The sequence below is a fragment of the Chlorocebus sabaeus genome, chromosome 21 (assembly GCF_047675955.1).
Source record: "Chlorocebus sabaeus isolate Y175 chromosome 21, mChlSab1.0.hap1, whole genome shotgun sequence".
Taxonomy (NCBI): domain Eukaryota; kingdom Metazoa; phylum Chordata; class Mammalia; order Primates; family Cercopithecidae; genus Chlorocebus; species Chlorocebus sabaeus.
The window spans coordinates 37,205,601-37,343,275 of NC_132924.1; the positions used below are offsets into that span (position 1 = coordinate 37,205,601).

Here is a 137,675-nt window from a genome sequence, read left to right on the forward strand (position 1 = left end):
AGCAGCAGCAATTAATTTTTCTTTTTAAACTTCTTAATCAGAAACTTAAGCAGCTTGTTCAGCTTTGATTTTCAGATTGCTAACAAGCATTCTGCCCTCCAATTTTTTTTTTTTTTTTTTTTTAAAGATTCTCTTCTACAGTTACTTCGAAGACTAGAGGTTTAAAAAAGCATGCGTCTGTGTTCAAAGAAAAGATTTACCAAAACGAACTGGGATGGGGGGAAAAGGAAGAATAAAAAATTCCCACAGTAAGGTTTTCACATCAAATACTCACCATAAGCTCTAACAGAGCTCAACATTACATGGAGAAATTGCACTTGTTGCTGAATACTAGTGCTCATTCTTCTACAACAGAGTCCAAAATATCACTTCTTTTAAAAAAAAAAAAAATCTGTTACTGAAGAGACAGAAGTCAGTCAGCAATTCTTTTTAAGAGGATACAGAGACATAAGAAATATTTATATTGTATTTCAAATACAGATTAGCTAAGCTACGCCTGAAATCTGGTTCTACCTGAAAAGATGGAGGCATTTCTCATTTGGACCATGTTTACCAGGACAAGTTTCATGTCTTTAAAGCAATGTTACTTACACTACTGTCCACCTCTCCTATTTAAGAATAAGATGAAAACCACACATTTTAAATGGTAATGACTTTTGGTTTAATGTTGGTAATTTACAGCTGATGAGTTTTTACATACATCAGATGAGTATACTTTTTTCCTGTTTAAGTTAATTAATTAGGCTTCCTCCAAGCTCCCAGGCTACTTTGATAGGAGGAGAGCCAAATTTCATATATGGCCTGCCATATTTATATGTTTCTTCTCCTGGCTTGCTGTTGGCTGAAGTACAATAAAGACATCTATTTCCAATTTTAAGACCTTTTTGGCTTCTGTGGTAGCACCACCACCTATTTCATAAGATTCAAAGACAGTTGCTTTACAAGCAGTAAATCACTCTATCTTCGGATTTTATTGGTGGCTTTTACCTTAACTATAGATGTGTTCATTCCGTTTACATTGGAGATTAGAAAATAGTAAGAGCCAGTAGGAGGGGAAAAAAGGAAGAGAACTATCCCTTCTGATCGACTTTTGTATGTGGACATAAGTCAAATTTTATCACACCACTGCATTATCAGCCAATGACTGAGAAGCAATTAGAAAGTAATAACTAAAGTGGATTAATATCTGGATTCTGAGGTTCACAAACTAAAACCTCACTGTGAATGTTTTTTTCTACAAAGAAATAGACGCCTTTTAAAATTAATGGTATGGGTAAAACAATAGGGCTACAGTGATTTCAGGTATAAGGATAAAAAGTAGGACAGTTTTCAGGGGCAAAGATCAGAGTCTTCTGGTGTAACCAAGTACTGGAATGTTTGCTTACATTTTTTTGACTTGTGAGTGGTCTGGCTGGCAGCAAGGATTTGTTAAGGGTTTGGATTTAGTACGGGTTATAAGCTAAAAGGGACTTTCTGATTAGGACTAAGAGAGCAGAACAGACCTTCTTCCGGCTGAAACTTTATCTGGGGCTATTTTTAAAACTGGAAGAAGAATTCCTGAAAAGTATTCACCATTCACTACATTACTTCAGAAAGAGGTACACTTTAAAATAACTAAATAAGGATTTTTCAGTTCAGCATATCAGTTACCACATCACAGTTACAAATTACAAATTAGAATTTAAGGCAAAGACAAATATTAACTTAGCCTTACTTAACAAGTAGAATAGTAATGATAAAGGGAAGTATAAATTTCATCGAAGATCACAGTCAGAAGTCAGAATTAGGATCTACCCTGTCTTTACTTTTATCACTAGAGAATATTTTTTTAAAAGTACTGCAGTGTCTTACCAAAATGGTGTGAACCATGCTTACTTTAGAAATGATATATCATCATTCTTTCGCTGTTTAGTATGTTAAGGACTCATGTTCGAATCCGTGCATTTTTCAAAAACCATTCCAAGAACACAGAAGGTAGCATGATGAATTACGGGAAATATTTTAAAAAGAATATAAACTGCAAAACGCTAGAACAAAAATGCAATTTAAAAATAACCTTACCTTAAAAAAATTATAGAACTGTCATTTTCCTCAGGTATACAATATATACTGGCATAAAAACTGACAAGATGCTCAATTATTAGTCAAATGTATTCTTAAATTTTGTGAGTATTCATTTGTACTATATACAATAATCCCATTATTTAAAAGAATGAATTTCTCCCAAGAATTCCAAATACATTACAGATGTTATTACATGAATTCTCACAGCAAATCTCTTGAAATAAGACAAGGGCAGGTACCATAATCTCAACCTGAATCATATTACAGATTCATTCAAAAGTTCAAATAAGAATTTCCCAAGGGGTTTCCATCCAGAACCCTGTCCTTTTTCCCTAAGAAAATTAAATTTACTATAATAATGACTACTTTCTGAGTTTCTCATATATTTTTCAGAAAGATTATCAGATTCAAGGTGGAACCAGAGCCTTTAAAAACAATCTAAAAAAAGTTTCAGAATGTCAAAAGAAATGGGAGTAATTAAAAATTTTAGAATGCTAGTTATAATTACATGAGTGAATACATTCAGTTTTATATTCATATATTTTGGGAGAATTTTACATATTATACACATAGCTGTATATATATACACACACACACACACACATACATAATATATGGCAACTCAAACATTTAAAAAATGAACTGCTATGTATGTACATAAAACTTCAGGATTGCCTTTTTCATGTTTAGTTAAGGTTAATTACTATAAAATTATTGGCTCTCTAGCCTGTGATTTCTAGATAATGGAGTACTATTTCAGAAGTTACAAAAGTAAAATGTAAGTAGATTATTATTTTGAGCAATTTTCAAAATTGTTATCTTTAGTTTGCCAATTCAAAATAATTTTACCTAACTCTATGGCTATCCACCTTGAAAATCAACTCCAATCACTGGGATCATGACACTTGTTATACAGAAAAATAAGTACCATTTAATAATTTTTAAAGCAAGGATCATTTTTTATTGTCATTGGGATATGGTCAAAGCAGTTAGTATCTGGATATAATCTATAATGTCACACGGTTTTATCGCTAACTTGGGTTATTATCTAAATTTGCCTTAATAATCTATTTGTTGCTTTAAAGGAAACTTCTTAAAAACTACTATAAATATATCGGATTCTAGAATCTAGGGTTTAGGCTACTACTGCTGTAGGCATACTGGGTTTCTGATATAATTTCCATTTCAGAAAGCTATGTTCAGAAATTGTATAGTTAGAGTTAGCCAAAATAAACAAACTCCTGATGTATCTGACGTGATATTACCAAATACCACACAGAAATGGAGACTGCATAATAAAGGCATGGCTGTAATGAAGGTGAAAATTCTACTTTGTAGGGCTATCACATTTATTTCAGTAAGTTATGGTTAAATGACTTATCCAGGGATATCACCTCAATGGGTATTTGTACATTTGAAAATGAAAAAATATACATATATAGTCTTCAGTTGTGTACAATCATGCCCTGAGTGCTGAAATGTGGACATTCACCTATCCACAAGGAGCCCTCAGGCACATTAATGTGCTGGCACATCATGTTTCCCAAAAGCATATGCATGTGTGTGTCTATTTCAACCCTTAACAATTGCTCAACATCACTCTAAACCTTTTTCTCTTCCATAAAGCTAATTATTACAGATCTTCCCAAAAGAGAAGTTAACATTTCCTTGATCACAGCTATACTCTCATTACCTAGGAAGAACCCTGGGACCCCTGGGCTTCTTGCCCCAGCAAAGCACTGCTCATTCCTGCAGATTCATATGGGACTTGGGTTTCAAGTTCAATGATTCTTCATTGAGATACAATGAACTTATCTAAATGTATTCTTGTTAGCACTGGCATCTAGACTGAAATGAACTAAACTGCATCATTTCATATTAGGAGAAATCTAATATGCATTAATTAAATAGTCAATCAGGAATACCATTTATAAGAAATAATTTCTTTAAGTATATTTTCTAAGTAATACATTTTATATCACATAAGGCTAACAATATACATGACGTAAAAGTCATCTATTGTACCAAGATGATTGAAATATTTGGCAGATAAACTTCTTGTGCTGCTATAATTATCCCAAAGCTGTTTAAAGAGGCTCCATGCTGCAGCATGAAAGTACATTAGAGAATACAGCACATTTCCTGAGTGCAGAACTGAAATTTCTCTTAAAATTTCAAGTGTGTGTTAAAACATTAAGTCATAGGGCATCACCTTGACACTGTGCTTTAATTCATGTTGCTTTGAGAAGCCAAGAATTTGGTGTAAATACATGTAGTTTGAAAGTTTCCACAGTTATTAAAAGAGTATAATCCATTTTGTCACCAATTCCCTGCCCTGGGACAAGAAACGTGAATTTGTATTCTGGCAATGAAATCTAGAGTCAAAAAAAAGAAAAGAAAAGAAAAGAAAAACCTATAGATTTCCAACTTTAGCAATATGACAACTTGGGTGTTTTGTTTTATTGTGAAAAAGATCCCTCAAAGTTCTCCCAGCTGGCATTCCATATGACAACCTTGGTGAGGGAAAAAACAAATTCAGCAGCCAGGTGTCTGGCACCTAACACTAGACAAAGATGACCATCAATATTTAAGCACCTAATCCTTTAAAGTGTGAATAATGTTTATATGAAAAGCTGGCAACAATACAGAATGTGGTTACCTTAATTTAATAATGAGTTGCATCTCTGAATGTATTTTAGGAAGAATTTCTATTATCCAAGAATCCTAAAGGAAGATATTAACTGAGGTGAATGTGGGAATTTGTATAAGTCAATGCATCTAAAGGACAACTTCTTTTGGTAATCATTAAACAAAAAGTACATTTCTTGGTTAGGTGCGGTGGCTCATGCCTGTAATCCCAGCATTTTGGGAGGCCAAGGTGGGCAGATCACTTGAGGTCAGGAGTTCGAGACCAGCCTGGCCAACATGGTGAAACCTCGTCTCTACTAAAAAAACAAAAATTAGCCGGGTATGGTGGCACGCACCTGTAATCCCAGCTACTTGGGAGGTTGAGGCACGAGAATCACATGAACCCAGTAGGCAGAGGTTGCAGCGAGCTGAGATCGTGCCACTGTACTCCAGCATGGGTGACAGAGACAGACTCCATCTCAAAACAAACAAACAAACAAAAAACAAAGTACATTTCTTAACAGATATGTAAAAAATATACAAAACATTTAATATATATTATATAATACATAATATACATATTATATAATGTATATATTTTGTGTGTATGTATACAAAACAGCTGACAATTATTTCCCAATTTTTTAAGTTGTTCAATGGATTTGGTTCTCAACACAACAGACAGAACAGGTACCCTAAGGATCACATCACATTTCCAAAAGCACATTGATTATTCACAAAAACCTACAACTGCAAACTTACAGGCATCTTTAAACATCACTAAAATTTGCAGAGGCATGATACATTTGCTGACCATGTTCTAATAAAAACATTATTTAAAGTAGTAGGTTCCTTTTGTCAGTTAAAATTTTACATGTGAAAATAAGCTTTCTTCAAGTGTCATTTTGCTGTAAGGTTTTACAGGATAAGGCACTCTCTCAGTCTGCATGACCTTGCTTCCAGCCTCAGAGCTTACTGTGTACACATTAAATTAGTATCATAACACTGCAACAAATAAAAAGAATAACCTCATAAGAGAGTGCAAGGTATTGCTCAATTTTTCAGTAAAGATAGAAATGAAGAGACGAAACTAATACAACTGTATAAATTAGAATGGATAGCCATACATCTCTGAAATAATGAAAATATGTAAACTGATCAGACTTTTGATGTCAGATTTAGATGGTAGTAGACTAGCTGTTAACACTGACATTAAAATTCTGCTTTTGTAAGAAATTTATAAGAAGGAAGGTCAATAACTATATTTTCTTCTATTAAGACTAACCCTTCACTATTTCAATACTGAACTAAATGACAGCTTTACAAAACTATTTCAAGTAATATTCATTATCACAGTGAAAATGTGAGACCAATGTTAAGAGTGAATGATTTGAAAACTCCTTTGATGAAAAAGGCAAGGGTACTAAATCAAAACATATACAAAATGCTTCAACGCATTTCTTTATGTGATATGAATAGAAAGATTATCCATACAAAGTTAGAAAAATTAAGATAAATTATATATTAGTACACCTTCCCAACCACAATTTATATAAAAATTCAGAACAGTGTACTGTTATTTCAATCTACACCATAAAAACGCCCGGACTTGGCAGATGATCTTCTAACTGTGATGTATTTTCTCAGTAGAAGGTTTAATTGTTGCAGTCACTTTTTAAAAGTTTAATTTTCATTGTTAACCTTACTGAATCATCAGTAAACCCAGCTGATTGGGACCCACTGCGGTTCCATTCTCAGTTTCTCTATGGCAGTTTGTAGTTTTTCAAAGGCTTTGTCTAGATTGTCATTTATGATGATCAAATCAAAATAGTGGTTGTATGCTCTCTGAATCCGTGCACTTTCATCCACTGTTTTCTTTAAGTCAGAGTCCTGTTGAAGAGTTTTAAAAGGAAATGTTTGTATTACAATGCATATTTACTTGCTCAAACTCCAACTAGAAGTGAATATAATAAACAGGTTAGCTATATTTCTGGTAATTCTGGTATTAATCCTTAAAATCTAATCCATATAGTGTTAAAGACAACGCTGCCATCTGTTCATGTCTTATTCTTTCCAATAATCCTCATGTTTACATTTGTGAGTATTCTGCATCTTCTGTTTGACATAAAATTCCTAATTAAAAGACTGCTGACAATAATCTTAGAGTGAATAATACTGTAGTGAATCTACAGTAACAAAAGAATTACTATAGGTGACTGGTTTCTAGCTCCACTATATTATCCTTTTCGAAAGATTTTTATCTTATGGCCTATGTACATCATGGAACCCAATTTGTAGTGGCTGTTAAGCTCAAAGCCAAATTTGCTACCTTTCTCTAAGATAAGATCACAGAATCTTAGAAGTGTTTTTTGAAGATTAATCTTACATGCTGCCCATCCTCCACCAAAACACATACTCACATACGTTTATTTATGTTTTTGTCCAGGCACTGTTCATAGTTCATAAAGTAGTTTTAGTCATTGTGGAATGATGTGGGGAGTACATAAGCAATGGGTTCTACATGAGTAAAGCTTTTCGTAAGATGGTGTTTTGAATTTCACTATACTTCTATATATTCTACAAATATTTATTGAGTTCCTAGTAAGGTGTCTACTATGTTTCAGAATCAGTGGGTATAACAATGAATAACAGAGAGGGTTCCTATCCTTTAGTGGAGGAGATAAAGAGGAAATAAATATAAAAAATTCCAAGTTGTGATAACTATCATGAAAGAAACAAAACAGGCACAAAGAATTTTAAGAGATCTACTTTAGATAAAGTGATTGGAAAGAGACTGAGTAGTAAATGACAGTTAAGCTGAGAACTAAATGAAAATAAGGAGGTCAGCATCCAGGCAGAGGAAACAGTAGGGCAAAACCCAGAGGAAGGAAATGACCCTGGCACGTTCAAGATACTGAAAGAAGACCGGAATGGGTGAAGGGCTAGGGAACAAGGTAGGTCATGGAGGACCCCTATGTGATCGAAAGACCTCTGTGGGCCTCAAGTGAAAATGTGGCATGACACGAGTGGAAGCAGGGAGACTGATGGCAGGAATCCAAGTCAGAGAAAAGGGCTGCCTAGATTATGGTGGTGACAGAGGAGATGAAAATGACACCAGATAGGAAATTTATTTTGGTGATAAAATAATCAGGATTAGTTTTTTACATCATCCAGGATTTGAAAAGGGAGGAAAATGAATGAGTCATGAATTGCTCTTAGGTTTCTAACTAAGGTAAATGGGTGGCTGTGTGAGATACAGAGTGAAGGGGTGGGGAGAGTATAATTTCTGGGGGAAACAAAGTGTGCTACTTTGTAATATGGTAAGCTTAAGATGTTTGTGAGACATCCAAGTAGAGATGTACAGCAGGTTACTGGTTATGCAAATCAGAGCTCTGAGGTCTGAGCTAGCTGTATATAAATCATTAGCATAACAATGGCATGAATGTAAATGATGTTGATGGAAGCACCCAACAACATCATTTGTGTAGAAAGTGTAGAGAGAGAAGTGGATTCATTGCCAGGCCTGAAGGACCCTAATACTTACATTTCAGCTAATACTGAGATTTCTAAATGAGTTTGAAACAACTAAAATATCTCTGATCACAGATATGTAAACAGGCCACAATTCAACTTGAAAGCAATTCTTGCCTATTATAGCCATTAGCAATTTGATTTGTTAAAAAAAAAAAAAAAAAAAAAACCTATTAACAATAATGGAGTATGCCATACAGATGGAACAGGAAATAAAGATTCTCTCTCTGGCTATCGAGTGGTCTCCAGGATATAATGATATGGGAAAAAATGCAGGCACATTTTGTACATAAGGTACGATTTATGTACAAAATGGGGGGGGGGAGGATACACAGGCACACTTGCTTATATTGGAAACTAATATGGTAAAATGGCTAGCAATAATGGTAGCCAATGTGAGTGGGAGGAAACAAAGGGAGAGGGCACAGACAAGCTGGATTTAAGATTTATGTTGGAGCAATGAAAATGTTGTACAGAATTATACAACAAAATTTAAATTCAAATAAAAGCCATTCTTAAAAATCAGAAGCAAAATAAAACAAATAAGCCTGTGTTCCAAGTTGGTGGTTTAACCATGCAGCAAGGAATTATTTCAGTGGCTTTAAAAGAAGATAGTATCTAGTGGGTTATAAGTGGGAGGTGTACAATGAGAACACATGGACACACGGTGGAAATAATACACACTGGGGACTGTCAGGGTAGGAGCACAGGGAAGAGAGAGCATCAGGAAGAATAGCCAATAGATGCTGGGCTTAATACGTAGGTGATGGGTTGATCTGTGCAGCAAACCACCATGGCACACGTTCACCTATGTAACAAGCCTGCACATCCTGTACAGGTACCCTGGAACTCAAAACAAAAGTTGAAGGAAAAAAAAAATCTAGTGGTATATATCCTAAGAACAATTAATAAAAGACTGAAACTTCAATCTTTTCACTAATCATATTGTTAATACAGATATTACTCAGAAATTACATATGTGCATGTACTTATATACATGTAAGAAAAGAAATTATGTTAATATAATCACAAACCAAGGTTTTCAGGATAAGAGGAAAAAAAGGCAAATACAAAGCTAAAGAAGAAGAATGTAAAATTTCATTTGAAGCTTTCAAATTGAACAAATGATGTATATGTTTTCTAAAAACAAAAAATTTATTTCCTACCTCTGGTTACTGAAAAGGTCTAAAAACAATGTCCAACTGAGTTTAATGTATACCCTTACTGTCTGAATTATCTTTAAATGCTATCTCCCACTAAAAGAAACAAGGGCTTCTGGATGGCTGGTTCCAGGTCTGGGCCAGGAAATGTAGAATAATCTGGAGCATCTTGTCATATCAGAAAGCAAGCAATTATCAAACACTACTAGAATCATGTTAAAAAGACTCAGAATTCAAATTGAATAGGCTCCTACTAGCTGAAGATACAATAATTTAAACATTAAAAAGAATAACTGACCTAAATACACAGAGATAAGGTACTTCAAGTGACTTTAAAACATAGTGATCTTCCTGGCCAACAGGGTGAAACACCATCTCTACTAAAAATACAAAAGTTAGCTGGGCGTGGTGGCACGTGCCTACAGTCCCAGCTACCCGGGAGGCTGAGGCAGGAGAATGGCTTGAACTCGGGAGGCAGAGGTTGCAGTGAGCCGAGATTGCACCACTGCACTCCAGCCTGGTGACAGAAAAAAACAAAAAAACAAAACCCATAGTGATCTGACTGTATATACTTAGTGGGATATATTCTAAAGACAGAAAGAACTAGGTGGGGAGCTGGGGGGACTGTTCACAGTAATGATACTAGTGGTGGTTGTGTTGATATACTTATTCCCAGAATGTTGTATTTGTACTGTGGAATAAAGCAAATGAGCAATTATATGATATTCTAATTCTAACATTTCCAGTGTTTATGAGAACTGGGATATTCAGCATAAGAGAAAGGAATTAGGCATATAAGATAAAATAAGTTAAATAAAAATCCTGTGATCTTGAATTTGATTGGAAAATATCAGAATAAATTCATGATATATTTTCCTTCAAACATACAAACAGAAAAGCATATATGCTAGCACTGTCCACATAAAAAGGTCTAGCAAGACGCAGTGAGCAACTCTGTGACAATGGGCGCTGTTAGTATTATGGTCTTAAAACACCATTTACCCTAAAAGAAACCAGAGTATCTTGGAAAAATGGCTGGTTCCTGGCCTAGAACAGAAAATATACAAGATGAGCCTGGAACATTTGTTCTACCAGATAGCAAGGAAGCTACCCAAGACTATCAGGGTCATTAAAAAAAAAAAAGGTCTCAAGGGCCAACTAGAATAAGCTCCTATTGGTCAATGATGGGACAATCTTAGCACCAATAAGAATAATCACTGCAACAGAATAAAGCACATCAAATAAGTTTGAACACATGTGCTCAAGAAATTGAAAAAACAAAGCCAATCTCAGCTGGTCACCTGTAACCTCTAGAGGCTCTTGGGGAATAAACCCATTATTCTGAAAGCTGACCTACAAAGGATAGTATCAAAGATGTATCCTGCCTTTCCTGTATCAATCGTACCTTAGAATAATCAACTACTTGATGAGGAAAAGTTCTTTTTAAGAATTCTATTTTATAAACGTAGAAGGAATGACAAACTTAGAATACTACCACTTTGCCATCCCAAAAAAAATAACTTATCCAAGGCAAAGATCAATAAAGTTTGCTAAAACCATTAGGTAAAGAGTTACTGAGGAACTCTGTAGATCAGGCTAACAACTTCTGACCCCACTGATTAATCTCATGACAAAAAGCCTGACGTATGCCTCATGATATAATAAAACAAGTACCACCTATGAATTATTCTTGCAAAAACCAACCAACCACCAACCAAAACCTGAATCTGTGTCTGACCAACCCTCTAGATCGACCTATCAGTTTACAGGAAATAGAAGGGATAGAGGAAAATGATACAATGGGGGCAGAATGGGTAAAATCCAGATTATGGAACATGCTGTAGGATAAATGACCTACTTTTTTTTTTTTTTTTTTTTTTTTTAAACAACTAAAACAACGTGAAAAGAGAGGGGAGGGAGGGTGGCAGTGAGAATTTACAGATTAAAAGGTACTAAAGGGACATCTGCTTCTAGCCAAGGTGGAATAACAGGCACCAGACTACCTCTCCCACCTAACAATTAATTTATGGACAAAATGTATGAAACAGTTTTTAAGATACTATACATCAAGATATTAAAAACAGATCACAGAAAGATAGAAAACAAATGAAGTGAGTCCTATGATTACTCCAGTTTACTGGCTTGAAAGAATTTATGGGTAGTAGGATACAGAGAGTGAGCCCAGAGGAGCCTACAGGACTGAGTTGAAGACAGAGCTGAGCCCAGGGAGACCCAGGTGGCAAGAGTTTGCAGGACGGAACGCTGGAGGGGAAGAGCAGCACAGGCAGACTTTGGAGATTTGGAGAAGGTCCTTGTCCAGCATTCAGCTGAGTACCAACCTGCACATGGGTACGACCTGAAGCTGAGAAAGAACCACCAGAAAGGATTAGAGGTACCCAGGGATGGCACCTATTCCCCCTTAGCCAGAATAGAAAACCTCATGACTCACAGGCCCTGTGGTAGGAGTACCAAATAGGTCTTGCCTTATTTGTGGGGAATAACTGGCCCTAAAATAAGAACTGCTTGGGTCTTACCCAACAAATTTAAAAACTGAGACCTGAAAAAAACAAACTATTTCCAAATAACTGCATCCTAGAACAAAGCTCACAATGTCTGGCATCCAAAAAAGTTACCAGGATTGCAAAGAAGCAGGAAGATATACCCATAATAAAGAGAAAAATCATTCAATCAAAACCAATCCAGAACTGACTCACATGTTAGAATTTGCAAAGACATTAAACACTTACCATGTTTCATACATTCAGAAAGCAGAGACATGGATCAACTTGAAAAAGAACAAAGAAAACTACTACTACCTGATTTCATGGCATATAACCAAGCACAGTGGGGGGAACGGTGAGAGTGGTGGGAGGAAGGGTGCAGGGAGCAGGTTACACAGGGAAATGTGTGGAGATGATGGACATGTTCATTATTTTGGTTGTAATGGCTTTCATGAGTACAAATATATGGCCAAATTGATCAAGCTGGGCACGTTAGGTATGTACAGCTTACTGTGCATCAATTATACCTCAATTAAGCTGGGAAAAAGATTTAGGTGACAACAAGTAAATTCAATGTGTTGATCTTGTTTGAATACTGATTTGAACAAATCAACTGTTAAAAAAAAACAACAAAACCAAACCTTGGAGAAACTCAAATATAGACTGCATGTAGATGACAGTAAGATACTGCTTATTAATTTTTGTTGTATTAATGGTATGTTTTAAATGTCTTTATCTTTTAGATATAAATATTGAGATATTTATGGATGACATGATATCAAAGATTTGCTTCAAAATAATTCAAGGAGAAGAGGAAGTGGGGAGGGGTCTAATTAAAACAAGAAATTGCCATGATTATTCAAGCTAGGCGATGGACATAAGGGCTCATTTTTCCCCTTTTTTGCATAGATTTTTGAATTTCCATAAGTGAAAAAGGAGAGAGGAAAAAAAGGAAAAAACATGTAATAGAAACTAAACATCAGAACACCTGACTTTACCAATGATAAACCATATAATAAACATGCCTGTTAATGATCTTGGAGCCCAGTCACCCCACTAGTAAAATGAAGGCATTCAATTAATATGCGTATTTTAATATTGGTCTATTTCATTTTACAAAGGGGAACTAAACTTTTGATTTAAAATAAGTATACAATGATTTTCAAGTAAAAGAATACCGTTCCAGATCCTAACTACATCTAATTAATTTTTATTCTGAGGCACCTTATATAGCATGTTTGTTTCATAGCATAATTAGCTAAGAGTTGGCCAGGCACGGTGGCTCCTGCCTGTAATCCCAGCACTTTGGGAGGCCAAGGTGGGCAGATCAGGAGTTCGAGGTCAGGAGTTCGAGACCAGTCTGGCCAACACGGGGAAACCCCGTCTCTACTAAAAATACAAAAATTAGCTGGGCCTGGTGGCGCACGCCTGTAATCCCAGCTACTTGGGAGGCTGAGGCAGGAGAATCACTTGAATCTGGGAGGGTGAGGCTGCAGTGAGCTTAGATCGTGTCAATGCATTCCAGCCTGGGCAAGAAGGCAAGACTCTGCCTCAAAAATAAATACATAAAAATAAATTAGATAAGAGTTAAACATGCTCAAAAGAAAAGGAAAGATCTTAGAAGGAAAATCATATGGTTAGCTCACGGTCAGAAGCTTGGTAGTGATTCCTGCATCCACCACAGCCTTGTGCATGGCACGCAACGTCTCTAGCTCTGGAGCCGCAATAAATACCACATAGGGCATAAACTCTGATGTCCTCAATACTTTCAGTGCCTGTGTAAAAGAATAATTATAAGCCAATTTATACAATATTAGAACTAGAATTCTGCTACCCTTTAGTATAAATCAAAGGCTGTTTGCACTTGTTCTATGGATTAAAGAACATAATTTAATACCTATCTCCACTCTGTCATTCTCATTCCATATAGTACTTTCTTAAAATAGTGATCCATTTATTTTGTTCTAAATTCAGTCTGTTCCTCTTGAAGAAACGAAAGTATAAAACAATGATCAAAAACTCATCAAGAGTGATGTAAACTCTTTTTATGTTAATTGTAGAATTCTGTTAATACCGAAAAAGTAGAAATAACCTCAATGTTGATTTATTGGAGAGTGGTTAAATGAATATATATTCATACTATAAAGTACTATATAACAATTACAAAGAAAAAAAAGCTCTACAGTAACTAACCATAAAAAGATCTTCAAGAAACAGTACTATTTAATAAAATCCCTGAAGAATCTATGTAGAATTTTTCCATTTTTGTAAAAAGAAACAACAAAAACAGAAAACCCATTACGTTATATATATTTGTATTTAAGGCATAGTGAAATGACTAGAAAGAGACATAAGAAACTATTAACAACTCTTATCTCTGAGTAGGGAGGTGAGGTTGGGCTGAGTGTAGCGGAGTGGGAAGGGGTAGGTGAGAGAGAGAGAGAAACAGAGTGAGAATAAGAGGTGTGCATGTGTATCAGGTAGGAGGGAGAGTGACTTTAATTTTTTATTCTTTATATTGCAGACTTGAGTTTTAAACTTAACATTTTTTAACGTATGCATTTATGCATTACTTGAACAGGTAAATACATACTAAACTTCTACCATAGATGTAATCACACAGTTTCTATTGCCACCCAAGCCGCTGTTGGCTAATTGTTCAGAGATTTATTTAACTAGCTATGTATACATAATAATATTCTCTATCACCCAAAGGTAATGGAGGGAAAGAGTCACCTTTCCACCCTGACAAAACAAACAACCCCAACCCAATATCCCCGACACATAGAAAATAAAAAAACTCCACAGAAAATAAAATATAACAAACAGCTTTGGAATCCAAGCAGCTTACTTGTGGGTTGACATCCAGAATGCAAGTCCGTCCAGTCTGGACAACCTCAAGAATAGAATCAATTTTGGTTCCATAGAGATTTCCTTCATATTCCCCATGTTCCAAATACTTTCCAGCTTTAATATCTGCTTCCATCTCAGATCGTGACACAAACTTATATGCCTGACCATCTTTTTCATCTTCCCTTGGTTTCCGTGAAGTAACTAAATAAAATAGTGTTGAGACTTTTGTACAAAGAAATTGTAGGACATAAAAAATAGACTAAAATACATAGGGTGGCTTAACATTTTTCCACTTGGTGCAGCAAACTACAGCCTATGACCAAATCTGATGTACTTCTTTAAGTTTTATTGGACCACAGTCATACTCATTTGTTTATGTATCATACATGGTTTCTTTCCCATTAAAATGGTGGTAATTGTGACAGACTGTATGGACTGCAAAGCCTAAAACTTTACCATGTGGCCCTTTAATAGAAAAAGTTTCTTGATACCTTAGAGGAATATTTTAAGAGGTAGTCCCCCAAACAAAATTCGCATCCAAAAATATGCTTCTTAAAATCACTTTGAAACTCAAAATTTTACCTAGCAGCAGAGCCTTCAATGACGTTCTTAATTATGGTGAGTGTCAATAAGTGTGAGGCATGTTGTGAGTGAGTCTTTTCAACTGACGAGCACTCTCCTTCTCCTTAGGAATCCATCACATCCTTTCTTTCCACATTAACACTTCCTAAGTGTCCCAAAAGGTGAGCAAGCAAAGTTCACCTATTCTTAGTTGTAATACCAATTTTGTAAAGTGCAGTTTTACCCACAAATTATCTATCTTTTACCTTACCTCAAAACCAACCCTTTCTTTTAGCTTCCTGTTTATTGATACTCCCAAATGTTAATTGTTCTATTTTATACTTCAGTGGTAGAGCTAGCCGCCTTATTATTATTATGGTCTATTAAACTCCTCTCCTCTGACCAGACATATTATTTCTGGGAAAATGAGATTGAATAGCTCAAGCCAACATTTAGAAGTAGGAGATCCTTTTGTCTGATATTTTATAGCTTTGAATACTTTCAGAGACATACAATCCTTTGCAAGTTGGTCTGTGCTAGGAACGGTTATTACCACTTTCTAAACTGTTGCAAATGTGTACTCTCTGACAACTTTGTTAACAATAACTTTGAAGAAGAAAAGTAATTTTTGAGTGTGTTATTTCAAGCTTAGCCTTACTCTGGGCTTTGCTGCATCAGAGACAAGAAGTATTCTGTTTCTATTAGCTAAGTAGTTGCAGAATAACTGATGGAATTATTAAGAACACCAAATTAAACTAAGAAAGTAATCCAAATAAAAAGATGACAGTGTTTTGACTAATTCTAGTAAGCATAAGGCATAGAAAACTTTTATAAGAACAAAATTAACTTCAAACTCATGCTCAAACATAAGAGTCAAATGAGATCATTATGTATAATAGGACTCCTATTTTTCCCTTGTTTTCTGGCTAAACCTTGAGAGTGGTCATCTTAGACTACTGTGAAGAGTTGTTTATAAAGTATCTTCAAGAATCTTCAAGATGCTATGATGGCTTCTCCTATATAAAATTGTGTCATCTTTAAGGTTTCTGGAATTAGTCACCAAAGGTGTATAATAAAACTTCAAAGGTAACTTTCAATGCTCCAAATAAATGCATAATAGGACTTGCTTCAACATTGTGAACATTAATTTTAAAAAGCAGCTTTTTTTTTTTGTTTTGTGAAGTACTACAGTGAAACCATACAAGGGAATGCACTGCTTGAAATAAATACGTATATGTACATGTACTACCCCTACCTCCATGCTGAGGGAATCTTAATTCTTAGAGAAATGTTCTTCAGTTTACAAGTGAACTTTAACTACAATCCTATTATCTACTAATACTCCAAAAAACAGTCTACGTTGCCACATATTTAAACTGCTTTCCATTTCTAGAACAGAGAAATTAGAACATGGTTTGACTACAACTGATTCCTTAGACTTCTATACTGAGCAACTACATAATGTGATTTTTTAGAAGTAAATTTTTATGACAGGCAAAATTATTAATTTTAGCTGCTATTCAAATAATGAAGAAACAATCAACAAAGTAATACTTAATTTGTTAACTAAGCTCAAGATGTCAATGTTAAAGAGAAAACAGGATTCATAACATAGCCTATCTCCCTAAAATAACAATGTTTTTCTATTTTATTTTAGGATCATTTTGTAATATATAAAGAAAGTTAAATCACCTTAATTTTATAACAGAGAAAATTTTAGAAATTCAAAAATATATGGAAAATAAGCAATATACTCCCAAATAACCAATGGATCAAATAAACAATCACAAGTGAAAGAAAATACTTTGAGAGGAGATGGTGCTGTTGAAGAGCACAGTTACAGATAGAGCTGACCAGGTGCTTCCAGAGTGCCAGTTGTCCAGCAGCATGTTCATTACCTTGAAGATGTATGATAGTTGAACTAAACCCATTCATGCTAAGAAAAGGTTCTGTGGAGGGCTTTAAGCCCTTGATAATTGTCTTAAAAGCTACTGATGGGAAAAAGATCAGCACTGTGATGAGCACTAAAGAGCTGAATCATATGGCTAATTCAAACATATTAAGAGCTAAACGGATGGGCTGAAGAATAGGGACAAAATGAGTTAAGACTAAGCAGCACAGTGAAGGGCACTACATTTCTTGCTTTCGCCAACTAACGGATGAATCGCTATTTCTTCTTTGGTTTTTACTTTTAGTCACAAAGATGGGTTTTCGTTCTGCCAGAGTAACTGTATTCATGTAAGATTTAGGGTCATTGTGGAGGGAAGAAGGGTTGGAACAGAATAGTTGTCATAAGAAGCCAGTTTATTATTTTAGATCTGGCTAACTGGCCTGTGTTGCATAGTTGTATATTCAGGATTATGGTTTTAAAGTCTCTGTAGCCGTCTACAGAGACAAGTATCATTGAACATATATATATATATACACACACACATATATATATCACCCACTCAAAGCAAAAGTATTTTGAGATGAATGAAAACAAAAACACAGCATACCAAAAACTTTAAGACGCAACTAAATGCTTAGAGGGAAATCTATAGCTGTGAAAGCCTATGTTAAAAAAGATCTCAAATCAATAATCTAATTTTCTATCTAAAAAAAACAGAAAGAGAGTAAAATAAACCCAAAGTACAAGTAGAAAGAAAATAATAAAGATTATAGCAAAAATTAGAAAGTAGAAAAAATACAGAAAATCAGCAAAGGTAAAAATTTGGTTGTCTGAAAAGATCAACAAAATTGACAAATCTTTACATAGACTAAGAATAAAAGAGGAAAGACTCAAATATCTAAAATCAGAAATGAAAGAAAAAGTATTACTATGAACCCTGCAGAAATCCTGAAACTGATTAAAAAAAAAATCCAAGTTGACCTATAACAAGAGACTGAATTAATAATCAAAACTTCCCACAAAGTAAAGCCCAGGGTTACATGGCTTCACAGGTGAATTTCATCAAACATTGAACGAATTATAATTAATCCTTTACATACTCTTCCCAAACAATGAAAGAGGAAAGAATACTTCACAACTCATTCTATGAGTCCTGTACTACCATATCAAAGCTAGACAATGACATCGTAAGAATGAAAACTATAGACCAATATCCCTTATAAATATAGATACAAAAATCCTTACAAATTACAAGCAACCGAATCTAGAAGTATATAAAAAAGACGACACATCATAACCAAATGGAATTTACCACAAAAAGACAAGGTTGGCTCAATATATAAAAATCAAGGAATGTAATACATCATATCAATAGAAGACAATAAAAAACAAAAATCATATGAACCATCAACAAAGAAAAAGCATTTGGCAAGATCTAGTACCCTTTCTTGGTAAAAAGCCAACAAAGTAGGAACACAAGGGAACTTCTCCAATCTGATGAAAGGCATCTGTGAAAAACCCACAGCTAAAATGGAAAGACTGAATGCTTTCTCCTTTCTCCTTAAGATCATGAACAAGACAAGGATGTTCACTTTTGCCACTTCTATTACACTATTACACATTACATTGCAGGTTCTAGTTGAGGCAATTAGACAAGACAAAGACATAAACAGCACCCAGACTGGAAAGTAAAACGATCTCTATTTGCAAATGATATGATTTTGTATATAGAAAATCCTGAGGAACCCACACAAAAAAATCATCATTAGAATCAATGAGGTCAATAAGGCTAAAAGACAAAGCCAACACACAAAAATCAGTTTATTTCTATACACTAGCAAGGAACAATCCAAAAAGGAAATTAAGAAAATACTTTTTGCTACAGAATAAAAAAGAACAAAATACTCAGGAATAAATGTGACAAAAGCAGCATAACATTTGTACAATGAAAACCATAAACAGCATTAAAATGAAGACCTAAATAAATGGAAAGACATCTATGCTCATAGACTGGAAGAATTAATACTGTTAAGATAGCACCTGTAATCCCAGCACTTTGGAAGTCTGAGGCGGGTGGATCACCTGAGGTCAGGAGTTCAAAACCAGCCTGGCCAACATGGTGAAAGCAAGGCTCTACTAAAAATACAAAAAAAATTAGCCAGGCAGGATGGTGGGTGCCTGTAATCCCAGCTACTCAGGAGGCTGAGGGAGGAGAATGGCTTGAATCTAGGAGGCAGAGGCTGCAGTGAGCCAAGACCATGCCATTGCACTCCAGCCTGGGCGACAGAGCAAGACACTATCTCAAACAAAACAAAACAAAAAACAAAACAAAACAAAACAAAACAGATGGCAGTAGTCCTCAAGTCAGCTTACTGGCATTTCTATACAAATTATAAGATAAACTTCCAGTTGCTGCAGAAAAGGTAGCTAGAATTCAATATAATCTCTCTTAAAATTCTAGCTACCTTTTCTGCAGAAACTGGAAGCTTATCTTATAATCTATATAGAAATGTCAGGAACCCAGAAAAGCCAAAACAAACTTCAAAAGAAAGAACAAGTTGGGAAGGTTCACAATTCCTGGTTTTGAAACTTAATACAAATATACAGTAATCGAGACAATGTGGGACTGGCATAAGGACAGATATCTAGGTTAATGGAGTAGAATTGAGGGTTTATAAATCCATCTTCACGGCCGGGCGCGGTGGCTCAAGCCTGTAATCCCAGCACTTTGGGAGGCCGAGACGGGTGGATCGCGAGGTCAGGAGATCGAGACCATCCTGGCTCACACGGTGAAACCCCGTCTCTACTAAAAAATACAAAAATTAGCCGGGTGCGGTGGCGGTGCCTGTAGTCCCAGCTACTCGGGAGGCTGAGGCAGGAGAATGGCGTGAACCCGGGAGGCGGAGCTTGCAGTGAGCTGAGATCCGGCCACTGCACTCCAGCCTGGGCGACAGAGCGAGACTCCGCCTCAAAAAAAAAAAAAAAAAAAAAATCCATCTTCACATTTACAATCAATTTTCAAAAAGGGTGGCAAGACAATTCACTGGAGGAAAGAACTATTCTTTTTGACAAATTGTGTTGTGACAACTGGAAAAGTGCAAGCAAAAGAATAAAGTTGGAACCCCCTCCTCACACTCAACACAAAAATGAACACAAAATGGATCATATAATCTGCATATAAGAGTTAGTAGTATAAACTCTTAAAATAAAATACAGGAGTAAAATTTTGTGGCCTCAGGTTAGGGAAAGCCTTGATATGGTATCATATTTGATAAGATATGAAAAGCATGATGAGAAACAAAAGATATACAAAATTGGATTTCATCAAAATGAAAAACTTTTGTATATCAAAGGACACCATCGAAAACATGAGAAGTCACCAAAGAATGAGAGAAAATATTAATATGTGCAAATCATATATCTAGTAAGGAACTTGTATCCAGAATATAGTATGACCTCCTCTTACAGCTTAAGAAAAAGACAAATAACCTAACTGAAAAATGGGCAACCAGTTTAAACAGACATTCCTCCAAAGAAAATGCATAAATGGCAAATATGTACATGAAAAGTTGTTTGACATTATCAGCCATTAGGGAAATGCAAATGAGAACCAAAATAAGATACAACTTCACACCCACTAGGATGACTATAATCAAAAAGTCAGATGACAAATGTTGTTGGTGAGGATGTAGAGAAACTGGAAACTTCATACGCTGCTGGGATTGTGAAAGGGTACATATACACCTACTGTGGGAAACAGTGTAGAAGTTCTTCTAAAGGCTCAACATATAGTCACCATATAACCTACAAATTCCATTCCTAGGTATATATACCCAAGAGAAATAGGCATATGTCCACACAAATACCTGTATACAAATGTGGCATTATTCACAATAGCTAAAAATAAAACAATCCAAATGTCCATCAACTGATGAATATATCGATAAAATGTGGTACAGCCATGTAACAATCACTTAGCAAGGGAAAGAAAATAAGTATTGAACTCCCAGCGCGAGCAACACAGAAGACCGGTGATTTCTGCATTTTCAACTGAGGTACTGGGTTCATCTCACTGGGGAGTGCCAGACGATCAGTGCTGGTCAGCTGCTGCAGCCCAACCAGCGAGAGCTGAAGCAGGGCGAGGCATTGCCTCACCTGGAAAGCGCAAGGGGGAAGGGAATCCCTTTTCCTAGCCAGGGGAACTGAGACACACAACACCTGGAAAATCGGGTAACTCCCACCCCAATACTGCGCTTTAAGCAAACAGGCACACCAGGAGATCATATCCCACACCTGGCCGGGAGGGTCCCACACCCACGGAGCCTCCCTCATTGCTAGCACAGCAGTCTGTGATCTACCGGCAAGGCAGCAGCCAGGCTGGGGGAGGGGCGCCCGCCATTGCTGAGGCTTAAGTAGGTAAACAAAGCTGCTGGGAAGCTCGAACTGGGTGGAGCTCACAGCAGCTCAAGGAAACCTGCCTGTCTCTGTAGACTCCACCTCTGGGGACAGGGCACAGTAAACAATAACAAACGCAGCAGAAAGCTCTGCAGACGCAAACGACTCTGTCTGACAGCTTTGAAGAGAGCAGTGGATCTCCCAACACGGAGGTTGAGATCTGAGAAGGGTCAGACTCCCTGCTCAAGTGGGTCCCTGACCCCTGAGTAGCCTAACTGGGAGACATCCCCCACTAGGGGCAGTCTGACACCCCACACCTCACAGGGTGGAGTACACCCCTGAGAGGAAGCTTCCAAAGCAAGAATCAGACAGGTACACTCGCTGTTCAGAAATATTCTATCTTCTGCAGCCTCTGCTGCTGATACCCAGGCAAACAGGGTCTGGAGTGGACTTCAAGCAATCTCCAACAGACCTACAGCTGAGGGTCCTGACTGTTAGAAGGAAAACTATCAAACAGGAAGGACACCTACACCAAAACCCCATCAGTACATCACCATCATCAAAGACCAGAGGCAGATAAAACCACAAAGATGGGGAAAAAGCAGGGCAGAAAAGCTGGAAATTCAAAAAATAAGAGCGCAAAAATCTTAAGGGCAGCCAGAGAGAAAGGTCGGGTTACCCACAAAGGGAAGCCCATCAGACTAACAGCAGATCTCTCGGCAGAAACTCTTCAAGCCAGAAGAGAGTGGGGGCCAATATTCAACATTCTTAAAGAAAAGAATTTTAAACCCAGAATTTTATATCCAGCCAAACTAAGTTTCATAAGTGAAGGAGAAATAAAATCCTTTACAGATAAGCAAATGCTTAGAGATTTTGTCACCACTAGGCCTGCCTTACAAGAGACCCTGAAGGAAGCACTAAACATGGAAAGGAACAACCGGTACCAGCCATTGCAAAAACATGCCAAAATGTAAAGACCATCAAGGCTAGGAAGAAACTGCATCAACTAACGAGCAAAATAACCAGTTAATATCATAATGGCAGGATCAAGTTCACACATAACAATCTTAACCTTAAATGTAAATGGACTAAATGCTCCAATTAAAAGACACAGACTGGCAAACTGGATAAAGAGTCAAGACCCATCAGTCTGCTGTATTCAGGAGACCCATCTCACATGCAGAGACATACATAGGCTCAAAATAAAGGGATGGAGGAAGATTTACCAAGCAAATGGAGAACAAAAAAAAGCGGGGGTTGCAATACTAGTCTCTGATAAAACAGACTTTAAACCATCAAAGATCAAAAGAGACAAAGAAGGCCATTACATAATGGTAAAGGGATCAATTCAACAGGAAGAGCTAACTATCCTAAATATATATGCACCCAATACAGGAGCACCCAGATTCATAAAGCAAGTCCTTAGAGACTTACAAAGAGACTTAGACTCCCATACAATAATAATGGGAGACTTCAACACTCCACTGTCAACATTAGACAGATCAACGAGACAGAAAGTTAACAAGGATATCCAGGAATTGAACTCATCTCTGCAGCAAGCAGACCTAATAGACATCTATAGAACTCTCCACCCCAAATCAACAGAATATACATTCTTCTCAGCACCACATCGTACTTACTCCAAAATTGACCACGTAATTGGAAGTAAAGCACTCCTCAGCAAATGTACAAGAACAGAAATTATAACAAACTGTCTCTCAGACCACAGTGCAATCAAACTAGAACTCAGGACTAAGAAACTCAATCAAAACCGCTCAACTACATGGAAACTGAACAACCTGCTCCTGAATGACTACTGGGTACATAACGAAATGAAGGCAGAAATAAAGATGTTCTTTGAAACCAATGAGAACAAAGATACAACATACCAGAATCTCTGGGACACATTTAAAGCAGTGTGTAGAGGGAAATTTATAGCACTAAATGCCCACAAGAGAAAGCAGGAAAGATCTAAAATTGACACTCTAACATCGCAATTAAAAGAACTAGAGAAGCAAGAGCAAACACATTCGAAAGCTAGCAGAAGGCAAGAAATAACTAAGATCAGAGCAGAACTGAAGGAGATAGACACACAAAAAACCCTCCAAAAAATCAATGAATCCAGGAGTTGGTTTTTTGAAAAGATCAACAAAATTGACAGACCACTAGCAAGACTAATAAAGAAGAAAAGAGAGAAGAATCAAATCGACGCAATTAAAAATGATAAAGGGGATATCACCACCGACCCCACAGAAATACAAACTACCATCAGAGAATACTATAAACACCTCTACGCAAATAAACTGGAAAATCTAGAAGAAATGGATAATTTCCTGGACACTTACACTCTTCCAAGACTAAACCAGGAAGAAGTTGAATCCCTGAATAGACCAATAGCAGGCTCTGAAATTGAGGCAATAATTAATAGCCTACCAACCAAAAAAAGTCCAGGACCAGATGGATTCACAGCTGAATTCTACCAGAGGTACAAGGAGGAGTTGGTACCATTCCTTCTGAAACTATTCCAATCAATAGAAAAAGAGGGAATCCTCCCTAACTCATTTTATGAGGCCAACATCATCCTGATACCAAAGCCTGGCAGAGACACAACAAAAAAAGAGAATTTTAGACCAATATCCCTGATGAACATCGATGCAAAAATCCTCAATAAAATACTGGCAAACCAGATTCAGCAACACATCAAAAAGCTTATCCACCATGATCAAGTGGGCTTCATCCCTGGGATGCAAGGCTGGTTCAACATTCGCAAATCAATAAACATAATCCAGCATATAAACAGAACCAAAGACAAGAACCACATCATTATCTCAATAGATGCAGAAAAGGCTTTTGACAAAATTCAACAGCCCTTCATGCTAAAAACGCTCAATAAATTCGGTATTGATGGAACGTACCTCAAAATCATAAGAGCTATTTATGACAAACCCACAGCCAATATCATACTGAATGGGCAAAAACTGGAAAAATTCCCTTTGAAAACTGGCACAAGACAGGGATGCCCTCTCTCACCACTCCTATTCAACATAGTGTTGGAAGTTCTGGCTAGGGCAATCAGGCAAGAGAAAGAAATCAAGGGGATTCAGTTAGGAAAAGAAGAAGTCAAATTGTCCCTGTTTGCAGATGACATGATTGTATATTTAGAAAACCCCATTGTCTCAGCCCAAAATCTCCTTAAGCTGATCAGCAACTTCAGCAAAGTCTCAGGATACAAAATTAATGTGCAAAAACCACAAGCATTCTTATACACCAGTAACAGACAAACAGAGAGCCAAATCAGGAATGAACTTCCATTCACAATTGCTTCAAAGAGAATAAAATACCTAGGAATCCAACTTACAAGGGATGTAAAGGACCTCTTCAAGGAGAACTACAAACCACTGCTCAGTGAAATCAAAGAGGACACAAACAAATGGAAGCACATACCATGCTCATGGATAGGAAGAATCAATATTGTGAAAATGGCCATACTGCCCAAGGTAATTTATAGATTCAATGCCATCCCCATCAAGCTACCAATGAGCTTCTTCACAGAACTGGAAAAAACTGCTTTAAAGTTCATATGGAACCAAAAAAGAGCCCACATCTCCAAGACAATCCTAAGTCAAAAGAACAAAGCTGGAGGCATCACGCTACCTGACTTCAAACTATACTACAAGGCTACAGTAACCAAAACAGCATGGTACTGGTACCAAAACAGAGATATAGACCAATGGAACAGAACAGAGTCCTCAGAAATAATACCACACATCTACAGCCATCTGATCTTTGACAAACCTGAGAGAAACAAGAAATGGGGAAAGGATTCCCTATTTAATAAATGGTGCTGGGAAAATTGGCTAGCTATAAGTAGAAAGCTGAAACTGGATCCTTTCCTTACTCCTTATACGAAAATTAATTCAAGATGGATTAGAGACTTAAATGTTAGACCTAATACCATAAAAATCCTAGAGGAAAACCTAGGTAGTACCATTCAGGACATAGGCATGGGCAAAGACTTCATGTCTAAAACACCAAAAGCAACGGCAGCAAAAGCCAAAATTGACAAATGGGATCTCATTAAACTAAAGAGCTTCTGCACAGCAAAAGAAACTACCATCAGAGTGAACAGGCAACCTACAGAATGGGAGAAAATTTTTGCAATCTACTCATCTGACAAAGGGCTAATATCCAGAACCTACAAAGAACTCAAACAAATTTACAAGAAAAAAACAAACAACCCCATCAAAAAGTGGGCAAAGGATATGAACAGACATTTCTCAAAAGAAGACATTCATACAGCCAACAGACACATGAAAAAATGTTCATCATCACTGGCCATCAGAGAAATGCAAATCAAAACCACAATGAGATACCATCTCACACCAGTTAGAATGGCGATCATTCAAAAGTCAGGAAACAACAGGTGCTGGAGAGGATGTGGAGAAATAGGAACACTTTTACACTGTGGGTGGGATTGTAAACTAGTTCAACCATTATGGAAAACAGTATGGCGATTCCTCAAGGATCTAGAACTAGATGTACCATATGACCCAGCCATCCCATTACTGGGTATATACCCAAAGGATTATAAATTATGCTGCTATAAAGACACATGCACACGTATGTTTATTGCAGCACTATTCACAATAGCAAAGACTTGGAATCAACCCAAATGTCCATCAGTGACAGATTGGATTAAGAAAATGTGGCACACATACACCATGGAATACTATGCAGCCATAAAAAAGGATGAGTTTGTGTCCTTTGTAGGGACATGGATGCAGCTGGAAACCATCATTCTTAGCAAACTATCACAAGAACAGAAAACCAAACACCGCATGTTCTCACTCATAGGTGGGAACTGAACAATGAGATCACTTGGACTCGGGAAGGGGAACATCACACACCGGGGCCTATCATGGGGAGGGGGGAGGGGGGAGGGATTGCATTGGGAGTTATACCTGATGTAAATGACGAGTTGATGGGTGCAGGACACCAACATGGCACAAGTATACATATGTAACAAACCTGCACGTTGTGCACATGTACCCTACAACTTAAAGTATAATAATAATAAATAAATTAAAAATAAAAATAAAAATAAAAGAAGTTGCAGAAATTAAAATAAAAAATAAAAAAAAGAAAATAAGTACTGATACATGCTACAACACAGATGAGATCTGACATGTTAAGAAGCCAGTCACAAAATACCACATATTGTATAACTCCAGTATATAAAATGTACAAAATAAGCAAATCTATTTTTACAGAAAGATTCATGATTGCTCGTAGCAGCAGGGGATGAGGAGGTTGGTGGGAAATGGGTACAGAGATTCTTTTGGCGATGATGAAGACGTTGTAATAGCTTTTGAATTTTACAATCCAAAATTCTATTCTCTGCTAATTAGTCAAATAAAGAGCAAAAAATACACATTTTAAAACACAAAGATGCAGACATTACATTCCACATACAAGAGGATGTACCCCAGCAAAACAAGGTGATAAACCAAGAAAGAGAAAGAATGGGATGGAGGAACAACAGCTTCAACCCAGGATAACAACAAAGGGAACTACTCCAGTGTTAACAGGTGGGCAGCCAGAGAGACAGCATGTAGTCCTCATTGAAGCAGAAAGACAGGGTTCTGAGACAGAGGTCTCCAGGAAAAAAAAACAAATACAACTTACTGGATAAACAAGTCTTTAGTTTAAAAAACAACAAAAAATTGTACATACATATACATAAAATCAGGTAGTATAAGGAAAAACAGAACTCCACAGATTCCTGGGTCACAGAAGGGGAAAGGCCTATTCAAGAAAGTAAAATTGAACTAACTGAAAATACAGCTATCTTTATATTGGAAGGACAGTCAAGAAGTCAACAGATAAGGCCTAAACTGGATACAGCAGAAAACAGCGGACTAAAGACATTATTAAGAAATATGGAACACTACCAAAAGAAATAGCAAAACCAATGAAAAGTGACTGTTTTTCATAAGTGAACCCGTGGTGAGGCAGGGGAAGAGAAGGGGTTATTTTTTCCCTCATTATATATCTTTAAGAACTACTTGCCGAAAATATTGGGCACATATTAATTTGATAAAAGCAAAAAACTTTTTCTTTATTTCACAATTGCAGCTTTAACATACTTTGATTACAGTGAAGTTTTTGTTTTGTTAATCACTTTACTAGGATTTGTCTAAATTTAGTGTTTTACAATGCCTACAGTAGAATCAGACTTACTCTGAAGGAATTACAAGCAGCACATGGGGGCAATGACAAGGCTATTTCCCTAACTTTTAAGAATTTTAGCAATAAGAGTACTCACTGAGAATTAAACCCAAAATATACTGGACAAAACCAGAGAAACTCTAAAATTCAATTAAAAGAGATGGGGTTAAAGTTAGGCTAGGATTTGACTCAAAATAGCTTGAAGGCATTAATATACCTAAAGGAATGCCGTATTAAAAGGGGGCTGGGTCAGAAATAGAAGCATAGCAAAGGGAATTAAGAAAGCAACGTTAGCTTATCTCCTGCTTTCTTCAAGGGAGAGAACATCTAAGTTCACAAGTAAAGATTCATGTATTTCAAAAACAAAGACAAATGTATAATAGTCCCCACAGTTATAGACAAATGTGTATTAGTCACTACAGTAAGTCACTAACATCATCCAATTCCTTGATCTAACTCCATTCTCATCAAGCATACTTCTGACATTGATTATTAAACTTTCTATGTAAATATGCAAATAGAGAAATGAATGCAAAGACCATAAAATGAGTGTTTGATTCACTTAATGGTTATACTTCTCATCAGTATTATTTTATTCTATATATCAGACTTTGTAACCTTAATTAATGCTGCCTGCAGTAAAAGATGAATCACTCTTGATGTGCTATCAAAAATCAGGTTTATGATCTTGCACGACTGAGAGCTACAAGCCAGGCCACGTAAATTCATACAGCTGTTGCCACACTGGCTACGTCTGAGGGTCAGAAGCTTTCCCCTTTTCTTTACACTAAAATGGCTGAAAAATCCAACTTTTTAGATAGACATCAGTACAAGAAAATCCTAAATGCCTATCTTGCCACAATTCTTAAATACAGGCATTTAATTCTAAGATTTCCGAACTGAACAGTTCAGAGAAGCACTTGCCACCAGACAGCAAGCCAACAGCACTGCAGCACTATTTCACAACAGCTATAGAATTACTAAATTTTTCAATGTCTTTTACTTGTTCATTTTCACTGCAATAAAGAAAACTTATTTGGGAATAGCAATAATTAACGATAATAATCCCCCTCTCCTCCATATGCCCATACTCTTTCCTGCCAATTGCATAGCAAGGAAAACACAGAAAACTTACATGGCACCGTAGTTCCAAATCTAGTGGGATTCAATACTATAAACCTGTTTTTCAAGCTTCTTCGGCCTACACCTTGAGCTCCTATCAATACTAATGTTTTTCTCTGGAAGGGAGGCATTTTGGCTACCTCCTCATATATCTGGATTTCGTGACGATCAAATTCTAAATGAAAAAGCAAATAGGAATATATATTTAGTCATCTTTTATATACATGAAAGAAATCTCTGCAATTCTGTCTAGTAATGGCTTAGCTGTCTTGATAGTTAAATATCACTTGATTTGTACCCACTTAGCATAGATTTGTTTTTACAAATTTGGTAAAGTACAATAAACAATAATTATTTTATTATTGTTTTTAAGACCAGGGCTCACTGTCACCCAGGGTAGAATATAGTGTTGCAATCTTAGCTCACCGTACCCTTGAACTCCTGGGCTGAAGGAAGTCTCCCAAGTAGATGAAACCACAGGCATGGGCCACCATACCCAGCTAATTTTTAATTTCTTTTGTAGAGATGGGATCTTGGTATGTTGCCCGGGCTGGTCTCAAACTACTGGCCTCAAGTGATCCTCCTGCCTCAGCCTCTCAAAGTGCTGGGATTGTAGGCATGAGCCACTGTGCCTGGCCCAGTAAATTATTTTATATCTTGCTTTAAACACCTGGTCCATCCATTTGCCCTTAAAAATTTGTCTAATCGGGCCGGGCATGGTGGCTCATGTCTGTAATCCCAGCACTTTTGGAGGTCGAGGTGGTGGGATCACGAGGTCAGGACATCGAGACCATCCTGGCCAACATGGTGAAACCCTGTCTCTACTAAAAAAATACAAAAAATTAGCTGGGCATGGTGGTGCGCACCTGTAGTCCCAGCTACTCGAGAGGCTGAGGTAGGAGAATCACTTGAACCCAGGAAGTGGAGACTGCAGTAAACTGAGATTATGCCACTGCACTCCAGCCTGGTGACAGAGCGAGACTCTGTCTCAAAAAAAAAAAAAAAAAAAGAAAAAATTAGTCTGATTAATCAAGCTAGAAAAATTCTATGTTTTATCCTTATTTATCAGAGATTCTATCCACTAAAATCTACTATCGATTTGTCAGTAGAAATCCTTTAATATAAATAATCAAATTACAGACCAGTTTATATAGAAAGTATGTATCAAATACAGAGGACAGGAGCAAACCTAGTGTGGTTGCTTAAGTTCCATGGAACGAGTGACCTTCCAATTATATAAATGAATATTGTATGGCAAATCTACAATTATCAGTTTGATTAGAAAATTCAACATACTGACATTTACTGACAACATACATTTAAATATTAAGATTTTGAAATTTACATATAAAACAAATTTTAGATCCACTGTTTTCACTAGAAACATAATCCAAAAGTATAATCATAGTGGGCAAATTACTAATTTTCTATTTTGCAAAAAAGCCTTATGGGCATATATTTCATGAATAATAGGGCCAAAGTGATGATCTGAAATATTATATTACTTGTTGTTACTGTAACTCTCAATCTGTAGTAATAACACTCCTTCCTTAGCTTATTATCCTAATAGCAACTCCTTCTTTGCACAATTTCCCCACAGTAGATTAAACCAATATTAAGAGAAAACAAGCCTACTTCTGCCTTCTATATTATTTTCTTTTAGGGTGTGCTGTTTACTTTATTACCAGCATACAGGTAGCTCTGAAGTCAAGAAAGTACTTTTAAAATTGCCAACTGCTTTGATTAAGCCTCCAGAAATTTCTGATTCATAGAGCTGCTTTTTACTCCTGTCATCCTCTGCAACTGGGAAGAATAAATATAGTAGTTTCCATTCTTTCCCTTCCTTCCTTCCTTTTTATTTATTTATTTTTAACTTCAAATGAGTAGCCAATACAGGTCTGGGGTTTTAGTCTAAATTATTTTTAAAAATCCTTTCAGCTCTACTGAGGTATAACTGACAAATAGGAATTGTATATGAAGTGTACAACTTGATGTTTTCACGAATGTGTACACTGTGAATGATTACCTCAATCAAGCTATTAAACATATCCATCATCTCACACAGTTACCATATCTTTCTTTTTAAAAATATTTCTTTCTGCATGACTAAAAGATTTAAGAAGGAATTCTATTATATCAGACCAAGATTCATGTGGTCCAGTGCTATTTTTCTAAAAGTACCATGGTCAGTGTTATAGCAGGATACAGTTGCCCTTAAACATAACTCTTAACATCTTGACAAAGGCATTCTACCCTTTAGAAATGGCACATAAATTACTATTTCAAAATTCTCTGGACAAATAGTTTCAATTATAATACTGCTTCTTCATTAAGATAAGTAAAAATCCTAACCAATTTGTTTTGTTATAAACTATACTCACAAAATAAAGCACATTGTAGTATATATAATGCCAGGATTTAAATAATTTATATTATATTGCACCATGTGTTCATATGCCAGTCCCTTGCAACTAGGTACTAATCTGAATTACATTCACTTAAAGCTGTATATTCAGAGTTTATGCCACACTAAATGACATATAGCTACTTCACTTGGACTTCTCAAAAAATATTTAAAACCTACCTGCATTTCTGGTTGTGAGATACATCATCTTCTTCTTTTTTTTGCTACTTATAGTTCCACAAAAAGGTCCTGAAGGATGATAAAACAAATATAACTTAAGTAGTATGTCAGAACATGAAAAAATTGCCCTGTAGTATTTTATAGGGGTGGGAGAATTATCTTCCCAATGTTGCATCCTAGGAAGCAAAAGAGGGTGGGGGTGAGTTAAGCCACTGAATTTTGATACTCTACCAGCAGGTGGCAGAACGGGATCAAAAAGATTACTTATGAGAGCTAAAGCAGAGGGAGGGATTCATTCTAGACATATTTTAAATAAATGCATTTGCTTATTTAGACAAAAGAGACAAAGAAAGGTGGTCACAAAGGACTGCTTGTTACTTATTTTGTCGAGCTCATCACCTGAATTGTCCCAGTCTCTTCTAACAAATGCCTTTCTCTTCTCTTCCAGGAACTGGCTTGGAATGAGACCAGCGCTTCCTCCCTCTTTTACATGGCTAGCCTAGAATCAAATTAACGAATTGTATATCTCAGTGACCAAAATTTGAGACCATATTCTATTAAGTAGGACAAGCAGTGGTCAGTTAAAAAAAAAGTCATATTTGCTTTTAAAAACAACCTTGAGATTTACATCCATAGCATTGTCAGTTAAGATACTTAAACAATTCAGCACTGAGGAATCAATTGGCACCTAAAATTCTTCATATCTGATATCTGGTAGTGAAATTTGGGGACCAAAATACAAGTTAAATTGCTTAAACTTATTTATAATACTAAGTTGGAAAAGGAAAATAAACGCTATTCTATAATAAGATGTATTAACACGACATTTTATCTAGCACCCTTTAAAAGACATTTACTGTCAACCTTAATCCTACTACGTTGGTATTTCAGGCCAAGTCAAATGAAAAAGATACTATTTGGAATATAAAGTGTAGATTTTAATCTATGCTACCAGGAGTATGAATATCCCAAGAGTTTGTAAATTTAAACTAGGCAAAACTTTACCTAACGTGAAATAGCTAACTTTTAAAATAAGCTCCAAAGAAATATTTTAAAACAGTGGCTGGAGAACTGGCTGTTAGTGATGTAGCTCACAAAGTTAGTATTTCTAACCTTACAACTAGCATAGAAAATCTAGTATAACTTTTAGCAATTAAAATCCTGAAAAACAGAATTAAAGTAACCAACCATCAAAATGCAGGGAGAAATTGAGAGAAGAATTGAGGTTAGAAGAGAAAACTAAGAGATTGCATTCATAGGAAAAAGAAAAAAGAAGGAAAACTAGAATAATTCAATAAAGGACACAGCCACAGAGAGATTTTTTAAATGAGGGATCTAAAAAGTTCAGGGGAAACCTCTTGAAATCATAGATTCTGTTTAATTTACCCATTTCTTAGCTGTCTCAACACACAGTGCACCTATACGTAATAATGTCTTAATTTAAATTTAAGGACACATTAGTAAGATTGCTCTCATTCTGTGATTTGTTTCTCCTTAGAAGTAGATCTATATTTTAGAGCTAATGTGAGTTACCAATATCTCAGTTAATTTTAGAATTTGGTGCTAAATCCTGGATCCTTTCCTCTTACTCCTTGTTCTTTAGTAAAACTCTCATTTGCTTTGATAGTTTAAGGCATTTCAGACTTCCTGTCAGTTTCTCCAGTTCTGAATACTGTGGTTGTTAGCTAATATAAACAATTACAAAAACAGACTTATTACTGCTGCTAGGGGTTTCTGAAAGCTACATTAGGAGAAGAAAAAAGAATACCATTAAACAGATCTTCTGAAAAAAGGAGGGAAAAATGCAGTGATAATACACATCTCTTTCCATATACACAGATTTTAATCCAAAACCTAACAAAACTGATAGAGTGAACCTCCATTTCCCAGTATCTGAGAAGAGGTGAGCAAATAGACATTAAGACCTTAAGAAATTATGCTTTACTTGCTATGAACGAACATGAGGAAGAGGAGACAAGAGAAAGACCTACTTCATAGTAAAAGACTCCTACTTAAAATAAACAAAACCCAAATATCTTTTTAAAAGGGATGACCCAAGTGAGTTCTTCTTGGTCAATAGCATATTTTAATGCAATTACCCATGTGAAAAAAACCAATTGGTTTATTCCCTAAACCAACTGGTTAGTGCCACAGGCTGGTTAATTCTGTACTTATTAAGAGCTACTTGCAAATTCCCTTCCAACTTGATCTTATGTCCACAAAATTAGTAGCCATGAAGCAGGAGATGTTCATGTGGGAAAAATCATTGTAACAAATGCTAATATTCTTCCTGAATATTCAGATATTAACCAGATCTAAGATTAAAATTAGAAAAGTCGTTGAGGAACTTCTGAGAAGCATACTAACCTGCCACCAATTTGGATCTTCTCTATTTACAATCTGAAGAATTTCTCCTTTGGAAAACTTCAATCCTGCTTCTTTGCAAGGTATTAGGTTATCATTATATGGATTATAATCAAAATGACACTTCACAAATACCTAAAACACACAGCACAATTAAAAATACTACAGTTATATCACTTCCACTGAATTTAAAAAATTCTTGTCAAACCACTGATTTAATTGTAACTGAAAATGTATTTAGTACTTCAGATAATGAACTTGTCTCGCATAAATGGAAATCAAGTTATTAGAATATTAACAGATTTTGGTATCAAAGATAATAAAACTTCATCTCTAATATCTAACTTTAAATCATCAAGAGTTTGATAATCATTCTATCCCACCATTCTTCCACTTTCCTTCAATCTTTTCACTTGATTTTCCAACCAACACTGCATAATTCTTAAAGCAAGCAAATGCTATGATCCAATTAACATCCTGAAATAATATAGGTAGTTGATTTAAGGTTTATATTTCAGATGTATTAGAACTTTGTGAAAAGGCCCTGAAACCAAAATTAAACAATGAAAGTTCATGTCGAAGTCAGATATGAAATATATTTGGTAGTCTTTAAATACTTTTCTTGAATCATCTTGCTCTGATTTATATGCTCATCTTAAATTTAAATGATCAACATTAAATTCATTGTAAGACAAATACTGAAAAAGTCTTGAAACTATTTTCCATTTTAAATTCATTTGTGTACATACATTTCTTTCACATTTGCTTTATTAATAAAAGTATGTCAGTTAACACTGTTAGTTATGATCTCCAAAATTGGGACTATTTGGCTTATTTGCTGTAATTTAAATTCTAATTAAATTATGCATTTTTGGTATTTGATGGAAAGTTCAGACCAATTGCTTTCTTTTTTCTTTTTTCAGATAGAGTCTCACTCTTTTACCCAGGCTGGAGTGCAGTGGCGTGATCTCTGCTCACTGCAACCTCTGTCTCCCAGGTTCAAGTGATTCTCCTGCCTAGCCTCCCAAATAGCTGAAATTACAGGCATGTGCCACCACGCCTGGCTAATTTTTGTATTTTTAGTAGAGATCAGGTTTCACCATGTTGGCCAGGATGGTCTCAAATTCCTGATCTCAAGTGATCTGCCCTCCTCGGCCTCCCAAAGTATGCGGATTACAGGCATAAGCCACTGTGCCCAGCCCAATTGCTTTCTTAAAACAGACTTGTTTTATACATATTTATAGAAATTCAAATGTTATCTTCTAAAGAACTGCCTTAGCATTAATCAGCATGTAAACTGTAGCAAGAAAGCACACAATTAGTCAAAATAACAATGTTCTTTTTCTATTTGTTTATCATACTTCTGTAACCAAACAAAATTCAAATAACACAAGTAGACATATTATATTATTAGTGTGGTAAAAGTACTGTGATCAATGCATACAAAATAATTTTAAAATAACTAAATCTGGGAACATGTAATAAAATCTTAGTTATGTATAATTAGATGATTTTCACGGAAAGCATTCAGAACATTTTCAACTACTCTAGAAAAGCTAAATATTAATCCTTAAATCAGTAAGTCAATAATTTTTTCCCTGATATATAGTTTTAGATCTAAAAAGCAAGCATACAAACATTAAAATTGCTAAAGTGTGACAATTGGCTAACTTGATAATGTCATGCAGCTCCATGTTTTGACAACAGGAAAAAACCAAAATAATTAAATTTAATCAAAGAAAATTTAGTTGGCTGATAAGACAGAAAAATGAAGTACCAGAGAATGTTCTGGAATGACAGCATACCTGATGGATGTGTGCTGGATGCCTCTCCATACTGATGCAACTCTAAAAATATATTTGTAATTGCATAAATAAAGCCAGACTTTTAATTTATAATAAATTAAGAAAATATAAACAAACTACTAGACCATTTTATTACTTCACTCATTTGGTAAGGCAACTACCTCCCTAATTAACTGTCCACAAAGTATAATACCTGCAAGTTACAAATGATAGAACAAAAAGTTAAAGGTATTTGACATCAGGCAGAAAGAAAGGATTGGTATGCAAAGTTATAAAAATACCTGCATACTCCTTACTTCTCAAGAAAGATGCAATGATTGAAGAATAGCAAGAGAATCCTGTTATCTAACCACGAATGTGATTGCCATTCTTATGTGTGGAACAGAATATATTTTGTAACCATAAAGCTCAGACTTTACAAGATAGTCCAAATTTCAAATATTCATTCCTCCAACATCCATGGAATTGTTATGGACATGCCATTATTTGTGGAATACAAACCACATCTCTCAAAGGTAAAAGATCTCTAGAATAATTTCTAATTTTTTTTTCATTTATTAAAGTAGTTTTAGAACATTAGTCTTAAGGTCAAAAACTCTGACTATTAACCTGATTTTACTTTGAACTTCGAAAATTTTTCTGAAAAATCAATTAACCCAACCTTTGATCTAACCATTTTGTAATGACTCTAAAACCATTAAAGATATGACTAGACTTAGTATAATTATATTTTATTAAATGCAATTTAAAGTGTTGCACTTATAGGCTATGGATGTTAACTGCTCATTCATCATTAAGAAATGACTAAACACCACCTACTAAAATATCTATTTCATATTCTTATTACTAAAAACAACTGAATGACCAAAACAATTTAAAGTACAAGGAAAAGGAAGTACAAATGGCTTTTAAGCATAAGAGATGTTCAACAACCTCATTCAGAGTAGAAATACAAATTAAAACTACTTTATTAACACTTTTTTCCTATCAGATTAGCAGAAATCCTTGTATTTTATAACCTTCTATAAAAGAACTGTAGGTTAATAGGCATTTTCTTTCTAAAAGGCTTGTGGAAGAATGGTTCAACCTCTTGGGAGGCCAATTTGACAATAGCTATCAAGATTACAAATGCATAAACCCTCTGACCTAGTAATCCATGTCTGAGAATGTATTCAACAGCTATGTTATGCAGATACATCCAAAATGACTTATGCACAAGACTACATTATTCCTAACAGCAAAAGATTGGAAGCAACCTACTTGTTTAACAAAAAGGAACTCGTTAAACAAATGACGGTATGTCTACATGATGTGGCACTATATTTAGTCGTTAAAAAAGTGTGTGTAGGTGGTGTGTGTCAACAGGAAGTGTATGCACCAATAAGGAAATATCCTCAAGATAGACAGTTAAGTAAAAAAAATAAGGTTCAGGATAGCATGTATACTATGCAACCTTTCTATGAAAAAGGAGGTGGAAGGTGAAAAAGGATATGTAATTTTTATTTACTCGCATATGAATGAAGAAATTCTGGAAAGATAAACTAATAGCATAGTTTGTACTGGTGGGGGGATGAGGACTAGGTTGGTAGTGGGAAGGATTCAGAGGGAGATCTCAACTGAATACATATTTACATTTTTTGATTTTCAAACCATGAGGAATGATTCACCTATACAAAAATTAAATTTTTAAGGTAATAAGGATAAATGACTCCCATTTGGATTCAGATGAAGTAACAAGGACCCTCCAACTTGAAACAACTAAAAACTATGTTGATAAAATATGTGAAACAATGTCTTTCAAGATGTCAGAGATCAGGCAATGAAGACAGTGATCCCAAAAGATGGGAAGAAACAAGATGAGCTACACAACTGCCCCAGCTAACAGGACAGAGAGTTTCCAGGCTGCAACTCAGAAAGGGAGAAAGGTGAAGCCTGATGGTCTCCAAGTTCAGGAGATGAACTGGGAGACCTGGGAGATCAAGGTGGTTACAGTGCATGGAACACAGTATCAGTGAGGAAAGACTTCAGAGACAATTGTGAGAGACTCCTTCTGTTTTCAGCTGAGTACTTAATCAATGCACGTGTATGAGGAAGCTACCTGCACCCTCTCTCTGTGTAACTCTTTCCTCAATGATGGTAAAGAATCATTTGAAAGCATTACAGGGAACAATATAGGGAAGCTGTATACGGTTAAGAATAGTTTCTGTTCTCACCAGGCCAGGTGGAAAAACCTTCATAATTCACAGGCCGTGAATACTGAGAAGGGTTATGAGCTAAACTACATCCTGCAATCATATCTAATAAATCTTAAAAAGCAAGATTTAAAAGAATCATTTGTATCCTAGAACAAAGGTTAAGAATGGTTATTACTAAAATGTTAAAAAATAACACGTTGGCAAAGTTGCAGAGAAAAGGGAACTGCTAGTGGAAATGTAAATTAGTTCAGCCACTGTGAAAAGCATTTTGGAGATTTCTCAAAGAACTTAAAACAGAACTACCATTTGACCCAGCAATTCCATTACCGGGTATATACCCAAAGGAATATATATCATTCTACCATAAAGACACATGTACACATATGTTCATCATAGCACTTTTCACAACAGCAAAGATATTGAATCAACCTAGATGCCCAATAATGGTGGACTGTATAAAGAAATTTTGGCATATATACATCATGGAATACTATGCAGCCATAAACAGAATAAAATCATGTCCTTTGAGCAACATGTACATAGCTGGAGGCCATTATCTTAAGCCAATTAATGCAGGAACAGAAAACCAGATTACTACATGTTCTCACTTGTAAGTGGGTGCTAAACATTGAGTATATATCGACACAAAGAGGGGAACAACAGACTCTGAGGCTTACTTGAAGGCAGATGATAAGAGGAGGGTGAGGACTGAAAAACTACCTATCAGGTATCATGCTCACTACCTGGGTGACAAAATCATTTGTACACTACACTCCAGAAACATGTAATTTATCCATGTAACAGACCTGTACACACACCTCTTGAGCCTAAAAGTTGGAAGGGCCGGGAGCAGTGGCTCATGCCTGTAATCCCAGCACTTTGGGAGGCTGACATAGATGGATCATGAGGTTAAGAGATCGAGACCATCCTGGCCAACATGATGAAACCCTATCTTTACTAAAAATAAAAAAATTAGCTGGGCCTGGTGGCACGTGCCTGTAGTCCCAGCTACTTGGGAGGCTGAGGCAGGAGAATCGCTTGTACCCAGGAGGTAGAGGTTGCAGTGAGCCGAGATTGCGCCACTGTACTCCAGCCTGGTGACAGAGTGAGACTCAAAAAAAAAAAAAAAAAGGTTGGAAGAAAAAAAAAAGCGAGTATTTCTAATACAAAAATATCCAGTACCCAACAAGGTGAAATTCATGATGCCTGGCAGCCCATCAAAAATGACCAAGCATGCAAAGAGGGAGGAAAATATAACCTACAACAAGGAGAAAAATCAAGTGATCCAGAAATGACAAATATGCTAGAATTAGTAGACAAGGGCATTACAGTAATTGTTTTAACTTTACATATTATATTCATGGCTCAAGAAACTATAGGAAGGATTAAGTCTATTAAACACATGCAGATATAAAAAAGACGCAATCTGAACTTCTAGAAATGAAAGCCAAAATATCTGAGATGAAAAATACCCACTAGGTGTGATTAATAGCAGATTAGAAGTTGCAAAAGAAAAGATCAGTTAACTTGAAGACAAAACAATAGAAAATATCCAACATGAAAAATACAGAGAAAAAAGGCTGAAATAAATGAACTAATCAGCGAGCCACGGGACAACTTCAAGAGGCCTAATATTCATGTAACTAAAGTCACCAGAGGACAGAAGAAACAGAAAAATAGAAAAAATGTCTGAAGAAACTACTGTCAAAGTTTTTCCAAATTTGATGAAAGAAATAGTCTTTTCAATAAACTGAGCTGGAAAAATTGAATATTCATATGCAAAAGATAACTTTGATCCTTTCCTCACATCCTATATAAAAATTAACATACAGTACATGTATCATAGACTCAGATGTACAGCACAGATAGAACTGTAAAACTTGTAGGAAAAAAAATTGGAGAAAATCTTCATGACCTTAGGTTATACAAAGACTTCTTAAATAAAGCCACAAAAGGATGACTCAAAGAAAAAAAATGATAAATTGGATTTCATAAAAATTCAGAACTTCTGCTCTTTGAATGACATTGTTAAGAGAATGAAAAGACAAGATAGAGACTGGAAGAAAGTCTTGGCAAATCCCAATTCTGATGAAGCACTTGTATCATGAATACATGAAGAATACTCAAAACTAAGAAAAACAATTCAACAAAAAATGGACAAAAGATTTGAAGACACTTCACCAAGGTGCACATAAGTATGGCAAATAAACACATAAAAATATGTTCAATATTATTAGTTATTAGGAAAATGCAAATTAAAATCACAATGAGATACCACTACACACTATTAGAATGGCTAAAATTTTAAAGACTGGCCATACCACATGTTGTTCAAAATGCAGAGTAATTGGAACTTTCATACAATGTTGGTGGAAATTTAAGTTGGTATACTAACTTTTGAAAATAGTTTAGTCATTTCTTCAGAAGTTCAACATATACCTACCATATGACTCAATCCTTCAACCCCTGGTATATACTCAAGAGACTTAAATGTAAATGTCCATAGCAGCTTTATTTGTAAAAGCCCCAAACTGGCAACAAAAAAAATGTTCATCAGCCAGGTAATGGATAAACAAACTGTGCTACAGCCATGCAATGGAATATTACTTGTCAATAAAAATAAATGAACTATCAATACACATAACATGAATGAATCCCCAAACAACTATGCTAAGGGAAGCTAAACAAATGAATCAAACAATATCCAAAAAAGAATACATGTATTCCATTTATATAAAAATATGGAAAATGCAAAATAATTTAAAGTGACAAATCAGAGCAGTAGCTGCCTGGAGTCAGGGGTGGGAGAGAAAAAGGGAGCAGGAGGGAAGAATGAGAAGTGGACACAAAGAAGCTGGGAGGCCAGGAGCAATGGCTTATGCTGGTAATCCTAGCACTTTAGGAGGCTGAGGCGGGCAGATTGCTTGAGCACAGGAGTTCAAGACAGCCTGGACAACGTGGCGAAACCCTGTGTCTACAAAAAAAAAAAAAAAAAAAAAAAAAAAAAAAAAATTAGCCAGGTGTGGTGGTGCATATCTGTGGTCCCAGCTCCTCAGAAGGCTGAGGTGGAAGGATTATTTGAGCCCTGGGAGGCTGAGACTGCAGCGAGCTGTGATCATGTCACTGCACTCCAGCCTGGGTGAAGGAGTGAGGCCCTGTCTCAAAAAAGAAAGAAATAAAAAGAAATGGACACAAATAAATTTCTGGGAATGTTCATCATCTCAATTGTGTTGATTTCACGGGTACATTATGTATGTCCACATGTATCAAACTGCACACTTTATTTATATAAACTTTATCTCAAGGATATTTTTAAAAGTAAATATAAAAACAGTAGAAGTATTGAGAAAACATGGCACAGGAATACACTATGCTTATGCAAATGACAATAATTAGTGGGGAAAAAATTAAATGGATGAAATGGCTAGAAAATCAGTTCCACCTTGATCCTGATGTTAAATCAGAAGGTGGCTAGTAATTCATTTGGGAATGTGTTGGCTTAACATGGTGCACATGTTGCTTATAGAACCTAGTTCTTAAATCATAGTTCCAGGTCCATCTGAATCTGCACTTCAGAGTGAGTGACAAGATGGTGAACAAAGTGATTATCATTGCTAAGAGATTTTCCACAACACTAGCTGAGATGCTTTTTCTAAAAAAAAAGGAAGGATGCTTTTTCTAAAAATTTTCAGTGTATGAACTTGGTCTACTTGGTCACATACAGATGTACACACACATTTTTGAGAACAGCAAGGTAACAAGAATATATGTTTGGTTAAAAAAGTTTTGAAGGGCAATCCATGTTCCTCTCTGATAAATATCTGAGGGCCACAAATTCAAGCCTCAGCCAAATAGAAAATTTCATTTTAAAAATCATACAAAAATTTGCCAGGCATGATGGCACACACCTGTAGTCCCAGCTACTTGGGAGGCTGAGGCAGGAAAATTGCTTGAACCCGGGCAGTGGAGATTGCAGTGAGCCAAGATCACACCACTGCACTCCAGCCTGGGTGACAGAGCTAGATTCTGTTGAAGAAAAAAAAAAAAAATCTACTAACTACTAACCTAGGTCAAAATTATACTAACCATAATTCTTATGTTTATATCACTGGTTTATGCAAGGACTGCTTTTGTTGATTTAATTAGTTTTAGTAATATAATAGCTACGCACTTGCCACCTAAAACTAACATTAAAATCCTACTTGATTCTCCTGCCCTCATTCCATCCCATCCCATCATTCTGGTTTCCCCAACCAAGGCACACTTCACCCTGAATCTTGGATTCACAAACTCCTTGCTTTTCATTTTGTATATAGTTCTATTGTGTCTATATGTACTCTTTAAAATTATATAGTTATTTTAAACTTAAAGTATCATGCTATATGCATGTAATCTTCTGGGGTTTACATGCTTATTAACATGTTTCCAGCTGTACATACATAAGAATTGCTCTAGGGAATTATTGCAGCTGGATATATGTGAATATTGAACTCTAAGAGACATTATTAAACTTTTCTTCCTAATGTGTTTATAACAATACACACTGCCACCAACAATGTAGAAAAGATGCTGTTGATTCACAGCTATAATTTTTACCAACTTAATGGTATATCACATTATGATTTTTAATATATCTTTACATGTTTACTGAACACATGTCCCCTTTTACTTGATTTTTCTATGCAGAATGAAACACAATTTCAAACAGTATCCCTAGAATAACCAGTTTCCCCCCATTCATTGAATCATCTCTCCTTTCCACATTGAAAGACATTATCTCTGTCATATCAAAGTAATATGTATGTGTAGGTCTCTTTCTGAGTTCCCTAAAAGTCCACTGATCATGCTCTCTCTTCCTATGCCAACATCACAGTATCTTAATTCCTAAACATTAATAATCAGACCCCATTCCTGCTTTTCTGGTTCAAAAGTGTCTTGGCTATTCATCTTATCAAATTCCATGGAAAACCCTGTTTTGACTGGAATTCCATTAAATCTGCAAGTCAATGCGTGAAAAATCAACATCTTCACAATATTGTCTTCCTGTCCATGACATGATATACCTGCTTATTTAGATCCTCTTCATAATTCCTTTGTGTAGAGGTCTTGAATTTTTTAGGTTAGATTTATTCCTAGACATAAATGTGACATTCTCTGACTCTACTATAAATGATGTCATAGTTACATTTCTAGATGTTTGCTGATGACATACAGAAATGCAATTGAGTTTTGTGTCTTAATCTTATTTTCAGGTACCTTGGTAAACTCTTATTATTTCTAATAAGTTGTAGTTTTGAGGGGTTTCTATGCAAAAACTCATATTTGTAAACAAAAAGTTTTATTGCCTCCTTTCCAAACATTTTGCTTCTATATTTTTGTCATACTGTACTTATGTATCCTTCAAGAAAATATTAAGTAGAAGTGCTGCTAGTGAGCATCCTTCTCTAGTTTCTTTCTTTCTTTTTTTTTTTTTTTAACTAGGCAAAGCCTTTATCTTTGTTTTAAACTATTTTCTGGTTCACTAATTGCAAATAAATAACTGTGTATAATCAATAATTAAAAAGTAGCATTGTCCCAGTGTCCAAGGGCCTTGGAATTTAAAATATCATAGGTTTACATTTTATCATATATAAAACAAACATTTTAAAAGCAGCTAAAATTCTTGAAATTTTATTATTTTTTAGAAGCTGAATCAATTCAGTTTGCCTCATTGTTGGAAGCTTCATCAAAATTCTGAACAAGATCACCACTTCCCCAAAAGTAAGTGGTACTTTCCTATCCAGCTTCTGCCAGTTTTGTTAAGCTTGTTGACACCAAGCTGGTTTAAGACACTGGGTGGCATTTCTGTTAGCTGCTTTGTCTCAGCACAGCTGGTATAATGGTCAAAGTGTTTGCTGCTAGAAATGTCTGAACATTGGGATTGTTAGTGTAGATCACCATTCCTTGGTTTGTAAACATACCTCTTTAATATCAGAGATATTGCTTATTCCTACTTTCTTTCAGGAGAACTAAAGATTTTTTTAATCATCTGTTGCAATAGATAATGTTTGCTGCATCATCTGAGGGCAGTTCCTTTTTACCAATGCACAATTGTGCTTGAAATTTGGCAAGTTTTTCTCGGTTTGTGAAGGCTTTTTCATTTTATAATGAAAACGGAAGTGGAATTTCGTGAGTGGAAATAAAACTTCGTGCAGTATTGGGGTTGGTACTAGAGGTCTCAGGCAGACCAGCTGAAAGGCCAGTTTCTGACTTTAAAGGGAAAGCCTCTAACATTAGTTAATTCACAATAACGTTTGTTCTAGTTTTTTTTTTCTTTTGTAATAAAATTAAGGCTTTTCTCTTCTATTTCTAATTTACTAATCATTTTTTAAAATCATTGAATTTTATCAAATTCTCCATTGAGGTTATTCTCTTTTCGTCTGTTAATGTGCTTAGTTACATATGGATTTTCTAATATGAAACTCTCCTAGCATACCTGGGATAATAAATCTAACTTGGATATGTTGTATTATCTTTGTTATACACACAATCAAATCTGATTTGCTAATACTTTGTGGAGAATTTTTAATGAATATCCTTGAGTGAAATAGTCCTGTAATATATTTTGTTATATTGTTTCCAGTTGTCCAGGTCATGTTGGTTCCAAAGAATAAGAGAGAATTCCTATCAGTTGGCCTTAATAAACAAATGGAATTATGAATAGCCTCTGGGAATCTAAGCTATATATAAGTTGAAGAACTTCAGAATTGGCTACTTCTAACTCACTCTGGTCCTCAAACTTTAAATATAGATACTTATGTCCCATAGCAGATTCTGGACTTTTACCAAGCACCTGAAATGATTCTGATAAAGATAATCTACTAACTATGCTTTTGAAAAACATTACCGTGGTACGGAAGAGTTCTTGGCTTTCATTTGCTCTTGCAGCAATCCAGACCTGAGACAAGCTCCACAGCACTACATGGTGGAGATTTTACTGAAAGAGTTGAAGAGCCAAAATGCCCTTGCTTCCCTAGCATCTTAATAGGATGCCCACGGTTTGCAGATGCCCTGGTTTATGTCTATGATTCCAGCATATGAGTAACGTTCCCTTTTTCATTAAAAAAAAAAAAAAAAGTCTCAACTTGAATGTTCTTTTGGAAGCCTTCATGTTATAGTTTCTCCTCTTCTTTATGGCAAGACAGGCCTCAGGTTGCCTCAGGCTTTTAAGACTCCTCCTCTCCTACATTAATTTATTCCCCCAGCTCTAAATGCTAAGTGAAAAGCAGAGTTTGAGAGGGTATGGAACGGGGAAAACTTATCTTTAAACCAAGGCTAAATATCCTTGCATTTCATCGTATTCAGTTAGTTTACTGGATGCAAAATCTATGTAGGAATTTGGGCCAAAGCCCTAGTTATTAATACTCTAAAATTTTATTTTGCCTGTAAAAGTCTATTATAGCCATGGTGAGCTAGAAGAAGTCTGGAGTTTGGACTACAGAAGGAAAATAAAATCTTCCTACTACAACTAACACATAATAATAAATAAAATACGTAAATTCTAGATTTTACTCTTCCAACCTACGCAAGTCCAAGATAAGGCCTCAGGTGTCACAAATCAAAATTTGCCAACTGAGGAATAAAGGTAGCCTGAGAGGTACTACTGATATGAAATGTCTAAGTACTAATATCATTTATTTTTCACAATTCTTTTCCTTGAGGACCACGAAACTACCTTCATTTCAACCGAAGTTAATTACAAGCCTATCTATTTTCAGAAGTTCAATTTACATGCTAATATTCATGACTAAATAATCTATCCTTACCTTTGAAAGAACAGTTTAAAATAGACATTCAATGAAATGTTATTTCAAATAACTGTACAGAAATGTAAGAACTAGACTTTTAAGCTCTCATTTTAACAATATGAAATAAGATACACTGGCAGTATCTTATGTAAGAAAACTTATAATTTCATTCATATATCAAACAATACATTTCTGGAATAAACCTGAACACTAGAGGTACCTACTTCTACATTACTTAGGCTTGAAAACCCTCTCTTTGGGGCCGGGCGCGGTGGCTCAAGCCTGTAATCCCAGCACTTTGGGAGGCCGAGACGGGCGGATCACGAGGTCAGGAGATCGAGACCATCCTGGCCTACACGGTGAAACCCCGTCTCTACTGAAAAATACAGAAAACTAGCCGGGCGAGGAGGCGGGCGCCTGTAGTCCCAGCTACTCGGGAGGCTGAGGCGGGAGAATGGCGTGAACCCGGGAGGCGGAGCTTGCAGTGAGCTGAGATCCGGCCACTACACTCCAGCCTGGGCGACAGAGCGAGACTCTGTCTCAAAAAAAAAAAAAAAAAAAAAAAGAAAACCCTCTCTTTGGTTCCAACACTATCATCCTTTTCAATTCTTCCTCTGCAATTACTTTCTTACTCTTTCTTTACGGTTCCATTTTACCACTACTGCCTCATCACCACAGAAGTGCAGCCACTTCTTGAACACTCACTATGTGCCAGGTGTTGCCGTGACAGCACTACATGAATTAACTCATTTAATCTTCATAACAAACTTCTGAGAAAACAAATTTTTCCCTAACTATATAGATGAGAAAAATGAAGCACAGAGAAGGTAAGCTGATAATTGGCGGCACTGGTATTTCAACCTAAGTGGTCATTTTAACCATTCATTAGAGCTGTTGTTCACAAATCACCTCACACCTTCAAATATCTGCCACCTGGTTACATAATCTCATGTCTCTTCTTTTTGAATTCACTTAACATACTGAGCCTAGACAATCTCTATAACTAAAACATTTTCCCATTCAATTATCTAGTTTACCTAAAATTAGTTTTAAAATACAGATCAAATGTGTGCAAACCAGGGGTCCAAGATTTTCTTTATACCCATTCTCTTTTCTGGCCTCATCAGTCATTTCATCCATCACACAAACACTAAGCTGGAGGTGATCTGGACTGCATTTTTATCCTCTCCCAGGGCCTAACACAATGCCTGAACATGACAGCTGTCAGAAATGTTTGCTAGATTAATAAATCAAAGACTTTATGGTTCTTCTGATACCTGGCTGTAGGTTACTGTTATGCCAGGGTTCCTGGTGTTTACAAAGAAATCTTACTACTTCCTTTATAATAGTAAAATAGCACTGTTTAAACATTCAAAAATTCACCCATGACAAAATAAGGCATTTCAGAATACTCAAATCGATTGTTTTTCTCTTTTCTTTAGCAAAATAGTAGCAACTGATAGCATTTCCAACATTGTGATTAAAAACATGAAAGTTTTTTTTTTTTTTTTTTTTTTTTGAGACGGAGTCTGGTTCTGTTGCCCACGCTGGAGTGCAGTGGCCCGATCTCAGCTCACTGCAAGCTCCGCCTCCCGGGATTACGCCATTCTCCTGCCTCAGCCTCCGGAGTAGCTGGGACTACAGGCGCCCGCCACCTCGCCAGGCTAGTTTTTTGTACTTTTTAGTAGAGACGGGGTTTCACTGTGTTAGCCAGGATGGTCTCGATCTCCTGACCTTGTGATCCGCCCGTCTCGGCCTCCCAAAGTGCTGGGATTACAGGCTTGAGCCACCGCGCCCGGCCGAAAGTATTTTTAATACTACCAAAAATTTTATTACTCACCTGTTGAGGAGTAATGGTATCTCTATAACTTGGTAAAATTTTTAGGGTGACACTTCCACTAATATTTTTCAGTAATTCTTGTAATTCCTTTGGATTGTTTCCAACCTCATGTCCATTGACTTCTTTAATTATATCTCCCACATGAAGTAGACCTTGTCGATCTATCATTCCCCCATGGAGGATTCGGGCGATTACCAGATCATTATTTTCAACCCTAAATGTCACACCCTATGAGAAATAAGAAAGAGATTTCTCATTTATTAGGGAGAAATGCTTAAATATTCATGAACATATGTAAGAAAATAAATGTAAAACTATGTAAAATGAATCATTCTTACTTTTCATATGTTCTCTCCTGTTTCAATATTTCACTCCCATTAAACTGTGTACTAGTATAGTTTATTACACTAGTGGATAGGATGTATCTTACAGGCTAAATGGAAACTCAGAGCGAAAAAAGGTATTTTGTGCATTCTGATGGACTTATTCCTTGCTTTTCCTTTTTTGCACTCAATGTTCTTATAGTCAGATCCAGAAGTAATAATTTTACCAAGGAATAGTAAACTTCACTACTTAGAGAGTCCTAGTATGGCTTCAATATTTAATAACAACTTCCTTCTATATTTTGATACTGTCAGTATTTCTTCAAAGGGCAGTTCATGCCTTCAAAGGGTAGGAAGAAACATAGTAGTCATCTTCTGAAATTTTTTGCTACCCTTTGCCATATTTCTACTTCTAGCTCAGTTTAACTTTTCATTTTGGTTTAATTTTGCAGACTAAACCAAATTGAGAGAGCATCAGCTGTGTCTTTATACACAGGCCAAATAAGAATACAGCTTTCATAACATTATGAAAAGGAAAAAAAATGAAAGAGTAGTGACTGAACCACAAATTATGTCATATTTCAGATTTAATAGGGCACTGATTTATCTATACTCACCAAAGGTTCCCCAGCTCTTTTGTGAATACCAAGAATACGAATGGCATCTACTGGTAATAACTGATTATTGATAGAAGAATTATTCATTTCTGGACTTGATGGAGGTGAATCATAACACTTTGATGCCACAATATCATGGGCCTCCAACAGTGACTATGAGGAGTCAAAATAGCCTGTGGTTATTTACAATACGTTGATGAAATATGTTACTAAAAGTACTTTGTTAGTTCATTATTCCAAGGGCTTACTCAACGTACATAGTATTAAATTCCCAAATATCAGGTTGATCAAATAAATATATAATTTTTGAGAGATAAAAATATATAGTTTTATTATCATCAAACAATATCATATTCCTTCTTTGAGATGTGAAGAGATTGACAGAGTTTAGTGATGCTTTTTAGAAACTGGCAAGTTCACTGGAAACTGAACCTAGGTTTCCAGTCTGGTACAAAGAAGGTACTGGATTTCATTGCCACCATTGTCATCATATCATTCAATATTTACCATCAATCCTATTTACTAAAATACCATAAAAATTCAAATTCAAATGACATTTTTACCTAACATTGCTATTTTAGTAATATGATATACTTTTTATATGTACAAAATGTCTGTTAAAAGATGTTCAATAGAAAATGAATAAATATTAGCATCTTATATCAGGGACAGAAAATTTTATATTATCAATAAAGGTTTTAGTTTATAAAAAGAATATTTTTTGAGGAAAAAACAAGTCAGTAATAGTCCTGAATATAATGTATTTTTTTAACTCCCAAATTTACTATGCATGTGCTATCAGTATGGGTAGTTTTGATCCAGCTTTCTAGGAATTGCTTTTTTTTTTTTTTTTGAGACGGAGTCTCACTCTGTCACCTAGGCTGGAGTGCAGTGATACGATCTCGGCTCACTGCAATCCCCACTTCCCAGGTTCAAGTGATTCTCCTGCCTCAGTCTCCCAAGTAGCTGCGACTACAGGTGTGTGCTACCATGCCCAACTAATTTTTTGTATTTTTAGCAGAGATGGGGTTTCACCGCATTAGCCAGGATGGTTTTGATCTCCTGACCTCGCGATCCACCCACCTTGGCCTCCCAAGGAATTTCTTAATTAATATTAAAATGTTAATTTTTTTTTTCATTTCTTATTCTAAAAGAATACTTTTTAGGCCAGGCATGGTGGCTTATGCCTGTAATCCCAGCAGTTTGGGAGGCTGAGGCAGGTGGATCATGTGAGGTCAGGAGTTCAAGACCAGCCTGGCCAACATGGCGAAACTCTGTCTCTACTAAAAACACAAAAAATTAGCTGGGCATGGTAGCATGTGCCTGTAATCCCAGCTACTCGGAAGGCTGAGGCAGAATTGCTTGAACCTGGGAGGCGGAGGTTGCAGTGAGCTGAGATTGTACCATTGTACTCCAGCCTGGGCAACAAGAGTGAAACTCAGTCTCAAAAAAAAAAAAAAAAAAAAAAAAAAGAATTTTTACTGCAACTGTGCATATTCAACATAAAACTAAGTTTAAACATTCTTCATTCTTGAGGGGCTGGATAGAATCCAAGTTCAAAAACAATAAATCAAAATAAAAGCAAAAAATATTAACAGGTTCGGGATAAAAGCAATCAGGATAATTGGTAATTTCTGGTCATTTCATAAAACAATTCTCAAAACACCGGAGAAAAAAATTCAATAAAAACAACTCACAAATACATATGTAAGGATTCTTCCTATAAATGCTGGAAATCGCTAACCTGGGCTGCTTAGTTTTCCACCCTATATCCTCCTTAGGCAGTATTATTTTCTCCCATGACTTGAGCCACTACTTAAGCATTGACAACTCTTAAATTTCTATCTCTAGTTCAGAATTCTCATGTGCTTCAGATTTTTATAGTAAAAATTTGCCCACAACTTGTCAAAGTCATGGCAATATGAAAATTAAAAAAAGGGACTGTAAAACATTAAAACATTGAATAAAAAATCCATAGATCCACAATTCTATTTAAAAAAGACTGAAAGAACTCATTTGTTACCACTTGAAACTGCAATTTTAAACAGCTCTTCACTTTGAAACTTAGTAAAAGGAAGGTTCAAGTACATTCTTGCCTCTTCAGTAGGAAATGCACTAAGCAGCCCAGTTGATGAGAAGCTCAACATTATGGAAGAATACTAGCTAATAATGTAGAATAGAAAAACATCATTTTGCAACCTCTGATGAAAATGCTGATTTACAACCCAAAAGCTAGAAGAAGATGAAAAATAACAAAAATTAGAGCTGAGCTTAAGAAAACTGAGACACAAAAAACCTTTCAAAAGATCAACGAGGCTGGGCATGATCGCTCACGCCTGTAAACCCAGCACTTTGGGAGGCCGAGGCAGGCAGATCACCTGAGGTCAGGAGTTTGAGACCAGCCTGGCCAACACAGTGAAACACCATTTCTACTAAAAATACAAAAATTAGCTGGGCATCGTGGCACGTGCCTGTAGTCCCAGCTACTCAGGAGGCTGAGGCAGGAGAATCGCTTGAACCTGGGAGGTGGAGGTTGCAGAGAACCGAGATCGTGCCACTGTGCTCCAGCCTAGGTAACACAGTGACTCCACCTCAAAAAATAAATAAATACATAAATAAATTAAAAAAAAAAATCAACGAATCCAGGAGTTGGTTTTTTGAAAAAATTAATAGACAAGTCACTAGCTAGACTAATAAAGAGAGGAGAGCCAAATAAACATAATTAGAAATGATGAAGGGAATGTTACTAGTGAACCCATATAAATAAAAACAACCATGAGAAATTACTATGAACACTTCCATGCACACAAACCAGAAAACCTAGAAGAGACAGATAAATTCCTAGACATATACAACCTCCAAAGGCTGAGCCTGGAATAAACTGATTCCCTGAATAGACCAACAACAACCTCTGAAATTGAATCAGTAATAAATAGTCTATCAACCAAAAAAAGCCTGGGACCTAATGGATTCACAGCTGAATTCTACCAGATGTACAAATAAGAGCTGGTACCATTCCTACAGAAAAGTTATTCCAAAAAACTGAGGAGGAACTCCTCCCCAACTAATTCTATGAGGCCAGCCTCATCTTTATATCAAAACCTGGCAGAGACACAACAAAAAAAGAAAACTTTAGGTCATATCCTTGACAAACATTAGTGCCAAAATCCTCAACAAAATACCTGCAAACCAAATCAATCAGCACATCAAAAAGCTAATCCACCATGAGTTAAGTAGGCTTCATCCCCAGAATGCAAAGTCTGTTCAACATTTGCAAATCAATAAATGTGACTCATCACATAAACAGAACTAAAGACAAACACTACATAATTACCTCAATAGAGCAGAAAAGGCTTTCAATAAAATTCAACAACCCTTCATGTTAAAAATTATCAATTAAGTATTAAAGGAACATACCTCAAAATAATAAGAGCCATCTATGATAAACCCACAGCCAACATTATACTGAATGGGCACCTGTAAATAATATTGTGGTATCAAATGGAGAAGTCTAAATATGGTATGTGTATTATATGAGATGGAAGTTCACTGAAATAGAAAATTAGAAATAACTAAAGAGTAAAACACATTTGTGCAAAATGATCTCAAATTAGTAAAAAAATTACACACGTACATTTGTGCATAGAAAAATATGGACAAATATGCACCAAGACAGTAGAGTAGTGATCTGGGTAGAAGAAAGGCGATGTCTTCATTTTTGTATTTTTATTTGCTGGTATTCTAAAATTTTCATATGTTACACTTCATATAATGTATGTGCTTATATATTTATTAAGTTATAAATATTACTAATATGTGGCATTGCTGAAAACCTAGATCCTTCCAATGTACCACAAACCTAAGATGGCCAGTTTCCTTAACATAAATATGTCCAAAACATTCTCTTCTAGTGTTCCTTATCTCATTGAACAGCCATCAATTGTTTAAGTCATAAATAGTGTTATCAACTTCCCATCTCTCTTCCACAACTGTCATATGCAACCAATCACTAAATCCTGTTGATTTTACTGATTAAATCTTGAAAGTGTTTAAATTTCTTAGTATCTATATGTACTGCCATCATAATTTCTTGCCTTGGAACTTAACCATCTCATTTCACAAACCTGACCTTTCCCTGGTTAATACCCAACCCATACCTAAAGTTTCCCATTGTCCTTAGGATAAAGTCCAAATAATTCAGTTTGTCTTCATAAGGACTCAGTCAACTGGGACCTGCACAGGAGATGTCTCTGAGATGTGTGTCCATATTTCTTTTGTACCTAAGATACTAATTTATGTCGGAACCATCTCACTATAAACCTTCATATTTTGCAGTAACACTGTTGAAGAGTCACACAAAATCTTTGGCTGAGAAAGAGCAAAAGGCTGTTACCATTTGATTTTCAGTGCTAAGATTTGCAAAGAGCAGGTGACATTTATTTTACTCTATCCCAGCACCATTCTTTTTCCACTAAAATGCAATGTCCCAGTCATAAATCAAGTTACCATATATGGCTGGGATGTATTTATCGGGGATTTCCATTCTTTTCAATGAGTTAATTTTTCTAACACCTTCCCCAATACCACACTGTCTTAATTATTATATGTTACAAGAAATCTTGCCTGCCTTTTCTCTTCTGAAATGCATTCTTCTTTGTAAAACTGATGAACTCGTCACTGGTACATCCCATTGCTAAAATCATACTTATTTCTGTACCTGAGGAGATTATGTTATATAATGGTTTCTATACTGTCACAGCTCTCTTATGTTCCATGGTCACTGACTGCACAACAATCTTGAGAAGCAATACTAAAAAGTATTGACTAAGAAACAGAATGGTAGCGAGGAAGAAAAAAATCCATTATCATAGTGAGGAAAATGGCTCCAGCATGTGGTCTGATGGTGAATTAAGGTTGTTTTCTTTAATGGCACAAAGGAAAATCCATTGTGATGTATTTCTGCAACAGTGTACATTTATGTAGCACTGTAGTTACATATGTCTGTTTATATATCCTCAGCATATCAGGACATTAAAATACCAAGGTTGGAATTTACATACTTACCTATTATAGCCCTAAATAATCTTTGAAGAAAACATCACCTTAAAGTGGAAAGTAAAAGAGAATACTTTGGGAATACAGGGAACCTGAGAGTTAAGTGATAGGGAAAGTCACCTGGAAGTGAGGCTCTTTGAGTATACCAACCAGTTCTGCCACATTTTCATCCACATTTATTAGAGGAGTGATGTCTTCAAGAATTTCATTGACTAATTCCAAGTTATTGTCACTGACAGCTTCTAGTTTGGAATCTTCTAGCCTCTCATGAGCCTGAAAAAATAACATTGTATTAAAGTAATAATACTTACTTGTTTTGCACCAGACCATGGTTTATTTCTTTTCCATAAAGTTTTAAAATATATTACTTGGAGGTTTAATTCATGTAAACCAAATTTAATATTTCAACCAGAGGCAATATATAGATTTTACAGTAAGTATATCAACAAATAAAATAAATCTTGGTCTCTAGTTCTATCCTGAAAGTCATGAAAAACTCATTTTTATAACTAAACCATAAAAAAACTGGACAGGTCAGCTGACTACAAAACCTATTACAGTCCCTTACCACCAAGAGAATGCATAACAAAAACAAGAAATAGGAATGTGAAAATTATATATGCTAATTTTTTTTAAATGATAAAAATAATTTTGGAAACCCCAGAATCCAGAAGCTCGTATCTTCCAATGTTGAAAATCAGTGAGAAAAAAAGTCAGTTTAGAGCAGGTGGTGCTTAAATTGGATTTTGAAAGACTACATAATTAGGGAAATGATCCTCTCCTGTCTTTATAAGTAAAGTTGTTTTTTTCTTAATCTCACAATCTTTTTTCACAGAAAATAGACCATGAACCACACTGTTACAGAAAGTAAGTAATTTTAATCATCCTTTCATGGTAGGGGTAAAGCCGAGTTTTAAGTTCAAACTGAGAATGAACACTAAGCAGGCTCCATCTTTTAAGCATTCCTTGCTTTTTTGATAAATGGTTGCTATATAATTTTGAAGACAGGAAAAGCATAATTATTAAAATTTAATTCATAAATAAAACCATGTGGATGGCAAATCTTATCTCTTAGGATTCATTTCAAGGATTGCTAAAGAAAAATCCACATTTCAAATGGTAACAGTATCAACTAAACTTTTTCAGATACCTAAGCTATAATACTTCAGATGGGTTTTTTTTTTTTTTTTTCCCATACAGAGTGGATCCTTCAGAGTCCAAATAAAACATTCTAACTTTTAAAAGACAATTTTTCTTGTTTAAATCTACTTTTTCTAGGTAATTCACAGAAGTAAAATAAGTTCTTAAGTGGAAAAGAGAGATACATATTAAGCAAGATTTTAAAGAAAGACCTTAAAAGAAGAAATTCTAAGTCATATGAAATACTGAGAAAGAAGAAAAAACTCTTACTAAACAGAAAGAAAAGTATCAAAAGACCAAATGTAATTTAAATAGAGGAAGAAGTTTTATGAGATTTAGATTAAAACAAATTAAACTACGGTGGCTCACGCCTGTAATCCCAGTACTTTGGGAGACCAAGACTGGAGGATCACTTGAGTTCAGAAGTTCAAGACCAGCCTGGCCAACATGGTGAAACCCCATCTCTACTAAGAATACAAAAATTAGCCAGGCATGGTGGCGGGCACCTATAATCCCAGCTACCCAGCTAGTCAGGAGGCTGAGGCAGGAGAACTGCTTGAATCCAGGAGGCGGAGGTTGCAGTGAGCCGAGATCATGCCACTGCACAACAGCCTGGGCAACAGAGACTCTGTCTCAAAAAAAAAAAAAAAAAAAAAAAAATTAGACTAGAAAATGCCACAAAAAATGAAAATGGGTAAATTTGCAATTTTCTGAACATATAATACAAGCCAGATAAGGATGAGAAGATGAGGACACTCAATATTTATCATAAAAAGATTATCACCATTGGAAAAAACCAGAAAATAATCTACAGAATTAGTTAACTCTTATGAAATAAGCTAGAATTGCCAACTATTTAGATAGAAATATTTGCTGGAATAAACAGCCACTACCTGATTTAGCATCTTTAACCTTGTAATACTCGAATTATTTTAACATAGTATAAAAAGAAAGCTTCGAAGAAAAAAAAAAAAGGAAGGAAAGAACCTTAACATCTACTGAAGGACTTTCTTTCTGTGTTGGATACTATATCCTAAGTAGTGTGTGTGTGCGTGTGTGTATTCAGCAATGGTAGGTATATTATACTCACACTATGGACGAAGAAACTGATGCCAAAAAAGGTGAAGTGATTTGCATGAGTTCACTTTACCGGTGAATGGCAGAGTCGGGTAGTCTAATACCAAGACTTGAACTCCTATCTACTAAAGCTTACTTGACTTCATCTTTATATAGAGAGCCACTCTAACATTAAATTGCAGTTAATTATTCAATCCAATAAATGATGCATTATTCTCATTCACTTAAATGTATGACACATATCTCAGTCAGTTTAATTTAGTTGTTGCTTATTAGCATGGCTCTTCCAGTCTAGATGTGTTAATTCCATTATACCGTATCTATCCTCATAGTTATTTTATACTTCTATGGTTCAGAATACTACTCATCCCTTAAGACTTTCACTCCTTTGCTCTAAGTAAGAGCTATAAAGACCATTTATTTCTTCAGGAAAATGTTATATGATTAGCAACAGTACTTTAGACATCAGCAGTCCTTGGTTTAATTCAGGACTTTGGGACAAGTTAAGGAACAGAAATGATCAATGACTTGAAAACTCCATTCCTTAGTATGTGTATTAACCCGATGCTCCCAAATTGGGTGAGGAGAAGTAGGAATGTGGAAAGACTGATGGCAAGAGGTTGGGGGTCGGGCGGGAGAATCAAGTGAGAGGGCAGAATCATGTCAGAAAAGAACCCCAAAATATCTGAAGATTTCTTCATATCAGCCTCACAGTTTGGTTCTATGGAAGAAGAGAATCTCACTAGAAAATACAAAACTTGAAGACAGAAAAAAGCTTTTTTTTGAAACTGTACATCTAAATATATTAACATGGAAAACCAACATACTTGGGTTCAACTGGGATCAATTTTACTTTTTCTAAGAAAGCAAATGCAGGCCCACATTTATTAATATATAGCTTTTTAAGCTCTGAGACGTTGTCAGAAACTTGGAACCTCTAACTCACTTTAAGGTCAGATTTTTTTTTTATTAGCCGTCAAGAGGCAAGTACCAACTTTAATTTAACTAATTAAACTAAAAAATACAAAGAAAACACACACAAAAATCAGAGGAGCAAGTGAGCCATATGCTATTTAAATAAATAAATCTTGTTTCTTTTCTTTTTTTTTTTTTTTTTAATTAAAGACCACTATTGCAACACTAGCTTAACTCAATAAAAATATATTTCACTTGTCACAAGTGGTTGGAAGAACATTCTATGACTGGCATTGAATATTTGCAGCTGATACAAATATGGCCTAGCCTTCTTAAATATCCTGTTCTGAGGATTTTATTCACCACTGCACCTTTGAGAAATGAACTTCAGAGAAGAAAATGTTCTTTCAGAACTTCTGGGTATTTCACTCAAGGACAATCCAACCATGCTTGCAAACAAAAGTTGTGGGCTATATCTAAAGTGACAAATACCATTTTGAAATAATAATCATATTATTATTATATGTAGAAAACTGGTCTTTCTAAAACACAAGGGCAATATCATAAATTTTGTTTCTATATTTTGAGAAAAGAGCTATGTATGTAGTAGTTACTTATTATTTCTTGAAAAAGCTAAGTAAATGGGAAATAAGTTTGGCTATGATCAAGCGCCACCCTCTTTTTTTATTCTAGAGACCTAAAACTCAAGATCAACATAGGTCCACAAATATTCAAAAACAAAGAAGAATTTTTGAGCAGACAGTAGAAATGAGACAGAGAGAATGGAGAACTCAATTTCTATTTTGTTTCTGCATACATTATATCAAAAAGGATGAGCTCTGTTGCTCTGAAAAAAATAAAAAAAGATGAGTAAGTATAAGTAAATCAGAATGGAATTCTCTAGTGAGTAAAGAACATACCAGAAATCACCTAGTTAACCAAAATACAAACTCAGAGATTAGGTAAGTTACATATCAAGGTACTCAGGAAACTTCTAAATAGCACTGCTGAGCTTCTCTTAGATACATCTGTAGAATTAGGAGAACCACACAGATGTCAAACAACTAGAAAAGGGAATCTGTTAAATTTTTAAAAGAAAAAAAGAACATTTTAAAAGCTTGGCTTTAATAGTAGTCAGAGGAAATACAAAATAACCTTTTTATAACCTTTGAGTGGGAAAGATCTTTCTAACTATAACACAAAATCTGAAAGATACATACATTATTTCAAAAAAGGCCCAATAAAATTAACTTCATGAACGTCTTAAATTTCTCATCAAAAATCGACAAAGTCAAAATACTAATGACAAACTAGCATCAAAACACAAATCATACTCAAGACAGAAAGCTAATGTCCCTACTTATGAAGGACTTCTACAAATCAATAAGAAAAAGATCAATGACTCATTAAGAGAACTGGGTGAAGAGTTTGAGCAAAAAATTCACAGAAAGAAAAATTCAGGGGCCTGTCTTTAAAAATTTAATTTTATATTTCTAATTGACACATATTGTACATATTTATGGTGTACAATGTGATGTTTCAATACACGTATATCCATAGTATTATGATCAAATGGGGTAATTACCATATTCACTATTTTAAATATTTATTTTTTTGGGGAATGACAACATTCAAAATCTTCTCTTCTAGCTATTTTGACATATGTATTACATTGTTACTTGCAATAGTCACCTACTGTGTATCGAATATCTCAAACATATGAAAAGACACACAACTTCACTCATAAGAGTGAAAACTAAAACTAAAAAACTAAAACTAAAACTATAATGAAATACCTTTTCTCTTTATCAGATTGGCAAAGATAAAAATTCTGATGAGTGAGAATGTGGGAGAAGACAGACATTTTGACATATTTTTTCTAGTGGGAACGTACACTGGTAAGCAAATTGACCATATCCACCAAAATTACAGTGATTCTTTTTTTTTTTTGAGATGGAGTTTTGCTCTTGTTGCCCAGGCTGGAGTGCAATGGCACAATCTCAGCTCATTGCAATCTTTGCCCCCTGGGTTCAAGCGATTCTCCTGCCTTGGCCTTCCGAGTAGCTGGGATTACAGGCATGCGCCACCACGCTTGGCTAATTTTTGTATCTTTAGTAGAGACGGGGTTTCTCCATGTTGGTCAGGCTGGACTCGAACTCCCGACCTCAGGTGATCCACCCACCTCAGCCTCCCAAAGTGCTAGGATTACAGGCGTGAGCCACCATGCCCAGCCTTACACTGATTCTTTTCAGATCTATCCTAAAAAGGGCTGTGTGTGTGTGTGTACAAAATAACACGCAGTAAGATTACATATTACAGCATAACTTGTAAGAAAAAGGCCATCTAAATATCAGAAGGCTGACTCAAAAAACCTGACATACCCATACAATAAAATACTATGTCACATTTACAAAGAATAAAGTTGTTACACAGGTACTGATATAAAATCTTATGCAAAAAATCAAGGTTTAGGATAGCAGTATAAACCCACAACTTCCATTATATTTACTAGTGAAAGATGAGATACTTCCCCTTAAGAGCAGAAACAAGACAAAGATGTCCACTCTCATCACTTCTATTTAACATCTGTACTGGAGGTTACAGCCAGGACAATTAGGCAAGAAAAATAAAAGAGTCATTCAGGTTGAAAAGAAATAACACTGTCTATATTCAGATGACATGACCTCGTATTTAGAAAATCCAAAGGAATTCACTAAAAGACCATTTGAATAAAAAATTAAGTTCAGCAAGGTTGCAAGATATATAAGATCAATTTACAAAACTCAATTATATTTCTATACACTAGCAATGAAAAATCTGAAAATGAAACTTAAAAAACAAGTCCATTCATAACAGCATTCAAAAGAATAAATACCTAGAAGTATAATTAACAAAACAAGTGCAAGACTTACACTCTGAAAATTACAAAACATTGTTGAAAGAAATTAAAGATTTAAATAAAATTTCATGGATTAGAAGACTTATCACTGTTAAGATGGCAATACTCCCCAGAATGAACTACGGATTCAAAGCAAGGCCTATTGGAATCCTCATGACATGTTTACAGAAATTGACAAACTGATTCTAAAATTCTTACAGAGTTGCAAAGGGATCCAGAACAGTGAAAACAATCCTGAAAAAGAACAAAGTAGGAGTACTTACATTTCCTGATTTCAAAAGGTACTACACAAGAGTTATCAAAACATGATGTTGACACAAGGAAAGATCAACAGATCAATGGAATAGAACTGGAAGTAAAAAAAAAAAAAACAAACATGTCAGTGGCCAACTGTTGCATGTTAGACAAAGGTGCCCAAAACCACTCAATGGGGAAAAATATTCAACAAATGGTGCTGAAACATCATATGAAAGGATAGTCTCTTCAACAAATGGACTAGAGAAGCACATGTAAAAGACAGAAGTTGGTGCCTAACATATAATATACAAAAAACTAACTTAAAATAGATCCAACACCTAAATGTAAGAGCTAAAACTATAAAACTCTTGCGAAATATGGGTAAATCTTCATGACCATGGATTTAGCAAAGGATTCTTACATATAAGACCAAAATCACAAGGCAACAAAAGACAAAAAGACAACTTGGACTTCATCAAATTAAAAGCTTCTGTGCTTCGGCCGGGCACGGTGGCTCACGACTGTAATCCCAGCATTTTGGAAGGCCGAGGTGGACGGATCACGAGGTCAGGAGATAGAGACCATCCGGCTAACACGGTGAAACCCCATCTCTACTAAAAACACAAAAAATTAGCAGGGCATGGTGGTGCGTGCCTGTAGTCCCAGCTACTCAGGAGGCTGAGGCAGGAGAATGGCATGAACCTGGGAGGCAGAGTTTGCAGTGGGCCGAGATCGTGCCACTACACTACAGCCTGGGCGACAGAGTGAGACTCCATCTCAAAAAAAAAAAAAAAAACAAAAACAAAAAACAACTACTTCTGTGCTTCAAAAGGCACTATGAAGTAAAAAGACAATCTATATAATGGGAGAAATATTTGCAAATCATATATCTGATAAAAGACTTGTACCTAGAATACATAAAAGACTCTTACAACTTCATAATAAAAATAAATATGACTCAATTTAAAAATGGGCAAAGAATCTAAATAGATATTTCTCCAAAAAATATGTACAAATGGTCAACAAGCACATGAAAAGATGCTCAACATCATTAGTCTCTGGGGAAACACATATCAAAACCACAATAAAATACCACTTCATACCCACCAGGACAGTTAAGAACCAAAAAATCAAATAACAAATGTTGAAGATGATACAGAGATATTAGAACCCTTGTACACTACTGGTGGGAATAAAAAATGGTACAGCTACTATGGATAACAGTCTGGCAGTTCCTCAAAGAGACAGAGTTACCTAGTTATATACTCAGGAGAAATAAAAACTGTGTCTACATAAAAGTGTATCCAAGAATATTTATGGCAGCACTATTCATAACATAGGTTGAGTATCCCTAATCCGAAAATCTAAAATCCAAAATGCTACAAAACCTGAAACTGAGAATTTTCCTAAATTAATGATGGACACCAAACCACAGATCCAGGAGGCTCACAGAACACTGTGCAGGATAAAAACCCAGAATTCTAAGTGTAGGTGTATTATATTCAAACTGCAGAAAATTAAAAACAAAATATTGAAAGAACAGGTGTTGGGGGGAACCTTACCTGTAGAGGAGCAAGCATAAAAATTATATTGAACTCTTCAGGAAACATGCAGAGAATAGAGTGAAATCTTTAAAATGTTGGAAAAAAACAACAACAACAACTCCACCAACCTGGAATTATCTATCCAGTAAAGTTATCATTCAAAAGTAAAAAACAAAACAAGACAAAACAAAAAGGACTTTTTCAAACAAAAATTGAGAATATTTGTTACTAGTACACCTGTCTTGCAAGAAATGTTAAAAGACATTCATCAGAAAGAAGGAAAATGATGTAAGTGCAAAACTTGGGTCTATATAAAGAAGAGTGCTAGAGACAGGGAAAAAAAGGTAAAATAAAATCTTTTACTTTTCTTATTCCTAATTGATTTAATAGATAATAGTTTTATTCACAACAAGGTATTTGATTATTATAGCTTATGAACAAATGAAATGAATGATAGCAATATTATATGGGACAGGAGGGAGAAACTGGAAACACTGTTATTTATAAGGTAGTTGCACTACCCATGAAGTGGTATGGTGTTATTTGAAAGTATATTAGACTGCAAACGACTGCGAAATCAAGAACTGCTAAAAGGTTTTTTAAAAAGTCTAATTAATATGCTAAGAGGGGAGAAAAAGTTGAAATCACATACAGTGTTTAGTTAAAACAGAGAAAACACAAAATGAGTGAGACACACAAGGAAAAAAGGCAGGCAGGCAGGCAGGCAAGCAGGCAACAAATACAAAACAGTAATAGTATGAAAGATATTAATCAAATTATATCAATAAACATGTAAACATCAATGATCTAAAGCACTTAAAAGAGACTGTCAGCTGGGTGCAGTGGCTTGCGCCTTAATCCCAGCATTTCGGGAGGCTGAGGTGGGCGGATCACAAGGGCAAAATATCGAGACCATTCTGGCCAACGTGGTGAAACCCATCACTACTAAAAATACAAAAATTAGCTGGGCGTGCCTGTAATCCCAGCTACTTGGGAGGCTGAGGCAGGAGAATTGCTTGAACCAGGGAGTCTGAGGTTGCAGTGAGCCAAGATGGCGCCACTGCACTCAAGCCTGGCAACAGAGTGAGACTCCATCTAAAAAAAAAAAACGACAAAAAAAACACAAAAAAACCAGACTGTCAGAGTGAATAAAAAAAGATGGAATTATATGTTTTCTACCAGAAACTTACTTTAAATACAAAGATACAGAGAGATTAAAATTAAAGGTATGGAGAAAGACATATGCTAACATTAACTAAAAGAAAACTGGAGTAGCTATATTAATTTCAGACAGGGCAGACTTCAGAGCAAGAAAAATTATTGGGAATAAAGAGAAGCATTACATAATGATAAGAGTTAATTTTCTGAGATGATATAACAATCTTAGTGAATGTGTGTTTAACAAAAGAGCATTAAAATATGGGAGGTAAAATCTGACAACTGCAAAAAGAGATAGGTTAATCTACTATTACGGTCAAAGGTTTCAACATTCTACTAGCAGTATAGGCATAGCTCAGAGATACTGCAGGTTCTGTTCCAGATAACCACAGTAAAGCAAATACTGCAACAAAGTAAGTCACACAACTTTTTTTGTTTCCCTGTGCATATAAAAGTTATGTTTACATGACAAGGCGGTCTATTAAGTGTGCAACTGCAAGGTGTCTAAAAGACGATGTACATATCTTAATTTAAAAATACTTGAAAGGTTAAAATGCTAATGATCAGAGCCTTCAGAGAGTTGAAATCTTTTTGCTTGCATAAGGTTGTGCCTTGATGCTGATGGCTGCTGACCGATCAAGGTGGTGGTTGCTGAAGGCTTGGGTGGCTGTGGCAATTTCTTAAAATAAGACAATAATAAGGTTTGCCACATTGATGGACTCTCCTTTCATGAAAGATTTCTCCATAGCATGCAATGTTGTTTGAGAGCATTTTATCCAAGTAAAACTTCTTGCAAAATTGGAGGGTGTTGATTTTAGATCTTTCCTGTTTTCTCCTGTGGGTATTTGGTGCTATAAATTTCCCTCCAAACACCGCTTTAGCTGTGTCCCAGAGATTCTGGTACATTGTGTCTTTGTTCTCATTGGTTTCAAAGAACTTATTTATTTCTGCCTTAATTTTCTTATTTACTCAGTAGTCATTTAGGAGTAGGTTGTTCAATTTCCATGTAGTTGTACGGTTTTGAGTTTCTTAATCCTGAGTTCTAATTTGATTGCACCGTGGTCTGAGAGACTCTTTGTTATGATTTCCATTCTTTTGCATTTGCTGAGGAGTGTTTTACTTCCAATTATGTGGTTGATTTTAGAAGAAGTGCTATGCAATGCCGAGAAGAACGTATATTCTGTTGATTTGGGGTGGAGAGTTCTGTAGATGTCTATTAGGTCCACTTGGTCCAAAGCTGAGTTCAAGTCCTAAATATCCTTGTTAATTTTCTGTCTTGTTGATCTATCTGATATTGACGGTGGTGTGTTAAAGTCTCCCATTATTATTGTGTGGGAGTCTAAGTTTCTGTAGGTCTCTAAGAACTTGCTTTATGAATCTGGGTACTCCTGTATTGGCTGCATATATATTTAGGATAGTTAGCTCTTCTTGTTGCATTGATCCCTTTACCATTATGTAATGCCCTTCTTTGTCTTTTTTGATCTTTGTTGATTTAATGTCTGTTTTATCAGAGATTAGGATTGCAATACCTGTTTTTCTTGGCTTTACATTTATATGGTAAATCTTCCTCCATCCCTTTATTTGAGCCTATGTGTGTCATTGCACATGAGATGTGTCTCCTGAATACAGCAGACTGGTGGGTCTTGATTCTTTATCCAATTTGCTGGTCTATGTCTTTTAATTGGGACATTTAGCCATTTACATCTAAGGTTAATATTATTATGTGTGAATTTGATCCCGTCATTATAATGCTAGCTGGTTATTTTGCCCATTAGCTGATTATTTATTAAAAAGGCAGTATCTGCACAGGGGAATAAAGTAAAATGCAAAAGTATAGGGTTTGCCTGTATTTCTTCTTCCCTCTCTCCTTTCTTTCTGGAATTACAAACTACATATATATTAAACATTTTCAGTATGTTTCACATATTCTGTTACCTTTTTTTCATTCTTTCTTTTCTATTAGCTTTTGTTTGAATATTTTCTAATAACCTATCTTTAAATTCACTTATTCCCTCTTCTGTTGTGTCTAGTCTTCTATCAGTGAACTAATTTCAGATACTGTATTTTGATCCTAAATTGTTCATTTGATTATTTTTTATTGATTTTCTACTACTATTTTACATGTCTTTTCTCCCTTCTATTAAAAATACATTAATAAGTTATTTTCAAATCCTTGTGTATAAACGCTAATAAAAGAACCATTTATGGGACTGCCTCTGTTGTTTTTCTCATGCTTAGTGGCCAGATATTCCTGCCTCTCTGTATATCTAGCAATGTGTACCTCTTTTATCCCTCTACTTGTTATACCGAGAGTGCTAACCTGCTGTGACTTACTATTTCTTTCTTGGAAGCGGAATTCCTCCCCTATTTCTGGGATTCTTTTTAACCTACATTATAGGAATATTGAACTACCATTGTTTTTCCTTATTAAGAGTCTGCTTGGATGTTGCATATTATTGGGTAATTCTTTGCTTTATTTCATTTTTATCCTCAAAAGAGTACAGTAGCACCTCACCTGCTCAAAAGTCATCCAACCATTGCAACTGTTAAGAATAATGAACAAGATGATCCTCTGAAATGCCAACATCAATGGCACAAAACCAGCAAATTTTTACTCACACCAGTTTTTAAGAATAAGTATACACATACATACACATATCCCATCACCCTGTGTTGTAGCAGTTAGAACACAGAATTTGACGATAGAACACGTGGCCTAAACCTCATCTGTCATTTGCTAGCAGAGAGACCTTAGATACAACACTTATTTACTCTGAGTCTTACTTTTCGATTCAAAAGCTGTTGAAAGATAAAACAGTATATTTTAAATTCATAAAGTTGTTAAGACAAAACTGTATTTTAAAGACCTTTGTAAACTGTAAGCATTAAGTGCCTTATTATATAGTTTTTAAATCTATAGATCAAAAGCCATAAATTAAACAAACATGGACATAACGGTGTAACAGATACATGGACAATAAACTGACAATCAACAGAATAACATCAAGAAAAGAGTAAAAAACTATTTTAAAAGTACAATAAGAACCCAGGTACACTACTTAACATAAACTTAAACAGTTCCTACTAATTTCAACAGACCCTGGAGCTATTACTTTAACACAGCAGGAATTAATGTTTATGACAAGTCTGAATCTGAAATAATACCCTGTATATTATTTTTAAAATATAAAAATATCTAATGAACACTGGAAAGGCTATAGTAAAAAATGACTAAAATAAAAATTCCAGTTGGATGATCTGCAAGTGGATTCGTTTCTGCTTAAGGACCTTTACACCATGTGATTTTAGCATGAGTAAATATGTAGATAAAATGAAGAATCTGTATCATTGCCCGGGCCTGGTGGCTCATTTGAGGTCAGGAGTTCGAGACCAGCCTGGCCAACAGGGTGAAACCCCTCCTCTACTAAAAATACAAAAATTAGCCAGGAGCGGTGGCACACGCCTGTAGTCCCAGCTACTTGGGAGGCTGAGGCAGAAGAATCACTTGAACTCAGAAGGCAGAGGTTGCAGTGAGCCGAGATTGTGCCAGTGCACTCCAGCCTGGGCGACAAAGTGAGACTTCCTCTCAAAAAAAAAAAAAAAAAAAAAAAAAGAAGAATCTGCATCATTAACTCATTCTCACCAGTAGAAAACCTGGTAAAAGGTATTTTTCAGAGGTCTTGGAAGATAACAAGTAATAGACTGTGGCTAAGAAAAAATCACAGAAGAGAGTGAAATCAACATTCTCATAGCGCAAAAACTAAAAGGAACAAGATGGCTCTACGAAGAAAAGGTCAAAGAAGGCATGTGGCATAGATTCTTGAAAGCAAGAGTCATTTGGGGGAACTCTAAAGAAGTGTATAGCAGGTTTGTAAAATAGGCAATACATTAAGCTTTAGTATATAATAATTATTTAATAAAAATGGTTGTAAAGTATATTTATCAATGAGTTAAAGAGATTACTCCATAGTTGACTAGGGAAACAGGCTTAAAATATCAGGCTTATGCAACAAACAACAAAATTTCAAAAAAGCACTAGATAAAGAAGTCAATAACTTAAATGAAAAGTAGGTACACAGTGTAATGTAAAAAAAGAAAATCAGTACCTTGCCATTGTTGAAAATGGAAATAGAATCAGGATCTTTTTCACAGGTCCTGTTAAAACACAACTGTGCAGGTGTGATTTCTCTAAACCTTAAAGGCATTATGCCAAAACTAAGAGTCATTTCATCCTGTATTTAAAGTCAGAACAGAATAGAGAAAAATGGCCTAATTTTTGCATATATTAAGAATTCATTATGTGCTAAGTGTTTTTATTTGCTAACTAAACCTAATGTGTATCAACCAAATTCTAAAACAGTAATATCTGAAAATATCTCTGTAAAAACTATTTCCAAAATAATTCAGTAATCTTATGAATAAATCTATTTACCTTAGCAAGTGATTTTACAATAGGATTCTCCATAATGCCCTTGAGGAAAATTAGGTCTATTTCTTCTGCTCCAGTAGATGGGGGCAGCTCTGTAAGGTTTTCCAAGACTTGCTGCATTGCTGCTGAGATAAAAGCAACATAAAAAAACACAAAAAATGTAAATTTCAAGCCGTTGTGAAGTAAAATTATTTTAATAATGCAGACAGACATTAAGAATACTCTTTCGAAAAACAATATTTTAAAAAATGAAATTGACTTCCCAGGAATTAAAAGCAGGATAGATTTTTATATGCAATTTAGACTTTATCAGACTACCTTATATACACTTACAACTTTGCACTTGCTTTATATTTTTCAAATTTAAAAACATTACTTGAGAAAAAAATAGAAAATTCAAATAGACTTATAAGAAGGAGAAAGTCTAATTTAGGAATCAGAAACTTCCTGCAAGCTCAGAACCAGCTTTCGCTGAATTCTATCAATTAATTAAAAAAGAATTAAAACCAATACTTCACAAACTCCTTCAAAAAAAAAAAAAAAGAGAAGAAAAAGAAACACTTTCCAACTCATTCTATGAGACCAATCACCCTGATACTAAAACCAACAACATCACACACAAAAAAATTACCGCCAATCTCTCCTAGAAATACAAATGTAAAAATCTTAAAATACTGGCAAACCGAATCCAGCAACATATACAAACAATTGTACATAACGGCCAAGTTCACTTTATCCCAGAAATGCAAGAGTGGTTCAACATATAAAAACTCAATCAATATACTCTATTAATAGAACAAAGAACAAAACCAAATGACATTTCAGACAAAGAAAATCATTAGATAAAACCCAAAACCCTTTCATAATAAAAACATTCACCAAACTAAAAATAGAAGGGAAATTCTTCACTCTGATAAAAGTCTTCTCTATGAAAAACCCACAGCTAGCATCATACTTAATGGTGCTTTTACTCCTAATAAGGAATAAAATAAGGCTGTACACTTTTGGCATTTTTATTCAACTTTGTATTGGAGGTTCTAGACAGGGCTGTTAAGCAAAAAAAGAAAAGAAAAAGAAAATAAAGAAAAGGCATCCAGACTGGAAAGCAATACGTAAAACAATTTATATTTGCAGATCATATTATTTTGTATATGGAAAATCCTAATATACAAAAATTTATTATCACTAATAAGTGCATTCACCAAGGTTTCAGTATACAAGATTAATACAAAACAATCAATATGTTGTTACACATAGTATATTTCTATACACTAGTGACAAACCATCCAAAAATGAAATTAAGAAAACCATTCCTTTTATAGTAGCATCAAAAACAATAAAATACTGAGAAATAGATGTAACAGAAGTAGTAAAAAATTTGTACAATGAAACTATAAAACATCATTGAAAGAAGACCTAAGTAAAGGGAATGACATCCCATGTTCACGGATCAGAGGACTTATTATTAAAATGGCAACAGTTCCCAAATTAACCTACAGGTTTAATACACTCCCTATCAAAATCTCAACTGCTTTTTCTTTTTTTTGTAGAAATTGACAAGCTCATTCCATTCATATGGAAACTCGAAAAAACCCAGAATACCCAAAAGAGTCTTCAAAAAGAACAACAAAGTTGGAGACCCCACACTTCTCAATTTCAAAACTTACTAAAAAGCTACAGTAATCAAGACTGTGTGGAACTAGCATATAGACAGACACACAACTAAACAAGAGGCTAGAAACAAATCCATAAATTTATGGTCAATTGATTCTGACAATGTGCCAAGACAATGCAATAAAGAAAAAACAGTCTTTTCAACAACTGGTGCTGGGACAACATATATACACGTAAGAGAGTGATGCTAGATCCCCCTATTATAATCTTATTAGTTTTATCTCTTTTTGATGTTTCTTAGAATAAATCAACAATAAATACAGAAGTTGTTTTTAATATTAACTTTTATTTTTATTAAAATACAAACACTGTTAAAAGTCAGATTGTACTACTAAATGGCTTATAAATACAGTTTTCTGTTCCATGCTACTTACCCTTCTTCCAACATATCCTACTCCCAGAAGTAATTACTAGGAATTTAATTGTTTCTTCTAATCAGATCTGTTCGTAGTTTCTCTTCTTTCTGGATAATATGCTAATATTGCTACTTTGTGATCGACTCATTTTGGACATTATCTATTTTCTGTTAGAATACTAGAGGTTTCAGCTTTTACCTTCTCTATCTTCAGATTCTCAATTTTTAAAAATAAAATCAATATTGTTTTTCATATGGAACTCAAGTTTTTTCCAAATGTTCCAACAAGCTTCTCACATTTTTACCAGTATTTTTCTAAATGTTCAAATCTTTTTCTAATACTCTATCAGAGCTATTTCCTGTCTTCTATCCCTGATCTCCCTCACAAAGCATTCTTCTCTCGTATGTTAACTTGGACAGGTTCATCTATGGGTGTTTCATGGATTACTGACAATTTTTGAAGGTAAAGAGGTGAACAAGAGGACAATGTGCACTTGACAAAGGAGAAGGAAAACAAGTACTGGACTAAGATGAAGAAAGATGACATAAGAAATAAAGAATATAAACTACACCTACTTTGTAATTTTGCTTAAAGTCAACAGGTTACCTTTAAGTGGGCAGGGAACAATAGAATCAAATTTTAAAAGTACTTTTGTCTTGTGGCTATAAATGTGGTTAGCAGTACTTCTCATTACTTATTTTTCTTTCTTTTGACATTGTACATTTGTCTTTATTTTTAACTTTTATTATGGAAAACTTCAAACATATATGAAGAAAACAATATAATAAACCACACAATGATCAGTGCCAACAATTAGCAACTCATGGTCAATCTTGTTTCATACTCCTATATACTTTCTACCTTATATAACTTTGAAGCAAATTCCAGAAATCCTATTTCAATGTATATGTCTCAAAGATCAGCACTCTTTTTAAACAACATAACCTAAATACTCAATAGTATCAAATTAGCAATACCTAACAAATTAACAGTAATTCCTTAATGTTATCAAATGTTTAGTCAGTGTTCATAACTCCAGTTGTACTGAAGATGTTTTTTAAATGTACCTTCTATATTGATTCTTGAGGTGCTTGCCTTTTTTTTTTTTTTTTTTAAATTGGTGTTTAAGTCAGTAGAAAAGTGATAGAAATTGTGAAATAGATCTTTGGTTATTTTAAAGATCTTCCTAAGTTGTTACTGATTCTTAATCATATGGAATTTAATCTAGAAATGGATAAACTTGACAACATCCCTTGTCCTGGAAATCTCCAATATTATAATGCTGTCAATCATTCTCAAATTAGTTTGTATATTTGGTAGATTGATAGTCAAAATACAATACATAGTTCTTTTTAACTACATTATCCTAAAAGCATATGAAACAATAAAGAAAAACCATGTGAGAAAATTATAACAAATAATGAGAGATGGGCCTAATCCCAATTTAGTAAACGTGATTCTGCGGAGTCCCTCACCAAAATTATGAACAGTGGAATCTGAGCTGGTATCTTCTTACAGAAATCTCTCCTGCTGTTTCTCTGCTTAACATAGGAATAGCTGTCCTTTGTTACCAAAGTCCTTTCTTCCCCAAACTTCAAATAATGTACCTTCATGATTTTTTTAAAGTAGCAAAACGATTTAGTCCTATAAAATATTAAAACATAAATATATAATGATTATTCAGCTATCGATAAACACTAGACAACTCTAGCATATGTAAATACTTAATATATAAAATAAGAGGCTCTCTGGAATAGGAGGCTTACAAAGTTAAGACAGGAGCCAGAAAAACAGGGAACTTTTTCCCATTTACTTAGAGATTGCAGGAAGAAAGAAGAGTCTAAACTCAACAGGTAAGTCACCTACAAAGTTCCACTCCTTCTCAATAATCTCTAGAGGAGATAAATATTTTAATCAGACCCTAGATTCAATAACACATAAATGGGATTCTTTTTTTTTTTGTTGAGAGAGAGTCTCGCTCTGTCGCCCAGGCTGGAGTGCAGTGGTGGGATCTCGGCTCATTGCAAGTTCCGCCTCCTGGGTTCACGCCATTCTCCTGCCTCAGCCTCCCGAGTAGCTGGGACTACAGGCGCCCGCCACCACACCCGGCTTATTTTTTCTATTTTTAGTAGAGACGGGGTTTCACCGTGTTAGCCAGCATGGTCTCCATCTCCTGACCTCCTGATCCGCTCGCCTTGGCCTCCCAAAGTGCTGGGATTATAGGCGTGAGCCACCGCGCCCGGCCATAAATGGGATTCTCACATGGGCTAGAGAAAAATTAACAGATTTAATCTAGACTCTTCAGTTACAAATATGAATAAAACCATGAATCATCAATCACTTATGAAAACTAGCAGCATCTATTAGACTAACCAAATTCAACAAACAAAAGCATGAACCTCCAGAGAAACAGAATTACCAGGAAATAAAAAGAGAGGGAAAAACAAAAACAAGATTAAATTGTGATACGCAGAAAGATCAAGCTGAAGAATACTCCCATGAAAAAAGGGCGAAGAGCGGCAAAGTATGAGTAAACTGTTATGGATCATGAAAGACCAAAATTTACAAGGTAATCAAATCTGGAAATGAATTAATAAAAGGAAAAGCAAAAGTCATTCAATCAAAAGAGATACATTCAATCAGTAAGTCAATAAATAGCTGGCTTTTTCGAATGACCAATTAAAATAGACAAATACTCAGCTAGTTTAACCAAGAAAAGACAAGACACGAAGAGTGATGTCAGTAAGATGGCTGACTATAAGTGTCTGGTGCACATTCCTCCGCTTCAAGAAAGGACCAAGGCAATAAATAAACACCTAAGATTTGACTGTAGTGTTTAAGGGAGAGTGCTGAAGTACAGTAGGAAAGTGGAGAGATACCTGTGATGATTGGAAGCCCACAAGGCCAGTGGGAGGCATCCTGCCTCTGCCATCCCATCCCCCAAACATGGAATGGCCCTGAATCAGGAAGGACTTCTTGCGGGGTTAGGGGCTTGGGTAGGGGAGGAAGGTAATCAGAGGAACCTCAGCAGCCTCCACTCCCACTGCAAACACACGCAATCCTTACTAAAGGAGAATCCACAGTCCTTGCAAGCCCTGAGCCCAGTTTGGGGAGCTGCTGTGAATTTACACAGCTGTATTCCCCCAGACTGGGAGCACAAGATCTGCACTCCTCACCCACCACTTACTCCCTGTGAGCCAAGCTGCTGCAGCATGTCACCCATTATCTTGAGACCAGAACCATTTCTGAAGTATACCATCCACTTTTCCAGCCTAGGAGTTGTTTTCATTCCACTACGTCCACAAAGGTGTCTGAATGCCACAACCCCAACTGCATAGAGCCTGAGCCCAGGATCTGCTGTGACTCTGGTCCTGCAAAGCAAGGAGCCTGAGCCCAGGATCTGCTGTGACTCTGGTCCTGCAGAGCAAGGAAACCAATCCCTGCTGCCAGCACTTCCGGCCAAACAATCTGGTGGACACACCCAGGGAGAACCCACCCTTGAGCCAGCCACACCATTGTATGCCCTCCCCTGAGCAGCAGAGGTCCCTGAGCAACTGAGTAGCTGACATGTCCCCATGGTGGCTGGATGGTTGTACATCCATGTCCTGAGCCTGAAAAACAGCCTGGCAGGCTAGCCTCTGGTGAAGATGTCCTTGGACTGGCTGCATATTGGCACCTAGGCCCTAAGATACTCCAGGAGGCCTGAACTCAACAAACATGCCCACAGACTGGCTGAGCAGTTGTGCACCCAATCCAGAACCTAAACAACAGAGTAGTGGGTTCTTCTCTGGCAGACATGCCCCCAGACTGGTCAAGTGGCTGCATACCATCCCTCAGAACTTGAGAAATAGCCCAGTGGCTCCAACCCAGGTGCTGTGTCTCCAAGTCAGCCAAGCAGGCATGTGCCCATGCCACCAGTCAGAGTAACAGCCCCATGGCCATAATCCCAGCAAGCCAGACACCAAGTTGCTTGCCTCATCACAGCATTCACTCACGCACCCCTAACCTGAGAAACAGCCCAGTGAGCCCAACCCTGGCAGAGCTGCACCATCGCCACCACAAACTCTTGCAGCCTAGGCCACTGACACACTTACAAACATCACTAAAATTGATTACTGCTGAAGAATCTGCAGAGACTGCACTAGTGGGTCTACCTAAAAACAAAGTGAATGCACCCCAGCAACCAATACTCCAAGTTTTTTCACCACCTCCATAAAACTGGAAAAGGCAACTTTTCTACCATATGTGTAGAAATAAATCAATGTAGAGCCACATCGAACATGAAAATACAAAGAAACGTGACACTTCCAAAGGAATACAGCAATTCTCCAATAACAGATCCCAATTATTAGGAAATATACAAAATATCAGAAAAAATTCAAAATAATAATCTTAAGGAAACTCAGTGAGAAACAAAAGAATACAGATACACGATTCAACAAAATTAGGAAAAATGATTCATTATTTGAATGAGAAATTCAACAGAGAGAGAGAGATCAGAAAACAAACAGAAATCTTAGAACTGAAGAATTCAATGAATGAAATTAAAAGAAAATACAACGAAGAGCATCAACAAAAGACTAGACCAGGCAGAAGAAAGAATTTCTGAACTTAGGACAGGTCTGTTGAAATAACTAAGGCAGACAAAAAGAAAAAAAGAATAATTTAAGGAACACCATTAAGTGAACAAATATTCACATTATGAGAGTTCCAGAAGAAGAAGAGAAGGGAAACGTCATAGGAAATATTTAATGAGCTAGTTGTAAAAAACTTTCCAAGTCTTGGGAGATAATGGACATCCAGATCTAGGACGCACAAAAGTCCTCGAATTGATAAAATCCAAACAGTCCTCTCTGGGGCACATTATACTCAAACTGTCAAAAGTCAAAGACAAAGAGTTCTAAAAACAGCAAAAGAAAAGTATCAAGTCATAGACGAGGAAATCAAAACATCACTACAGAGAACCACTCATCCACAAAAATAAACAATGAGAATGTAAGAAACAAGGGATATTTTTTAAAAAGAAAAGAAAACAACAAAATGACAGGAATAAGTCCTCACGCATCAACACCACCCTTGGCTGTAAATGGATTGGATTCCTCAATTAAAAAATATAAACTGGATGAATGGATTAAAAAAAACAAGAGTCAACTACATGTTGCCTACAAGAAACTCACTTCAACTGTGAAGACACACACAGGAAAAGCAAAGAGATGAAAAAAGATATTCCATGCAAATAGCTACACTTATTTCATTTTAGATAAAACAGTCTTTAAAAGCTGTGAAAAGAGACAAATAAGGACATTGTAGTAAAAGGGTAAATTAAGCAACAGGCTAAAACAATTATAAATACACACAACCCTGGAGCACCCGATATATAAAGCAGATATTATTACATCTAAAAGGAGAGATAGACCCTAATACAATAATAGCTGGAAACCTCAGCATCCCACTCTCTGCATTGGACAGATCACCTAGTCAGAAAATCAACGAGATATCAGATTTAAACTGCACCATAGGCCAAATAGACCTAACAGACATTTACAGAACATTTCACCCAACAGCTGCAGAATACACATTTTTTCCATCAGCACATGAAACATTTTCTAGGAAAAATAAAGACAAATGTACAATGTCAAAGGAAAGAAAAATAAGTAATGAGAAGTACTGTGAACCACATTTATGACCATATGTTAGGGCACAAAAGTCACAAATTTTTTTTTTTAATCAAAAATAATATCAAGTATCTTATATGACCACAATGAAATAAAACTAGAAACCAATAACAAGAGAAACATAAAAAACTATAAGAAAACATGGAATTTCAACCACATGATCCTGAATGACCAATGAGTGAATAAAGAAATGTAAAAGGAAATTTAAAAAATTCCTTGAAACAAATAAAAATAGAAACACAATATACCAAAACCTGTGAGATACAGCAAAAGCAGTAGTAAGAGACTAGTTTATAGCAGTAAATTCCTGCATCAAAAAAGGAGAAAGATTGGCCAGGCACGGTAGCTCATCTCTGTAATCCCAGCACTATGGGAGGCTGAGGCAGGCGGATCACGAGGTCAGGAGATCGAGACCATTCTGGCAAATGCGGTGAAACCCCGTCTCTACTAAAAAATACAAAAAAGTTAGCCGGGTGTGGTGGCGGGCGCCTGTACCCCCGGCTTCTCGGGAGGCTGAGGCAGGAGAATGGCGTGAACCCAGGAGGCAGCAGAGCTTGCAATGAGCAGAGATCGCGCCACTGCGCTCCAGCCTGGGCGACAGAGCGAGACTCCGTCTCAAAAAAAAAAAAAAAAAAAAAAAAAATAGGAGAAAGATTTCAAATAACCTAATGATGCATCTGAAGAAACTAGAAAAACAAAGAACAAACCAAACTCAAAGGTAGTAAAAGGAAGAAAATAAGGATCAGAGCAGAAATTAAAGACTAAAATAATACAAAGTACACAAAACAAGTTGGTTTTTTGAAAAAATAAAATCAACAAGAAAAAAGAGAGCAAATCCAAATAAAATCAGAAACAAAACACGTCACAACTGATATTACAGAAATACAAAGGATCATTGAAGACTATTATGAACAACTATATGCCAATATATTTGAAAATCTAGAAAAAATAGATAATAAATTCCTGGACATATAAAACCTATCGAGTCAAGAAGAAATAGAAAACCCGAACAGACCAACAAGGTATAATACAACTGAATCACTAACAAGAAAACTCTCCCAACAAAGGAAAGTCCAGGACTGGATGGCTTACCACTACATTATCTTCTCAAACTATTCCAAAAATTGAAGGGGAGGAAATTCTTCTAAACTCATTCTACAAGGCCAAAATAACCCTGATACCAAAACCAGGCAAGGACATCACACAAAAAGAAAACTACAGACCAGTATCCCTACTGAATATAAATGCAAAAATCCTCAACATTATCATCAAACCAAATCCAACAACACGTCAAAAAGATCAAACAACATGATCAAGTGGGATTACAGGGATGCAACGATGGTTCAATATACACAAATCAGTAAATGTGACACATGAACACAAAGAAAAATAAAAACCACATAATCATCTCAATATATGCAGAAACAGCATTTCATAAAATTCAACATTCCTTCCTGATAAAAACTCAATAAATTAGGTAGAGAAGAAACGTACCTTAACAAAATAATGGCCATATATGGCAAATCCACAGCTAATAATATCCCATTGAAAGCTGAAAGGCTTTCAGCTTTCCCTCTAAGGACTGGAACAAGACAAGAGTACGCACTCTCACCAGTCTTCTTCAACACAGTACTGGAAATTCCAGCAAGAGTGACAGAAAAGAGAAAGAAATAAAGGGCATCCAAATTGGAAAGGGGGAAGTCAAATTGTTACTGTTTACATATGACATGATCTTACAATATAGACAAGCCTAAAAGACTCTACCAAAAAAACTCTTAGAACTGAGAAATTCAGTAAGTTTTCAGAATACAAAATCAACACACAAAAATCAGTAGTATTTCTTTACACAAACACCACATATTAAAAATCAAGAAAGCCATTGTATTTATAATAACTGAAAAAAAAAACCCTAAGAATAAATTCAACCAAGGATGTGGAGAAAAGAGAACTCTTTTCTACTATTGGTGGAAATGTAAACTGGTACAGTCACAATGGAAGACAGTAGGGAGATCCCTTAAAATCTACAAATAGAACTACCACATGATCCAGCAATGCCACTACTGGGCATTTATTCAAAGTACAGGAAATCAGTGTATTAATGATATCTGTACCACCCCCATGTTTACTGCAGCACTATTCATGATAGTCAACGTACAGAATCAATCAAAGTGTCCAATAACAGATAAATGGATAAAGCAAATGTGGTATATATACATAATGGAATACTATTCAGCCATAAAAAGGAATAAAATCCTGTCATGTGCAGCCACCTGGAAGGAACTGGAGGACATTAAGTGAAATAAATCAGGAACAGAAAGTTAAACATCACATGTTCTCACTCTTATGTGGAAGCTAAAAAAGATGATCTTACAGAAGTAGAAAGTAGAAAAGAGGTTACTAGAGGCAGGGAAGAATGAGGGAAAGAAAGGGTAGAAAGATGTGATAAAGGACACAAAATTACAGCTAGATATAAGGAGTAAGTTCTAGTGTTTTATAGCACCATAAGGTGACTATAGTTGACATTATTATACATTTTCAAATGGCTGAAGAGAGGATGTTCGAATGTTCCCAACACAAATAAATGAAAAATGTTTGAGATAGTGGATATGCTAATTATCCTGATCTGATCACTAAACAGTGTATGTACTGAAACATCACTAAGTACCTGATAAATATGTACAATTATTATGTGTCAATAAAAAAAAGGTAAGACACAAGTAACATTAGAAATGAGATGAGAAAATAACTGTAGGTACAGAGATTTTTAAATCTCTTTTAAGAATATAACGAACAACTTTATTTTAAAAATCTAGTCAAGTAGATGATTTTCTTAAAAAAAAGTCAATTATCAAAGAAAGAAGTAAAAAACAAAAATAGATCAAATAGAAGAAACTGAAAGGTTTCCAAGGGTCCTCTCTTTAAAAAAAGGCATGAGATCTGGATAGATTTAAGAATAAATTCTATCAAAGCTTTAAGATAGAGATAATTCACATTTTTTAAAACAAAACAGAAAAGACTGAAAGCGTTCCAATTTCTACATAGACTTCAAAACTCAGTTAAAAAATTATAATGTGATTTAATATAATAGCATAGAATAACGAAAAAACCCAAACTCATCTCAATGCCTAAGATGTATCAGATAGAATTCAAATCCCAATTCCAATGGAAAAATCTTACCTTAGTAAAAATAGAAGGAAATAAGAGTCATTTTATACCAGGTTCTATAGGAAGCATTACATTTAATCAAGAAATGTCAGAAGCTTTACTACTGAAGTCAGGGACTAGACAAGAATGCCCACTACGATGACTACTTTTCAAACTTTAAGTTTTAAGTAATGTAGTAAGACATAGCATTTTAAGAAATGCAGATGATATAAGTGCATTCTCAAGGAATTGCAGAAAGGTCTGAAGAAATCAGTGAAAAAATTAATGAAGTTATTTATGAGAGTTTGGCTGACTACACATAAGAGCAACACAGAAGAAATCAACAGTTTTCCTAAATAACAGTAATAACCAAATAAGGCTAAAATGGGTCAGACAGGTATGAAAGTCATTAAAATTATGCTGAGACATTTAAAATAAATTAATTAAATGGAGAGAACCACATTCTGAGGTAATAAGATTCAATACTGTAAAAATGCCAATTCTCTCCAAATTATTCTTTAAAAAAAATGAATAAATCCGAATAGAAATCCCAAAAGTATTTTGGGTAAATTTATCCTAAAATTTACCTGAAAGGGAAAGTATGTAAAACTAGCCAACATGATTTTAAGGAAAGCATAAATGTAAAGGAGGTACCTGCTATCAACTGTAAAAACACTGTATATTCAAATAGTGCAGTATTGTCCTAGGAACAGACAAATCTTCAGAGTAGTTGAATGAAACAATATACAATAAAGGTGACATTTCAAATCAGTGGGCTAGGGTTCAGTAAAATATGTTAGATTGATTACCTGAGTTTATATTTTCTCTTCCCAATTTATATTAAAACAGCAGCAAAGTATTAATGAAGGCAAAAAACCACATGAACAAAGGGAACAGCTAAAGAGAAACACTGGACAAAAATATTCAAAAGTATTTCAAAGCTTAAAAATGGTAGGAGTAGAAACAAACAGAGCAAAGGAAGCAGTAAATTCTACCTCGTAAATATTTCTAGAATCTAGAATCTATCAGTTTCTTTCCACCAACCCCTAATGAGTCCTTGCCATTATCATATCGTACCCAGACTACATCAACAGCCTGGTATCTACATATAATGCATGAGAAATTAATTAAAATGTGATTTTATGGCTTATAAGCATTTTAATATACTGCTAGATTCAATTTGCACCACCCCCACAGTGTCAGACATACCAGTATTATCCCAGCCCTGATACAAAATCCTCCCTGCACTTACCACCATCTATACACAACCACCTTTGCATACCTAATTCACACTCATCCTTTAAGGGCAAAATATCAATGTCCCTAACTGCCCTAATTAGGATAACTTCTCCTAATACATACTTTCATAGTACTCTATACTCCATAATTCTGATAAACCTATATAAATTTGTTGGTATTTAATGTACAACTTCCTTTCTAAACTCTAAGTCTTGTGAGTGCAGAAATCATCTTTGCATCCTCAACAACTAGGCCACATTTGGGACATTATTACTTCTTGGTGGCATAGTTCCACAGTCACAAAAATGTTACATTTTTCTGTTACCAAAATCAAAAATAGTTTTAAATGTATATATTACTATTTATAAATAAAATTGTGTAATACTTGGAAGCAGTAAAAGGTGATATTGTTTACAGAGTAGTACTCTCAAAGCTATCAACTTCCCATGAATTGCATAACAAGGCATAAAGATAGAAGTGGTATCTTTAGTCTACTAAAATGGCAAGCTTTTACGGTCTTCCTGCCTATAAATGTATTTCTAGCTCTTTACAATACAGTCCATTATGTAAAGCAATTGTAATAAAAGTGGTATTTATTCGCCTATATTCTGTCCCAGAAGTTTTCTGTAACAACTGGTTTACAAAAGCATTTCTACCCAGGTTTAGAACTGTAAGTAAATGAGCTATTCTTAATATACTAGGCCGTGCCTATTTTAATATTAAAAATCCTTTTGTAACCACATTAGGTGATAGGTTCACACCCAAGTAATTCAACAAACTGAATTTCCATTGAAAATATGACAGCTAAATTAAGCATTCATAAGATGTTAAAAATTACTTCTGCTCTTTTATTTTACAGATAAAATAATTATTTTACCAGATCCATGTTGCATAACTTACTGTATCCATGAAATGAAAAACAAAATCTCATTCTATGCATTATTTGGAAAGATTTAAGCATATTCTTAAAGGAAGCACTTAAAAGTCATCTGCACTATTTCTAATGTTTTTGCAATACAGCAGCAACATTCTTTTGTAAAGTACATTTCCAAGAGATGACATAGAAAAAGAACTGATTGAAATTTCATTTTCTTAAGATTAAATTTTGATGCAACTATTTTCACATACTGATTTGACCATAACCAGAGTTCATTTAAAACATTAGTTAAATCAATAAAAATACTTTTCTATAAAATGACAATATGCTGTCCAAACTTTCCCTCTCAAACTACTATCTTGAAACTGTAATTTAGTATTATTATATTGAATCAAAGAAGAAAAGTATGACTCTGTGCACAGCTAATTCCATAGGTATTTACTCAGAGGTAGACGCTAGGCAGACATGTTGTTAGATGTTGAAGAAAATATATGGACAAACTATTTGTTCTCCAAAAACTCAATTTATTAGAGTAGACCAAAATGTAAAAACACATGTTATGAAAGTGGTGATAAGATCATCATGAAGTAATCACAGAAAAAGGTGATACAGCACAGTGGTAAAGGACCTGCATTCTACCACTTACCTAGTCCTGAAAACCTGGGTAAATTACTTACCCTCCTAAAGCGGGTTTCTTTCACCTGTTAAATGGGGGAATGACAATGGTATTTAACTCACAGGGTTGTTATTGCTAAATAATACATGGAAAACTCCTAGAACACTACTTCCTACTGCATTATTAGTATTGTGGAAATACGGGAAAGCAGTTAACTCTTTATTTGATGGGTTTGGCAGGGTGTTAAGATGAGACACATGGGGAGAAACCACTGGAAGTATCCTAGTGGAAAAAAGCAAACCGGATTCATCTTAAAAACACTGAATTTATGACAGTATTTAAAGCCTTAAAACAAATGTAGAGCTGAATTTCCTAAAGCATTCCTAGAGAAAATCCAAGCTTGGAGTCAACAACAACAAAGTGCAGGCACAGTGGAGGGGCAGTCATTCCAGGCCATTAAGGAATCCCATATAGAAGAGCACACATTTTGGCCTGACTAAATACCACAAACTTCTTTCCAAAGACAGAGGGGGTTTATTCTCTTTGGGGAGGGCTCTGAATGGAGACGAGGGAGCCTGAAAAAAAAAAAAGTAGAGGCTGAGGTAGATCTGGTTCTTTGTAAAGGATACTAGAGGAGACAGGATGGAGGAAGGGAGATTGCCTAGGAGTGAACGCACTAAAGCAGGGTGTTTCAAACAGGAAACAACAGGCATTTAGAGACAAAAAAATTCCTTTATTCATCAAATGCCTGTTGTCTTCCATAGGTGTTATAACAACCAAAAGTTCCCCTTACTACATTTCCCAATAACTCTAGGGGTGGTGCCACTTTCTTCTCTTCTGTCCTCCCATTATAGCCTTACCCTAATAAGTCCAATATCCAGAGTATTCTTCCTTCTTCATTTAGTTATTTTCAGGGTTCCCACCTGCTCTCTGCCTATAAATCTGAAGCAGCAGTCTGCCTGAGGACAAACCCACCACTTACTCAGTGCCTGACCATGGCCTCCCATTCCAGGTAGAAGGCTGGTGGGAGGAGGGGAGGAGCAGCCTCCACAAATACAGAGGAAATCCTCATCAGATACATATTCTGAATCATCACCCTAGTCCTTCATTTATAAACAAAACCTAGCAATTGTATCACCAGGCATTTGAAGAAAACATCAGTGATAGTGGGTAAAACTAAACAAACTAAACCGGGGGAAAAACAGATGGCGCTGAGAATAGAAGAGAATTTTAACATTTTATTTTTGTTAGCATTCTGTGAGACATGTGAGACGCTACTGCATTCATAAAAGTCACTAAAAGGGAGCAAAGGAGCAACCAAAAAATAAGAAAGTTCCTGGCACTTAAAAACATTATTGTCAAATTTAAATCTAAGGTTGGCCATGCTGCCTCACACCTGTAATGCCAGCACTTCAGGAGGCTGAGGTGGGAGGACAGCTTAAGGCCAGCAATTTGAGACCAGCCTGGGCAACAGAGCAAGATCTTGTCTCTACAAAAAGAAAATATAAATAAGTTAATTAGCTGGGCATGGTGGCACGTGCCTGTAGTCCCAGACACTTGGGAGGCTGGGACAGCAGAATCACTTGAACTGAAGAGTTCAAGGTTATAGTGAGCTGTGATTGTGCTACTGGGTTTCTTAAAAAAAAAAAATTAAAATGTAAATGTAAAAGCAGACTAAATGATGGAATAAAGTTGAAACTGCTAATCCAGAAAATCAAGTCAAGTTAACCTTCCAAATGTAGAACAAAGATGAAAAATATGAGAGTGAAGTTAGAACCCAGAAGCAAATCCAACACTACCTATTAAGAGTTTCATAAGACAAGAATAGAATAAGTGTGAGGAAATAGTTGAAGAAGTAACAGAAGAAAATGTATTTGAGTTTAAATGACATAGAAAACTTCAGAATGAAGGGGTCTACCATGTGCAGAGCAGATGGAATGAAAATGGCCCAAATCTAGAAACACTAAGTGAAACTGCAGAACATTTAAAACACAAAAAGTGGTGATTTCCAGAAAAAAAGGTGTTAATGTTAAAGGAACAATAATCAAACCTGCATGACATTTATTACCGATAGTACTGAATACCAGGAGATAATGGAGTAGATGCCAAAGTTCTGATGAAAAGCGAGTAAAAAAACCTTTACATATAACATTTTTAAAAATCCATTATAGGTTCACACATATGTATATAAACATGTGTATGTGTATATAAACATACATGTATGTGATAAAAGACGTAGTCTAATTATACTGAAATATTTAAAAATCAAAAAACAAAAACGATCTTCTCCCCTAAAGAAGTCTCTTTCTAGCGTTTTAGACAAATTTACACAAGATTTTCAGACAAAATTGAATACATCAATCTTTATTTACATGAATGCAATTGTTTTATTTAATAAAATCTTAGTGATTTTTCCATATTGAAGCTCATTCTTTTAGAGACACCTAGTACTTCATCGTATGCATGCATAAAAATTTATCTAGTCTGTCCTCTACTGAAAGACATACAGGCTGCTTCCATTTTTGCAGTTGTAATTAGTGTGGCAATCAGCATCCAAAAACAAATACATATACACACACGAGATATATATATATGTGTGTATATATATGTTCAGAGAGAAATATATATATACACACACACACACAAGCAAGTAAATACTAAGAGCTAAAAGTAGAATTGCTAGATCAAAGGATACATGATTTTTCAATTGTCAGATATTGTCATACTGTCCTTTAAACAGGTTGTAGCAATGACATTTTCATTAAGAGGGCTTCATTTCATTATATGTTAAAATGATAATAATGAATTGCCTCATAAAACACTCCAGTATAAATGCTGAGGACATATGTGGCAAAAGGAGTGATTAAAATAGAGTAAAAACTAAATTCTGAATTCTAATCTCATTTTCCCCAATGTAGTATTTTTAAAAAATCTAACCACACATTTATCTCCTTACTTGAAAAATATAAATGACATTGATACAACTCATAAGGTTATACAGGTTGAACATCTCTAATCCAAAAATCTGAAATGCTCCAAACTCCAAAATTTCTTGAACACCAACATGACACCACAAGTGGAAAATTCCACACCTGACCTCATGTGACAGGTCATAGTCAAAACTTTGTTTCATGCACAAAATTAAAAATACTATATAAAAGTACTTTCATGCTACGTACATAAGGTGTACATGAAGCATAAATGAATTTTGTTTAGACTTGGGTCTTCTCCCCAGACAACTTATTATGTATTTGCAAATATTCCAAAATCCAGAAAAATCCCAAATCTGAAACACTTCTGGTCCCAAGCATTTCAGATTAGGGATACTCAACCTGTATAATAAAAGTAAACAGGCCAAGAGCAGTGGCTCATTCCTATAATCCCAGAACTTTGGGAGGCTGAGGCAGGAGGATTGCTTAAGCCCAAATTCAAGACCAGTCTGGGCAACAGAGCAAGACCCCATCTCAAAAAACAAAACAAAACAAAAAACCTAATTAAATGGCTACTTTACAAAAAACATAAATGCTATTCTGTTTTATCTATATTCTGCAACTCATCAACCATGTCTTTGTGACTATACTAATTTTTCAAAGTGTCAATGAAAAACTAACCTCAACAACAAATGCTAGAATATGAAAAGCCAGAGCTCAAAATATGAAGATAGTACTTAAATTCACTTTGACATAGTATCTCAAGGCCTCTTCTATCACCTATAAAATCATTCTGTTCTTAAAAGAACTGTGGAAGATAAATTATTTCCATTTATTGCCACAGTGTCTTGGAGTCTGTTTCCTTTTAAAATCTATGAAGGTTGTAATTAGGGTAAAATATTTCCAGCAGAAAATATTTGACTCATAAGATGATTTAAAGAATTAAGAGTAATTGCTAATAAGTTTCATTCATAGTAATTCTTAACTGTATGCATTAAAGAAATCTTGTAACTTGAAATGCACGTGTTAAAGTTATAAAAAGATATTGTTTAATGTGACACAGACTGAAATGGCTTACTAGGAAAGAAATCCATGATAAAAAGTACAAACTAATATATAAGGTATGGGATTTTAAAAGATGAACTGTTCTATATAAGGAGATTATCTTTGGGTTGACAAATCCATGACTTCAGAAATGATGTCAAGCATGTTTTGCCTAATAAAATCTTTTATATAAGGGTGTTTAATTTTATTTGGTAAAATGGTTTTCTTTATTCCCTTTGAATTTGTATAGAAACTTCTAGAAATCTTCATGATGTCGACTTTCCATATACATAGCTGATATCTTGGGCAATCCATTTGTTAAATTATTCTTTTATTACACAGGTATACATAAATTAATTTTGTAAAAAATTTCCAGTATTACTGGATAGAGACAAGAGTCTTTTTAACTCGGCCAGCTTTCCATCTCTGCTCTTTCCCTAGGGATAATGCCTGTTACACTTTGTTTTTATGTCTCTACAGACCTACTCCTATATATTTACATATTTGTACCTTTAGAAAATATGCAATATTGTTATGTATGCTTCATTTCTATAAATACTTACATATATCTAAAACATAATATGCTACTATATTTATATAAGTAATATCTTACTATATTAGTGATATATGAAACTTGCTTATTTTCCCACAGAAAAATGTATTTTGGAGAACTTTTCAGGTTAGTACATATGAAACCATGTTATTCTTTTAGCTGTTGCAGATTCATAGGATGAGTGTAGTTTATTTAGCTTCTGAGAAACATGGCAGTTGTTTCTATTTTTCCCATGTCTTCAAGAAATGCTGCAGTGAACATCCTAATGAATTGCATCATTAGAAACAATATTGCCCATATCACAATGATTTCTTTCACTTGGTAATTAAGTTGTGACTATGAAAGTTTAGTAATATTAAAACATTGAAAATCTTTTATTAAAAACATTACTCAAATTCTGATAATACTGGCATGAAGAGATCAACAGTTCCCCTCTGAAAAAAGCAAATATAAAACTGGACATCATCATCAAAGACAGCCTTTTAAGGGTGCTGAAAATTGCCCAAAGACCGTTAGAAAAATGAGGCACATTTATTCTTGCAAAACTGCTAGAGCTTGAGGTAAGAGCAGTGTGACTCTGTGGCCTTCTTGCCTAGGGCTGTCCCCATATACCTCCCCAGGGTCCCAGCTCAGTTGGTGGTAACTGAAGCTTTATCAATGCTATGGCCTAGGCATTTGTGTCCCTCCCAAATTTATATGCTAAAACCCTGATTCCCAGTGGGATGGTATTTGGAGGTGAAGTCTTTGGGGAGGTGATTAGGGTTAGAAAAGGTCATGAGGGTGGAGCCCCCATCTTGGCAGGAATGCCCTTATCAGAAGCTGAAAGGACCAAAGCTCACTCTCTCCACCATGTTAGGGTATAGTGTGCTTACTTTATCTTACTGAAATTCTTTTTAGGTTTTATTTTCTACCAAAATTTAGTAAAACTTTGAGATGGTTTGGGACCACTATTACTTCAAATATTTTTTTCTCTCTCTTTCCTTTCTGTCTGAAACTCCCATTACATGTACATTGGAATGTTTGACATTGTCCCACAGGTGTCCAAGGCTTTGTTCCCTATTCTTATAAGTCTCTTTTCTTTCTCTTGTTGGAACAAATACTTTTTACTGATCTTATTTTCTCTGCCATCTTAAATCTGTTGAGCCTATTCAATGAAATTTTCATTTCAAATACTGTGCTTTTCAAATCTAAAATCTCTACTTGGTTCTTTTTGAGTTTGCTTCTTTACTGAGATTCTCTATTTATTGTGTCCTGTTAGCATCTTGTTCATGTATTTTTCTTTTTTCTTTTCTTTTCTTTTTTTTTTGAAAGAAACAGGATCTTTACTGCCCAGGCTAGACTGATGTGGCTATTCACAGGTGTGATCACAGCCTTGAACTACTGGGCTCAAGTAATCCTCCCGCCTCAGCCTCCTGTGTAGCTAGGACTACAGGCACATGTCACTATGCCCAGACTATATTTTCCTTTAATTCTTTCAACATATTTTAAATAGCCAATTTGAAGTCTTTATTAAATCCAACACTGAGCCCAGTCAGAGTCAGTTTTATTGACTATTTTTCCTGATGATGAGGCACATTTTCCCGGTATTTCTTTTCTTTGCCATGTCTAGCAGTTTGGGGTTGAATATGGAACCCTTAACAGTAATTCTAGATTTATTTATTTTCAGAGTTATTGAGTTTTTAAATAATTGTTCTGGACTTAAACTGCAGAATCAGTTTCCCTCCAAGGTATGCTGTCAGGACATCGGTTTAACATTTTAATTCTTATTTTTATATTTTAGTCTCTCTCTCCTGGGGTTGTACCTATGTCTGTAAAGCTTAATGATGGACCAATATTGTGCTCCAACAGCAATTTGAGTCAATGTTGTGGCCAAATCAGCAAAGGCTATGTTCAAAAACCTCAAGTTTATAAGACTTCACTCTCAGTGAGTTGAGCTGTGATGGACTGGGAAATGCATTCAAAGTTGCAGCCCGTTCTCAAGTCCCCATCAGCTTTCACTTTTTTCCAGGTTCTCTTGGGTCTCCCTATGTGGAGAGCTCATCTTAACCCTTCCATGGCTCTCTCATTTCTAGGATTTCCCTACTAAGTTCCTGCTGGGCCACAATGTCAAATTAGCACAGCAGCAGGTTTTCTCTATTTGTTTCCAACCAAATCCACCACTTTTCACCAGCAAAGTCACAGGTTTAGTTTGTGTGTCTTCTCTTTCCTTTCTAGCCTGAATCAAGTCACTCCACAACTCTTGGGCAGCAAAACTGCTGGTTTTCTCAGCTAGTCCTAATCTCACTTCTCAGTTAATTCAGGCTGCTATGACAAAAATATCATAGCCTGGGTAGCTTAAATGACAGAAATTTATTTCTCACAGGTCTGAAGGCCGGGGTCCAAGATCAAGGTGCTGGCTCACTTCCTAGTTTGCAGAGGGATGCCTTCGTACTGTATTAGTCTGTTCTCATGCTGCTATGACCCAAGACGGGGTAATTCATGAAGAAAGGCGGTTTAATTGACTCACAGTTCCACATGGCTCCCCAGCCTCAGGAAATTTACAATCGTGGTGGAAGACATCTCTTCACAGGGCGGCAGGAGAGAGAATGAGTGCCAGCAGGGAAAATACCAGATGCTTATATAACCATCAGATCTTGTGAGAACTCACCTACTATCACGAGAACAGGAAACCACCCTCATGATTTAACTACCTCCCACCAGGTCCCTTCCATGTCATGTAGGGATTATGGGATTAAAACTCAAGATGAGATTTGGGTGGGACATAAAGCCAAACCATATCACCCACCTTCCTCCACTACACAGGACTGAAAACTAGGGGCTTATTTTCTGGAGAGAGTAAGATAAGAGGTACCTGTCAACCAAAGACAATGAAATAGTATGGAAGACAGGATTATTAAATGCTGATGCAAACCCCTCTGCCTGATTCTCCCTCTTGACTATCTGAAGCCTTCAGCTTGGTCTTTACCTTCCAGGCAGATGTGAAGTCTTCTTCATACTCTACAGAATATGACCAGTCAACAAGAAAGACACAGACATGAAGATCAGGTATCACCCCCAAATAACCCAGCTACAAACTAGCTACAGTGACATTTAACATGAAATCAGAGCATCAAGTTTTTAGCCCCTGACTCTTAATGAGCTAAGAATCTTGGGATACTGGACAGCTGAGAAAAGCCTAGTAAATGAAAGAGATTAAAATAAATAGGTAAAAATTACTCAGGTTGAAAAAAGCAACAGTCATAAAAATTATCAAAGAAAAAGAAGAATATTGTACTCATGAATCTAGAATAAGATAATTATAGAGGAAACAAAAGCGTTCTTAGAAAATAAAAATACAAAAGCAGAAAGAAAAAATTCAATGGAAATCATGGAAGGTAAATACGGGGAAATACCACAAAATGTAGAAAAGCACAGGAGTAGAAAAATAAAAGAAAATTAGAGAACCCGATTAGAGGGCATCTAAACCAGATGGGTGTTGGGAAGAAATGAGAGAGAAAATGGAGGGGAGAAAAACAATAATGAAATATTTAACGTTTTCCAGAAATGAAAGATGTAAGTTGCTGGAATAAATGGTACACTGAGCACCCAGAAAAACAGATGAAAACAGACTCTTATTAAGATATTTTGTTGTGAAATATCAGAATACTGAGAAAAAAGAAAAAAATAACATGTCAAGAATCAGGAATGATTTTGAACTGCTCAATGATGACATCTAAAGATAGAAGATGATGCAATGATGCCTTTAAAAACATTTCCCCCCAGGAATTCTTTACCCTGCCAAACTATCAATCAAGTGTGAGGATAGTTAAAAATAATTTTCAGTCTTGCTCACAAGGTTTCACAAAATTAACCTACCACAAACACTGTTCCTCAGAAAGATTAAAAACAAAAACAAAAACAAAAGACATGCTGCTCTCTAAGCATGAAACAAGCAAAACATAAAGAGGGAGATAGAGAATACAGGATCTAGAAGGCCCAAATCATGAAAAAGGCAAAGATGATTTCCGAGATTGGTGACATGTGTACACCAGCTACAGAAAATGAATCTGTATTCAGCTTAGAAGGCTCCAGGAGTGACATCTTCAAGAAAATGAAGTTGACAAATCTGAATCAACACACTGAAAGTTGATTTTGAAAACAAGCACAGATTTGGGGGTTGAATTATAGCCATATAGTATAGTATATACAAAAAACAAAGCAAATAAGTCTGAGAAAATGAAAATACAGGAATAGAGAATATCAACTACAATTTACTAATGATCTGCTAACAAATACTAATCTAATCAAAATTACAAATATAATCAGGTGAAAGAACTGAGGGATTGGAAGAGTATATGATATGTATATGTGGTGAGGGAAAATGAAACGAGCTAAATCCTCATCCTCCATAATGGTTAAAACCAAAAAAATCAAGAATCAGCAACATAAGCACACCATTTACTGACATACCAAAAGAATCAGCTAAAAATGTTCAATGTAGTAGCCTCCTGGGAGGAAGAAACAGAAATAGAATTGGGGAGCACCTCTGGTCTTTCATCCATATGTGCATTAATAGTTTTAATAAAATATAAAAACCTAAAAAATATATATGTATATATAAAATGTGTAAATAGTTACTAGTTTGCATGCTGAAAAATCAAATAATTATAACCACTTTTCTAGAGTTAAAAACAGGCAAGATTTTTTCGCTTGAGGACAGAAACCTGGAGAAGACAAAGTTATCCTTAGATGACATGGTTTGTTAAATTCTTTTTTCTATATAGTATGACATGAAATATATTTCAATAAAACATTCAACTACAACCTAAGATATAAAAACTATAATTAAAAACCTATAAAAATAGTTAAATAGCTATTCTTTACATTTATAAATTTAATGATTTAACTTATACAAAATGAACTGCTTCTACTTACCACCATGTTTATCTAGTGTCACCCTAAATTTTTCTTAACTGGCACACTACCAATTCCATTCTCATAAGAAACTGGGGCTCAAAAATTATTGACCTATAATCAAACATAATCTATATTTGAATATGATATACTTAAAATAACAGATCTTTCTTCTTCTTCATCCTTGATTCAGGGGGAAATGACATGGATCTTGATACTTAAGATATTTTATAAGCCACTAGAATTACCTCATCAATTTGGATACAGTCATGTGCCACATAACATTATTTCAGTCGACCACAGACCACATATACAATGGTGGTTCCAAAAAATTATAATGCAGTTGAAAAATTATCTCAAGAAAATGTACAGTGAAGGGTTTAGCAGAAGTTTTTGCAGACTTCAACAAGCTCCTTAAAAAGTTTGAAAACATGAACCCCGACAATGAAAGGTTTTCATTACTAGACAGGAATGTTCACAGATCTGCTTATAAGCAAATCTATGATGAAAAAAAGAAACAAACCCAAGGAAACCACCATGAACAGATTTCTGAAAAGAGTGATACCCCCTCAAGAAGATCCTCACGCAGGTTCTTCAGGAGATTCCAAAAGAAGGCACTGTTATCATAGGAAATGATAGCTCCATGGGTGTTACTGCCCCTGAAGACCTTCCAGTGGGACAGGATGTGAAGGTAGAAGACACTGATATTGATGATCCTGACCCTGTGTAGGCCAAGGCTAATGTGTTTGTGTCTTCCTTAACAAAAAAGATTAAAAGGTTAAAACAAAATTAATAGAAAAAAGCCTATAGGACTGGGTGCAGTGGCTCATGACTATAATCCCAGCACTTTGGGAGGCTGAGGCAGGTGGACCACTTGAGGTCAGGAGTTCAAGACCAGCCTGGCCAACATGGTGAAACCTCGACTACTAAAAATACAAAAAATAGCCAGGTGTGGTGGTGCACACCTGTAATCCCAGCTACTTGGGAGACTGAGACAGGAGAATCACTTGAACCACTCTACTCCAGCCTGGGTGACAGAGCAAGACTCCATCTTTTTTTTTTTTTTTTTTTTTAAAAAGCTTATAGAATAAAGACATTAAAAAAGAAAATATTTTTGTACAGTTGTACAATGCATTTGTATTTTAAGTGTTATTACACAAGAGATGGAGTTTATAAAGTAAAAAAGTTATAGTAAGATAAGGTTAATTTAATACTGAAGAACAAATTTTAAAAAATAAATTACTTGTAGTCTACAGTAGCATACAATAATATCCTAGGCCTTCACATTCACTCACCACTCACTCACCCAGAGCAACTGCCAGTTCTGCAAGCTCCATTCATGGTAAGCCACAAATGTACAATGTTACAGAATACAGTTTATAGCCTAGGAACAATAGGTCATAATAGCCTACATATAGTAGACTCACTCAGAGCAACTTCCAGTTCTGCAAGCTCCATTCACGGTAAGCCACAGGTGTAAAATGTTATACAGGTTTGTAGCCTATGAATGACAGGCCAAACAGCCTACATGTAAAACAGACTATACCATCTATGTGTGTGTTAGTACAATCTATGCTTGTGTTAGTACACTCTATGTTTGCACGATCATGAAATCACCCAATGATGCATTTCTCAGAATGTATCCCCTTTGACAAGTGATGCACGACTGTATTTTATTCCTGCCTCGTTCAACACTCAGTGTGTTTTTTACTTTTGCTTATATCGCCCTTTAAAGTACTGGGTGAAATATTTCACAAAAGTATATACAAAGCACTGTATTAAAAATAAGCACAAAAAATATTTCTGACAGTAAAAATAAGTTGGAAACAAATTATCTTCTTCAAAGGTGTAATGCCTCCCAGTCATCCCTTCTGGACATGAATGCTCACATTAACAAGACAGTGAAACACAGACACATCATACACAGAATCCTAGGATGGAATATAAAAACACAGTTCAAATACTAGAAAACTTTGATTCTGTGTGTCCAGATAAAACCTTGCTAATAGCCTTATTTATTTAGCACAGTTTCAGAAATTTGCAAAGTCCAAAGAGGTCCTAACTCAGTGAAACAGCAGATTATACAATCTATAATGAACAGGTTATTTTAAGTTTTAACCTCACATTTCTTATATGAAAGACTTCTGGTTATAAGAAACTTAGGCAATCTGATAATTTGTTCAATACAGTGAAAGAACACTTTAAATAGATGAAATTACAACTGAACAACAGTACTATTTTAATATATTTTTCTCACTGCAAATTTCTCTATGGCAAACATCAACACTATAGACAACTGGATATCCTTGCTAACCCTTCACTTCTAACAACTAAAGATTGAGCTGGGTACATTTTGGAAATACTGGTAACAAAATGAACTAAAAATATGAACTAAAGACAATAACTTGTCCTTCATAAATTTAATTTACATGAAAATACCTGTCTCAAATGTTGTAGAACTTTTCACAAGTCCTTTTCCATAATGATAATTTTCTGCTTTAACAGAACTTCCTTTATATACTTTGGTTTGATAAAACAGCATTAATCAGGCAGTTCACATTTGGACTCAGTGAAAAAAAGGTCTGCCCAGTGGCCTAGCAATAGCTTGCCAGTACACATTTTAATATAGGTAGCCCTAGGCAAATCATGAAGTAATCATCTCCCCTCACCTCTTATTTTCCACAGCTCTTTCCTCCATTCCAGGGCCTGCCTTCCTATTCTTATCCCCAAGTATTGCAATATTCTCAAATTGCCCTGGTCCTACAAAAAGAATCTCCCAAATACTGCTGCACAATTCTATTACTTGCCCCTTCTCAAGTTCTCTCATATTCTTTATTTCAAACATTTACCACACTAAATTGTCAAAAGATTATTTCGTCAGAAGAAAAAGGAAAAAAAGAGTCTATCGCCTATGATTTATTGAAATTCCCTTTCACTTGCAGAATCAAACACATTACCACCATTCTTTATTCCTTATATCTCAGGAGAAGGTATGCCCTTCCTCCTCTACAAGGCTACTACCTGTCAATCAATCAACTCCTCCTACCCGTTGTGGGACCATGATCCACGGGTTATTCCTCTAAAACTTCAATATTTTTTCATTTGATATTTCTGCATCTACAAATATGCTGACATCTTCTCCATCCTTAAATAATAACTTTTAAAAATCCCTATATGGAACCTCACTTCTCTTTTAAGTCACAGCCTTATCTCTCTCCTTTTCCCCACCACACTTTTCAAAGAGTAGTCTGTGCTGTGCGTTATCTTTCTCATTCTCCACCCGTGCCATCTCAGCCACAGCTCTCCTTAAACTTCTTGGAAAAGATCAGGACAACTGACAAACCAATGACACACTCTGTCTTCATTCTACTTAACGACAGACTATCACTGCTGATGCTATCTCTCAGGTTTTCATTCTTTTCTTGAGTGATCTCATTTATTTCTGAGGCTTCATCTAGTTTCCATATGATGATAATTTCCAAGTATTAGTTACAACACTCACCTTTCTTCAACTGCCTTCTTCACGTTTTTCCCTGGGAGTCCCAAAGATGGTGCCTTTAATTTACCATTTTCAAAACTACTCATTGACTCTAACCAAGTCTACCACGACTATAGATTCTACCTCTCATTTATATTATGACATCACCAACTACCCATTCTCTGATGCTTATAATCTCAGAATCATCCAATTTTTTTCTTCTCCCTAACCCCCAGACATCTAATACTTCTTCAAATATTTTCATTCTACTTCATAAAAGTCTCAAAGTAATCTTCATTACAATTTCACTCTAAAAATTTCACTGTCTGGTTTAGAGTTTCTAATCATCACAATTTCACTCTAAAAATTTCACTGTCTGGTTTAGAGTTTCTAATCTTCTCTTGCCTAGACTACTCTAAAAGTCTCTTAACTGGTTTACTAATCCCCAATCTCTCCCTACCATAGTCCAAGCTTCCTACTATGTCCAGAAATATCCTTGTTAAAGTGTAGTGCTCACACAGGAGAAAGCTAGATATACGGAGAGTCTTTTTTTTTCTTTTTAAACAGAACTCAAATAAATAGCACTGTTGCCAATTTACTCTCATAATGCAATAGTCCTGCTTTGAATAAATTTTTATTCACCCAAACAATTAACAAAGCAAGTCAAAACTTCATTATTTTACAAGAAAATATGTAGTATAATCAAAATTGTTTGAAAATGTTGTACACACCTAATAAACATTCATAAATGTGAAATATGATTATAGAATCACTGAGATATTTTATCGAGTATTCTAATTTGAATCTCAAAACTATGTAATTTTAGAATAAATTTCATTGACAGGGTCTGTTTTCAAAATAATACTTTATATATGTACTTACAAAAATACCTAGAATTCATAACAGATCCAATGAAAAACTGGTTCTTCAATTCGGTCACAATGGAGGTGACTGAAGAAAAGTCATCTGACTCCCTTGCCCATTCACTGCTATCTCCCTACTCTAAGCTACCATCATCTCTTGCCTGTCTGCTGTAGTAGTCACTTGACAAGTTCCCTTACTTTCACTCTAGTTCTCAACAATATTCTCCCCAGAGTGGCTAGAGCCATCATTTCGAAACATAAAACAGATTTTGTTACTCTCCTGCTAAAACTATTCAAAGGCTTCCCCACTGTACTTAGAAAACTAGCCACACTCTTGACCACGGCCGCTTAGAGCCTTCATGATTTGGTACCCATTGTACCTCTCTGTGTTCAACTTCTCCAACTCTTTCCCTTTGTCTGCTGTCTCCAGTCACACTGGGCTCCTTTCTGTTTTCAAACTAGACCAGTTCATCTCCCATCTCTCATTTCCCATCTTCACCATCCTCTGTTCTCTCTCCTTGAAATGCTCCTCCCAGAGATCCGCAGACATATCAATATTCTCTTCATTTTGTCACAGTGTAACTATTACCTCCCCAGAAAGTAAACCCAAACATCCATTCTAAACTATGCTACCACCCTTACATACAGTCACTCTCCATCCTGTTAGTTTCATTTTCATCACAGTACTCATCTGAAATTATTTTTTGCTTATGTTTCCCCTCACTAAAATTTCACTCATTGTTCCATCTCCTCTGGCACTAGGACAGTGCTTGACACACAGTAGACATATAGCTGATGTCTTTCAAAGCTGTATCACCCAAGCTTCAGATTCATATTTCCTTGCCTACATCTCCACAGAAAATCTCCCATGGGCACCACAAAAATGAGCATATCCAGAAATTATCATGTTACTTCCTAAATTTGGTCTTCCTCCCATATTGCCTATCTTCATAGCAACCATGAATACCTGTTAGATCTCCTTTATTCTACCTAACCTGTCACGAATAACTTTTAATTTAAATCTTGCATATTTCTCAAATAATATCCCGTTTTCTCTATCTCCACTGTCACTGCCTTAGTTCACTCTCTCATCATCTCTCACCTGAATATCTAAAACATTCTACAGGCATACTTCATTTTACTGCACTTCGTTTTATTGTGCTTCACAGATATTGTGGTTTTTAAAAAACTGAATGTGGCAACCCCGCACTGATCAAGTCTACTGAAGCCATTTTTCCAACAGCATGTGCTCACTTCATGTCTTTATATCACATTTTTCTAATTTTCACAACATTTCAAACTTTTTCATTATTATGATGCCAGTTATGATGATCTATGATCAGTAATCTTGTTAAAATAGACAATAAATGCATATATTCATGGGGTAATATTTCGATACATATAACATATGGTGATCGGGTCAAGGTAATTACCATATCCATCACATCAGTGCTCTCTGATGTTACTACTGTTAACTGTTTTCGGCACCATGAATCATCCCCATATAAGACAGCTGATAAATGTGTGTGTTCTGACTGGTCTACCAACCGGCCATTCCTCGTCTCCCTCTCCCTCAGACCTCCTTAATCCCTGAGACATAACGATATTGAAATGAGGCTAATTAATAATTCTACAATTATCTCTAAGAGTTCAAGTGAAAGGAAGAGTAGCAAGTCTCTCACTTTAAATCAAAAGCTAGAAATGATTACATTTAATAAGGAAGGGAAGTTGAAAGCAAAGAGGCTGAAAGGCCTCTTGAGCTAAACAGCCAAGTTGTGAATGCAAAGGAAAAGTTCTTGAAGGAAATTAAAAGTGCTACTCCAGTGAACACAGGAATAAGAAAGCAAAACAGCATTATTGATGATATAGGGAAAGTTTGAGTGGTCCAGAGATCAAACCAGTCACAGCATTCTCTTAAACCAAAGTCTAATCCAGAGTAAGGCCCTAACTCCCTTCAATTCTATGAAGGCTGAGAGAGGCGAAGAGCTACTGGAAAAAAGTCTGAAGCTAGCACAGGCTGTTCATGAGGTTTACGGAAAGACGTCATCTCATAACATAAAAATGTAAGGTGAAGCAGCAAGTGCCGATGTAGAAGCTGCAACAAGTTACCCAAAAGATCTAGCTAAGATCATTGATGAATGTGGTGACTATGCTACACAACAGATAGATTTTCAGCGCAGACAAAATAGCCTTTTATTAGCTATATAGGATTTCACAGCGAGTGAAAAGTCAACGCTTGGCCTCAAACCTCGCAAGGACAGTTTGACTCTTTAGTTAGAGGCAAATACAGGTAGTGACTTTAAGCTGAAGCCAATCCTCATTTACCATTCTGAAAAATCCTAAGTCCCATAAAAACTATGCTAAACTACTCTAACTGTGCACTATAAATGGAACAAAACCTTGATGACAGCACATTGGTTTACAACAAGGTTTCTTGAATTTATTAAGTCCACTGTTGAGACCTACTGTTCAGAAAAAAAGATTCCTTTCAAAATATTATTGCTCACTGACAACTCACCTTGTCACCCAAGAGCTCTGACAGACATGTACAGGAGATGAATGTTATTTTCATGCTTGCTAACACAACATCTGTTTTGCAGCCCATGGATTAAGGAGTAATTCTGACTTTCAAATCTTATTTAAGAAATACATCTCATAAGACAATAGCTGCCATAGATAACGATTCCTCTGATGGATGCGGGCAAACTGAAAACCTTTTGGAAAGGATTCACCATTTATGTCATTAAGAACACTTGTGATTCATAGGAGAAGGTCAAAACATCCTTCAAAATGTTGATTCACAGGAGTCTGGAAGAAGTTGAGTCCAACTCTCATCAATGACTTTGAGGGATTCAAGACTTTAGTGGATAAGTCACTGCAGATGTGGTGGAAAAAGTAAGGGAATGAGAATTAGAAGTGGAGCCTGAAGATGTAGGCTGAATTGCTACAATCTCATGATAAAACGTTAACAGAAGAGGAGTTGGTCTTCACAGGTGGGCAAAAAAAGTGGTTTCTTGAGATGGAAGCTACTCCTGGTGAAGATGCTGTAAATATTGTTGAAATGACAACAAAGAATTTAGAATATTACATAAGTTTAGCTGGTAAAGCAGCAGGGTTTGAGAGGATTGACTCCAATTTTTAATGAAGTTCTACTGTAGATAAAATGTTCTCAAACAGCAGCACATATTACCAACAAATCTTTCATGAAAAAAGAGTCTGTCAATGTGGCAAACTTTATTTCTGTCTTATTTTAAGAAATTACCACAGCCACTCCAACCTTCAACAACCACCACCCTGATCAGTCAGTAGCCACCAGCATCAAGGCAAGACCCTCCCCTCCACCAGCAAAAGATTTCAACTCTCTGAAGGCTCTGATGATTGTTAGCATTTTTAAGCTTTAAAGTATTTTTAAATCAAGGTATGTACACTTTTTAGTCATAATGCTATTGTACACTTAATAATCTACAGTATAGTGTAATCACACTTTTACATGCACTGGGAAACAAAAAAATTTGTGTGATTTGCTTCACTGTGATATGTGTTTTATTGTAGTGGTCCAGAACTGAACCCATGATATCTCTGAGGTATGCCTGTATTTATTTTCCTTACTTCATCTATACCCAATACCACCAGCAGTTTGTGCTTTCTGAAATACAAATATGACCATGTTTCTCCCCTGGCTAAAATCATTCAATAGTTTCCCATCACCTACAGAATCAAAATTCCTTAATAGAGCATAAGGGCCTTCACATCCTCCTCTGTTAGCTTACCAGTCCAAACATCCCCACTTGCCTCTCCTTACAGGGGCCCTTTTATTCCAACCACACTGGACCATTTGCCATTCCACAGATTCATTGCTTCATACTGCTGTAACTTCATCTTAATTGTCTCAAATGAAGACTTCCCTGACCCGTCCTAGCAGATTTACAATATAGAGCACTTAACACATTATACAGTACAGCTGATCTTCATTATTCTGTGTTTGCGAATTTGCCTACTTGCTAAAATTTACTTATAATCCAATAATCGATACTTATAGAGCTTTTGTGGTCATTAGTGGATATGCATGGAGTGGTGAAAAAATTTGAATCACCCAACATTGCACACAGTCCCAGCTGAAGTGGAACAAAGTAACACTCTGCTTTCTTGTTTCGGCTCTCATACTAAAAGCAAGTATCCTTTTCATAGTTTATTCTGTGCCACTTTTTTTTTTTTTTTTTTTTTTTTTTTTGCATTTTTCTGTTTGTGATTTCACAAAATGTTCCCCAATCATAGCACTGAAATGCTATCTAGTGTTTATCACGAGAAGGCTCTGGTGTGCCTTACAGAAAAATGTACATATTAGACAAGCTTTGTTGAGGCATGAGTTATAGTGAGCTTGGCTATGAGTACAATGTTAACGAATGAATAATATATAATAAAGTATCTTTATAGAGAAATACACATAAAGAAGGCTATATATTGACCAGTTGATGAAATATTGTGACTAAAGACTTGCAGGAACCTAATCCCGCATGTTCCCTAGAAGTAACAGCTCAGGATTTGATAATTCTGCAGTTGCAGAGACTTTATACACCATAACTATCTTGAATAATGATAACTAACTGTATTTTAATTTACATGTCTATCTCCCACAGAAAATTAGTGGGCTCACTGAGGATATGGCATTTTATTTACTTTTGTACTCTAATTCTTAGTATTACTCCAGACACACCACATGTAATAAATACTAATTGAATGAAATTTTAAAATTCTGGTTTCTCATCATTGTAATGTGATTTGCGCTATATAGTTATACTTTATGGTAAGAGCCCACGTAGGTCAAGGGGCACACTGACCCCCATCTCGGTTAGGCCTTGCTCAACTGCATAATGGTCTGAATATCATCCTCCATTCTCGACCCTTGTCCCTCTTTTACAGCCAAAGACTATGCTTTTTAAGTTCAAACTTAAAATGACAGTTAAATCGAAAGGCATTTACATTGACTTTTCCTCAGGTCAGCTGGCCCTAATAGGCATAGTAGACCTCAAAACTATTAGACACACTTCCAGTTAAAGTGGAAGACTGAACACATATGCCTACATTCCCTCCCTCCTGAGGACCCACTAAAATTGACAAAGCAGGTATATAATTTTAAAAAAGAATAAAACAGCAATAATACTGGAGGGGAGGTGAGACAGAAATAAAAGAGAAAGAGATTAGCAAACCAGAAGTTTTAGGAACTGTTTAGAAGTTAGATAAGAAAAGTTTGCTGTTTCGGCAAAGAAGGTACACTTGAAAAATTGAAGATAATTCTCTCACAAAACATTTAAAAATGCTGAATAAAACACTGAAAACATCCTCTAAAAAAAAAAAAAAAAAGTCCCCAAGAATATCCCTGTGGACCAACACGAAGGGGAGAAAACAAACTAGTAAGTAGGTACTGAAGTTATGACTGCCCCAGGGTGTTTAGGATTTCAGTACCCAGGAGTTCAGAAGCTGCCATTTAGACCCTGGCCTGTTCAAGACAAAGAATGCAACTTAGACCTCCCCACATGAAGCTAAGACCTTACAGGACTAACCCCTACTTTGTAAGAGTAGTCTAATAAAAACATGCCTGTTGGCCAAGGAAGACAATAAGGAAGTTGGCCTGTCTCAGATTGGACTCCATATTAGCAGAAAAAGTATCACCTGATAATTAGTAATCACAGCCTACTCTGAAGGATTCAGGGTTCCAAATATACCCACCTGGTTCAGAACACCCCAAGGAGAGAAACTACAAAGTGGTCTTGGGTCAGTGGCTTCCAAAGATGCCAAAGAAAAGCCTTGGCAAGCCTTGGAAAGAATGTGTCCTCTAACCGGGCTGCACAGAATTTCCTTCAATAAAACCAAGCGAAGCAAGAGCACACAATTCAAAAATCATAAAACACAAAAAGACAGGTAGCTGAAAACACAAGAAAGTAATACTATCAGGAAAGAAAGCAGGTAAGATTGAAAAATCTTATTATCTAAGACTTTAGAAGTAAGCACAGTTCCTCCCAAGTGAACTTTCTCTGCACCTCCCTCAAGAAGTCTGTGCACACTTAAAATGACTCATACTAGAGTCAACAGTTACTGTGTAAAATTGAAAACATAAACATATGCTAAGATGTATATTTTTTAAAATTACCATACCACCTCTCCCTAGTGAGCATTTGGAAATGTACTATGCCATTTTTGATTGTCTCAGTAACTATGGTAGAAAATTAAATATTAAGGGACACTAAACACTGAGTAGTGTTCAGGTCAGGACAATCCTGCATTGCAAAGTATAGCACTGCCAAAAATGCCAGTCATGAATTGAGGACCACTTTACTAATATAACTAAATCTGAAACTACTAACCATGATTAACTCTATAAAGTAAGAGTAGGGATAGAAACCTTTAACTTTCATGGTACATTCATTCTTCCATGCTGATTTAACTTTGCATGTCATGTAGCATTAATAATTTTAAAAGCTTAATTAAAAATAAATTGATCATAAATAAGTAATGGGATGGAAGAACTATGTCACTCATTAACCAACATAAATTCCTCCCTCCAGGTATACTAGCTTGTTCAGAGCATGAAGAATACAGAAAAGCATGTGACTGCCCTGAAATTTCTATGCTCAGAAAAGTAGTCTCTTCATACACTTAAATATTTCCTAGTTAAAATATCTCTAGAATTAAAACAGGCTTACTAATGCTGGTTGTGTGTACATGCATGAGGTACCTGAAACTTCTTTTGAGAGGCAGCAGCTCCAACAGTAATGCTTTCCATGGCTGACAAAAAGCCCAAGAAAGGAGTCAAGACTCAAAAAAATAACCATACAGAGTTGTAATGGTGGGGTGGAATGGCTCAGTGGTACAGCTCAAGAGTGTGTCACTTAGCAAACTAATGAGAACTTACTGTTAACTGATCTATCAATGAGGCAACTTGGTTTTAGATGTGATGGGAGGCCAATTAATGAAACACCTGTACAGGTGAAAATGGAAGATGACGATATAATTGATGCGTATACAAAGCAGACAGGAAGTGTCTACTAAAAGAAGATCTGCACTTACTCAAGAACTTTGCCTCCCAAATTTTCCAAATACACACACACACACACAATTTGGATCTACGAATCACATCCTGACCACTACAGTATAGAACTACTTTTGCTTTCCATCTCTTTTTATTGTACAGTGTAGTTGTTATATATAGGCAGACCGGAATTATATTTTATATTAAATGGCCAGTATGTTTACATCAACATTAAATGGAGGTGGGATAAGGGCAAAATAAACTTTTTCTAAAAACATACCCCTTTCTCAATTATGATACATTCATTCAACTTTTATCTTCACACTATGAATTATTTTGCTCTGCTTAACAAAAACAGTAAAGCCAAAAAGAAGTTCTTGCAAACCTTGTTTCATTCTAGAATTTCAGTGTTTTCCATTCAGTGCTATAAACCATTATACAGCCTTTCTGTATGTAGCTGTTAAATGTATGGCAATCTTTATCTGTGAGCAAGAATAAAATTCTTCTAAAAGAACTCCAAGATAGTTTTTCCCTTAAGGGCCTTATTGTTTAAAACTTTTTATATACTAAAAAATCAGAACAGGTTCAAATACCATAATGAGAAAAATCTGGACTCAAGAACTAGCTCAACCCAGACCTGGGACTTGAAGTACATGAAAATGTAAAAGAGAATACCTAACGACATCATCACGAGGCCTTCAATTATTTAAAAATAGAGTGATCCCTCAAGAGATAAATTGATAAAACAGAAAAATAAACTTAGCAGAAAAAAGCAACCCTAAATGAAGATGGGTAGAAATATTGAGAAATATTTGTTTAATTGAAGTGTCTAAGAGACACCCTTAAGATAAGAACACAATGAAACAAAGAGTAAGAATCTATATGGTATTGTAAGCTGTTGGTAGGATGATATCTGGTCAAGCCTAGAAGAAAAGGAAGTAAAAAAAATCGACCTATGTCTCCAAACGTGTCCAGGCAAGAACCTGCCTACTCCATATTCCAGGTTTTTTCAATCTTCGCACTGCTGTCATTTGGGGCCAGATTAATTCTTTGTTGTGGGGTCTATCCCAATGAATTACTCAGTAACAACCCTGGCCTCCACCCGCTAGATGTCAGTAACATCCCACCCCTAGGTGTGACAACCAAAGATGGCTTCAAATATTACCAAATGTCCCTTGGGGGCAAAACTACCCCCTTAGAGAATCACTGGTATATTCTAAATAACAAATAGATCTAACTGTATTAGCTCTGTACTATTTCTGGCATCAGGATCACTCCACTTTTCTTGCTCACCTACTAAATGTTTCATAATATTCTGGCTTTCTAGAGACAGTATGGTCATGGTTCTAAGATGTATTTGCTATAGTGTTCTTTTATGAAATTGAAAAGAAGATGTCAAAGAGGAAGGCTCAGACCAAAAGTAAAGTGAAACTTTCTGATAAGAATCAAGCCACATACTTTCCACACTTCCCCACAAAACTTAGCATGGTGGGCTCATGCCTGTAATCCCAGTACTATGCGAGGCCAAGAAGGGAGGATTGAGACCAGTAGTTCTGAGACCAGGATAGGCAACAACACAGTGAGACCTGGACTCTACAAAAATTTAAAAAAAAAAAAAAAAAAAAAAAAAAAAAATTAGCTGCACATAGTGGTGTAGACCTGTAGCCCCAGTTACTTGGGAGGGATCATTAGGGCCCAGAAATTCAAGGCTGCAGTGAGCTACAATCAGGCCACTGCACTCAACTGGGTGACAGAGGGAGACACTGTCTTAAAAAAGTGAAAAATAGCTGGGCGCAGTGGCTCACGCCTGTAATCCCAGCACTTTGGCGGGGTGGATCATGAGGTGAGGAGATCGAGACCATCCTGGCTAACACAGTGAAACCCTGTCTCTGCTAAAAATACAGAAAATTAGCTGGGCGTGGTGGTGGGCACCTGTAGTCCCAGCTACTTGGGAGGCTGAGGCAGAAGAATGGGGTGAACATGGGAGGCGGAGCTTGCAGTGAGATGAGAATGCGCCACTGCACCCCAGCCTGGGTGACAGAGCGAGACTCTGTCTCAAAAATAAAATCAAATAAATAAATAATTATATATTCCTATCAGTATCCTTCTCAGTTCCTCTAATTTAATAATAATTTAATAATTTAAAAGTTCCTCTGCTCTTTCCCCTCCCCATATGACAGTACCCACACTCATCCATCGTCATTCCAGTTAACGTCCTTCCATTGTTTTTAACAGTATATAATGTGGGGATAAAAGATATTTGACCAACTAGTTAATACCCAGGTAGGTAGTCTCTAAAGAACTTTTCCATCCTTTAGTAATAAATTAGTCAAATATGAGAACAACCTGCTCAAATCTAGGGGCCATAACAACTTATTTAAAAATGAAATAACAAAACAAACAAACAAACAAAAAACCCAAAAAACAAAAACAAAAATCTTTAAAACAAGACCAGGGTTTATTCTGAGGAAAACACTAGAATCTTGGGGGGTGCGTGTGGGGAATTTCCAAACCCTGAAAATCCAGAGACTGCCTTCACCTAGGAATTCCTTGAAAACCTCAAGATACCCTATGTCATTTGGCTTGTCATGGTGAATTTGCAACGTCCTTATATTTATCTTTTACTCTCCCTTCCCTCTGCCACCAATATCTTTCAGGCTCTCCTTAATTCACCTTTAAATTACTACCACAAGCCTCTTCCTACCATTCTCTTCTTCACTGTAATCCACTCGATGTAAGACTATCACACCAATCACGTTAAAAAATCATTTTAATGACCAGATTGCAATAGAAAAACATGATTTTCTATCATCTGGGGATGTTTAACTTTCTCTTCTTAATATCTAGCTTTCCGTCTATTCAACCTAATGCACTCTTATTCCTTAATATAAACTCTCTGTTCTAACCACATTGATCATTTTACTTCCTATATGCACAACCACATATCTAATTCTCACCTAAATGCCTTCACTCTTGTTACTCATCCCATCTAAGGACTACTTTTTTTCCTTGGTTATTCCACACTTACCCAGCTTATGACCTATCTCTTGCTTTTGTAGAATAAAATTTTAGAGCTAAAACGAGTCCCTGAACTCATCTCAAAATTAACTCAATCAAGTAGCAAGTCTCTCCCCAAAGGTGAACATTTTTTCTTCTGAATTCTTTCAGAACTTACATTCTGTCACACATGATAAAACACTACTTATATGGCTAAACTGTGTTTTCACCTAACATCTTCAATTAAAAAGAACAAAAATAGCAAAGCCTATGCTCATGGATGATGCCTGACTGGGGGAATACAAAGAAACTGCTTCTTCCCTCAAATAAACCATACAATATTTTTATTTGTGTAATACCAGTATATACACATATAAACAGATTTGCTTTTAGTGAAAATTTCTACTGGAGAGTAACAAATTCTAAGCTGCTCTTTTTGGAGATAATTTGTGAAAGAGGGAACTCCAGGTTTGGATGATAAAAGAGAAGGGAACTAGATTGATGGCCCAGTAGGAGTAGAAGATATTAGCAGTGCACACTCTTAGAAGAGACAACAGAGGCAGAGATAAAATAAATTTGCAGCCTAGAATTGCAGTGTGTTGGGAAGGAGGGGATGGAGATATTCATAAGGACAAACAGAGCCAAGTCAGTGTTCCATGGTTACATTCTGATGAGTACTGGCATGAAATTATCAAGGGTGGAAACAAACTATAAATACCAACTTGGCTATAGCAAGCTGAGTGAGTTAAATAAAGGTTACTAAAAGCTTATTTTTTTTTAAATCTCAAACATCCAAGTTATGCTATCTCTAGGACAGAAGTTGGAATCAATAACTTCTAAGTGAACATAAGAAAGGATCTGAATAAAATGCCCTCGAAAATGCCTCCTAGGATTTATAAGCACTTTATTTGGGGGCAGGGGGCCTTATTGGAAGTCCTGAAAAGTTTCTTTCAAGAAAGTAATGGTGAATGGAAACTAATTGTATAGTATCTGGTATTTCCAAATTGAGTAGCATAAAATGATAATCTAACATTTTAATTGAGTGAATAGTAAAACTTTATAAAGATTATTAAATTCCTTCATGGAAAATTTCTCCACCTACTGGTTTTCAAGAGCTTAATGCTAAGGGCTGGTGATGGCAAACTGAGACTACTTTGTCTCACAAGATATTTCAACCTTTTAAAAATGGGGCTTACTTTTTTTTTATGAAGTTCCATTCCAAAAGATTACTAGTTAAAAAATAAAAAACATTTAAATTGATTTGTATAAAAATACGCATGATTTCCAGGCATGGGGGCTCACGCTTGTAATCCCAGCACTTTGGGAGGCCTAGGCAGGCAGATCACGAGGTCAGGAGTTCAGGACCATCCTGGCCAACATGGTGAAACTCCGTTTCTACTAAAAATACAAAAATTAGCTGGGCGTGGTGGCACACATCTGTAATCCCAGCTAGTCAGGAGGCTGAGGCAGGAAAATCATTTGAACTCGGGAGGCGGAGGTTGCAGGGAGCTGAGATCGCACCACTGCACTCCAGCAGCCTGGGCAACAGAGCAAGACTCCGTCTCAAAAAAAAAAAAAAAAAAAAAGCATGATTATCATTTCAAAAATAAGCAACTTTAATAAACTTCTTTACTCAATTATCTGAGTTTCTTATATCAAAGCTCTTTATAAGAAACCCAATTATCTAGCTCCTTATATAAGGAGCTAGAAGGATATTAAAAGAGGAATTAAAAAACGGCAAATAATTTTTTATTTATGTAACTAAAGTTAGATTTTCCATATAACCATTTATTATGTGCATATAGACATACATATTCTAGTAAATAAAAAGACAAATCCACTTGAAGATAGCCATATTCAAACTTCAAATAATATTTATTATAGTTAATGAAAAAAATCAATGTTTCTTTTAGAAAAGTAACTCAAGCACTAAGCTGGTAATACCAATAAAGTATTTATAGTAATATTCTATAGATTCTCTATAAACTCTGCCATTACAGAACTAAAAGAGAACATTCTGAAACATCCAAGAATTTGTAAACAACTGACATTAGCCATCACCATATCACCAGATTGGATGCTGTTCAAATGAACTGTGACTAGAATTAGTACTTCCAATTCCTTAGTAAGCAATTGTTACAAAATAGGATTTCATTTTCTTTATATGCATCACATGTCGTATGTGATACAGGATGATGGGAGTTGTATTGTTTATATGAAAATCAGCTGATGCTTTGGAAAGACCCCCCCCCAAAAAAGCAAGTGACAAAACAACAAAACAAAATGATAAACTGCTGTAAAATTAAGGGTAAAACAAGTATAAACAATTGAGGAGTCATAAAACATTAGAAATCTAGATCTTATATGCAGACTGCTTCCCAAACTTTTAAGTTCTCACTTGAAAGCTGGTAACCAGTGATAATGCATTGGCTTATACAAGAATGATGACCCAGAGCTCCTGGCAAAAGACACATACTCAAAGACAAGACTGACACATGAATGTAGATTTTTAAGTAATATATTATTTAAGATATGTGTGAATAGTTTTTTATGACTCTTCACTTAAATCACTTTCAATCAGCCAAAACTACCACCAGTTCTGATGAAACCAGATTAAAGGCTTTTAGTCATAATAGAGGCATCAAAATTTTTTCTGGATACCCCAAAAAAGCTATTGGCAATAGCTGCCTTTAGAATAATGTTTCTCAGCTTCATCACTTCTGACATTTTGGGCTGGATGATTCCTTGTTGAGGCAGGCTGCCCTGTGCACTGTATGCAGCATCCCTGACCTATACCTTATACATAGTAGTAGCAACACCTTCTCAGTTATGACAGCCAAATATTCCTGGAGAGGGTTCAGCAAAATCATCCCTGATTGAGAAATACTGACTTAGAAAGTGATGAAGATGGGACAAAAAGACTTATCAGCTCCTCCTCCCTTTTCTGAACCATTTAAATTACCATTATGGTAGGCTGAATAATAGTCTCCCCCTCCACAAGCTAGCTACGTCTTAATTCCTGACAACCTGTGAATGTCACCATATTTGGAAAGTTTCACAGGTGTGATTAAAGATCTTGTGATGGGAGGTTATTCCAGAGAGCACTAAATGCCCTCACAAGTGTCCTTCACAGAGGGAGATTTCTCTCTCTCTCTCTGACACACACATACACACACGTGGGAAAATGAAAAACAGAGCTGAGAGAGATTTGAAATGCTGGCCTTGAAGACTGCAGTGTGTAGCCACAAGCCAAGGAATGCCAGAAGCCACCAGAAACTGGAAAAGGTGACAAGTAAGTTCTCCCTTAGATTCTTTGGAGGAAAATTGTCCCTGTGGACACCTTCATTTTGGCCCAATTATACTGATTTCAGATGTCTGGCCTTCAGAATTGTAAGAGAATAAATTTATTTATAAGTCACTAAGTGTGTGGCAATTTGTCACAACAGTCACAAAAAACTAATACAATCATAAAAATAATTTAGTGACTTAAAAATATAATTTTTAAATCTGCAACAAGCAAATGAGATAATGTGTGGAGAGCACTTAACACAGACCTTGAAACATGGTGGTATCAATAATATTATCAAATGCTTACATCAGCATTAACTATGACTAAATGCCAACCTCTTGATAGCAAGAAGATAAAAACAAGGAAGCTCAAATAGTAAAACTGGGTATATTTGTTCAAGGCTCATATGAATGAAAACACATAAATCATCTACTCATGTGATGAGTGTATTTGCCAGTTGTATAAGCGCTGTGTTATAATTTGTTCTGCACTGAAAAGATAAATTATGGATGAGGCCACCTAATGATGGTTTCCTTGGAGAACCATGCCTGAATATTCATTAGTAGAAAAGAAACAAGAAGGCACAGGAGGGAAGAGTACACAAGACAGTAAAGCAATGGGGGTCAACGAGATATCTGCAAACGTATTGACCTGGTGAGACCAAGTTCCAGCATTAGAGTTACCTAAATGATATACAACCTCAAAAGCTTTGTTGAATGATTTCATTATTAAAACAGAATATTCCACAGGATGTACTATTTTAAACTCAAACAGTGGCTCTTGGGGATTTTAACAATATAAACATGCTCTTGCCCCATACCAGACCTACTAAATTAGAATCCTTTAGTGTAGGATAGCTCCAAAGGATTTTGATGCCCATTTAGGTAAAGAATCCCTGCCAGAGTCACTTCATGGTAAAAATGACCTGCAGAACAAAATACAAAGTATATATTTATCCTTGAAGTATGTATTTAAGTAAATCAGCTTAGTATTTTCATAAGTTAAAACTTCTCCCAAGATGTACCCCTCTGAGTTCCACCACAGAATTTCTGTAAACGAATCCCTCACCCTTTACTTTTCCTTTCCTAAGCATGTGACCCCCAGTCTGCTCAGAGAATCATTTTCCCCACACTTTCTCATAAACTTTTCTTTAAAAGTCCCACATATCTCCAGCTGCCCTATTCTACCTTTTAAAAACATTAATCCTACCCAACTAATATCTAATAATATCCTACAGAACAAAGGAGCTATGAAAAAGTAAAGTTCTATTAATATGCTGTACAATAAACCAAGATTTATAAAAAATTGCTCTATTGCCTATTCTAATATTCTAGTACATTTATCAAATGAAATTCAAAATCACTTTTTATAAAAGATTTCTTCCAAAAGCATAAATATTATGAACTGAGTCTATAAAAATGTAGTAAGCTAAGCTCCTTCAATTACATATTTACTTAGTGCTACTAAGTAGCGAACAAAGTGCTGGGCTGTGTGAAGGATACAAAGTATCTGAAAATCTCAGAGATTTATAAACAACTTTACCAGTACTAGGGTAGAAGAAAGGGGAATGGAGAAGATGGAAAGGGGTAACTAAATACCACCCAAAGATCTCTCTTTTTGGGGGAGGAGGCCTGCTGTTTCAGTTTGTTTATGACTTTAGCCAAAAACAAAGCAATGCAAGTTAGTGTTCAAATAAGTTGTGTATTAACTTTTTACCCTCTCACAAACATCTATATCAATTAATGCATATTTCCAGCCTTTTCTATTTACCTTAATGCTCTTCAGAAATTTCAACCACATCAGATTTTATTGATTTGCGCTTCCAACAATGTGAAAGCCCCTGTTAACCTCTATCCTCTTCAAAAGTATTATCAAACATTTTCCATCTGTCAGTAGGTGAAACAGTATCTCATAGTTTTTATTTATAATATTTGTATTATGTGTGAGGTTGAATACCTTTCCAGATGCTTACAAAACACTTGCATTTCCTTTTCTGAGAATTACTCAACTCATGATCTTTGCCCACTTGATGGTTGGTCTTTCCCTAATTGGTTAGCAGGTACTTTATATGTTAAGGAAGTTAGACTCTTGTTTATCATACAAATTGCAAGTATTTCTACCAGTTCCTCCATTATCATCATGCTATTTTTATTTCCTTTTTGTATATATTTTATCTACCTCAAACCGCAAATCACCCCCATGAAAGATATCACATTTCTTTTCCATATCTCCAGGAGAGTGCTTTTCAGATACTTCAGATTTCAAGATCAAATTTAAGAAGAGGAGAGATGAATGTTTTGCAGCAGACGAACAAGTATGAACATTAATTATCACAGGGGCACCTACTTAGATTGTCTGTTTAATCCCATTACATGTGGTTACAACAAGTACAACCAAGTTCTAATAATGAGATACAGTTTATTGAACAGGGAAGAACTAGATGAACCTTTCTCCAGTTTCCTGGGCTGGTACTATGAAAACTCAGAAGCTGCTGGTGGCCATATTTTCCACTAAGAGGACTAGAAGTGGTCCTCTGCAGCAAGAGAAGGAATGAAGCAAATGCACAGAGAAGAACAGAGAAAAGATATAATGTGCCCTGCAGGCACTGGAGTCCCAGTCCTTGCATTCCATTGGACATTGGCTGCATCTTAACGATAAATCCCCTTTATAACAACTAGAATGGATTTCTATTACTTATGGCCAAAAGAGGCCTGTTTACTATAGTACTATCACTTTATAAAGGAGCATTTTAACACCGAAACCTCAGGCAGAACATGACCTCAGATTTTTTTAAAGGATGATTTATTTAATGACAGCTACGTGCCAGGAACAGGTCTAAGTCCTTGAAACCTAGTGTTAATCAAAAGAGACAAGATCAGCAGGGTATGGTGGTTCATGCTTATGATCCCAGTATTTGAGGCACTGAGGAGAGAGAATCCCTTGAGGTCAGGAGTTTGAGATCAGCCTGGACAACACACACAGCAAGACTCTCTCTCTACAATTTTTTTTTTTTTTTTTTTTCTTAAATTAGCTGGGCATGGTGGTTGTTGCCTGTAGTCCTAGCTACCAGGAGGCTGAGGTGGGAGGATCACTTGAGACTAGGAGTTCCAGGCTGCAGTGAGCCATGATCACACCACTGCACTCCAGCCTGGGTGACAAAGTGAGATTCTATCTCAAAAAGAAAAACAAAAAGAGACAAGATCATTGATATCATGGGGCTTATATTCTAGTGAGTACGGAGATTATAAAATAATACAAAAATATAATTTCAGATAGTGATAAATGGTTTGCAGAAATTTTTAAGTAAAAAAGGTAAAAGGATAGGGGGGATGAAGCTAGTGTCATTCTGAAAGGATGGTTAGGTAGCAACGCTTGTCTGAAAAGGTGATATTTGAACTACAACATGAAATGATGAAAAGTAGTCACTCATGTAATGATTTAGGAAAAGAGTACCCAACAGAGTGAACAGAGTGTAAAAGCTCTAAGTTAGGAGCAAGTCACAGCATTGATGAGGAACAAAATGAATGGCAATGTAGATTAAATATAGCAAAAAGTGGAGGAAGAGGGTAAAGAAATGATAGATTTAAGAGGAAAAGATGTAAACTGGTGAAGGAGGGATTAAATCATGTACAAAACCAGCAAGCAGTAGAAAGGATTTGATAATAACTTGAGCTTTATGAAATACTCATTATATTGTCTTTAATTCTCATTTTGCCTTGAATCAGTGATAACTCTGACAGGCTTTTAAAAACTTACATTCCCAAGTACTTAACACAATCCTAAAGTTAGCCAGAAATGAATATATTCCTAAGCAGAAAGTATCTCTTCTAGTGCACTACATTTAAAAAAAAAAAAAAAGTAAAGAGGGAAAAAAGAATTTTTGGACGAAAGCAAAGTCATCTTAAAGAAAGAAGGAAAATAACCTAGGATGAAGGAACAATAGAAACTAATTTTGTTCTGTTCGTTACTCTGTGAATATATTTACTATGATAAAGATTATAGAAAGGTTTTTGAATTAGTCTATCATAATTAAGGAAGATCATAAAACTTAAGTTCTTTCTAAACTACCGTAAATGTAGCAGCCTCTGTTTACTGAATTCATTATTATTGAATTGGACATTAACAAGGTTAAATACTGTCAGAAAAGAAAAAGTAGAAACCAGGCTTTTGACTTATTACACCTGGTAATAATGGTCACAGCTTAATGGTCAACAAAGTTGTGGGCTTTAATCTTATCTCTATGACTATGATAAAGGACGAACTTCCCCTCTGTGGTGAAATGAACACTAAAATTTAGCTTCAATAACTTCTCCTCCAAAAGCTTTTTGTAAGAGGTGACCAATTTGTTTAAAGAGGTTTGGATATAGATATACTTCACAGAAGAGTGATGATCTTTCCAGATCCTTCCAGACAACTAATATCTGTGTACACTAAGCAAGTAGTTAAACCTACACTGCCTCTAAGATTAATGCAAGTAAAGTCGGATCTTTGAAAGCTATAATGTATTGAGGAATCTTATCTTTCATTATGTTAGAGGCATACTTAGACTACTTAACAGTAGACTGTTAATAACACAGTATATAAAGAATGATACCTTTGTAAGCATGGTGTGAGTTAAAGAAAGAAAAGTCATTAAACACCTTGATTGAAACTTGCTTCTAAGTGCACCCTGCTCAGCACACTTACGAGCAGTTTGGCAAAGTGCCCAGGATGATTAGCAGCCAATGTATGTAAAGGAGGAATATGGTCAAGCCCAATTGTAAAGTCTCCCCCCAGTGGTCAGATACAAGTAACAGAAAAGGAGGAAAATCATTGCAGCTTCTGTGAGACTGAATAGGAAGACTAAGCAAAACTGGTTCCTACAACAAAAAAAACAAAATCTTTAATTCAATACTAGCACCATATCAGGGAAGAGATCTCTTGTGCTTATCTGCTCTTATATTTATAAATGTGAAGACCACTTTTCTAAAGAAAGAACCTACAGTTAAAACGTAAGTAGCATAATTTTTCTCTGCGCAAGTTTTAAGGAATAATTGACATATTCCCAAATAGTTCAGTATTTATCATATGGGTAAGTGTTCATTCTTCTTGAAATAAACAGCACATCACTTACATGGTTAACTATACTTACCTGCAGTAGACTTCTGACTAAAAAAAAAAATCTAGTCACTCATCAAATGAATCACTCTGGAAAGAAAAATTATTAACTATTATATACCTAATGTGAATTTTACAAGATACTCTTTTTCAAAAACCACCTAGCAATAGGTAATTTATATTAGAGCAAGTGATGTCAAAAGTATAAATGGGTTCTCTTACCTCTTCTAATTTTAATATCTTGCTGTTTTTTTACAATTAGCCTTTGACTAGCACTAACCCTGTATTATTTGTAACTCTCTCAGCAATAATATGATGCCTCTCAATTTTAACAAAGTTCAGATGTCAAAAATACGAAAGGCATTTAATTAAAACATCTGGTGTCTTCTGCTAATCCATTATTAAGTAGTAAAGCATGTAAAGGGATAATAAATATTCAAACAAGCAACTTCAATTTTTGAACAACTTTTAAAAAAGATAACACAGAGTCACAATTATGTCTTCTCCGTTATCTCAAGCTAAAAAGAGGGGGAGTCGGGAGAGAAAGAGAGAAGCAGGCTATGTAGTGTTCTGGAACAATTTCAGGCTAAAATGAGACTCAGAAAGAAGCAAACTGCTCCCTCAAATGTTTAAAAATATGATTCATTTAAAAAAATCCAGCAGTTGGCCTAAAGGAAAAAAAGATTCTGTCTTATATAGAGCTACTAGACTTGCTTAAGCACCTTAATTTTTCCAGTGTTGATTTAACCTAGAATGTAAAATAATTCATTTTGACATTTCAGATGGAAAAGAATTCGGTGGCATCAGTAAGGACACATACACATCTCTTTCATAAAGATGGTGTGCGGTCTCCATAGGACGAAATTGAGCAATTAAAAGTGTTACCATTTGTGTATTACGTAACCGTAGTCTAGAATAAAAGAAACATAGACCTTAAAGAGTAACACATCGTGCGAACACGCATTTAAACACCTATTTAAATATATGACAGATTTAAGGTACAGATGACCTCAAAATGACACAACCCACAAAAGTTCTTTGTTTACTGTTAATAAGGCCTCAGAAGACATAACTATAACCAGGCCTACTACCCTATCATCATTGCACAGTAGAAGACTACAATAAGCAATATTACTTGAGGTTCGTTGCTATACCTATATACGGAAACTATATACCGCATTACTAACAATGTTACTTCGCCCAGCATATCCGACCAACATAAGTTTACAAATGATTTGCAAGATTTCACGGGAAGAAATGGCTGCTAAATCATACCCCACTTGAAGAGCATTTTAACGCACCCCAAATGTTCTCAGCTACATTACAAGACCACTTATAATATACTTGAAGCACAAAGTAAAATTCCAACACTCTCCAAAGGCGTAGGAAAGAAAAAAACGTGGCTAGCCTGACCTTACCCGGCTGCTTGTAAGTAATGCGGAGAATTTTCTGAGCTTCCCCGTCAGTCTTCAATTCTCTTCCTCGCTTCACCCCCTCCCCCTACACAGATGCACACCCAACTGATGGAAGTTTAACAAATGTAATCTCGAGCTGCAATCCCAGAAACTGGTAGGATTGAGAATAAACTCCCAAAAAAGTGTTAAAAAGTCCTTCTGCAAAAAACATCTACCAACCAATCCATATCCTGTCACCACACAATCGGATACCTCAATCGACTCCCCTGCTGACCCTCCACCCAGCCAAAGTAAAAAAAAAAAAAAAAAAAAAAAAACCCCGACACCTATCCGGTTTCAGACAAACGTACCCAGGATCCGCGAGCAACGATCTCAGCAGCGAACGCCCCCCGGGCAGCGTGTGCTCGGCCCAAAGCCACTTTGGCCGAACAACTGGAGTCTCGTACCTCGGAAGTAGCGGCGGTAGTTGCAGAAAGCCTCCTCCCCCAGGAACTCCGAGTTCGGGAGAGAACCGGGAGCCGGGTAAATCACCTCCTCTCGGGACAGACCCCGGAGGTGTCAGTCACAGCAACACCGCCCCCGGGCCAGCTCTCCATCCAGGCTCCACCGCAACTCCCGCCGCAGAGGTGTCGGCACCCGAGTCCCGCGCCTGATGGGGCCCCGCGCGTCTGCGGCCCTAGCCCCAGCCGGGGCCGCGCCGGGGAGCGCGTGGGGAACGACGGCCAGCAGCATGGGCCAGACACGTTGCCGAGCTCGGGCCCGGCCGGCCGCCCGCCAGCAACCAGAAAGCCAGGAGCCCGGCAGAGCACCCCTTCCGCGCGGGCCGCCGCCTCCGCCTCCCCGGCCCCTCTTCCCCGCGCCCGCTGAAGCCCAGGTGCCGAGGGGCGGGGCGGGCCAGGGTCCCCGCGTGGCGCGCAGCGGCGAGCAACAGGGCGCCCCCGGCCGGCCCGGCGCGCGGCGCGACCGTTACCCGAGCGGCGTGGGGGCCCCGACAACTCACCGGCTCGCACCTCAGCCGCCTCCGCGCCGCCGCTGCCGCCGCTCCCAGTCGCTCCCCGCCGCGGCTGCTCTCCCTCAGCCACAGGCGCTGCCGAGCAACCCCATCTGCAAACTCGTGGCTTGTAGTTGGGAAATGGAAATGCGTCTCTCACTGCCCTCCGCCTCCCTCTCTCTCCTCCCCCTCCCTCGCTCCCCACTCTGCCCCAGCTCCGGTCGCCCCCGCCGCTGCCTCCGCGCGCGCGGCCAGCCTCCCCTCAGCCGCCCTCCTTCTCCTCCTCCTCCTCTTCCTCCCGTCGCCGCCGCCGCCGCCGCTGGGGCGCGCTCCCAGCCGGCCTCGCGCGTGCGCCGGACGCCGAGGAGCGCGCGCTCGTGCGCGAGGAGGCGCCACCGCCTCCGGGAAGCCCAGCCCCGCCCCTCCCGCCGCGGTGCGGCGCCCAGGTGGAGCCCCCTTCCAGCCTCTGAGCGCCAGGGCTGACTGCGCTCTGCGTCCGGCCGCTTCTCTTCAGGGGCCCCGGCCCTGCGCCCGCCCTGGGGCCGCTGCCGCGCCCGCGAGAGAGGGCTGGTTGGACCCAGTCCCCGCTGGGTCTTCTGGGCCGAAATCGCCGCTGTCACTCAGTGTTTACCGGTGGGCAAGATACTCCGCGGGGCATAAAAGAGGCTCCGCCCTGACCTTTCTGAGAGTTTTACATTCAAGAACCCGGTCGTGGGGCACAAAAGAGAAATGGAACGGGAAGAAAAGCCTCTGGAAAAATCTCCCCCTCCCCCTTCACAGACTCCCCTGGATCTGATGTGTGTTTGGCAGGTTCTACGGCGCTGACTGTGTCCTTCATTAATTTTCTCCCAAAGGCCCGACCGGGCAGTGTGATTCACACCCGAGGAAATGGATGGACACTGGCTCTTTTCATAGCACCGAGGCTCCGGTGGAACTCCCTGGGCCGGCTTTGCCAGACACTCCCTGGACACAGTTGTTCAACTCCTCCCCAGCACCGGGCTTCCCAGACCTCAAAAGGGTGGGGTTGGGGAGGGCATGCCATCCTTTCAGCCTGGACTCTGCGTAGAGCCTGGTGAACTGTGATGAGTATCCGGGTGTGTAGATGACACATTTTGACAGGAGTGCAGATTTAATTTTTCAGTTGAAAGGAACTGAGCAATGCACTGCAGCAGAGACTTCTGGCTAGAAAAACACAGCAAGGCAGCCAGAGAACTTCCGATCCCCTTAAAAGAGCTCTGTGAACCCTCAGAACTGTGACAGGCGGCTTTTGGAAAAACTCTTGTGCTCTTCCTAAAATTGAAGAATGTAATTTACATTTTACAAAATGCTTCCTGCAGTCTTTTCAAACCATAAATGTAGAAAGTGCAAGTCAAACCTTACGTGTGAGGGGTGTCATCAGGTGGCCTCCTCTGTGCAGCCTTTCCTGGCTGCTTTTGGGCAACTTGCACAAACCAGACCATTGATAAATGTTTGCAGAGGAAATGCGTGCATCACGGCCCTTTGGATTCAGAGATGGAGTTATAAGTTGTATTGTCTCCTCTCTTTGTGAATGTGGCAGGCATGGAGGGGAGAGAGAAAATACTATTGATGAGATGTATTAAGAAGGTCCAGTGTCCAAAACAGAGATTTTTGTGTTTATCCTCAACCAAGTATCAAAGATTAATTTGCTTTTCCATTAGGATCATTAATTTTGCAAACCAACATGCAGGGGGGCCTTGTACAGTGTTAATTTAGAACCTTCTTTCCTGGAACCACAAACCCAGGCAAAGGTAATTGGAAGCATTTAAGGAGACTCAAACGTGCCCAGAGCACAGAGTAGCTCTGGGCCTCCTGTAGTCAGGCTGGCTGGATGAAATGAAGTGGAGTGGGCTCGGAGCCCAAGGCAGAGACAAAGTGGAAGGATGGGGTTTGTCCTCTCGGGTGTCAGCAAGACCTTTCAGGTCCTTCTTGCTGCCCCAGGCCCACTTGCTTCCCACAGGACACCCATGGGTCCTCCCTGCTGTACCCTACCCAGGCTTGTGAACTCTTCCCTTCTGACCCTTACCTTAACACATCCCCTTGGACCCAGCTACTTAGTTACTTGCCCTAAGCTCCTCTGAGTTCGGGGTGGGAGTTGGGGTATGAATGTCATTTCCAGATGTGTTACTGATCCTTAATACTGCACTTTTATTTCCTCAAGGGTCTTCTGCAAACAATGTCCTAACCTACTGTAGCCCTGCTCCCTGCAAGTAGAATGATGTTAACTGAGGAAGTTCTAGGGAGGCAGGGTTAGGGGAGGCTCTGCCCCTCAAATTACACGCAGACCTACCTGACTTAAAGCTGGTACCACTCCTGGCCAACTGCTTTATCTCTGCATCTACCAGAGACCCACCATTTGGGAGCAGGAATATAGGAACAATTATCTTTCATTTACAGTTCCAAGTCTGTGCTCTAAGTAATGACAGCAGCTATCAGATGGAGGCTTATCACCGCTGTAAGACTCAGCTTCATTCTTAGAGTCAGAAAAATGATTTTGCTCCAATAACTATCTTCGATTGCTTCCCTCAGGAAGCTCTTGCCAGTGAAGTTCCTCTCTCAGTGTCTATTTCATCAAATACTCATACACAGTTAAATAAGGAAACACTATTTCCTTTTACAAATAATAGTCCCACTTTATAACATTCTGCCCTTCCTCTAAACTTTAAAGGTGGGTCATTCCAGGATAAATTTAAAGTGTTCTCAATTAAACATTGGAACTCCCATCATTGCTTCCTAACTCAGCTTTCTGAGAGGTCATCAAACTGAGACATCACCATCCATTTCCCATACCCATTACAAATTCTTCATTCCAAGAAAGGGGAATAATATGATTGAGAATGATGGTGGATCTTTCTCTTCAGTTCCTTAATAGTCTGACTTTTCATTTCCTTCAAGGTTACTCTAAAGGGATCGTAATTTTACCACAGCCCAGTATCTCCCAATGGTAATTCAATTTAAAATCTGAATTTGGATTCTTAATTCAGGAGCATCCATCACTCAATTTTGTTTCCCCCTTCAAATATAAACAACATGTACTTTTAATGTGATTACATTTTCTTTTCTCTTCTGACCTGCTTTGCTCCCACAGAAATTGAGAATTTTGCTAATAGCCCCAAATTTTAGCAAAAGCAAATCCTGTGTGCTTGTTTTTCAACTAATCCGTTATAGTAAAAGCAGTGACACTCCTGGAGGATAGCTTTATTTAAAAATGCAACTGGCATGCATCACAAAGTTCAACCAAGTTTTCCTTTGGAATACTTTATTTAGCTTCACCCCTTTTATCTCTGCTCACAAAGCTAGGTCAGATTCCAATTTCCAGCCTCCTGGCTAACCTTTCTAATTCTAGCCTTTTTCTTGCTTCCTTGCAATTTATCCCATACTCAGAGCAGTGCTTCTTAATTTTTGGCTCTTTATTGAAATCACCCAGAGAACTTTAAGAAACAAAACAAAGCACTGATGCTTTGGTACCACCCCGGACTTAATTACTCTGGAGCACAGCCTGGGCGCCAGGAGTTTTCAGAGCTCTCCAGGTGACTCTAATATGCAGACAGGGTTAAGAACTATGGAAATGAATCATCTTCCAAACAACATTTATAACAAGTCTTCTCAAAACACTGGGGTAGCTCCAAATTACCTCGAGTAATCAAATTAAAATTCCTAATCCCGTGCTTTAAGACTCTTTGCCAATTGACTAGAATAGTCCCCTTTCAAAACAGCTTAAATTTATCTCCTTCCTAAAGCTTCTCCAGATTAGTCTCACCTGGCTGCCCGAAGATCACCATTCCCAGCTCTGAGCATCCTGACTGGCACTGCTTTACAAACCCGTGGACCTCAGTTGATTGTGTGCATTATTGTTTTAATCTTACTTTCACAGATATCTGTCAGAGGCTTTTCTTGTAATCATCTAAATCTTTCCAAAAGTCCCACTGGGTCAACAGAAATGTCTTAGCAGAACTTTCTCTAAACTAGCTGTCTGAAAAAACATTTCCTGATACAATGGCAGTTCTTTTTTTTCTTTTTTTTTTTTTTTTAATCATCACAATTACAGCCAAGCATTGTAAAAACTTGAGTTTTGGGGTTGTTTGGTTTTTCCTTAAAAAAGAAAACTATACATCTCAGCATATCACCTTGACTTTTCTTACCATTATTTGTTTATTTTAGGCATTGGAATTGGGTTTCCACAACCACTTGTCCACTGAAACTACTGTTTCCATCACAATTAACATTTTCATTCATGTGTTCATTCATTCATTCACTCATTTACTAGTGAAGCATACTGAAAATAAAAAAAATTAGCAATATCAAGTAGTCCCTACCTAATGGTGAAGAATAATAAGCAAAATATTACATAATAAGTGCTATGCCAGGTGTCTTAATTGTATATGACAGAATTAGTGGGGAGAGTCTTTGCTTAGTGTTCATGCCATTGAACTTCTCTGCAGTATTTGAGGAGGTTAATCTGTCATACTCTCACTCTCTAAACCTCTCCTTTCCTTTCCCTTCCCTGATACCATACCACCTGGGAGCTCTTTCAACCTCTTGGACTGTTCCATCTCTGACCCTTACCTTGTTGCATTATCTCCTCCTACTTCCTAAAGAAAAATGTTCCACTAAGAATGAAATAAATGTTTGAGGAGAAACTGTAAAAAGAGCAGATAGCACTGTTTATCTTGAGAATCCCAGGGATCCTTAGGACTCTAGCACCAATGCTTCCACATCTGTATCTATTCTCCCTTGAGGCATATTTTCAACTCACTGTTGAAAATCTCCATCTAGATAAGCTACTTGTGGGTTGCTCCTGCTGGTTTTTCTGGTAACTTCCTTTCCTTTACCTCCTTTTACTGTCTCCTGAACAAACACATGCTCAAATCCCTTGCAGCCCACCTTCTCAAAATTATAGGAATGGATTCTCTTATTTATTTCCTTTAGTCCTACAGAGTCTCCTAACTCATCTCCCTGCCTCAGGGCCTCCTTGCCCTAATCTCATCTGCACCTGACTGCCAGGTGCCAGTCATTTTATCCCTGTCTCCTTACTGCCTGTGGGACTCCATTCACTAGGTCATTCACAATGACAGTCAAAGCTTCCCTGTTTGGATATTCTAGTTAGTCATATCTTGTATCTTTATGCTTCCACCCCTGTTTTTGCCTTCTGCCATCTCTGCTAGCCAAAATCCAAGCATGTGTGCTCATCTCACACCCTCCTTTTCCATGAAACCCTTTCTGCCTCACCTCAAACAGAGATACAGTAGTCCCCCAGTCCCCCTTTATTCATGGTTGCACTTTTCAAGGTTTCAGTTTTCCTCAGTTCAGTACAATAAGATATTTTGAGAAAGAGAGACACTATGTTCACATAACTTTTATGATGGTATATTGTTATAATTATCTATTTTATTTTTAGTTATTATTGTTAATCTCTTAATGTGCCTAATGTATAAGTTAAAAACTTTATCATAGGTATTTATGTCTACAAAAAAACATAGTACTATATATATATATATATACACACTATATATATAAATGATATGTATAGTGCAGTACTAGCCATGGTTTCAGGTATTCACTGGGGGGCTTGGAATGGATGCACCCTTGGATAAGAAGGGACTACTGTAATTGCTCTCCTTTGAACTCCTGTAGCACTTTAATTGCATCTTATAGCTCCTTTCCTATTCTGCTTCATAAAGGCATCATTTATGTTTTCAATTATTTATCTTTGCATTCTTTTTACCACCACTCAGTCCCATCCCCTTCTTGCTTGCAGGTGAAATCCAGGGTGCTGTGTACAGGAATGCTTGCAGCACTTGGCATAGTACCTGCTCATTTATTGAAACAGATAAACCTGTTAGTTGGTAGACTTCTAAAATTAAAGAAAATTAAGTGAAAAATGTTGCTGATTACAGTTGAACACTTGCTCCAGAATATGCAAGTTACAGATGAAAAGCTCTTAGAAAGACAATCAGATTTCAAGCGGGGAACTTAATTGAGCAGCTTGACTTTATCTCACCAGGAGCCAGCATCTATATGTAATCAACCCTTTTAGATCCTCATTTAAAATTGGCTTCTAAATTCTACCTCTCCCATTATATATGAACTGAAAAAAAAATCCTACTCAAGTATCAAAAAGAAGATTTAAAAGAAATAGGAAAACAGGAAAAACTTTTTAAAAAAATTGTAAACATATATAGTGTATACCTTTCCCCATTGAAAACACAGAGAGACACGAAGTCCAGGAGGGCAGTGGAGGTCTTCTGGAAGAGTCTTCTGGCATGACAGACCAAAAGGGTGTCAATGGTGATTAAACATAGAAGCAAAAAGTCAAACTGTGGGGCTGATGCTCCTCCAAAGGACTGAGGAGAAGTCATGAGGGTAAAATCAAGTCATGAAGATGCATATTAGGCTCTTAAGACATTTTTGATAAATAAATGAATGAAAGATGGATAGGATAAGGGACCTGGAAACAATGATGGAAGTTGGGGTGTATGTGTATGAGTCGGGGCAGCCATGGCAAGCTGTTTTGGCTGTTAACACTCTGGGAAGTTAATGACCCATTTTAAAGTGATGCCATCTTCATGCTAGGAAATACAGGGCATTTCATTTTTCCTTAAAATATCAGCTATTTATAAATATGAAAGACTAGGTCTTTTTTTAAAAAAAATCCTGCTTTGGTAATAATAGTGAATAACAACTATCTATTGAGCTCATGCCTGTGTGGCAGACACTGATGTATACCCTTCATGTGGAGCATCCTATGGGGATCATTACTATTACTCCCATTTTACAAATGAGAAAACAAGTGAAGAGGAGTTAACGGCTCAGGCTCCAGAATCAGGAATTGTTTAAAGAAGCTCTCCTGCAAAGCTCCTGCTCATCCCCACACTTCATACACAGAGTGCTTTGCAACTGTCAGGTCAATTCAACTGGAATGAATTATAGTACGAGTCACCACAATTAGAGGTTCTCTGTAGCATGTTAAACTCAGATTCACCACCACAATCTGCAGACTTACTGTATGTATTTTAACAATGTAGAATTTGTGGAAAGGCTATCTATTTTGTGTTAGATTCTGGTAGGACTACTAATCACCATATCCTTCCCATACTCTTAAATTACGAGAGTGGCCATGTGACCCAGGCCTGGCCAATCAGAGCACCCCATCCCTTCAACCACAGGAATTAGTGCAAGAAGTAGACATGTTACCTAAATAAAGAAAATTTTGGATTTTTCTGTACTGCCGTAGGAAGAAAGATAATTTGTTTTTTTTTTTCCTCTTTTCAAATCAACACTTTGAAAATCTCAAAAAAGGGAAGATTTAGTCATGCCTGAGGCCAGCCTTAGTTCTGGACTTTTCTGGTTACATAAATTCATAAGACCTTTTTAAATTCAAGATAATTTGAGTTGAGTTTCCATCACTTGTCACCAATAGAGTTCTGACTTACAGAAGATTTATTTGGGGCAGAAGCTATACCTTTATGAAATGCTAAGTCACAGTCTGATCAACACAAGTTGACAATCCGTTATCTGAAATGCTTGGGACCAAAAGTGTTTCAGATTTCAGATTTTTTGGGATTTGAGAATATTTGCAAATACATAATGAGATATCTTGGGGATGGGACCCAAGTCTAAACATGAAATTTATTTATGTTTAACATATGCCTTATACACATAGTCTGAGGCAATTTTATATAATATTTAAAATAATTTTATGCATAAAATAACGTTTGTGTTGAGTACTGATATGTGGAATTTTTCACTTGTAGCATCATGTTGGCATTGAGGAAGTTTCAGATTTTCAGATTAGAGATGCTTAACCTGTATGTTATTAAATGATGTAGTTAGGTAAATAATTATGAAGACACTGACATATTATAGGTACTTAACATTTATTTGATTAATTCTATTTTTTAAATTAAGAGTAATGATTATAATTTCTGTCATTCAAAGTGAGTATTATAATTCTCACAAGTTGAATACCTAAGATATATTAAGTATATCATTGCAACCCTATATCGATTGACCAATGAGACAGATCCATTTGTACATATCAGAATTAAATCCTAATAGCATTTATATAGTGCAGGTAATATGGTACAAAAGAAGAGTTTAGAATCAGAGAACTCTAGGTTCTACTTCTAGATTTACCACTTATGAGCTGAGTAACCTTAGGAATGTTTTTCAGTGTATAAGAATCTTTCTTTTCTCAAATGCAAAATAAGTATAATAGACCTACCCTGCAGAGTGTTTTAAGAATTATTAATTAAACCTATCAAATGCCTGATATAGTTGCTTTATCAGAGAAAAGTGTAATTACTATTATTATTTTCACAAAAGTGTAGTTGTAGGACAGCAAATAGTCATTTGCTAATTTACTTTGGTGCATAATTATAAGCTAAGAATGCTCTTAATTAAATTATCTTTCATCCCAAAAAGGACAAAGTTTCCATTTTATCTGCTATTGCTAAGCCTTGATCTGGAAGTTCTAGCCAGTGCAATAAGATAAGAAAGAAAAGAGATAAATAAGAGATATGGTATTAATATTGGAAGGGAGAGATAAAGTTATCATTATTTACTGATGATGAAATTGTCTCTCTAGATGATCCAAGATAATCAAGTAAAAGAGCTAAATAATAAAAAGGAAGATTTGGTAGATCTAATCAAAATTTATGAAATGCAATTGGTTTTTTGTATATATGATAGCTAGATAGAAAACTAGACTGAAAAAGAAAATATCCCATTCACAATTGAAACAAAAATGCGCCATGCCAGAAATTGGAATATAAGGCCAAAGCAATTTAAACATACAGTACTAGAGAAAGAATAGATAGATTAATGAAATAAAGTAGTAATGAAATAGATCCATGTGTATGTGGAAATTTAGGAATGCAAAAGTGAATATTTTTAATTGGTAGAAAAAGTTTGGATCACTCAATAAATAGTGTGAAGATAATTAGCAAAACATGTTAAAGTTACCATTCAGAAAATAAATTCCAGATGAACTAAAGATTTCAATCTAAAAGAGAAAATACACCATTATACCAAGATAGAAACTATAATTAAAAGACTAAAAACTGTAACTAGATGATTTTTTTTGGAAAAAAGATACCATAATTAAAATTGAAAATGAAATAATAAGTTTAGAAATAAAGTTGAGTCATGGCAAAGTGTTCAGAGTCTTCGTATACAAAGAATATCTAAAAGTTAGTGTAAACATAAGTACCTAAATCCAGTTTAAATTAATAAATGACAAATGTAAGCTTGGTTGAATCAGTGTTCTTTAGGATTCATCTTTTTACACTCGATGATTTATGAAGGTTAATGAAAGTGTCAATAGGATAGGATCCAGCTGCTCAAATTATTCTTCTTTAAATTTAAAACTTAAAGTATTAGGGAACTTCTTTTTTTGAGCAGAGAGGATTATTTGAGTAAATTTGATTCCTAAAGTGTAGGGATTTAACTTGTTTTAATTAAAGTCTTTTTCATGGTACTTACCAGGGTGCCTTACACAGATGGATGTTTAATGATGATGATGTACACTATAATAATGCTCACACAATATGTGAAATATTTTGTAATCATGTGGACTTCTTTATGACAGCAAACATGACTGATTAGATCAATATCATTTGCATATCATTATGGGTTTGATGTTTTTCATTTTCTTCTTACATCTTAAGCATATCTTAGTATGCTTAAAGAACATTAGTAAAATCACGGCAATTTTTTTCATATTGTATTCTTAATGAGATTCTACAGAGAGAAAAACTGGTAAGGTTTTGTGAGATGTTATTGTATAACTCATTTGACTATGTGTTGCTTTAGAAATACCATCCTATGACTTTTTCATCCCAACTAAAATGTGGGCTACTTATGAGCATAAGACTTGACTTCAATTCCTTTCTTCGAAAGGAAAGGAATCATACCACTAGGTAAGTGCTTTCTAAATTAAAAATTCAACTAATATTGATTTCAAGCATCTAATACCTATGGGAGATAACGAGCTGGGAACTAGGTTACAAAGATGATAGAGACGGACATAATTCTTGTCCTCACAGAGTTCATGGTCTAGATGGGAATACAATGAAACAAACAAGTATATTAGATTCAATACTGGTGCTGTAATAGGGAAAGTTCAGGCTGCTGTGGGAGCAGATAATAGGAGTGCCAAACTCACTTACTATCCCTGCACAGGGGAATTATTTTCAATCCCTAACAAACTAAAATTATTTATTGAATACCAACTATGTTCCATGTACTATGCTAGACTCCTTTCACTTCTTATTCAAAATATACATATTTTGAGAAATATGTAATTATTTCCAGTTTATAAGTGAGGAAGCTGTAAGTCAGATTGTTTGATGGGCCTACTAAAGATTATATGTGGTTAAGACCTGGGCTGAGAGTCAGGCAGCCTGGTGAATTTTGGCCCTGCCATCAATTAACTGAGTGAACAAGTTTCCTAATATTCCTGAGCATCCAGTTTTTCCATCTTTACAGATGGAGATAATAGTGAGCATTAAGTTAAAACATATAAAAACTGATTAGTACAGTACAAGGCAGCTGGCAGAGGCAAAATAAATGGTAACAAAATATTAAAAATATAAAAGAGCCATAGCTATTTGTTAATTCATGAAAACACTTATTTATTTAGTACCTAGTATGTATCAGTAGAATGACTGTTGTGGCCAATTATACACCATAAGAACAGTCCTATGGTCCATGAGCTTTTCAAGGGTATGAAAATATTTGAGACTTGAAAAACCTTTTTATTGGTTCTAAAACAAATTTTAGAAAAATGGCAACTTTAAGAGAAGAAGTATTTTGTCAAATATCTACAGAAATGTTATTGTTAAGTTACTATTTCATTATATTTAACAATAATTTGGGGTCTGCTTAATAACTGCCTTGAAATCATAGCCTTTAGAATTAAACCAGTTGCTTGTAGCTACATAATTTTCAAAGCACAATTATACAATTTTTTCAAAATATGGCAAGAGTTATATTACTTGTGAAATGTGAGTTCATTTTAATGTTGTATAAACTGTGATGCAGTCTAGATGGGTTAGAGGTAAAATGTTCCTCTTTTTTAGGTGTTGGCTATTTAAGGCTATTTAACGTGTCCTCTTAATCTTCAAGTAATGCAGTCCGATAGATAAATGGACACACGAATAACTGTTACACTACAGTGTTTTAAAGGATGTACTTATGTTTTATACAAAGTATAATAGAAACAAAAAAGGAGGTAGGATGACTTATGTAAATAATTCAGAGGAAATTTCTTAGAGTTGGAGATGCTTAAGGTGAGACACTTTTTTTCAAACAGACAGGGCCTCGCTCTGTCACCCAGGCTAGGTACAGTGGCATGATCATAGCTCACTGTAACCTCAAACTCCTGGACTCAAGTGATCTCCTCGCCACACCCACCTGCCCCCAACCAGGTTCATGTACCACCACACACCAAACCCCGCTAGGTTTTAAATTTTTTATAGAGACAGGGAGTCGCCCTGTTGCTCAGGCTGGTCTAGAACTCCTGGCCTCAAGCGATCCTTCTGCCTTGGCCTCCCAAAGTGCTGGGATTACAGGTGTGAGCCACTGTGCCCAGCCAAGGTGGTACTTAAGGAATGAGTAGCAAGGAGTTGTTGGATAAGGTTGGGAAAAGGGAAAGATATTTGAGATAGTGGTGAGAACTGGGAAATCAGGAAGGTATGAAACAACTCAATGTGTGCAGTTCGGGAAGCACCTAGTAGGGAGGCATAAAAGATGAAATGCAGATGAAAGATAGTGAGTAGAGGGAGCACCTTGTGGAGTGGCTTTGTCCTATGAGCAATGGTAAGATCAAATTACTTTTTCAAAAAATTAGATATCTGATTTGGAAAGGCTGCTCTGGTGGTCGTGTGGATTTTTGTTTGGAGATGAGAGGACCTGTTAGGAAACATTGATGGAAACCAAAGAACAAACAAATGGGTGGGGGAAGGAAACTAATATTTGTTGAAAATGCACCCTGTGGAGGCAGTATGTGAAGTGCTTTCACTCGTGGTATCTTATTAACCCTCACAGCATGCTCATGAAATAGATATGACTCCCATTTTAAACAGGAAGCCACCTCAAAAAAGTCAATTTATTGTTCCCAGTATCAGACCGTTAATAAGCAATGGATGTGAGATCCAAACACAGGTCTCTGTGATACCAAATCATGTGTGTGTTTATTTCTGCACCATACTGGCTTTCCAGGGGACAGACTACGAGGGCTGGAATTAAGGCAATAATGATAATGAACCAAAGCCTGGACCAGTTTGAGAGACACTGAGATGACATAGTCTCCCAGATTTGGTGTCTGATGTGAGGAATGAGGAAGGGGTCTGGAATGACTCTCAGATGAGGGGAAAGTAGGAGAAAATATAGAGGGACTCATGTGAAGTAGAACAAGGGATTTCAGAAGGCACAGTGCAAACAAAGCAAAGCAGTCTTTGAGGAGGACACCCAGAACAGCATGATTTGAAGATTAAGGCCGAGGGGCTTGCCTTTTAGACAAGGAGGATGGGGATGAGAGGCAGGGTGGTATTAACTGGCTTTGAGGTTGGGCTTGCCATCATCTTCTATTTTTTAAAAAAGAAATACAGGTCTCAGAAGTGGAAATTTGGTTTGCTACTTCAAAAGAAAAGAACCGCTTTCTAGCTCAGAGGAAACTGTGAATCAACATTCACCACAGAGGTTATCTACACAATGATTGCTAAGGCAGGAAAGTAAGATTACCCTCTTTCAGTACTCAGTCAGAAACACACAAGGCCACTGACAACTCAGGAGCATCACAGGTGTTCAGGGAACCATGGAGCCCTGCTGGAAACTGAGTGTCTGCACAAGGTTTTTCTTACTTGGATGAGCCTTGAGTGGTCACTATTGAGTGGGGTCAGAGATCAGAAAATATTTGCTCAGGCTATGTAAGCTTATTTTAATATATCAAATTAGAGAAAGTCATTAGATTAGAAAATGATGAAATAAATGAATTCAAATTGGTTGTTACTTTAATTCCAGTGTTTTCACCTAGAGAAACTTCAAGCCCCAATTTAGAGCTTGTTAGAAATACAAGTTCTTGGGCCCTATCTAAAACCACTGGATTAGAGCCTTGTGCCTTTCTAGGAAGAAAAGCCAGTAAATATGCATGCCTCAAAGCACTATCTACCATTTATCTCTGTATCTGTCTCTAGTCCTGCACATCACCTACCCAAGACCGCTTTATTCCTTCTTCTAAAAACTGAAGGATCATGTGGCTTCTCCCAAACTTGGAAGATACTCAAAATATGTCCAACACATTTGGTGATGTTATTCTTCAGTTAGAAAGAAATAAAAAGATAATAGATACAGAGGTGGTAGAGGAATTTCTAAGCTATGAAACCGAAGTTATAAAATGATTGATAAATGTGTCTACATAAAATTCAAAAATTCAAAGAAAAAACCCTCAGTAAATAAATGAGAAAGCAAGTTAGAAGCTAGGAAAAATAGCTTTATCATAAGTATCAGGCAAAAAGTCATTATATACTTAAGAAAAAAAACCCATACAAATAGAAAAGAAAAAGCTAACCACCCCAACAGAAATATGGCCAGGGGACAGACAAGAAAAGGTAATTCACAAAAGATGAACTACAGAGGCCAATAAATGTTTGACCTCATAAGAGATTTTAAAAAAAAGCACATTAAAACAAGAAACCAATTTTCACCTACAAATTGGTTTAAAATTTTTAATAAATACCTAATGTTGTTGAGGGTAAGGGAAAATACACATCGTAAGTTGCATTTGGAAATATAAGCTGGTATAAATCTTTCTGGAATACAACTTAGCAATGGGTCAAAAGCCTTGAAAATATCCTTAATCTTTGACTCCAAAAGAGGATCATGTTGCTCTGAAATGAGTTAATCCAAAGGGAATCATTATAGATATGCAGAAAAATTTGTCTATAAAAATTCACTGTATGTTGATAAGAATAAAAAATTGAAAACAATGAACAATAAGTTGGAGGTTATTAGACAATATATCATGTCTCCAAAATAAATTACCATGCAGTTTTTAACAACTATGGTGTAGGTAAAAATATAATAAAATAAAACACAATAATGGTTATAACATAATATTAAATAAATTCACCCAATAAAAGAATATGTTTAGTAGTATCCCAATCTTATAAAAATGTATGTGTGAGTATTTGTATATCTATGTCTATGTTAATACTCATATCTACAAGAATAAAGAAGAAGAATATCTTTAAGGCAAGGATTTTGACTATCTAGTTAATAGTGTAGCACAGGCACATAGCAGGTTAATAATCTTATTTCTAATTGATGAATTTAAGGCATTTCCAATTTTTAAATTTATGTTTCTCTAGATTTTCTAAACTTTCCACAATAAGTTTGTACTCCTTTTTTTGTTGTCAGAGAAAGATAATAAATTCTAATTTTGAAAAAATGTTAATGGATAAAACTAGTTATAGATAGAACCTAAGAGCTAATTGTCAGTATAGGACTCATGAAATTTAAAATACCACATTCAATCAAAGAGAACTGGGCAGTGTTGTAGTGAGATTGACAAATATGTGATTATAATTTAGGAAACTTAAGCCTATTCAGCTGTTTTGTGTTGCCAGTGTGTGTAGTATCATGATTTTCAAAAATTTGCACTAAATACCAAAAAAGAGAGAGCTCAGGATTTTAATTTCAAGTGTAAAATTTATTCTAGACTTATCCTTAAACATTCATTCAAATTTTGCATTGTGCTTTTTTGTTTTTTTGAGACAGAGTCTCACTCAGTTACCCAGGCTGGAGTATAATGGCATGGCTCACTGCAACCTCCGCCTCCTGGGTTCAAGTGATTCTCCTGCCTCAACCTCCCGAGTAGTTGAGATTACAGGTGTGTGGCACCACGCCCGGCCAATTTTTGTATTTTTAGTAGAGATGAGGTTTCACCATGTTGGCTAGGCTGGTCTTGAACTCCTGACCTCAGATGATCCACCTGCCTCAGTCACCCAAAGTGCTGAGATTACAGACGTGAGCCACTGCACCTGGAAAATTTTGCATTATACTTTCTAACGAATCCAATTTATTTCATATAAAAATATTTTATATTGTTTGCCATCAAGTAAGATCCATTCTCTGAATATTTTCCATGCTATTCTGTGGCTGGTGTGCCTGTTGGCACTCCTTGGGTACCTTTAGGAGTATGCTTAGGCGAGGGTGGGAATACAGCATTAGCAAGTAGGATTAACAGAGTTATGGAAAATAGAGTCAAAGAGAGTTTGTTAGCATGAGTTCAGAAGAGGGGTAGGCTGACTAATTGACACCAATATGTCACCTGCTTGGCAGGTATATCTCTGCAGTGAAAAATCTCATAGGGTGAGGATGAAATGAGGTATAAAATGAGTACAATGCCTGACCTGCAGTAAGCGCTCAGCAAATGTTAGCTGTTACTACTATTACCATAGAGAGGCTTCCTACCCAAATGTCACCACTACTTATAATATTAAACTAATTCCTGTTACTCTGATTCAATGTGCACCGAGCCACATTCTTATATGATATCTCAGGCAGATTTTTCCCACAGGGAGCAAATTATCAAAATGGCTTTGTGCATCCATATTTCTCTTTGGAAATTAATAAATGAGTCAGTCCTGGAATACTGATCATCTCTTCATGGGCTGCATAGTCAAATTTCCCTACCCATGGAGCTGTGAAAATAGACCTTGGAACATGGTGAGTTTATCAAAGTAACGCTGCCCCTTGAGGCATATCTGGACCATAATTCTTTCCTAATCAACTACTGTAGCTAATTTGCCTAACTACCAATGACAAGGATGTAATTTTCTAGTAGGTAGCATAGTCCCTACAACAGAAGGTTTCCAAATATTTTGGCCACAGTCCATAGTAAAATAAATAAATAAATAAAATACATTCTACAGTGTGATCTAGAACACACTTTGGAAGTTTCATGAAACAGTACTTACTCTTATTACTATTATCTAAGACCAGAACAGTGGACAAACATCACTGTCCTGTGATCCACAGATGAAAGCTGGTTATGCCTTCCTGCTTAGTCTATATTTTCTTCCCTTTCTATTTATTTTACTGACCAGCCTGAACTGCATTGGTTCATGCCTTATACATATATTCTTCTCAACTTATGACCCCTGGCTAAACTTGAGCTCCGAACATCAACATGAGCCCACCTGTTGGTTATAACTACAGCAGCCATTCATCTTTCCTGGATTTTTCAGGGCAATTTTAATTTTACATTCTATGATTCCTGGCTTTGGTGTAGAGTTTATGTTCTTTTGGCCTAAGTCCTCTTTTTGTCCTGCTCCACTAAATTCTGACCTCCACTTAACCCAGGGACTGATAGTGACTAGGGACCCTTTTTTTTCTATATTAAATATCTTCGTTCATTCAACAGATGCTTATTGTGTCAGGCACTCTGTTCTCCAGGCCCAATTCCAACTTACCCACACTTTGTTCATTCCAGCCGCCTCCATCTTCCAAATAGAACTGTCTCTGTCCACTCTTAGAAGGAGACAGTCCTTTTGCTTAGTTCTTGATATACATGTAGGGGCTAATTTATGAATGGCCAATGAATGCTTTTTTGGCAGTCACAGGCTACCATCCTGATATGGTTCTTCTTTCCTCCTGATGATTGCTGTCTTACAGACAAAGAAAAATATTTTTTTCTGGGCTCAAATCCTTGCTCTGCCACTTATCTGCTGTGTGACATTGAGCATCACTTCTTCACTTGTTACCTCATAAGGATTCTGTAAAGATTAAAGGAAATAAATATTTATAGTATTTAAATTCTTAATAAAACACCCAACACATAATAATGGGTGAATAATGGTGGTAAATAAATGTTCATTCATTCCATTCACCTTTTTCTAGTTAGTAATGCGTAAAAATAAGACACAGTTTGGTAGAGGGATAGTGTTAGCCTGTCTTAAACACTAAGACAGTACTAAGTTTTTCATGTGCCTTGATTGATCTAATCCTAGAACAGCTCAACAGTGTTCCTTATCATTTTACAGATGATGAAAGCTGAGGCCCAAGGAGATTAAGATGCATGGCCAAAGTCACAAAACTTGAATTTACAGAGCTAGATTTGAACTGAACCCCCAAACTACAAGACTGTTCAAACTTCTGACCCCATTTGTGGTATAGGATCCATTGGGGGTCAGGATTCTCTACAGATTAGATTCCAATTGCTCATCTGATACACCTGTATAATTACATTCCTTGACTCTCCCAAAGATGAAAATTCTAGACTTCTTCCCATTATCCTCCACTCTCTATTAGTTAGGACCATTTGGGAAATCTTTGGGCATCAAATAGTTGGCAGAAGAAGCTAGAGTTCCTGATTAAAAAAACATTGTGAACCATTTGACTATCTTTTTCACTCACCATTTTGCACAGTTCTGCAGCAGTCAGTGTTATTAAACATACTGAATAACTGACTCAGCCCAAAGCCAAACAAGTGGGGGCGGGCTCTGTCTGGACATTGAGTTTAATGCTCAGCTCATAGAGCTGCCTGGCTTGATGTTACGGCTTCTCAAACACATTTTTGTCAGTTCCAAAAAGGCCATTAGGTTAGTACGTGCCTAACTACAGTACATCTGTTTGTTTTGGATAATAACGAGCGCTTTTCCAGCTGTTTGTTTTTCTACCTTCCTTCTTTGTTTCCCTAGGGCTTGAGCTTTTAGTATCCATGATTTATTTTCAAGCTGTTAGGCCAAATCCAGAATTATCATTCTAAATTTCATATGACTTGGCCTCAACCATTTTCAAATTTACTTAAACCCGAAAATACACATACACACACACACACACACACACACACCCCTTTTGGAATTTAACACCTGGTCAAACATAGTTCTAATTACCTCCACTTAATATATGCATCTATAAATTTTTCTTCTTTTTACATAATTTATTTCTTTGCATATGTAAAACATGCACATGATTCTAAAACCAAAACTGTATAACAAGACAGAATCAAAGAAATCTTGTTTCCCAGCCCATCCCCTCCACCTTTCCCCTCCTTCCCTTCAGATGTAATTACTTACATGTTTTTAAACATCTTAAAAGTTTAATATACATACAATGATGGAATCACATCATAAATATGGAGTTTGATGAATTCTCATAGACTGAGCATACCTGTGTATCCACCAGCAAGGTGCAGAAACAGAATATTACCAGCAACCTAGAAACTGCTCTTGTGCCCTTCCTGCTTGCTGCTCCCCATTCTTCCCAGAGACAACTGCTCTCCTAAAACACTATGAATTAGCTTTGCCAGATGTTGAACTGTAAGTGGAATAATACAGTATGTGTTCTTTTGTGCTTGGTTTCTTTCACTTGACAATATATTTATGACATCCATCTATGTTGTATGTAGTAGAAATGTTCTGTCTTTTTTATTCCTGTTACCATAATCTATCATATTGAACACACAGTATATCATAATTTATGACTTTTGCTGTTGATGGAGAAATAAGTTTCTCATTTTTGGCTTAACCAATAGTGCTTCTTAATACCTTCTTGTACATGTCTTCTGATACACATATACATTTCTGGTAGGTATACTCCCAGGAGTAGAATTGCTGGGTCATGGGGTATATGTATGTTCAGGCTTTAGTAGATACTGCCAAAGAGTTTCCAAAAGTGAATGTTCCAATGCACACTTCTTCCAGCAGTGTATAAGAGTTCCATTTGTTCCTTATATTTGACAACACTTGATAATTTATGTCTTATTAATTTTAGCCATTCTGGTAGGTATCTCACCATGCTTCCGTTTTGTTTTTCCCTTATACTAATCATGTATACTAGTTTTTGATTTATTCTTCTACTATTTAGTTTTGCCCTTTTATTAGACAAAAGGTAACTCTCTCCATATACTGTTTCGGTTTTGCACATTGATTTTTTTTCACTTAGTATATCCAAGAGATCTCTGTATAATACAGTGTAGTAAGATCTTATTTTTTCCTACAGCTACATAGTATTCAATTGCATAGATGTGCCTGAGTTTATTCAATCAGTTCCCTATCAATGAAAATTTAGGTTGTTTCCAAGCATTTTCTATTATAAATTTGCTGCAATTAATAGGCTTGTGCACACGTCTTTTCACATTTTTGCTGCTGTATCTTTGGGGGAGATTCTTAGAACTGGCATTGCTGGGTCAAAGACAAATGTATATGTAATTTTGTTAGGTGTTGCCAGATTTCCCTCCATAGGCATTGTACCATTTTTTATTTCTACAAGTGACCAGTAAGATATGTAGTTATATTTTATGCAATAAACCTTTTCTCTTAGAATACTCAATAGCCAGGGAATTAAGACATTGGCAAATTTTTTAAGCAAATAATCTTTTTTTTTTTTTTTTTTTTTTTTTGAGACAAAGTCTTGCTCTTTTGCCCAGACTGGAGTGCAGTGGTGTGATCTTGGCTCACTGCAACCTCCACCTCCTAGGTTCAAGCGATTCTTCTGCCTCAGCCTCCTAAGTAGCTGGTATTACAGGTGCACACCACCATGCTTGGCTAATTTTTGTATTTTTAGTAGAGACGGGGTTTCACCATGTTGGTCAGGCTGTTCTCGAACTCCTGACCTCGTGATCCACCTACCTTGGCCTCCCAGAGTGCTGGGATTACAGGCATGAGCCACCGCACCTGGCCTAAGTGAATAATCTTTAAAAGTAAAAATATTTGATTATCGATAAAACTACAACCTCATAAAGCATTTTAATGGTCCTTAAATTTTACATATACACATTTTAAGATGTGTATATATAAAAATTGAGTTAGTAACGTAACGTGTATTCATATGCATTCATATAAAATGTGGTTTTTAATAACAATGTATTAGCTAAGAATGTTTTAGTTGTGAGGTTAAGAGGGAAAAAGTGAGGCATTCATTGATTCATATAACTGGGAAGTCAAAGGCAGCCTCGCTAGTCAGGTATGATGAGATCCAGGGACTCAAACAATATTGATGGGAATCTTTCTTTCTCCCCATCTATGGCCTCTGCTTTCCTCAGTGTTAGCCAGGTTTTCATTGCCTTTCCAGCTTGCAGTCTCACAAGGCAAGAGGTCTTCTCTTGTCAAGCATCCACATCTGTCCCTACAAAAGGACTCTGACTTTCACTGAACTGTGAACACCTCCTCTGTGTCAGAAAAGATGATAGGGAGTTCTCTCGATTGAAACACACAGAATAAAGGAAGCTGAAGTCCACCTTCCCCGCCAAAAGGTTGTGGGCTACTCTAAAACAACAGATGTCTTTTATAGCTGCAAATTCTGTTGTCCGGATACACTGAAATTAATCTAGTCTCTCTCTGGTGTCCACCTTAACATTTAGGGTGTTTCCATGTTTTGCTAGTATACATTACATCATCTAAATATTCTTATTTTCTACACTTTATTTCTTTAAGATAAATCTCTATAAGTGGAATTACTAAGTGAGAGGATAGGATATTTCACATATATGGTCAAATCCTTCCAGGGCGCTTGTAGTAATATGCACTCTCAGCAGCATTGATGAGACTGCTGTTCTATCACTCCCCAGGGAGCATTAGGAATTTTAATTTGATAGGGGTTATCACATTGCTTCATGCTTGATTTTCACAAAAGAATAAGTATCTCTTCTGTTTATAGTTGGTATTTGATACTTAGCTCTTCATTCAATTAATGTTTCATCTTTTCCTATCTTCTTTTTCCAATGCCTACTTACTCTTCTTCCAGTTTAAAAGAAAAATTGTGAAATAAAAGAAAGGAGAATATATCTGCTAAGTGCAAAAATGTCAAGTTCTTATATTTTCTCTATTATACTTAAGATTTATGAGATGCCTTGAGCAATTAGCAAGGTACAGCTGTGTCACCAAGAAGCAACTTGCGGGTGTGTGCAGCTGGTCATCATTTCTTCAGTTCTCCCATGAAAGCTTCTGCAAATAAACATACAATCTGAAGACACTGTGCTTGCTGTGCTAACTGGCAAGGCAAATCCCCTCGTCTTTCTTCCAATCAGGTTGTTACTCATAAACTCCTTTAGAACAGAAATTCTGGAGTCATCACTAACTTTGTTCACTGCAGTGTGTATTAGTCTGTTCTCACGCTGCTAATAAAGACATACCCGAGATTGAAAAATTTATAAATAAAAAGAGGTTTAATGGGCTCACAGTTGCATGTGGCTGGGGAGGCCTCACAATCATGGTGGAGAGCAAAAAGCAGGTCTTACATGGCAGCAGGCAAGACAGAATGAGAGCCAAGAAAAGGAGAAACCCCTTATAAAAACATCAGATCTCATGAGATGTATTCACTACCACGAGAACAGCATAGGGGAAACCGCCCCCATGATTCAATTATCTCCCACTGGCTCCCTCTCACAACACATGAGAATTATGGGAGCTGCAATTCAAGATTGTATCAGGCAAACCGTATCACAGTGGTTCTCAGACTATGGGCCCAGAATGCAAATTCTCAGGCCCTACCCCAGACCTACTATATCAATAACTCTGAGTGTGGGACCTGGCAATCTGTGTGTGCGTGTAATTGTGGTAAAATACACAGAACATAACATTTTCCATCTTAATCACTTTAAAATTTATTTTTAATGGGCAAGTAAAAATTATAAATATTTGTCATGTACAACATGTTGTTTTGAAATAGTATGTGCATTGTGGAATAGCTAAATCAAGCTAATGAACATAGGTATCATCTCACATTCACCTCACATACTTTTTTTTTTTTTTTTCCAGTTTGAGATGGGGTCTCACTCTGTCACCCAAGCTGGAGTGCAGTGGCGCAATCTCGGCTCACTGCAATCTCTGCCTCCCAGGCTCAAGCGATTCTCGCACCTCAGCCTCCCCAGTAGCTGGGACTACAGGCACTCACCACCACACCTGGTTAGTTTTTGTATATTTTTGTAGAGATGGGGTTTCACCATGTTGCCCAGGTTGCTCTCAAACTCCTGGACCCAAGCGATCCACCTGCCTTAACCTCCCAAAGTGTTGGGATTACAGGCGTGAGCCATGGCACCCAGCCACTTTTAATTTTTTTTTTTTTTTATGGTGAGAATCTTAACTGTTTCTAGGTGTACAGTTCTGTAGTATTAGGTACATTCACATTGCTGCACAACCAGTCTCTAGAATTCTTCTCATCTTGCAAAACTGAAACTGTACTTATTAAACAGCAATTTCCCATTCTGTACTTCCCCCAGTGCCTGGCAGCCACCATTCTATTTTTTGTTTCTATGAATTTGACTGCTCAAGGTATGTCATATAAGTGGAATCATACAACATTTATCTTTTTGTGGTTGGCTTATTTTACTTAATATAATGTACTCAAGATTTATCCATTTAGCATGTGTTGAATTTCCTTCTTTTTTTTTTCAGATGGAGTTTCGCTCTTGTTGACCAGGCTGGAGTGCAATGGCGCAATCTCAGCTCACTGCCACTTTCTCTTGCCTCAGCCTCCAGAGTAGCTGGGATTACAGGCATGCATCACCACACCCAGATAATTTTGTATTTTTAGTAGAGACGGGGTTTCTCCATGTTGGTCAGGCTAGTCTCGAACTCCCAACCTCAGGTGATC

General features: G+C 36.3%; 1 protein-coding gene across 9 annotated transcripts; it reads right to left on the minus strand.

Moving 5' to 3' along the window:
- Positions 1–637: 637 nt before the first annotated feature.
- Positions 638–115,271, minus strand: PALS2 (protein associated with LIN7 2, MAGUK p55 family member). Of its 9 annotated transcripts, XM_007981869.3 has the most exons (13): positions 115,071–115,271; positions 66,907–67,025; positions 66,581–66,706; positions 53,625–53,777; positions 48,450–48,602; positions 47,510–47,737; positions 33,886–34,017; positions 31,918–32,017; positions 31,519–31,587; positions 28,948–29,109; positions 14,736–14,938; positions 13,531–13,659; positions 638–6,582 (listed from the first exon to the last, which is right to left on the minus strand). In XM_007981869.3, the coding sequence occupies exons 2-13, from the start codon at positions 67,021–67,023 to the stop codon at positions 6,406–6,408; spliced, it is 1,749 nt and encodes a 582-aa protein (XP_007980060.1). In that variant the 5' UTR covers positions 67,024–67,025; positions 115,071–115,271; the 3' UTR covers positions 638–6,405. The 9 variants fall into 9 exon arrangements, with proteins under 9 accessions (XP_007980060.1, XP_072865148.1, XP_072865146.1 ...); XM_073009047.1 differs by lacking the exon at positions 66,581–66,706 and having other exon boundaries at positions 53,655–53,777; positions 115,071–115,268; XM_073009045.1 differs by lacking the exon at positions 66,581–66,706 and having other exon boundaries at positions 115,081–115,267.
- Between the last annotated feature and the right edge of the window lie 22,404 nt (positions 115,272–137,675).

What these genes read in the sequence shown, in the direction of transcription:
- PALS2 (XM_007981869.3), bottom strand. Translation starts at nt 67,023, where the DNA reads ATGCAGCAAGTCTTGGAAAACCTTACAGAGCTGCCCCCATCTACTGGA. An exon ending in TTGTAAAATCACTTGCTAAG is followed by an intron (nt 66,707 to 66,906) that starts GTAAATAGATTT and finishes CTTTAAATACAG; the next exon opens with GATGAAATGACTCTTAGTTT. An exon ending in ATACCATTACTCCTCAACAG is followed by an intron (nt 34,018 to 47,509) that starts GTGAGTAATAAA and finishes TGTGTGTTTTAG; the next exon opens with GTATTTGTGAAGTGTCATTT.